General features: G+C 39.3%; 4 protein-coding genes across 4 annotated transcripts; 3 read left to right on the forward strand and 1 right to left on the reverse strand.

The window, feature by feature from the left end:
* Positions 1–3,364: 3,364 nt before the first annotated feature.
* LOC149848315 (beta-glucuronosyltransferase GlcAT14A-like) lies at positions 3,365–3,916 on the forward strand. Its single transcript, XM_090003960.1, has one exon. The coding sequence runs from the start codon at positions 3,365–3,367 to the stop codon at positions 3,914–3,916; it is 552 nt and encodes a 183-aa protein (XP_089860086.1).
* Positions 3,917–50,243: 46,327 nt separating this feature from the next.
* LOC149848316 (mitogen-activated protein kinase kinase kinase 3-like) lies at positions 50,244–70,731 on the forward strand. The gene is made up of 11 exons (XM_089990468.1): positions 50,244–50,734; positions 52,466–53,116; positions 61,356–61,443; positions 61,567–61,629; positions 64,960–65,120; positions 65,259–65,334; positions 66,910–66,969; positions 67,073–67,180; positions 67,318–67,554; positions 69,545–69,666; positions 70,148–70,731. The coding sequence occupies exons 1-11, from the start codon at positions 50,382–50,384 to the stop codon at positions 70,404–70,406; spliced, it is 2,178 nt and encodes a 725-aa protein (XP_089846594.1). The 5' UTR covers positions 50,244–50,381; the 3' UTR covers positions 70,407–70,731.
* A 2,022-nt stretch (positions 70,732–72,753) lies between these two features.
* Positions 72,754–77,214, forward strand: LOC149848317 (uncharacterized). Its single transcript, XM_090003971.1, has 3 exons — positions 72,754–72,942; positions 76,013–76,219; positions 76,306–77,214. The coding sequence occupies exons 1-3, from the start codon at positions 72,754–72,756 to the stop codon at positions 77,212–77,214; spliced, it is 1,305 nt and encodes a 434-aa protein (XP_089860097.1).
* Positions 77,215–77,689: 475 nt separating this feature from the next.
* On the reverse strand, positions 77,690–118,373 carry LOC149848318 (uncharacterized). Its single transcript, XM_089990530.1, has 6 exons — positions 118,271–118,373; positions 116,989–117,141; positions 84,879–85,008; positions 80,414–80,614; positions 79,899–80,066; positions 77,690–78,303 (listed from the first exon to the last, which is right to left on the reverse strand). The coding sequence occupies exons 2-6, from the start codon at positions 117,120–117,122 to the stop codon at positions 77,860–77,862; spliced, it is 1,077 nt and encodes a 358-aa protein (XP_089846656.1). The 5' UTR covers positions 117,123–117,141; positions 118,271–118,373; the 3' UTR covers positions 77,690–77,859.
* Positions 118,374–144,179: the final 25,806 nt, after the last annotated feature.

Below are 144,179 nucleotides of genomic sequence, written 5' to 3' on the forward strand. Positions count from 1 at the left end.
ACAAGATGATTCTGCCTCTGGAAATCCCCCCAATGGTACTTGTCATCTCCATTGCTGCTGAAGTTCTGCCTTTTTTCTAGTGGCCTTTTATGATTGGTGCAGTTCAAGTGACCTTTAAAAATAAAGAGACTTCATCAGAAAGCATGGTTTCATATTCAAAGGAATTGTGAATTAATTCAAAGGCATGTCACATGAAACGCGATGAGGTTCGTGATGTGTGGTCTAATTCAAAACGTTTAAAGTTCATGAACTTGGCCATGATTCTTGAAATGCCAAACATGCCTTTAATGTCTTGCTCCACTATATGGCTGTTAATATGGTGGATGTCTGACCAACCAGAATGGGCCTTCAGGTCAGATGGGTCAGCCCCATCCGGGCCCATTAAGAGAACCCAAACTACCTAACAAAGGTAGCATGAAACGTGTTCAACTCGCAAGTTTGATTTTTTTTTTTTGAAAAAAATAGGACACCAGGATGCAAATTTTTTTATTTTTTAATCAATAAAAAAACTAATCTTTTAATATTTTAATGTAAAAATGTGTATTTTCAATTGAAATAAAACTTTGAAAAAATAAAAAATAATATTAAAATATTGTCCATATATGTGTCAGTGTCAGTGCCCGTTCGTGTCACCACCACCAAAATAGCTTGTCCTTGTGATATAGCTTTTCTATGTGTGTGAGCATGCACACACACACACAGAGAGAGAGAGAGAGAGAGAGAGAGCCGAAAGTAATTCAACATTACCACTCATGAAGATCAACAAAATGTTGAACCCATGAACTGAACAAGAACAAAATCCAAAACAAATAAAGAAAGTACAAGAGAAAAGAACATTAGACAGATAAAATGGGCTCACGCCATAGCCGCGTGCCCAGATTGTGACAAAGGATAGGTAGCATCAGCAGGAGGGAGTGGAAGATCACTAAGATGCATACGCAAGATCGCATAAACATCTACCAAAATTTTATGCACCAGGTTTTGAATGTTAACTCGAATATGACGAAAATGAGCATCGTTACGCGCCATCCAAACAAACCACCAAGAGGTAAGCAACCACGTCCGCCAGATGAACCTCCACCTCTTGCTGCGCCTAATACAAACCGGCCCCAATATCAGATCTAGCGCAAATGACTCCTCCTTAACAAATACTTCCGGATGCCTCCAGGTTCTACTAAAGATTTCCATAAATATTGGGCAAGACCAGAACAAGTGAAACGTAGATTCTTCTGCAGCTTGACAAAGCACGCACCAAAGAGAGAGAGAGAGAGAGAGAGAGAGAGAGAGAGAGAGAGAGAGAGACCAGGTGGGGTGTTCCTAAAGAGCACCATAAGATTGGGATGCTCCTTCTTTATGTAAGAAAAGGTTGAGTTCAGTGCTTTTAAGACAATCTCATCTCTTTCATAGTGAGCTCCTCTATTGATAATCAAGATCTTAGCCTTCCATTCCTTTATGTAATCCATCCATGGCCATTCAAGAAAGTTTGCCACTCGATCATCACTAGCATTGCCAATCGCCGAGAGCCGGTCATTCCTGATGAATGACACATTGAATTCCAGACCTGATCCAAGCACATCACTACATATCCGGAATCCGGGGCATGCCCTGCAGACTGGATATTCATCTTTGATGATCTCTTGAGCATTTGGATCCTTAATAAGGTTGTTGAGGATTGACCATTGGAGTTGGTGGTTAAGGGAGTCACCAACTAGCATTATGTTTCCTCTTGTCCCTATGAGCTTGCAGAATTCGTCCCGGTTTATGGGTTGGATCCGGCACGTCTCGTTGGTTTCCCATACCCATTTCAATTCCTCTCTTACCTGCAACAGGGATTCAGTCAGATTGGATCCACATTAAAGAACCCCAGGTCATGGATCAATCTGCCATGACTTGGTCCAAGTCCTTTAAGATGTTTAGGTTTTTAATTCCCCTCTTGGCCCATTTGACTAAACCAATAGCTTGTTTCCCTAGTTAACCATGATCTACCACAGCCTAGTTGAGTTTGTTTTTTCGACAGAGAAAGCTGGGGTTAGGCAGACCCCTACCAGTTATACAACCATACCATAGGGATTCGAGCCCCAACACAAGGTGACGTGAACTAACTGCTCCTGCCAGACAAGCAGAGCCCATGTTACTAGTTGTACTTAACACAAGTGACCACTCATGAAGTTAACCATAGTCTGGAACTTGAACACACTGAATTCATTTGCAGGATCAACCAAGTAGCCACTTGGACTTAGTATAAGTTTTTTTTGGATTCATAACTCAAGAAACCGCACCCAGCGCGAAGACCTGTCGCACTGGCTCAGCCTGCCATACCTATGGTCGCCGTGCCGACAGCATAAAACTTTGAGGGTAGGACTTCTGCCCCCAGGGCCTATGCTATGTGTTGGCTTGTGCAAAAGGGCGACGCCCATGAGAATCAAACTGTGACTGCCCGTCTAGCAGCCAAGGCTCCACCCCACTATGTCAACCCCCCTTGGGGCGACTTAGCATGAGCTTGCAAAATTCTTTTCCTTTTTTTGGTTTGTTACCAGGGAAACCGGTGGTGTCGGGTGAGGAGACCTGCCATGTTAAAAAGTCCTGCTAAGCTATGCTCGCCATGACTGATGGTGTAAAACCCCGAGCCCATGCCCCTCACCAATCAGGGAGCCCACTGCTTTGGCCTTGCAACAAGTGATGCACACCCTGTAACAAACTTGTGTTATCCTTCAATTTAAGGCCCTGTTCCTGTTTGCTGTTTGGAAACTGGTAGCTGGGATGGGAGTTAATGCATTTGCGATGGGAAATGGCATTGTATTTACACTGAAGTATGGAATTGAGATTTGGCAGCTGCCACTTCCTGAAATACCACTTTCCATCCCAGCTGCTAGTTTCCAACAAGGTTGTTAAATGTGATGAGGTGAAGCGAGGCGTTGAGCCTGTTATGAAGCGAGGCGTAAGCCTCAAGGCGTTGAAGCGTAAGCTTCATGATCAAAATAATAAAAAATATAATATTAATAAAATAATAAAATTTTAAATAAAAACTAATAATAAATAATAAATGATAGTATAAAATAAATTGTGTCTTCACAAGATCTATGATGGCAAATGATGGACGGCTGTGGTTGTGAGTAGGATAATCCGAATACGGAACCGACTCATAAACTTCGGATCAAGCATGCCCCACCATATCCAAACCACTTTATCCCGATCTGTACTCTGAAATGGCATTTCTGTAAATTTTGGAAAACACAGTGTTGTTTGCGAAGCAAGAAACGGGAAAGAACCAAGTCGCCAACCACCTCTCCGGTCTGAAAGCCTCTCAACACGTCGCACTGAAGAACCGCCACCCGAGAAAAAACGCCACCACCGCCACCGGGAAATGCAACCGCACCAACAAACCCTAGCGCTAACGTCGATCTCGACGAAGGAGGGGAAACGCCTCCTCTCCACCTCCCTCGCCTCCCTCCTCCTTTTCATCCTCTCCTTCTCCTGCCGCACGGCCTCCTCACTCCCCTCTCTCCGCTCCACCCACTTCCTCCCCAATCCTCCGATCCTTAACCCTAACCCAACCTCCACCTCCATCTCTGCAGTCCCGCACCCTCCCAACCTCACCTACTTCATCTCTGGCTCCAACTGCGACCGCGTCCTCCGCCTCCTCCATGCTGTCTACCACCCCAAGAACTGCTACCTCCTCCACCTCGACCTCTCCGCTTCCCAGGACCAGAGGGAGTGCCTTGTCGTATCCGTGCAGTCCGTGCCAGTGTTTCGGGCCGCCAGGAACGTGGATGTCGTCGGGAAGGCAGACGCCGTCAACCCGCGGGGATCCTCCGTCGTCTCCTCGACACTCCACGGTGCGGCGATCATGATCCGGTATGCGGAAGGGTGGGATTGGTTCATCAATCTGTCTGCTACGGCATCCCCAACGTCGTAGGCGAGGTTTTTCATTCCCTCCTCCCGCCCGCTACAGCAATAAGTGGGCCACCATCGCCCGCATCCTCTCCGGCCGCACAGACAATGCCATCAAGAACCACTGGAACTCCACCCTCAAGCGCAAGTGCTCCACTGCCGGCAACCCTCCAGCCAAGCGATCCAACAGCTCCGGCGGTGCCAGCCCCTCTTCCGTCACCACCGGCATCCTCTGTCTCAGTCCGAGCAGCCCGTCGAGCTCCGATTTGAGCGACTCCAAACACGATGCGCATGCCTTAGAAGCGAAGCGCATTTCGACTTGAGGCGTGCGCTTCACGTGAGTGAAGTGTGTGTTTCAAGCCTGAAACGCTTCACTGCAATGCCTCAATACCTTGAGCGTACGCTTCGCCTATGAGGGGTAGGCTTCAGGTATTGAGGCGCACGCCTCTCACAACACTGGTTTCCAAACAGGGCCTAAATGTCTTAGGTTGACCCACCTAGGGAAGTGTGCAGACCCTTGATTTGGAGGTCAGATCCGGTGATATGTCAAACACAAAACTTTTTGTGCTTTGAAATCACCACCCGTTCGGAGTCTTGATCTTTGTGTAAACATGGCATCAGCACTTTTTGGTGGGCCCCACTTTTTTGGGGGTGATGAAAGCGATGGACGTATGGTGGTGATTTCAAAACTCAAAAAGAAAAACTTGAGTTTTGACTTATCACTTTATGGGCAAAGGATCCCGTGCTTATGTTGCGTAGGTTTAAATTTATATAAGATAATTTCTTTTATCTCGAGCTATGGATATCTTGTTTAGAACTTTGGCTATTAAATAAACTAATAGAGTTATTCTGTAAGATATGTGAATTGGGAATGAATCTGTTTTGGGTTCAAGAAGTGACTATTCAGTATGTGTGTGTGTAGATTGAAAGAACCATTTTCCCTTGTGGATTCAAGCCCACTTTGAGAAGAAGGTTCCCTTCTTCTCATGCTTCCGGCTACGTTCTCACAATTCTATGCAAGACCTCACTCACGTTGGAGGCCAAGCGGGCTTGGCTCCTTTACAGCCAGCCACTGCTCAGCTCAGCTTATCTAGCTTGTGCGAGCCAAGCCGAGCTCAAGCTCATACAAGCCAGAGCTATACGAGCCCAGTGACGAGCTGACCTGTTAATTAAAAACAAAACATTTTTTATAGGGTGCATAGTGAAAATGGAAACCTTGACCTCTTGGTTGCCTACATACCCAACTAAACCAATTAAGTTTCCATATATTTTTTAACATGTATCATACATAAATCCTATATAAACTCATCTAAACGAGCCGAGCCCAGCCGAGATGAGATGAACACCCATGGTTCATGCTCAGCTTCATTGCACTGTACAAGCATCTAGTGACTCGTCTTGCCCAGAAAACTTGATGATCATGAACGAGCTTGAGGCGAGCTGAGCTAAGCCAAGCCGTGAGCTGCTTGGTTCGTTTACCAGCCCTAATCACAGCTAAGGCCAAGTTAGAGCTGATCCAACCTTTACCAAGAAGAAGGTATCCTATCATGGGATTTGTGCTCTAGATCCAGTGATAGGCCAACCCCATGGAACTGTTCCCTTCCATTAATGAAATGATGGCCCCTTAGAATTCGTTCTCAGGTGATTGGTCCATGCATTGCTCTCCTCCAACCTGGCCGGTTTGAGCCTGATCTAGGCTCTAACATTAATCTATATAATAAACACGAAAAAAGAAAAGTACCGTCCAGTTTTGAGGAGGGAGGGAGACTCGCTCAGCATCTTTGCCTCTCAAACCTGAGTGCCTCTCTTCACAACGCTCTGTGTATCTCTCTGCTACATAATTCCAAGGTATGTGTCTCGGAGTTGCATTGTAGACCCATCTTCCCGATTCACTAATTAAACAATCAATAGAATCATCATCATAAATGAAGTTGCAGTAGCAAAAACGATATAATTCATCATTAGTGCGGACACTGAAAGCAATAATCACCTGATGCAACGAAGGTAGTTGTGGAAGGAGGTAACAGAGCTTCCCCTGATGGTGGTTCCAGATATGGAGGGCATTGGGTGTTGTTGGGAGGTGAGGATTTGAAAGGAAGAGAGGTCGAGCTCGAAGGGCTGCTCAACCATGATCCAACACACACCAGCCACAAAAGCCCATACGAGAAGCCATGAGAAGAGATCCATGAAACCTTCTAGGCTCCTGCTCTTAGGATTTACACTGCCCATATGAGAGAGAGAGAGAGAGAGAGCGTCCCGCCCTGGATGATGAAGAATTGTGGTGTAATTGAGTGTGATAGGGATTGATGCAGATATCAACAGTGGTCGTAGCAAAGATGAAGAAGTTTCATCGCACGCATGTACGTGTACACAGTGATTGGTTCCTCTTACGTATATGTATATACAGTGATTGGTTTCTCTTAACGGTAGAAGGGTGTGGACAGTTTAAATTTCTTATTTTTTGATAGTTTTCTCGGAGTCTAACCACACACAGATGTGATCTGCGTGTATTGTTTAGTAGGAATCATCTGATTATGAGATGTGAAGAGACTTTTATAAGGATTCAAAATCAATGGCTTAGAATTTTTAATAAATTTTAAAGCTCATAAAATCATATTTTTTTCGTCAAAAAAGTTTGATTCAAAAATCAATTACATAGCAAATAGATGATGCTGAATACATCTGCAGGGTCAGATTTATCAAACATGGCTTGTAATATTCAAAATCAGTGTTCTCCACACCAAGGTTGTTAAATGCGATGAGGCGAAGCGAGGCCTTGAGCCTGCGCTTCGCCTCTGAGGCGTACGCCTCTCACAACTGGACTGGAAGTGAAGCGGTGGGAGGGGAGGCAGTAGGAGAAGGACCACGCGCCCAGCTGGTACGGAAGCGAGGGGGGGCGCGTCCGGTGGTCGGAGAAGACTGAGCAGCCAACGGCGAAGTTCGCCATCGAGGAATTTGTAACCGGGAAACTGTGATGAGGGGCAATTTGCGCATCACAGCAACGCCTCAGTACCTTGAGCGTGTGCCTCGCCTCTGAGGCGTACGCTTCAGGTACTGAGGCGTACGCCTCTCACAACACTGCTCCACACTTTATTCTCAGGCACGGTGTGGTTGTGGGGCTCTGCTCGGGGTTTTCCTTACTTCCGTGAGGGTTCCTCATCAAATCATGATTAATCAGTAAAATTGTAATTTATGATTAATGGGTGAAATCATAAATTTGATATTAATACCTATAAATAACTAAATATTCAAAAAATATTTTAAATAAAAAACTTATCTAGTTATGTTCTTAAAATTGATTGCATTTTAATTTCATAAGAAATTTATACAATAGTTTTTTTTTAATTATTTATACATAAAATACTTGTATTGTTCTTATGTTTTTTATTTTTATATTTGTACTAATATTATCTTTGATCATAAGTTGTAAATTGTTTCTTTTATTAGTACGTCATAAAATAATATCTTCTTTAATGCAAATTACTTATTTCCCAGGAAAAAGCATTAATGCCCCTCGTTTGAAAATACTCTCCCTCTCTCTCTGTCTCTCATGTTTCCATCTAAATATACGTCCCGAGTAGTCCCTTATTACATAGTTGTAAGAAGCGATGTATTGGCTTGAAATCACCCAATTCATCGCCGAGTTGGCGATCAAATGACCTCCAAAAGAAACTGGGGTCTGCCTGGTTTAGGTTCAAATCTCATGAGCGTCACCCCATGCACAAGATGAAGCGTGGCGACTCTCTGAGGGTGATGGGTAGAACTTCGCAGTTTTACTCTGCTAGGACACTGACTGTAACTATGGTAGGCAGAGCCAGTGCGACTAGGTCTATGATCCTGAAGCGGTTTTTCAGTAAAAAAAAACTGAGTCGTCAACTTGCGGTTCATCGGCGATTTGGCCTATGAATCGGTGAGGACAGCTGCTCTGATAAAAAAAAAATGATAACATAATGGACAAAGAGCCATCATATTCCATTTCTGACCAAAACAAACACGTTTCCAAAGCGATCTACTAATAAATGCGTATCCATGATCTACATCTACAATTGCCAAATATCTTTAAAAAAGCATTGGAAAAATATGTCCCCATTTACCTTTTTTACGATTCAAACTCTTCCCACTAGAGACCAACGCACTTAATTTGGGCTTTGACCTTATCCCCCGAATCAAGATATACCTCAGGACGCTTTTTCACATTTAGGTTTTTTGGGTTTTGTTTGACTTACTGCTAAAATCCTAACCCACCGCCTCCACATCTTCTTGGCAACGACTTTGAAAACTTTCATGGGTTTTGTCTCGTTTGCAATGGGTCGATGTGCATAACGGGGGAAGCACGGCACGTACTCAGTCACGGTATACGTACGTGACAAAAAAATTAGGCAACCGCTTATACATACTTTCACTTGGTTGGGATTAAGGGTGGCAAGATCTGACACGACCCGCCAACCCGCTTCTTAGCTGGGTTTGGCTTAAACGGGTTCGTGTCGTAAATGGGTCGACCCGCCTAACCCATTTATTAAACAGGTGGGGTTCGTGTTAGGGGTATGCCAACCCACCAACCCGGACCCGTTTAATAAATGGGTTAGGCGGGCGGGTCAACCCATTTACCTGAACCTGACCCGCCAACCCGCCAACCCGCTTACCCGCCCCGCCCGCCAACATGTTTATCCGCTTACCCGAACCCGACCCGCCAACCCGTTTACCCGACCTGACCCGTTTATTAAACGGGTTAACTGTGTTGTGTCGGGTTACCCGTTTAATAAATGGGTCGGGTTCGTGTTTGCCACAGCCGACCCATTTAATAAACGGGTCAGGTTCGTGTTGAGGTATGCTGACCCACCAACCCGACTGCTACCTTTGGCATAACCGGGATGATATATATATATATATAACTACAAAGAAACCTCACCCAAGCGAGGAAAACCCAGTCTGAGGCCCCACAACTAGGGGTGGCAATCGTGTCGGGTTGGCGGATTGACTGGTCGACCCGACGGGTTGGCGGGTCAGCATACCTCAACCCGAACCTGACACGTTTATTAAACGGGTCGGCTGTGGCAAATACGAACACGGCCCGTTTAATAAATGGGTAACCCGACACGACTGGCCAACCCATTTAATAAATGGGTTGGGTTGGGTAAACGGGTTCTCAGGTTGGCGGGTTGACCCACCCGCCTAACCCGTTTATTAAACGGGTTAGGCGGGTTGGCATACCCCTAACACGAACCCGACCCATTTAATTAACGGGTTAGGCGGGTCGACCCGTTTATTAAACGGGTTCATTTTTTCCAAACCTGAACCCGCCTAAGAGGCAGGTTGGCGGGTCGTGTCAGGTTTTGCCACCCCTACCCACAACCACCCTGCGAATGCCTTACGTGGCCCACCTCTAAAAGTTTCGGCATAACGGAAATGATACTCAAAATTTCAAATGAACAACTTATACTTTGTTTAAGCTAGTAATATGGGAATACCATGGGTATGTGCCTACGTAAGCGGCCGTTTGATTGCCCGGAACCGTTACTCATGGGATCTAGTAATTTTTTATTAAAAAGAAAATCTTAAGCATGCTTCTTCTTCTTTTTGACAGAAAGCTAGGGTTAGGCAGACCCCTACCTGTATATTAAATTGAAATCAAAGGAACAACACAAGAATTTACAAGGGGAAGTCCAAGCAGGACTCTTTATCAGTCAATGAACAAACTATAGAAAGCTTACTCGACTAGCTGTTAGCTTTTGCAGAGTTAACTGCACCCGAGAGACGAGGCTCAAGAGAAGTTGAGGCCCTAGGCATATTTCATTGGAGGCCCATATTTCTCCATATTTTTTTTAAAGCATGAGGCACGTGCATGTACCATGTTTCATTGAAGGCCTTAAAATATAAGCGTTATTATATTTTTTTTCATTTGAGGCTCTAGGCTGTGGGTTCAAATACAAGGAGGTCAGCCGGCCTGCCCCTGCTCATAAAGAGGAGTTTTGTGCACTTTTATTTTGAGTTAATTTTAATTGATGGTTCGAACTTGTAAACCATCATACAAAATGAAAACACCATTATAGTGAGTATAATTCTATTTGACTTGATTAGATCTAAATATTGGGTGCAGTCCTAAAATGATTGCAAAAGAGGAGGTTGGTCAAGGCCCTTATCTAGCTAAGAAAAAAGGAAAAAAGTTTGTGTTGTGGGTGTCTTGAATTCTGAACTCGCCCTTATCCATGACTCGATCCCAAATATTTTGGTGACCATTTAATGAAAAATTTTAATTGGGTTTGTGGTGATATGGAAAAATTTATAATATTTTCTGTTTTTTTTTCATTTTTCTTTTTTGTATCGGTTAGGGTTTTATGCTTTTATATATATATATATATATATATATATATATATATATATATATATATATATATATATATATATATATATATATATATATATAGTGTTTTGTAATGTGACAGGTGCATCCAAAATCTAGCCACCATTTGCATCTGCTTGTAGATACGTTAGTGTCCAATAAAAAAGTGCACACAACAGCAAGGTGCCTTAAAGTTTTTCTTGTGATTATAAGGCTTCCTATAACTTCGACATTCAGACTTATAATGCCCCATCTTCTCATAAGCATAACACTAAATGTTATTTTTTTATAGAAACATTAATCTTTCTTTCGGATTGCTTCCAAGGTTTCTTATATTTCTTAAACCGCTTATGGTTCTTTCCCTTTTTAGTGAAAGTAGTTGGCTTCATAGGACTGGGTTTCTCTATAGTTTTACCTGCAGTAAGAAGCACATGATTGGACTTATTTGCATTACGCATCCCTTCTTCATTTTCCAACCTATTGCAGATCTCCACGAAGTCAATGCCAGATTGATATCTTTGGACAAAAAGAAGCCCAATAAAATTGTCATGATGATGGCAAAGACATAAAAAGGGTCGTGGCCTAAAAAACTGTATGAATAATATGTATGTCCCTAAAAGAATTTAAAAAATAAATAATAAATAGTCAAAAATAAAAAAATGAGTAACCTGCATATCCTCATTGATAGGTTTACTTCCTTATTGAATTCAAGGATATGATCTCTGATTTTTTATCCTCACTCATTTTCATGCTAAACAATTTCTTATGAAAATTAATAACTCTAATGTAGTAGCTCCCTAATATTTATCATTGAGAGCATCCAAAATTTTCTTACTAATTTTATAATGCTCAAAGGATGGTATGAGATGATCCTCTATCGAATTCAGAATGGTATAAACAACTGTAATCATCTTTGTTTCACTTGTTCGGATCAGACTAAGAAAAGACAGAAACAGCAGTGTCCAAGACATACTCCAAATATTTAAAGTTGAGGAGAAACCGGATCTTGCGATGCCACATAAGAAAATTATCCCTATTCAACTTATCCTCTTTTGGTAAACCGAGCAAGTCACTACCACTAGATGTCATGACTTATATGAGACAATTATCTATAAGTTATTAATGTAAGCTCTGGTACCAGTGTTAAAAAATGTGGTAGGTTAGGATCAATAAATAACCTATAGGACTTTAAAAAATATTGATGATATTTATTCATTTGAATAATATATGTGTCATTAAAAAAATAATTTATTTAAATAATACATATTGTTAAGATAGCAAGAGATGCAATCGCCCCAACTTTATGCATTGAACCAACATGCCATAGAAATGTTTTAGTCTTGTTTTAATGAAGATATATGTATGGTTGTTGATAAAAAATTAATATAATAACATCATAACATTATTCTCTTTTGGTTCTAACCAAATTCAAAATATTTCTAAATATGAACAACCCATAAGAAAACTTAACTTTCAAGTAAGTCATAAGAATCAATTGCTAAAACAAAATATCATATTCCACATATTCAAGCATGATGCAAGGATGAGTATGTCATGGTCGATGCCCATGTGAGGATGTTGCGGTTCATGTTCCACATATTCAGGTTTATGCATTATAGCATTATAACAACTTAACTACCGTGTACTCAAAATGCTCTAATTTTATAATAATAAAAAGGTCAACAGTTCATACAATGACAAATAAAACAAAATAACATTATGACACCATGAAAAAGAAAATTGTTGTTACGACGAGGTCGGAGAGAGAATATTGTTAGAGCTTGAATTGGTGTTGCGTATAGCAAACCAAGTCAGATTTATTTGAGAATGTCTATTGGCAGCACAAAGTCGACAAAAAAATTATACTGATCAGAGATGTTGTGAGTTAGAATTTGAGCAAGGTGATCATGTGTTCTTGAAGATATCATCTTTTACGAGAGTAATGTGTTTTGGTCGAAAGAAAATATATAGTCCAAGATATATTAGACTCTTTGAGATACTCGCAAAAGTTGATCAAACTACATACTGATTGGCTTTGCCACCATCATTGTCCAGAATCCATAATGTATTCTATGTCTCTATGTTGTGAAAGTATGTGTCTGATCATTCACACATATTGTATGCAGTTGAGTTAGTGTTGGAAATCTAAAATGACCTAAGTATGAGTGAAAAACTCATAAAAAATTTAGATATAAAAGAGCAAAAGTTGTGAAACAAAGATATATCACTAGTATTAGTCAGGTAGAGTCATCACAACAAGAATGAGGCCACATGGGAGAGTGAATCAGACATCCGTATACAATTTCCACAATTATTTTCAGGTAAGATTCATGACGAATCTTCTTTTAAGGGGTAAAATTGTAAAACCCACCTTACAATGTTGGGTGGGGAATGTAAGTAAAAAAAATTTGATAAGAGGAGTCCTGAATGAATGGGGAAGATGGTTCCCTAATTGTCTCCCCCACCCGTTGCAAAAAGTGGGTGAGGATAAACCTCATCCTCACGATCGTCGGGTGGGGAGTGAGGTTATCCTCACCCACCGTCCTCATGGTGTGTCGTGTTGCCCCACTCGACCGAGAGAGCGGATTGCTTAGAGTGGGGGAGAGAGCTTGAGAGTGACAGAGAGAGAGGGAGGTAGCCGTCGCAGCACCGTCGAGGATCGTCGCTAATAAAAACTGCCTCCTCCTCCATATTTTTCTTTTTTTTTTTTCCTTAAGAGGACGACAACCATGGTTGATGGCAAGTTCGAGGAGAGATAGCCGACAGCCATGGCTGCCGGCATCGTAACAAAGAGGGAGATAGAGCGAGAGAGATTTTCAGATAGAGAGAGAGATTTCAGAGAAGGGGAGAGGCAAAGAGAGTGAGAGAGAAGGGGAGAAAGCCAACAACAGAGGTTGTCGGCAATCTTAACCCTCAATAGGAAGAGTCGACAGAGCCGACTTAGTCTGGAGGTAAACCAGATCGAGTCGAATTTGTCAGGACTCAGAGGAGTTGGTTTGGGTGAAACCCAGACCGACCCAGACAAAAAACAAAAGTCTCAATTGATCGAACCGATCCAGATTGAACCGAACTGACTCGATCTGACTAAGACTGACTCGGTTTGGGTCAGTTCAGACCGAGTATGGTTAATGAGTCTTAAACTCAACTTGGTTGATCTAATTAACCGGCTCTGACCGAAACGGATCGAGTCGGTCTGATAGGGTCTCTGTTTTCTATTTAGGTCTGGATTGAACTGGACCAGACCGGGTCTCGGCCTAGTTCGATCCAGTTGACCTAGACCAATCCAAGTTGAACCAGATCCAAACAGAACTGTGTCTGGATCTAGTATGGAGTTGGGTGGATCAGACTTGGATCTAGATCAAAATTAGATCTAGATCTAGTTTGAGACTATTCAGATCAATTCTGAATCTAATATATAATTGGATCTGGATTCAGTCTATAGCTAGATGGATCAGTTTTAGATCCAAATCAAAACTGAGTCTCGATCTAGTCTAATAGTTTTGGATATAGACCCAATTTTTAATTTATTATGGATCTAGTTTGGAACCGAACTGGGTCCATTTTAGTCTATTCTTGACTAGAACAAAACTGAACTAGTATAGTATGTCCTTGACTGAGACAGAATTGATTGCGCCAAGTGAGTTTAAATCATGTGAGTGTTAGATTGAGAGAGTTAAGAGAGAAATTTAAAATATATAAACCTTGTGTGGTGTGTCAAAAACTAAACTCAGATTAGGGGCTTAGAGTCCACTACAGTTGTAAGTTAAAATTAGTTATTGCTTATAAATATTTTTTACTGAGTTGTAAACTCACCCTTCTGAATAATTACAATTGTAGATTCTAGGTACACGAGCAGAGGAAGGGCGTGATCTGTTACATCGATTATGCAACAGAGATATTTGTTAGTTTTATTTCTTGTGATTGAACATTCATGTAATCTTTATTTTCATATGTTATGAATGATGAACCTTGTTAAAGAATTTGAATCTATTACAAAACAAAAAAAATATTCATGTTTCCTTTGTGCGAACTCTATATATTTTCCCTTTGGAAAGTAATACCAACCAGACCTGGACTCTAGAGGTCCTGGATCGAGGTGTCACAATAATTGTCTCATCTAAGCCTACAAGACCAACCATGTATGACCAAGCCTACAACACTCGTTAATTTCTATAAAAATCTACATGATTCCATGCGCATTTTTTTATAATTGAGTGAATTTTCATCAAACTATGAGAGAAATTCTATGCAAATTCACATGATTTTATATGATTTTCCTTCTAATTGAGCAAATTTTCATCAAACTATGTGAAAGTTTTATGTAAATTCACACAATTCTATACAATTTTTCTTCTAATTGAGTAAGTTTTTATCAAACTATGCAAAAGTTTTATGCAAATTCGCATGATTCTATGCGATTTTCTTTTTAATTGAGTGAATTTTCATCAAACTATGAGAAAGTTTTATGCAAATTCGCATGATTCTATGTGATTTTCCTTCTAATTGAGCAAATTTTTATCAAACTATGTAGATGTTTTATGTAAATTCGCACGATTCATGAGCTTTTCCTTATAATTAAGTGAATTTTCATCAAACTATGTGGAAGTTCTATGCAAATTTGCATGATTTTATGCAATTTTCCTTCTAATTGAGCGAACTTTCATCAAACTCTGTAAAAGTTATATGCAAATTTGCATAATTCTATGCAAAAACTATACCAGTAAAAATATTTTTTTCTTTTAAAAAGCGACTTTTGCTGACGATATTTATTGTCGGCTATATCAAAGTTAATAGCGACAATATTTATCATTGGTTTTCTTAATATAACTAATGATATTTATTGTCAACTATTTGAACATAAATGACTTTTTAATATATATATATATATGATGATAATTATCATTGAGTTTAATATATAATCAATGATATTTATCATCAACTTAAAATAATATGGGTGAAAATATTTATCGTCGGATATTTTTAACTTTTTTAATATAAATATGATGATATTTATCGTCAAATTTAATTATTATAACCAACAATATTTATCGTCAGCTATTTGAACATATATGACTTTTCAATATCTTTATGACGATAATTATCTTCAACTTTTAATATATAACCGATGATATTTATCGCCTGCTTTATAAAATATTGATAACAATATTTATCGTCAGTTTTAATTAGTATAGCCAACGATAAATATGGTCGCTTTTAATTATTATTATCGACGACATTCTAGAGCTGACCGTTTTATACTGACTATATCATGTCATCGATTTTATTTTTAAATACACGATGATATATAAATATCATAAAAAATAGCAATATAAATGACTGTAAAGAGCCGACGATGCGGGTGATGATATTTATCATCATTTATATTATTAGCTACCAAGGTTGTTAATTGCCGTGAGGCGAAGCAAGGCATAAGCTTCGAGGCATTGAAGCGTAAGCTTCATGATCAAAATAATAAAAATTTTAAATAAGAACTACTAATAAATGACAGTATAAAATAAACACTACTTTCCAATCACATGACAGCATTCCATGAGACTCGCAGCAACAGAATGCAGCAGCATTTGGAATGCTGGCATGTGAATGACCTGTGTCACATAGGCAGGCACTTAAGTGATCCCTGTAATTCCGAGAGCAGATCAAGTGATCAGCCAAATCACGTTGGAAAAGTGGTCTGAGGTCTCCATCGTCCATTGTTTCAATCCCAGGGACCCTTACCATTGGGGGGTTCCGCTTGTCTGGCAGGAAAAGTTAGTGCAAGTGACCTTCTGTTGGGACGTTGCAAGTTCCAACCTCTAATGGTGTGGTTGTATAACTGGCAGGGGTCTGCCTAACCCCAGCTTTCTCTGTAGAATAAAAAAAAAATCCCAAGGACCTTTGTGCCTGGGGCCAACCAAAAAGTTTCTGATGACATCATCATTGGCAGTCATAATGGTGACCATTGATCACTATAATGGATGGTGAGGATGTCAGATCATTTTCTCAGAGTGGTTTGGCAGGTCATCTGAACTAATCTCATGTATTCCCTCACTTTGGTCTCTGTTCAAAAGTCTGCTAGTTAACCTTGTTTTACTTTTTTAAATAGCCCGCGAGGGCTCCATACACCTGGCTAAGTGAGTTGGTTAAGTCATTCAAGCTGAAAGCCATCAAGAGTTTGATACGTAGGGATTGTGCATTTGTTGTGCAAGGCCAAAGCAGCGGTTTGTTGGGTGGGTAAGGTGGTGGCTTTGTGATTTTTATGCCATTCATCTTGGTGATTGTAGCATGATAGGACTTTCCAAAGCACCAGATCTACCCACCCGGTATTGTTTTCTCATATGTAATAAATCATAAAAAAAAACCTCGTTTAAATGTGTTCTTATTCCATAAACCTAGCTACTCATCACATTATCCATGTGCATAATTATATATGTGCTAAGCAGGTAAATATCACCACTAATCTGATGCTCCCTGTTAAAATATCTATTAAAGGTCAAGCAACATGATGCATACGCTTTAGAAGTGAAGCACGCCTCGATGCGAGGCGTGCACTTCACCCATGTGAAGCGTGCGCTTCCAGCCTGCAAACGCCTCCCTACAGTGCCTCGGTTCCTTGAGCTACGCTTCCGGTACTGAGAAGTTCGCCTCTAACAACACTGTTAGCTACTATAAATCATATATTTTCGATGATAAATGATAAATATCGTCGGCAGTGACCTGTTTCCTTGTAGCTCGGTTCACATAGTTATACAAAGAAATTAAATATTATATATGTATACTTTTTCATATTCTAAACACAAAAAAATGTTTTACCTTAATGGGTAGGATCACTTTAAAGGGAAGCATATCAGGTCATGCTGAAAATGAGCGTTTTTGCTCATGCCGACATCGTGGCCGTCTGTTTGCATTTTGGATGAATGCCACGTGGTTTTGTTGGCTTTTGAGATTTTTAAAATGCAAATCGGATGGCCACGATGTCAGCATGAGCGAAAACGCTCATTTTCAGCATGACTTGATATGCTTCCCTTTTAATGTGGCGTGGGTTCAAATCCCACCTCTTAAGAATGTTTTTTACACATTTCAAAATCTTTTTAAAAAGGTATTTAGCTCGAGCTCGACTCAAGCCAATCTTGAGCATAAGTTGTTCAAGCCCTGCTCGAGAATCACTACTCACTATCAAAAACCCTAATCCCACAAGGTTAAGAGAAGAGACAAATAGTTGCTTAATCATGAGAGAATAGTTGTTGACATACCTTGGCTTCAAACAACTCCTTAATAAAAGCATTATTCTAATATATAATTGTAAACAGTGTCGAGCATAAACAAAGGCTAATTTGACAAGAAAACCATCAATGTCTTTTCAAGGAATCACGTGCTCTTGTGAAAGAATATTAGGTATATCCAGAAGATTTTTTGGTTCAACAATAAAATATAAGAGAATAATAAGGACAAACAAACATATCAATTAATGCAAGTGTTGGACACATCAAAGTCGTTGGTTTTGCATTGTGGTTTCTTTTTAAATGACAAAGAACCTAACTGTTAGAATTGTGTCATTGTTCATGAATTTGCAGAAGTTCAGCAAATTCAAACGGATGTCAGAAATCTCATTCTCTGGAAAATCTGGGGATGAAAATTTTCATTTTATTTAACACTGGCATTTTCCGAGATAATCTTTATTAAAAATTGGCATATAGAAAATCATATAATGCATATGAATAAAAATATAAATAATATGAAAAAGACTGAAAATTGTTTTATCATATTAATAGTTTAATAAGCATGTGATATTCAGAATAGGTGTCCTTTTGAAAATATGTTCTTTATTTACATATTATATTGGCCTTTAAAATGTCACAAAAAAATTCATCAATATTTGTTACATAGATTCAAATAACAGCATACAAGTGTTGCCCTTCAACTCCATACCAGCACACCTCTTGTATGGGCCAAACCAGCATTTACTTGAGAATGATTTTTTATTAATCTTCTCTGGACAAGAAAACTCTTGGCATTTATGGCATTCTAAGGCCGAATCAATTTAAACAATACATAGAATCACCGAAAAACACATGCACACAAAAGCAATAAGAAGATAAATAAACTACAAACTATAGTATCAAGATTTACGTGGTTCACCCACAAGGAGCTACATCACATTCATATGTGCAATCCAATGAGATTCATGATGACCAACACCCCAAAATACCCTTGAGCCCTAGGGTATGAATGTGAAGCTTTTAGAAGCAAAACCCCCCTTTATTCTTGTCTTTTACATTGAGAAAAAGTCATCCTTAAGCATAAATAATGACGCCTCACCTTTTCTTATTATTGTTAATAAGACTCAAATAACCAAATACCCTCTAATAAAGTGAAAGAACTAACCCCAAAGATAAAAAACAGTGGATTGAGATCACCTAACCCAACGAAGGAAGGGGTCAGCACCTTCTCCCCAGGCCTGCTGTAACCCTAGTATTTTATTTTTATGAACTATGCACTTGTAAATCCAACCATAGTTATCAGAAGCGCCTAGGTAAAGAAGTCTACTTCTTCGGAAGTGTGTTCTGAAAGTGCAAATCATGGTGCTTCTCTGAAGGTAGGGTAAACATGTTTCCTTTTCGTGGTATGTGTGCTTATGCTTCCACTTCTGCGTCACTCACTTGCCTATGTATTTCTTTTCACATCTCTCATAAACTTCCACAATCACTTGACAATTATATTTCACTTCTCTTTTCATGCTACTTCTTAACACTCACTTCCCTGTTTTTTCTTCATGCATCACTTCTGTTATCCAATTTGTATCTAAATAATCTTTAGGATATTCTCATTACCAAAATGAACAAAGAAAAAAAATAAATATATGTTAGTTGTCTTTTAAAAAAAATATTCAACATTATGTTCACCCAGTTTTCTAAACTTCTCATCAACATCAATTTTAAGATTTGGCCCATAGATTCATTAGTTGGCCTCTGGCATTGGAGATGACAAAAGGTGTTCTAAGATTAGCTCATCAAGAAGAGAAACCATATTCTTGAAAAGTACTTCACAACTATGCAAATAAAGCTTTTACAAAAGTGAAAATGTCCACATTTGGCAAAGTGAGTGTTCCTGATGGGCCATCTAATGACACACTTCCATTGTCTTGATGAGTGAACATGCAACAAGTGGGCAACTGATCATGATATACAGTACACAATCTTCACACCAATGGCCTCATTAAAAATTTAGAAACAGCTTATAGTTAACAGAATTTTTCAAAAAGGGGTCTGATTCTGCACTTATGTGTATACCATTTTCCGGCCATGAAGTGAATACCATCTTAAAGGGTGTTATGCCCTCTACCCATATTCAGTCTTATCACAACCCATAATTAGCATAAAATGTTTAGTTTCATGAATGCCTTTTACTACTATAGTTGAAACAATTTTGGATACAAGTTGACCTGAAACAATTCACTCCTTGACTTGAATCCTTTCGGCATCAGATTGGTGGGAAACCATCAAAGTAGCACCGTTCATGCTGGCTGGTGCGCGTGACCCTGATAGTTGCAGCTAATCTCATGGTGTAATGTGGCCAGAAAATAACAGTGTATCACCATTATTCTTATACACTCAAGTGTACAAAACATTTTCCCTTTTAAAAACACTGAAAACATGTTGAACTTATAATATTTAAGGCATTCTTATCCGATACATTTTTGTGTGCATGAGTGTGTACACTCATAGTTGCATTGGTAATCGATATACCTTAGCATATCATGTATCAACCAATGTCAAATTGGCAGTAAGAATCTCATTTAATAGACCATAAATAGAAGTATCTAATTTTTAAAATAACTTTCCCCTTATTGAAGAAACTCGTACAATCTCCCGGTAGAAACTAGATTTTATCACATTATAAATAAGTATCAAAATTGTTTCTATTAACGTTTCTACAGCAAGATATAATTTTTATAACGATGTTTAAATATTATGTCCTATAATAAGATATATTTTTTATCACAATGTTTAAAAATTATGCCTTATAAAAATATCATAATATAAAACTAATTGATTAAATTGACACCTCATATTTTAGTGAAAGAATTTGCTTCATATTGGTTTTTCATAAGACTGATATCAATTCTTTTAAAATCCATATTAATCTTTATTAGAAATTCATATTAAAAATTATAAAAGTTGTATCAATGTGCTTTTCAAGTAAAAGTGTGCTTAGAACTTTGGGTATTTTGCAAATTGGTCCCTTCCTTATTGGTGATTTGGAAAATAGTCCTTGCTTTATGCCACTTGGCAAATTGGTCCCCGCATTTTTCATTAACCTTTGCAAATTAGTCCTTGAGGTTAACAGGCGTTAGTTTACTTGATGGCCTAAAGGCAGTTGAATTGGCAATTTTTCCCTTATAGGAAGACCAATTTGTGAAATCCAAATAAGGGCTAATTTGCAAAAGGTTAATCAGCTGAATGTTTTGTATTTTTGCATTCTTGTGGCTTTCCTTTGCTTTTTGCTTTTAAATCTTCACAATCCATCTAATGTCTCAAATATCTTTCTTTAGAGAGTAAAACTCAATATCATTAAAATGTAGAGAAAACCCGTACACAATTGCAGCAAGTGATAAGGTATCACTTGCTGCTACAAAGAACCTGTTATAACATGGAGCATAGAATAGTAAAACAGAGAGAAAAAAGTGAGTGAATTTTCTGCAAGAAACTAGAGTAACAGTACAGAGGAAAACAGAGTAACCGAGTGTGTTGTGCTTCTCAGTCACCTTCAGATTTGGAGCAGTCAGAAGCTCGTAGCTAAGCAACTCCATGCGACATGTTGCTCCCTGTTAAGGATAATTTGGATCTTAGCCAGAACCACTCAGGAGGAATTGATCCAGATCCAAATCAACTAGTATAAGTCGACTTGTCCAAGAGTCCTACAATGTCTAAGAGTGCAAACATTGAGGACTCTAATGAAAATCAAATCCAAGGGAGAGGCAATACCAAGAGGATTCAAATTCCTATAGAAAAACATTTGTTATCTGTAATCAACAAGTCCTCTACTGATAACAAGTTGTTATCAAGAATTGATATAAATAACTCTAACATAGAAAAACGTGTAGAGAGAGACCAATCAGATTGAAAATACTCAATCAGTTGTATTCAGTGTTCAACCATTTAAGGAACCTCTCATCTCTATGCAGATTGTTGAGAGATAGAGAGAGAAATATTATTGGTCATGGACGTAGATCCTTCCCAGGATCGAACCATGTTATTTTTTGTGTGAGTGTGTGAATGGTGTGATAACTTGATATAGTATCAGAGCCACTCTGATCTCTTGATCAAGTTAAGTGCTTCCTACATCAAGAAAGTGTGCTTCATCAGCCACGACATCCTCCTGGTCAGTTTTTTTGAGTTATTTTTTTCCCTAAAGCTCAGTGTCCACTCTAGTTCGCATCAACCATCATGGCTTAAAACAACAACATCGCAGCAGGTTTGGACAATCCCTTCCCTTGTATGTGTGCCCCTTTGAGTTCAACATTTTTTATCCATAAAATTATCTGTGGATAATTTTCTTTTGTGGAAACCTCAATTCATCCCACTGTTGAAAAGTTACAATCTCATGGGATTTGTGGATGGGTCAAAACCGCGTCCGAAAGAATATAGAAGTGAGCCTGACAAAGAGGCTGAGAAAAATCCTGAATTCGTTGAATGAGAAAGAATGAAAATCCTATCATCGTTGTCCGACACAATTCACTGTCAAGTAGTCGGATTAACCACTTCATATAGTGTATGAAACACACTAAAGAAAACATATGTTGCTCACTCCAAGGCTCAGGTTCAGCAGCTAAGTCCTAATTACAAAACCTCAAAAAAGGATATGAAAATATAACTAGTTTCTTTCATAAAGTCAAAAGTATTGCCCATCAACTTGCAATGTCCGACAAACCTATTTTTTATGATGATTTTCATATGCATATTCTTGTGGGACTTCATATGAGTGAATATGGATCTCTCAGAATTGTGTTAAACACTAGAGATGACCTTATTTCCTTCGAAGATTTATTAAGAATGTTATTGATTCATGAAGCCCAGTTACATGAACTTGAAGACCCAGAACCCTCTATGACTAACCTAAATTATAGATAGCCAATCTAAATCAACTTCAGGGAAATTATCCTCCCCAAAATCGGTTTTTCAACTTGAGAAGAAGAGGGGGAGGACGTAACTCCAATAGGACCAGCCAAAACATAGGCCACTCGAACAATTTGGTAAACTCAATTATATGTTATTCATGTGATAATCAAGGTCATATTGCTGCACAATGTCAAACTACATGTCCAGCTTACAGAAAACTAGGACATAGTGTCTTACAATGCAAAGTATTCAAGTTTCAAAAGGACTCAGTTATCCCTGAATCACATCATGCTACTGTGATAGATCATGTAGACGATGGAGCATGGTTTCATGATTCTGGAACTACCTGTCATGTTACCACATATCTGAACAACCTCTCCCTCTTGTTAGAGTATCATGAACATGATCATGTCAAAAACGGTAATGGCTCTCCCTTACAGTCTAAATTTATTCTGAATGATATTTTGCATGTTCCTACCATTACTCAAAATTTATTATCCGTTCAGAAGTTCACTAAAGACAATGATGTTTTTTTTTAATTGATGTTATGTTAAGGATCGCAAAATGGGGATAACACTTTTGCATGGTACCAATGATCATGGTTTATACAAAGTGAACATCAATAAAGTGGTATAGGCATTGAGTTCTCCTCCTGCGTCGGCCTATGTAGGAGAGTGCACTTCTATGGAATAGTGGCACAAATTGTTGGGTCACCCTGCTTTTCGTTTAGTTTATTAGATCTTGAGTAGACATAGTCTTCCTTTTTTGCATAATAATAGCAGCTTTATTTGTGAGGTGTGTCAAAAGGGTAAAAGCCATGCCCTACCCTTTGAATCGTCTATGCATAAAGTTGAAAGACCGCTTGATTTGATTTATTCTGATGTTTAGGGACGTGCTTCAGTTTCAAGTAGTAGTGGACATTTATATTATGTTAATTTTGTAAATGCATTCTCTCGTTTTACCTCGATATTTTTTATTAAAAAAAAGTCTCAAGTTTTCTTTGTTTTTCAAAGTTTTCAAAAGTTTATAGAAAACAAACTTGGGTGCAGGATCAAAGCTCTTCAAATTGATTTGGGAGGAGAATATCGACCTATTTCCACTTATTTAAAAACATGTGGTATTGAACACCATGTCACTTGCCCTCACACACATAAACAAAATGGTTGTGTTGAGAACAAACACTTATACATTGTGGAAATTGGGCTCACTCTTTTGGCTTAGACCGGCTTACAGCAAAAAAATTGGGATTATGCGTTTCTTACTATCGTGTACCTAATCAATAGACTCCCATTAACTGTCACCCACAAAAAGACTCCCTATCAAATTTTGTTTCATATCATCCCTGACTACAAGTTTCTTCAAATTTTTGGATGTGCTTGTTATCCCTGCCTGTGTCCCTTTAATCGCCATAAATTATAATTTTGGAGCATTAAATGTGTGTTCTTGGGATACATTAGTCAACACAAAAGTTATTTTTGTCTTAACCCTGCGATCGAAAAAATCTTTATTAGTCAAATTTTTCAATTTGATGAACAAGTATTTCCCTTCCTCACTACGTCAACACCAAGCATGTTTGTCCATGTTTCCCCAACACCTCAACCTATTAGCCTCCCCCTATCCCCATTGGTTCCCTCACCTCAACTTGACCTACCCATTCTAGACCCTTCCCTCTCCCCTATCCCTATGTTGGAATCGATTCCCCCCCTGTGTTTGCCCTAGTCCGATAACCGCAGCCAACTGCTTCCCCTGCTCCATCTCCCCTACAATGGATCTTCCCCTTGTATGTTCCCATTCCATGGTAACCCGCTCCCAAACCGATTATCTAAAACATAAAATGTTTATTGCAAACTGGTATCCTATATCTATGATTCTACTCACTGAATTTCATCAAGACTGTGAACCCATCTGCTTCTCACAGACACAAAAATTTGCCTAGTAGTGTCAATCCATGTCTGACGAGTTCAATGCCCTGTTACGCAATGGCACATGAAGTCTTGTCCCTCCCACGTTTCATGCTAATATCATTAGAAGTAAATGGATCTTTAAGATTAAAAGACGGGTTTACGGGACCTTGAAGAGATATAAAGCCCGCTTAGTGGCCAAAGGTTAAAGTCAGGAATAAAGGATCAATTACTTTGAGACCTTTAGCCTCGTGGTAAAATACTCCACTATCAGGATTGTTCTCACTATTGCATGTTTCTTAGGGTGGTCCAATCGACAACTTCATATGCATAATGTTTTCCTTTATGGCATCTTCTCGGAAGAGGTTTATATGTCTCAACCACAAGATTTTGTGGATCCTTATTACCCTCATCGTGCGTGAAAATTATACAAAGCACTTTATGGTCTAAAGCAGGCTTTTCACGTATGGTACCAATGGTTAAGTTCATTTCTTCTCAGTATTGGATTTATGAGTTATTGGGTTGATACCTCTTTGTTCATCCTACATCATGATGGTCTTCAGGTCTACATTCTTATTTATGTAGATGATATTATTATCACTAGCAGTTCTGCAGTATATCTAGACCACATTATTGCCAAATTAGCACAGGAGTTTGCTCTCAAAGATTCAAGTATGTTGCATTATTTTTGGGGTATTGAATCTACTGTTACTTTTGACGATATCTATTTGTCTCTGCAGAAATACATGTTAGACCTGTTGGATCATACAAACATGACTGCATCCAAACCCATCATCTCACTGATGGCCTCATCTAACAAACTCTTTGCTCATGATGGTAATCCCATGGCCGATCTGACCCAATATCGCCAAGTTGTGGGTGCTTTGTAGTATCTTATCCTCATCAAACCAGACCTAGCATTTGGGGTTAACAAGGTGTGTCAATTCATGCACCAGTTGACTTCTGTACACTGGACCGCAGTGAAATAAATTATGTGCTATATCAAACACACTTTGGTTTATGGACTCCTGCTCTCCAAGAGTCCTAATTTTCACATCTTTGTATTCTCTAACACAGACTGGGCTAGGAATGCTGATGATAGAAAATCCATCGGGGGCTTTGTAGTCTTTTTGGGATGCTCTCTAGTATCTTGGTCCACCCACAAATAGAACATGGTAGCCAGCTCCAACACTAAAGCTAAATATCGATCCTTGTCCAATACGGTTGCTGAGATACTATGGCTTGCATGTCTCCTATAGGACCTGCGGATACCCAGCAATTGTTCCCCAACTCTTTGGTGCGACAACAACGGTGCCTCATATTTGTTTGCCAATCATGTCTTTCATAATTGTACAAAACACATCGACATTGATATTCAATTTTATCTGAGATCATGTGGCAAAAGGACATCTAAAAACAATATTCTTCATTTTCTAAATATTTTTAATTTAATGAAAATTTCTATGGTTTATTTATTTACTTATTTATTCGTTTATTTTCAACATTTTTTTGTTGATAAAAACATGAGAAAAAGATAACATTAATTTCAAGTTTTCATGAGATTTTTTTGGCTGCGATACAAAATTAAAAGAAGAAAATCATAGATCCATTTCCGACACAATTCACTGTCAAGTAGTCGGATTAACCACTTCATATAGTGTATGAAACACACTAAAGAAAACATATGTTGCTCACTCCAAGGCTCAGGTTCAGCAGCTAAGTCCTAATTACAAAACCTCAAAAAAGGATATGAAAATATAACTAGTTTCTTTCATAAAGTCAAAAGTATTGCCCATCAACTTGCAATGTCCGACAAACCTATTTTTTATGATGATTTTCATATGCATATTCTTGTGGGACTTCATATGAGTGAATATGGATCTCTCAGAATTGTGTTAAACACTAGAGATGACCTTATTTCCTTCGAAGATTTATTAAGAATGTTATTGATTCATGAAGCCCAGTTACATGAACTTGAAGACCCAGAACCCTCTATGACTAACCTAAATTATAGATAGCCAATCTAAATCAACTTCAGGGAAATTATCCTCCCCAAAATCGGTTTTTCAACTTGAGAAGAAGAGGGGGAGGACGTAACTCCAATAGGACCAGCCAAAACATAGGCCACTCGAACAATTTGGTAAACTCAATTATATGTTATTCATGTGATAATCAAGGTCATATTGCTGCACAATGTCAAACTACATGTCCAGCTTACAGAAAACTAGGACATAGTGTCTTACAATGCAAAGTATTCAAGTTTCAAAAGGACTCAGTTATCCCTGAATCACATCATGCTACTGTGATAGATCATGTAGACGATGGAGCATGGTTTCATGATTCTGGAACTACCTGTCATGTTACCACATATCTGAACAACCTCTCCCTCTTGTTAGAGTATCATGAACATGATCATGTCAAAAACGGTAATGGCTCTCCCTTACAGTCTAAATTTATTCTGAATGATATTTTGCATGTTCCTACCATTACTCAAAATTTATTATCCGTTCAGAAGTTCACTAAAGACAATGATGTTTTTTTTTAATTGATGTTATGTTAAGGATCGCAAAATGGGGATAACACTTTTGCATGGTACCAATGATCATGGTTTATACAAAGTGAACATCAATAAAGTGGTATAGGCATTGAGTTCTCCTCCTGCGTCGGCCTATGTAGGAGAGTGCACTTCTATGGAATAGTGGCACAAATTGTTGGGTCACCCTGCTTTTCGTTTAGTTTATTAGATCTTGAGTAGACATAGTCTTCCTTTTTTGCATAATAATAGCAGCTTTATTTGTGAGGTGTGTCAAAAGGGTAAAAGCCATGCCCTACCCTTTGAATCGTCTATGCATAAAGTTGAAAGACCGCTTGATTTGATTTATTCTGATGTTTAGGGACGTGCTTCAGTTTCAAGTAGTAGTGGACATTTATATTATGTTAATTTTGTAAATGCATTCTCTCGTTTTACCTCGATATTTTTTATTAAAAAAAAGTCTCAAGTTTTCTTTGTTTTTCAAAGTTTTCAAAAGTTTATAGAAAACAAACTTGGGTGCAGGATCAAAGCTCTTCAAATTGATTTGGGAGGAGAATATCGACCTATTTCCACTTATTTAAAAACATGTGGTATTGAACACCATGTCACTTGCCCTCACACACATAAACAAAATGGTTGTGTTGAGAACAAACACTTATACATTGTGGAAATTGGGCTCACTCTTTTGGCTTAGACCGGCTTACAGCAAAAAAATTGGGATTATGCGTTTCTTACTATCGTGTACCTAATCAATAGACTCCCATTAACTGTCACCCACAAAAAGACTCCCTATCAAATTTTGTTTCATACCATCCCTGACTACAAGTTTCTTCAAATTTTTGGATGTGCTTGTTATCCCTGCCTGTGTCCCTTTAATCGCCATAAATTATAATTTTGGAGCATTAAATGTGTGTTCTTGGGATACATTAGTCAACACAAAAGTTATTTTTGTCTTAACCCTGCGATCGAAAAAATCTTTATTAGTCAAATTTTTCAATTTGATGAACAAGTATTTCCCTTCCTCACTACGTCAACACCAAGCATGTTTGTCCATGTTTCCCCAACACCTCAACCTATTAGCCTCCCCCTATCCCCATTGGTTCCCTCACCTCAACTTGACCTACCCATTCTAGACCCTTCCCTCTCCCCTATCCCTATGTTGGAATCGATTCCCCCCCTGTGTTTGCCCTAGTCCGATAACCGCAGCCAACTGCTTCCCCTGCTCCATCTCCCCTACAATGGATCTTCCCCTTGTATGTTCCCATTCCATGGTAACCCGCTCCCAAACCGATTATCTAAAACATAAAATGTTTATTGCAAACTGGTATCCTATATCTATGATTCTACTCACTGAATTTCATCAAGACTGTGAACCCATCTGCTTCTCACAGACACAAAAATTTGCCTAGTAGTGTCAATCCATGTCTGACGAGTTCAATGCCTTGTTACGCAATGGCACATGAAGTCTTGTCCCTCCCACGTTTCATGCTAATATCATTAGAAGTAAATGGATCTTTAAGATTAAAAGACGGGTTTACGGGACCTTGAAGAGATATAAAGCCCGCTTAGTGGCCAAAGGTTAAAGTCAGGAATAAAGGATCAATTACTTTGAGACCTTTAGCCTCGTGGTAAAATACTCCACTATCAGGATTGTTCTCACTATTGCATGTTTCTTAGGGTGGTCCAATCGACAACTTCATATGCATAATGTTTTCCTTTATGGCATCTTCTCGGAAGAGGTTTATATGTCTCAACCACAAGATTTTGTGGATCCTTATTACCCTCATCGTGCGTGAAAATTATACAAAGCACTTTATGGTCTAAAGCAGGCTTTTCACGTATGGTACCAATGGTTAAGTTCATTTCTTCTCAGTATTGGATTTATGAGTTATTGGGTTGATACCTCTTTGTTCATCCTACATCATGATGGTCTTCAGGTCTACATTCTTATTTATGTAGATGATATTATTATCACTAGCAGTTCTGCAGTATATCTAGACCACATTATTGCCAAATTAGCACAGGAGTTTGCTCTCAAAGATTCAAGTATGTTGCATTATTTTTGGGGTATTGAATCTACTGTTACTTTTGACGATATCTATTTGTCTCTGCAGAAATACATGTTAGACCTGTTGGATCATACAAACATGACTGCATCCAAACCCATCATCTCACTGATGGCCTCATCTAACAAACTCTTTGCTCATGATGGTAATCCCATGGCCGATCTGACCCAATATCGCCAAGTTGTGGGTGCTTTGTAGTATCTTATCCTCATCAAACCAGACCTAGCATTTGGGGTTAACAAGGTGTGTCAATTCATGCACCAGTTGACTTCTGTACACTGGACCGCAGTGAAATAAATTATGTGCTATATCAAACACACTTTGGTTTATGGACTCCTGCTCTCCAAGAGTCCTAATTTTCACATCTTTGTATTCTCTAACACAGACTGGGCTAGGAATGCTGATGATAGAAAATCCATCGGGGGCTTTGTAGTCTTTTTGGGATGCTCTCTAGTATCTTGGTCCACCCACAAATAGAACATGGTAGCCAGCTCCAACACTAAAGCTAAATATCGATCCTTGTCCAATACGGTTGCTGAGATACTATGGCTTGCATGTCTCCTATAGGACCTGCGGATACCCAGCAATTGTTCCCCAACTCTTTGGTGCGACAACAACGGTGCCTCATATTTGTTTGCCAATCATGTCTTTCATAATTGTACAAAACACATCGACATTGATATTCAATTTTATCTGAGATCATGTGGCAAAAGGACATCTAAAAACAATATTCTTCATTTTCTAAATATTTTTAATTTAATGCAAATTTCTATGGTTTATTTATTTACTTATTTATTCGTTTATTTTCAACATTTTTTTGTTGATAAAAACATGAGAAAAAGATAACATTAATTTCAAGTTTTCATGAGATTTTTTTTGCTGCGATACAAAATTAAAAGAAGAAAATCATAGATCCATTTCCAGTTCTTTCATTCAATAAAACTCGAATTTACATCTGCCAAGACAACGAGAGAGGCTTCTAAAATCCCAAAACCTTCATGTTTGCAAACAATCTCCCACAAAAGGAGAACACATAAACCCTAATCCATATCGCCCTAAATACTCAATTTACATCACTAACAGAAGATAGATGAACCCTTAAAATCCATCAATTGTACACAACCCAAGAAACCAAAACTCCTAAAACCCAAACAACAAGGAACCCCAAAAGTTGTACTCCCCAAAAAAAATATGACTAGCATCATATGGAGTTCTTGATTGACCATGGTCTACTAGTAATATGGACCATTAATGCCTGCCAAAATCTCACTCCTCGCTTTAATTTGACACCACTATTTTGCACTAGTGGTAAAAAAGGCATGGACTGATTTGCAAAATGACATAAGGCGGTCCGTTATGCTTTCCACGTGCAAATGTGACTATATATATATATAATCACTACAAGAAAAATGCTAATTATCAATAAAAAATTGTGATAGATTTTTTTCGTCGCAAATTTGCAATAGATTAGTGAGAGAAAACTATTTGTCGCTAACATTCAAAATATTTGCAGAATTAGCGATGAAAAAATTTTTTGTCGCTAATTAGCGATAAATTTGCGACAAAAAAATTATGTCAATTAGCGACGAATTCGCATAGCAACAAAAATTTGTGACAAAAAACTTCTGACCCAACTGATGAGTAACAAAAAAAATTTATGTCAAATTCGTCGCTAATTAATGACAAATTTTTTTCTATCTCTACTTTTGAATTTAAACTGACCCACCTAGAGCACGAAATTCTCGCTCGCTCTCTCCCCCCGTTCCCCCCGTAAAAGCCCTAGCCCTAACTCTCCCCCCACCACACCACCACCACCCCTTCATTTTGTTCTTTCGTTCCTCTCTCTCATGAACCCCCTCTCTCTATATCTCCTGTCTCTCCCCTCGATCCCCTGTTTGATTTTGATGGAGATCCGCTGCTTCAGAACGCGAGAGAGACGAAGGCCTAGATGACTTTAAGAATGAGGTATGGCTTGTTACACGATTCTTTTTAGATCATAAGAATCCCTGCTTTCTACTGAAACATGGAACCCTTCTCTCTTTGAAGGCCGCAGGCGAGACGTCGGCGAAGAGGAGCAGACCGACCACAGGTGTGCAATCCTCGCTTCTCAGAGCTTCAGTTTGATCTCCTGCAATTTGTGTTGCATTGGGTGCAAATATATTGTATTTGTTTGTCATAGACTGCATTCTGATGAGCACTTCTTTTTCTCTGTTTTCAACTCTTGGATGCAGCGAATTCAAACGCTCTGAAGTTGAGCTGTGAGCTTCTTAGGACGTTCGTCACCGGTATGTAGTTCTGATCAAGCACGATTTCCTGATTGTTGTTGCTCATTATTAACTGAAATCTGCTTGAAGTCGTTCATGTTGAGAAATTTTGAAAGTGGGTTTTGCTGCACAGAGGTTGTACAACGTGCTTCTATTATTGCTGAAGGTGATGGTGCCGAAAAAGTTGAAGGAACTCACTTGGAGAGGATTCTGCCTCAACTGTTGTTGGATTTCTGAGAGTAATCGCGATTTCGAGAGATCGATGGAGCTGCTAAAATTTGAGCCTAGCTTTTTGGGTTATAATTTTAACTCTTTATCCTTTTAACAATTCATTTTCATTGCATGATTCAATCCAAGTTCATACTTTTTCTGAAATCTATGAATTTCTTTGCCATTTTATGTCTTGAAAATCTCTATGGTTAAACGGTTTAGGTTTAGATTTTACATCTTCTCTTTGGCTCAGAGTTTTCCATCTTGGGGACTTAGTCTCCATTTTCTCTTGTCATTAATGTTATTTTAATGATTTTTAATATGTTTGTTGTTTGTCTTCCATTTTATTGCTTTTGTGAGGCATTGCATTCTTTGGTTGTTACTAATGGATGTGTCAACAAAAGCATTAATCGAATTCGTTTTGAATTATCAATGCAGACCATTCAATTATATAAAAAAAAGGCTACTTCCGTGTAGTCATTAAGGCTTGATTGCTTTCATTTGCTTATAAATTTTTTCTCATTTATTTCATTATGTTGCTTCTCTTACCACTTTCATTTTGAGCTTCCGAGTCTTGCTAGTACCATTATTGGTATGACTCATGATTATGTGGGAAGCAACAATATGAACCTTTTGCTTCCACTTGGACAGGTTGGTACCAGAAATCAAGTGGCTAATCCTTTTTTGTTTCATTTTGCTCTCTCTTGTTCTTGTTTTTTAAATTTGAGAACTACATTTTTTTCTTTATTAAATCAGGGAGGGAAAGATCATGCTAGTGCAAGATATATCTTCACCTGTTTGTCTCCTTTGACACGCTTCCTATTCCCGAAAGATGATATTCTTCTTGCTTACCTCAAAGAAGATGGACAGACAATTGAACCCAAATGGTAGTTACTTGAGCATGCCCCACATCCTGTGCAGCTAGTTCTTAAATTTTGCATGAAATTATATGAAGTCTTTCTTTTAATGTAATATTTAGGTACATGCCTATCATACCCATTGTTTCGGTTAATGGAAGTGAAGGAATTGGGATTGGGATTGGGTGGAGCTCTTATGTCCCAAATTATAACCCAAGAGATATTGTTGCTAATGTGAAACGACTGTTGAATGAGGAATGTATGCAACCAATGGATCCTTGGTACAAAGGCTTCAAGGTAGAGATGTTTTTTGCTTTTCATGTTTGGAAGTTTGCTTCCCCAGTGAAACTAACTAAACGATTTTATAATTGTGAAATGTTTTTGCTAATACTTCATAATCCCTTATAGGGAACCATTGAAAAATCTGTTACAAAGGAAGCTGGTGCGAGTTATACAGTTAGTGGCATCATAGAGCAAATCAATTAAACAACCTTGAGAATTACAGAGCTGCCTATTCGTAGGTGGACACAGGATTACAAGGAATTCTTAGAGTCCATGATGACGGGGAATGAGAAGATCAAGGAGCCATTCATCAAAGTCAATAACAGTTTTGTGGTTTCAGTATATGCATATATTGAGAACATTTATAACATGTAGTGATAACTCCTTTAGTTATTGGAGGGATTCTTGCATTCTTCCTATTAAAGAGGAGGAGATCTAGATGCTCCTCTGATGAAGAAAAGCTTAACCAGGATCAACCCTTCAGCCTTCTTGGATCAAATGAAATTAAAGGTAATCAAATAGGCTCCTTGATATTAGGTTTGCAGTTGACAATTTCTATTGTTACTGCCTAATGCTATTGTCTTTTCGTGGTTTTGTATTGAATTACTTGTGCTTGGTGTTCAGCTAATGTATTTCAAGAGTTGTATGTGTAATTGTTAGGTTAAGAATTGTAACATTTCTTCATGTGTCTCTTATAAGAACAAAACTATTCATGATTCATTATCATAACAATGCCAGATTATTTATGTGCAAGCATTAGACATGGAAAACTTTATCATGAATATCACTGCCTTTTATTGAAATAGTTGGTGTTATATATATATATATATATATATATTTTTTTAACTTTTGCGACGGATTAGCGTCGGATATTATCCATCACTAACTAGCGACAAATATTATCCGTCGTTAAAATAGTGACGGATATTATCCATCGCAAAACTAAATTCGTTGCTTATTTAGCGACAGATTCGCGACGGACATGATCCATCGCTAATTAACAACGGAATAGCGATGGATCGGTTTTGTTGCTCAGGATTATGTGACAGACTCTTTTCGTCGCTAATCCATCGCTAAACAGGTTAGCGACAGATAACATCTGTCGCTAATTCGTATTTTTCTTGTAGTATATATATATATATGTGAGTGCCACCATATCCAGAATAGTAAAGTGGGACACTTTGCATGTTCAAGACCCTGTGGTACTTTGATTAATAATTGGTGGGGTCTGCCTAACCCCAGCTGGACTTTAAAAAAAAAAAAGTCAGATACCTCATTCTAGTTGGGACACATTATTGTTGAATCATATCATTAAAGTGTGATCTGGACATGCATTCAGATCATATTCGGAGCTGTTAAATCAGATTATTTCCATATTCAAATCAGTACTTTGAGTCACATCTATGTCAGATTCAAATCAAAATTCAGTCATATTGCATTATCTCTTATTGCGACATGTTTTGGATCCTGATTTAATATTACCTCATCAGACCTGATTTAGATTAATTTGTATTATACCGTTTACATTTTGGGATCGGAATCAAGTCAAGCATGTGTGCATGTGTGTGTGGGTGTGTTACTGTGTGTTTTACTTAATAAGTGTCTGTATCATTGTTCATTCATCCAATTATTCATTTATTTTGATGAATGTCTGAACTCCCCATGCTAATTTTATTTTGTTTTTATTACCAAGTTAGTTTCTGGTGCTAGGCAAGCAGATAGATAGCTGTTGGTGAGATTTGAAAAAAAAAACATCAGATAAGAAGATAGTGCAACTCTACCTTCCTAGAAATTCTCTTTTTAATAATGCATTTTTTATCACTAATTTAATCCCACTTATTAAACTAATAAAAGCATCTCCCTACCATTATCATGATCATCCAAACACAATCCACCGACCATGCCATTTGTGAATGGCAACCTATGTTGACACTGTAGTTCTTCAGCTCCTTTTTTTTATTGTTACACCGAGAAACCCAAAGCCTGGTAGCGGGCAGATCACAGATCGAACCCCAAAGGGGGAAAAACTTGGTGACATTCATGAGTCGCCCCTACCAGCTGACTTGGGTAAAATTGAAACTATTTGTTAGGTCAGAGCCAATTCGCTTTCGATTCAATTAATAGCCTAAGTTTGAGGCTGATGATTCCAAATTAGCATCTGTCCTGGAGCAGTCTAGTGGGTCCATATGTTAACGAGTACTGTTGGATAAGGATGCCCATGGTACAAGTTTGGGTTGGATATCCAAATAAGCCAAAACTATTTAATCAAGTTTGGCAAGTCCTACGATGGTGCGTGAGTGATGGGCTGCCGAACCCTCCCCTTTTTCCGGCGTGTTTCGGTGCCATCGGGAGCTTCTTCGACTATCGCCCTTGCTTGCATGCTAGTGGACCACCTTCCTTGGTAAGGGCTGCTGTGTGGTGGGCACTGTATTGAGTAGAGGGCAGGAGCCACAAGGCACTGCAGGCCTTCCCTCTGTTTGACTGGGCCTGCCCCCTCTATATCAATAGGTCGGACCATGTTAGTATCATGGATCGTGATCATGACCCGGTATCTTTATCAGACCCTACCCACCTATCTGATGTGCTGTGCCTTCACATGACTCAGGCCTCTTCCCATCCAACGATCAGAGGTCTTCTACTCGACCTTTTCCCCAGGGTTTTCTCCTCATACGACCACAACTTTAAGAGAGATGGTCATGTCAAGAGGTTCGCCAGACCACCGGTGGCGCTTCTTCAGGCTGGTCCTAAATCTCTTCAAGGAGTACCAGTTGTAACGACTCCATTGCCTCTGATCATAGTGACAAATGTTTTTTCGGCAAAATCTCGTTTTTCTAAAACTCGCGAGAAATTGAAAATTTTTCATAAATCTCGCATTTTTTCGGGCCGTTTAAAACGTAAAATATCACGTTTAAATCGTGCTATTTATGTTTTTTCATAAATCTCACGATATTTTGAAAATCTCACCGTTTTAATTAAACTTTTAGGCAATTTCTTGCAATATTATTGCGAGATTTTTCGTAAATCTCACGATATTTATCACTATGCCTCCAATCAAGCTTGCCCCAACATGAATTAGATATTGGCCTGGGGCTGTTTGCCAGCACCCTGTTGGGTGTAATCACCGTGGTTTCTTTTGATACCCAATCACTAATTCTTTGTATGTGCTAATTCTTCCAATGAATATAAATATCATGTTTTTCTTAAAAAAAAAAAAAGTTTGGCAAGTCTTTAAAGAAGTATGGGCTCTGGGATCCGGTTGGGTCCCTCTATCCCAATAAGTCTGAGTGTGATATGTAGATCCTTTAAGCTACATCCAATCAGATCAGATTTGGTTGTTGATTCGCCCAAATCTAACATCCATTGTTTCTGACTATTATCCAAACTAAGTATGAGGCCCTTTTCTAGAGAAGAATGGGATTTTGGTGCTTAATTATGGCTTTTAGAGGATATGGGTTGGATCTAGGTGTAGTCGTATCCAGACCATCTTGACTCCATATTCTACCAGACCCGGAACCTTGGTTTAATCTATTTGGTGGAAGAAAACTGAAGAAAAATGGGTCGGATCTACTTTGAAGGATTTTAAATGGAGAAAGCTAGTAAAATCCAATTAGGCCATTGGATCCATGCTACATTACCTGGATCAACGGGAGGTTTTACATGAAAAGTCCAGACCCGAGATTTTACTTATCGATATTGCGAGTGCCCCTGACACAAAGGATGCGAATTGGTTGGCACGAGTCATTTCTGAACGTGATCCAACCCATATTGTCAGATCCACATAGTTTATATCCAAGGCCAGGTTGCGTGCAGAACAAAGTATGGCTTCCTCTAGTCAGATCTAGGTCCAAATTGGATAAATAAATGAGACCGGATCCAGGTCTACTCGGCTTTGTTTTATTTTTTCCAGAATAGATCGATGTTACCCATTTGAACAGATCCAGTACCTCAGATTCATATCATAACTGGATTCAGAACGGACCCATGCCTTCAAATTCCAGACGCCACGAGATGAAGCATTGCCCCATGACCCAAATTCTAGCTACATGTTTTTGTCCCTAGTCGGGTCCATTGGAGACCCGTCAGATCTCATTGGATCAGGATCCAAATGGGTAAAGATCCTATCGGGTAGACCTAGATCAGTCCTACCTATTGTCCAAATTTTCTTGCGCATGCTTCTTGGATAATCATGCATAGTCCCCCTTCCATTATCTTGTAAGTCAATCCAACACTTCCTTTTCACATTAAATATTTATCCATTTATGTGATTAACCTAATTAATCACTATGAGCTTTGTTTTTATTTTTTTATCGCAATGTCAACCTTAGGTTAATTTCTTTTCCAAGCAAATAAAAAGTAATCACAAATCATCATGTGGCCTATTAAGTTGATGAATAATTCCATTCACCTACCAAAGGTCTTCTTGGTCTATAAGTTACATGACTTTGGCCATGTTTGACAACCAACAAACTCAAACTTGGCCGGTCAAAGGTAGGTCTGGATGCTACACTATTGATGAGTTTCTGACCGTGCTACTTCATCAAAGTTCACCACCAAGTCAAAGGTCCACCCCAAGCCACTCGAGTCAGAATCTCGGTCTTTTCTTTCTTTTGTTTTTTGTTTAATTTGTTTGTGTTTTTTCTTTGCTCGAATGAAACGGCTAGGAACTTGGAAAACTCGGCGAAGTCTTTCAAGCCGTTGACCGGCTATTAGTCTGTCCCATGTCTAGGCTTGAATGGATTGACTCGGTGAAGTTTCTTGAGTCATTGGACTGGGTTAAAACCTACCTATGTCTAGCAGATAAGGAATGTACGTTAATGGGACCTTGACCTAAACTTATTCTTGGTCCTTGCATTATCAAGTCAGTATAGTCAGCTATGTGCAGCACAACAGACCAAGTCAAGGTTGACTTGACCTCGTCGTAGGAGAATGTCAGCCATGCTACTCCATATAAGGTTGTATGATGCCTATCAATAAATAGATAAATTAATGGAAACGGTTGAGTCACGAGCAATGTTGTCAGTATCCGCCCTGAATCGTTTGGCAAACGATTCAGCTGTATCGGCCTGATACCGATACTCAAGTGAAAAAAAAAATTTGTACGATCAATCAGAATGTGACACATGTTAAAACCATTAAAATAATTTTTAGTATTTTTATATTTATTCAAAAATAACCGATTCAAGGGTGATGAGTATCGAATTTCTGCATGTACGATACTTATCGACCGATACAGGACTATACACACCGATACTAACAACATTGGTCACGAGTCATGTGACAAAAGTAGCTTCATTTGGGTAGCATGCCACCGAATATTATACAGATAATCATATTGGAAGATATTTTGTGCAGGGATTATTTTAATTAATAGAGTCAAATCCTGTAACCGGATGCTGTTGATTCGTTACAGCTGGGAAATGTAAGGCTGGGTGGCCTTGTCCTCAAAAATGACCCAGTCCCCAATGAGGGTTTTTCTTCATCAACGGAAAAGAAAAATGCTCTAATTATATATATATATATATATATATATATATATATATATATATATATATATATATATATATATATATATATATTACTCAAAGAAACTGCTTTAGGAGCAGAGACCTAGCCGCGCTGGCTCAACCTGCCATACTAGGTCTTTGCTCATGTCCGCATAAAACTCTGAGGGCTTACCCCTCAACCACAAGGAATCGCGAAGCTTCGGCATACTCATGGGGTGACGTCCATAGGATTTGAACCTAGACTGCCCATCAAAAGGTCTAGGCCCCATCTCACTACGCCAAACCCCTTGGGTCCGCTCTAACCATATATAATTAAACATAAGAAAAAGTCGACAAAGTTGCTTAGTCTAACGAAAATTGTGAATTATGCAAAAACATAGCCACCATTGATCAGTTTTCATTGTACCTCCTTTCTCACTATATATATATATATATATATATATATATATATATATATATTATTTATTTATTATATTCCAAGATTTTGAATTTTGCCACTGTCATTACCATAATAGGTGTGGCAAATTCTGAACTTTTATAACATCAAATGCACTAGATATGCTAATGATGGCTCTGGTTTCAGATCCCAAATTCCTCCTCCTGGATCCGATCAGACCTATTTGCAACCCTAACCTTTATGTGTATATAACATAAGAAATTTGGAAGGATCTTTGAAATTCTTTATTTTCATAAACTTCTAAAGGTTCCTCATAAGAAATTTCAGATTGCCTATATTGTTTATAATTAAAAACCAGGAAGCATTTTCTTAAATGTTAGTAGAAATCATTTAAAGAAAACTATAATAACCAAAGAGAAAGGCTAAGAAAAAGTGTTGCAATTGACTTGATTATTAGATTGTAAAAAGGTGAGAAAAGGGGGGAAAGGTGAGGGTGGTTGAGAGATGTGAGTGGGGGCATGATCTCAAAAGTTGTTGATAGTGCTTGGGTTATGAAAGTGATGTGATTGGTGGGAGCCCATTACATATAAAAAAAACAATGCACTTGCGCTATAATGTGTAGGGTGGCAAATTTAAAAAATAATTAAATGTTTAATTAACAACATGTGCATTTAATATTATCATTATCTAAATGACGCCTTCATTAGGGGACCCTTAGTAGGCGCTATCATCATAATCATGATATGGGTATTATCAGCTGCTCAAAATGACACGTGTTAATTTTTTCCCCTTTTTTTTTTGTTCAGAGAGCTCTAATATTTCATGATTTTGGATTTAAAATATTTTAATCAAGATAAAATAAAAATAGTCTACCCTTTATGATCATAACGCTTATGGCATCACAAGCAAAATCTGACCAAGTTCTCAATCTCAAATCACTAAATTGGCTGGAGTTGATGAACTTGTAAGCACTTTATGGGACACCAAATGCATGGTATTGATCATTTTCCAAGGAATTGCTAGGCTAAGTAACAAACTGGCACATGAGAGGTTCTTATTTTGATAATCTGGCCTCATCTTCACATAACCAAAGTGTTGCAAATTATTAAATACCCAATTGTATTGCAAGGAATCTCTCTCTCTCTCTCTCTCTCTCTCTCTCTCTCTCTCCAAGTGGAGGACTATTTGGAGAGTTTGGTGGTTCATATGGATGGCCAGAAATAATGCAACTTTTCGGGGTGTCATGTTCAACCTTAACTGTTTGACTCATAGGGTTTTGGTTGATGTGTATGCTATCTTACGCATATATCTTAAAGACCTGCATCTAGATCTCTGTAGTCCTTGATGAGTTTTCTGTTTTGTGTTCGGGGTTTTTTGTTTTTGTGTAAATGGTGTTTTCATGTTTTGTTGTTGTGTTTGTGCTTGTGGGACTCAAAGCTTTGTTGAGTTTCACTTTTAAGTAATGTTGATCGCTTTTCATCTCTCTCTCTCTCTCTCTCTCTCTCCAATAAACACTAATGTTGTCAGTTTCGTTGCGAATTTGCGAATCTACCGATTTGTATCGTATCGGCTGAAAATCTTTGATACAGGTGACTCCCTTTGGGGAAGGGGTAGGCCCACTAAGTTTTACGCTGCCAGGTCAGTGATCATAAGTACTGACCGAAAGAGCCAGCGCGGCTAGGTCTCTGATCGTGGGGGTGGTTTCTTCGTGTAAATATATATATATATATATATATATAACTTACGGGTTGTGTGGGTTGTGTACGTATGCATAAGTTTGTTATGATGTACAATCACCAGCATAGACACGGCAAAAAAAAAAAAAGCTTAGGGTTTAGAAAAGGGTTGGACCTAAGTGGGTCCAAATCCTATTATTGTCCTCTAAATTGTACATTATTTGGATCTGGTCGAACCTATGTTCCAGATGCAGAACCAATCAAGCATCAAAGGATCAGGACTTTGGGGGTAAATTTGTGGGACCTGAACCATAAACATACTTACCAGACCCGTCCAAAGTCGGCTACACACCAAAAACAAACTGATTCTGTAATTGGACCCACTTGATAGTTTAGGGTCAGTCTTCATGTACCTGTGGCTGTGGCACTCTGAGATCCAATTAACCTGACAAGGACGTCGATGAGTTTTACACGTAAAAGTTTGTTGTATGCATGTATGGATCAGATATGCATTTTTTGGATCTGCTTCTGGATCTGACCAGGTCTGTTTGGTCAAGTTTTATTACGTACCATTGGCAACCTATTCTCAACTAGGGCTGAAAAATGAGATTAGCTGCTTGTGGCTCAGCTTGTAAAGAGCTCATTTGAACTAATAAAGCAAGCTTGTTAAGCCGAATAACTGCTGGCGGCTCAGCTTGTAAAGTGCTCATTTGAACTAATAAAGTAAGCTCATTAAGCCGAATAGCTGCTCATGGCTCAGCTTGTTGTAAAGAGCTCATTTGAACTAATAAAGTAAGCTCGCGGAAAATGAACAGGTATTCAGCTTGTCTCAGCTCATATATATATAAGCTTGTTAAGTAGTAACAAATATATATATATATATATATATATATATATATATATATAGAGAGAGAGAGAGAGAGAGAGAGACGAACTATAGCCATCAACATTGTGAAAAACAGGTTCAACCAACATTGAACCTGTCGAAAAATACAAGCCCAAAAAAGAAAGCAAGATACAAATACAGTTGATCGACGATCGTCACCATGATTCAGGAGGTGGCGATGGAGGCTGATTGCGCTGAAGCTCAGGAAGGTTGATGCGCATAATAGCGTACACGTCTGCCAAGATAAGGTTCACTATTTTATTGAAAACCACCGGAAGATGGCATTGTTGTGGGTCATCCAAACGGCCCACCAGGATGAGAGAAGCCAAGTTTGCCAAACAATCTGTCATTTGTTGTACTGACGAATAGGTTGAGGACCCCACAACAAGTCGTTTGCGAACGATTTGTAGTGTACGCAGACCACAAGCTTATTCCAGGTGACCTTAAAGATGTTTTGAAATACACTGCACTCCCAAAATAGGTGAAATGCAGATTCTTTGGATGCCTCGCACAATACACATTTACTTAGAAGATGAAATCTGATGGATTTGAGGAAGCTGTCAATTTGCACCAGATCGTGTAGGATGAGCCATGCTAGAAAACGAGATCGAGGAGTCGGTCCCTTGCCCCAGATAAGGCGTGTTGGGAACCGGTCCACCCCCAAAGGAAGGAGAGAAAAGTAGCATCCTTTAGCGTGGAAAGAGTCGTTTGGAGCAAAGGCGCATCCTAAGAACTGGGATTGCGAGTCAACAAGGTCATTAATAGAAAGAACTGCAGACCAAGCTTGGATCCATGATCGACGAAGCTTTGATATTGATTGTTGACTCATGTGAGTGGCCCCAACCAACAATTTCACACCCCTGTATTTAGCAAGAACAACGCTGGCACACGGGGACCCATGTTGGTGCGCAAGCCAACTCTGCTTCATGACGAGAATCATACTCCTCAATTTGGGATCATTGATTCCCAACCCCCCCCCCTTATAAAGAGGAAGCCTTAGAGTATCCCACCCTATCAGGTGACGCTTGTTGTTGGAGCCACGTTCAGACCACAGGAAGTTTGCCAAGACCCGAGATAACTTCTTACTAACCCTCCCAGGCATCAGGAACATTGACATAACAAATTCTGGCATAGCATTTAGGACGTGCTTGATGAGAGTCAGTTGACCCGTGATGGAAAGGTATGAAGCTTGTCAGGCCGAAATTTTATTCTGAACCTTTTGCAGAGTCGAGTTTCAAGCTGCCGTTGTGTCCCTACTGATATGAAGCGGCAGACCTAGATAAAAAAAGGAGTTTTCCGTTACCGTGCATCCGAATATCCGCTGGCCCATGGTCAACATCGACTAAGGGGCATTAACTAAGGATAAACAACACTTATCATAGTTCATAGATAAACTTGACATCGACAGGAAAAAAAGTAGGACAAACTTGAATATTAACATTTGTTAGATTGAAGCCCTTTCAAAGATAATCATATCGTTGACGTAGGTCAGGATATGACATGGAAACTCCGGTATACCGAGTGACTCAATTAGACCACACTCCACTGCCCTCTTGACCAAAACCACAAGGCCCTCAGAGACGATGTTGAAGAGTAAAGGAGACAGGGGACAACCTTGCCGAAGACCACGACCAAGTTTGAACTGCTTACCTTTTACCCCATTGATCTGAATTTGTGATTGTGCATTGGTAACCAGCTCGTGAACCCAACTAGAGAAACGTCTGTCGAAGCCCGAATTCGTCAACATGTTGAAAAGGAACAACCAATGAACTAAGTCATAGGTTTTATGAAAGTCAAGCTTAAGAGTAAAGAAAACCCCCTGTTGATATTGAGAGGATGCAACACTTCTGTGGCCAAAATGAAAGAATGTTGAAGCCTTCTATTAAGGATGAAGGTATACTGAGCCTCCGATAAAATCCTAGGAGCGATTAACCGCATCCTATTTGCCAAAACCTTTGCGATAATGCGGTATAAACCTCCTAACATAGAAATAGGTCGAAACCGCGAGATGTCTGATGCAACAACTTCTTTAGGAATAAGAAACACAATGGCTAGGTGGGAATGAATTGGCAGACGACCATTGCGATGAAACTCAATAAAGACACTAAGGATGTCACTCTTAATACATTGTCAGAAAATGTGAAAGAAATCCACCGGATACCTATCAAAGCCCAGAACTTTCCACCTAGACGAATCTCGCACAGTCGAGAAGATTTCATCTTTGGTGAATGACACCAGAATCGATTTGGAGAGAGCATGATCCATGGTCAAGAATAATGCAGTACCCATCGCTCCACCTGTCGCTCGGCCGCAGAAATACAGGTTTGTGAAATAGTTGGTGACAGCAGTGAGTACCTGATCGCTCGAGTAGGAGACACCGTCGATAAATATAGAATGAATCACGTCTTCTATGCCTATGATAGGCGAAAGAATAAAAGAACCTTGTGTTACTGTCACCTGCTTTAAGCCAAATCATCCTTGATCGCTGCTTCCAGCGTATCTCACCTTTTAGATGCCAAGATTGCAATAGCAGAGACAACTCAGTCGATCTAACATTGAGTCTTTCAATGTCGAATGCAAACATTGAGGATATACCTAAGAGTGACTGATTGATGTTAGACAGCTCGCGCTCCCACTTCCCCATATTTTGGAATTTAATTATGTTATTGGAGACCGTCCAAGATTTGATGTCGCAAGATAACCAAAATAGTTTAACCATGCACCGTGAAGCCGCTCGGTCCGCATAACAAGGTCTACTCCAAGATTGTTAGACTAACGACTCAAAACCTGCCTCTTTAAGCCATCATTGCTCAAATTTGAAGGTTATGTTACCGGAGAAGCCTTGACCCCATCGGATAACAATCTGACTATGGTCCGAGACAAAAGGTGAAAGTAGGCAACAAGAAATGACATTAATAGAGTTCAGAAGATCCGACGATACGAGCATCCGATCTAGCAGACGAAAGCACGATCGAGATCACCGATTGGTCCAAGAGAACATTTTACCTACATGGGGTATTGGGTACAGCCAATTCATCTGAATAAAATTTTGGAAGCCCCTCATAGAAGTCGAGAAGAAAACTGAAAAGCTTGAATCAATTGGCGACAGAAGGCAGTTCTAATCACCAATGACAATATTTTGGTCCTCAAAAGAAGCAATTACCCTGTTTAGGTCTGACCAAAACTCCTCCCATCGGGAATTGAGGTGGGAACCGTAAACCATTGTGACCATAGCTGGCGTCGACTTTGGCAGGAGGGGAAGAGCGATGGATATGGAAAAATATCCTATGTCAACTTGGTGTAAGTCTAGAGAGTGCTTTACCAGGATGAGTAGACCTCCCGCATAGTTAATCACAGGCTTGAAGAAAAATCTGCACCACGCCAAATTTTGGAGACGATAGAGCGTGAGATAACCTCTATCTTTGTTTCACAAAGGGAAATGAGATCGGGCTTTTCTTGAAGGATCCAACTTGCCAAGAAAAGACGCTTAGAGAGACAATTCAGGCTCCGAATATTCCAACACAAGATCTTCATAACTGATAATCCGAAAATCCCCTCAGAGTGCAGATCCTCCCAGACCGCCTCGAAGAAACCCCCAACTCGCCAGATGGAGAAGGCAGAGGTCGACGACGTCTTCTGATTAGGAGATCACCCTTCCCAATAGAAGATTGCCATCAGACCAAATTAGGAGCTAGGCTGACGTCAGGGCTGCATCACTCAATCGCGACCAAGGACGATAAGACATCTGCGATAGCGGCAAAGGTTTCACGCATAACGGATTCGACGCTTAGTAGATGTGGTAGAGGAAGCGATAAGTCTAGACACTAAGCAACTTCGCCCACAGACATGCCCATATAGGAAGAGATGGGACTGCTTGGTTTTGCGGTAGCCGCGAGAGAAGGAGAGACCGAGGAGTGGTCGCTCCCCTGGCTATCGAAGGGCACTCCCCAGAGGAAGATGAATAGTCCACAATAGTCGGAGCCCTGTAACTCATGGATAATGGAGGAGGATTGACAATACTGCAGGAGACCAGGCAAAGCGAACAAACTATGCATTTGACAGAGAATGATGAAACCAAGGCTGAAATGCCATCCATGAGCGTGCAGAAAAAATGATTCTGGGCCGAGACTCTAAAAAAAGGCAACGTATTGGTCCATGTAACAAACAAAGCCTCTGCTGGATATAACCTCTGCTGTATGAAAGGCCCAAACTCAGACCCCCATAAGACAGCGCATGCAAAATTGAAGATATGGCATCAAGAAACGTGCTGCCAGAGCTACCTCGCGCATCGATCCTGATCACCAAAAAGGGAAAAGGCATTCCCTCATAAAGAAGAGAGTCTCTGAACGATAAGCCCCGAAAGGAGGAGATGACATCAGGTGATGACGATGGTGAGCTCTCACCCTGAGACAAAAAATACTCGCACGCAGACTCAACAGCACAACGACCGCCAAGTTGTCGAGCGTGCCCGTACGCCACCGCCTCCAAAGGAGAGCAAAAGGTCGACAAAGGACGTTGAAAAATCTCGCACGTCCATGTGGACCTCGGGACGTCGAACAAGGGCCCCACCCTGGCCACAAGAAGTTAGCGAGCATAGAAACCGAGGGGCCAACACATCCACCAAAGCAGAGAAAGTTGATGACACGACATGGGCAATGTGGGGAGACCATCTGCCTTACCTATATCCTTAACACCACCTAAGAAAATGAAAAATGAGAAAGAATCGAAAAAGTACCTCCGCCAAATAGAAAAAGGTGACTCTATCGCAGCCACCCCAGAGCACGCAGCCTGCAACCCTGACCTGTCATAATCACCGAAAGATGCGCCCTCAGATATGACATCAACACAAAGATGGGGGGAAACCGGCAAAGTGGAGCAGGATCCGACCCGACCCAAAAGTTCCAGCGAACCACTGGGACAGTCGCGACTGAGAAGGTTACGACCGAAATGCTCCCCTAAGAATGACATCGGCGCGACCGACGACAGAAGCGTCTTCTCCCAAAAAGAGCCGATCTTGATACCCACAAACGATGATGAAAGATCTTGCAAATTGCCTATCTGGACCCAAGGCAAGAACGAGGTTTTGCGAGGGAGTTGCGAACTTCGCGATGAGGCCCGACCACAGGTGGAAGGAGAGGAAGCCGTCGCAGAGCGCCTGGATATTGGGTGCCTCCTAGACCTGAACGACGCAGAGCAATGGAAGCAAGCATGATGCCTACGAAAGTTGAGAGACAGACAGTCTGCGCACCACCAGTCACCCTGCAAAGCCCGATGAAGATGCGACCAAGAGAGTTTTTTGGAGAAAGCTCACTGTCAGGATGCGATCACCTCCTGCCAGTTCCGGCCGGCGACCGAACTTGGAACAATGCGGTAGAAATAAGAAGCCCAAAGTATAGTGTCAACAGAGCACGTCTGAAGGGATTCAACCCTGACGGCCCACAAGAAATGCTCGACGTCGCTTGGGAGCAGCGATCCGAAAAAGATACAGGACGCGAATGCCTTTGAGAGGGAGAAAAACACCCGGAAGGATAAGCGGAACGGAAGGGCAACAAAAGTGCCCTGTCGACGAAGAGCGAAAGCGAGTCCCAATCGTTCAAAGCCTTCTGGATTGAAGAAAGTATGAGCTGATTGACACGCAGGGGGTGTGATGGGCATAAGCCCCAAAAGAAGGGGGGAGAGGGAGGCATTGAGAGAGAGGCGGAGGTGATTGTTTAATGAAAGCTCAAATCAACATTGGAGAAAGGTTTGTGGAGGCAAAGCTGGAGCCGAACCTTGCCACAAACTCATACCCTGAATCACTAGATGTTTGCTATGTGTATTGAACCAAACCTGCTCTACTGCCTTTCTCTGCCTCCTAAGTTGCCTAAATTGCAGAGATTTGGGGTTGTTGAGAGAGGGAGAAAGAGTGTTGATCTGGCCATGCTCCCTTGCCCTGCTCTTCACGTTGCGATGGATTGATCGGACATCAACACCACGACGAAATCTGCACGGCTGAGTGCTGACGATGCCTCAATCACTAAGTCACCCGCCACCGCACCGCTGGTTGGCTGTCGATGCCCCTTCACTCGGAGCAAAGCTGGAGCCAAACCTTGCCACAAACTCATACCCTGAATCACTAGATATTTGCTATGTGTATTGAACCAAACCTGCTCTACTGCCTTTCTCTGTATCCTAAGTTGCCTAAATTGCATAGATTTGGGGTTGTTGAGAGAGGGAGAAAGAGTGTTGATCTGGCCATGTTCCCTTGCCCTGCTCTTCACGTTGCGATGGATTGATCGGACATCAACACCACGACGGAATCTACACGGCTGAGTGTTGACGATGCCTCAATCACTAAGTCACCCGCCACCGCACCGCTGGTTTGCTGTTGATGCCCCTTCACTCGGCAATCCGAACAAACATGGCCTCGCAGAGAGAGAGAGAGAGAGAGAGAGAGAGAGAGAGAGAGAGAGAGAGAGAGAGAGAGAACCTGCTTTCTTGTCGGAGATCCGTCAAACCCGGCGTCTGGTGTCACACAATCGTAAATAGCATCCAGAGCTCGGCGTCGGGAAGCGGACGGGGATGGGTATATATATATATATATATATATATATATATATATATAGAGAGAGAGAGAGAGAGAGAGAGAGAGAGAGAGAGAGAGAAAGTTGAAACGTTATCGTGGCATTAGAGAGAGAGAGAGAGGGAGAGAGAGACTGGAATATGTAAACCAGCAAAACATGTAAACTAGAATATTTTTCCTATATAATATATACACACGGCACGTACGTTCATGCCTTAGTTCAAATTATGTAGTTGCATTCTGCATCCATATTGTACCCACGTCTTTATCCAAATCCATTTATGCCAATGATATTCGACTGAATCCAAGCACATGCAGTCAGTTTTGGTAGAATGACAAGTATCTGATTAATAATCGAATTCTTTGAGGTTTTACATCAGAATTTTAATTCAAGATTAAACCAAACCTAAATCCGATGAATATCCAAACCCGATCGAATATCTGTACATCAATATCGGATTAGCTATTTTCTGCTAGTCGGATCTGAATTCAATACTACCTTTTTTTATTTATCTGAATGCCATTTTGATTAGCAACAGATATCCGAGGTGGTATACCATGTGGTAAGCGGGGTCCTATGTCAAGTTGAAGGCCCAGGTTCCAAGTGGGGGGCAGCTGTTGCTTTGGTAGGGGTCCTCCTAACCCCGGCTTGCCTTTAAAAAAAACAAAAACAAATATCTGGCAGTTTTTCCAGAAAGCGTGAAAAAAAAAATTAAATAGAAGAGATTAACTTTTCATTTTTGTTTTATTTTAAATTTATCTTTTAAAACTTTCCATTGCAAAATTAATTCAATGGGGTTTTCAATTTTTTTCAACAATGCAAGATTCAAAATTTTCAAAATATCAAGTGAATTTGGCTGCCGATACTTACCAAAAAAACGGTCTGTCACTATGGCTAGGGCCCGATAATACGGGAATCAGTAAGGCCTACATCCAAACCGTGATCCATCAAATTATTTTAAGAAAGTGATTTGACATCTTCACCGTCCATTGCTTCATCCCAGAGGACCAAATGGTCTTTATGCAATTTGTGGACGGTGAGGATGCCAAATCACTTTCCTCACCTGATTTGCTCTCGTTCTCGTTCAAGACTCAGCTGCCCAAAATCCGGATCGTGGATCCAACCGGATTCAGGTTGGGGCAAGGTCGAACCACATACCAGACCAGGCCCCGCACGAGCGCGACCACCGAAGAAGATTCTATCTAACGAAAACGTGGCACGCGTGGGGTTCGAACCTTCCCTCTCGCTCCTCCACGTCAGCATCAGATAGATCCAACAACCACCCGCCGGCCGCGGCGTCTTAGCTGGCCTCAACTGTGCCACACGCAATCCCTACGACGTCATCATTTTTGGAGGTGGTAAATTACCATCCTACACGAATCATTTAGAAAAGGACCCCCTTTACCCTCCTCCCCGGCTTATGTTCATCCCAGACCTCCCTATCGTCCTATATGAAATGACCATACAATCCTAAATTTTACCGCACGTTTTTCAGGACGGACGTGCTTGCATAAGGGTGTTTTGGTCTAAAATTTTGGGTGGCCGGTGAAGCTGGTAAAGGCGCATTTGTGACTCACATGGTTTAATAGCGCGAAGCAGAAAAAGTTCAAAATAACCTCCACAATGGAAACAATGACAAATCTGTCCTTTACTACTTACAACTTTGCAAGTACCAAGTGATTGGATTGTGGTTACCAATGGATCAACCCTATGACCCAATTCAGTCGAGCCGAAACCCACTGCATAAGTTGTTGCGTACCAAATGCTGAGACCGGTAGGGATGGCAGTGGACCGGGGGAAATGGGGCTCTGCCTCGCCTTGCCCCGGTTTAAACCGGGGATGAAGGACATGAAACAGAGATAGAGGCGGGGATGAAGGTTAAAATCAAAACTCGTGTGGGGATGAAGGTTAAAATCAAAACTCGTGTGGGGATAGAGGTCAGGATGGACTTACACTTTCTCCCGCCCTACCCAATCCTCGTCCCAATCCCCACCTTGCCCCGCCCGGTCCCAAATCCTTGTAAGGAATGACAATGGATCTAGGGAAAATTATGCCCTGCCCCGCCTTGCCTTTGTTTGGATAGGAGATGGAGGACATGAAACAAAGATGGAGGCAGGGGTGGAGGTTAAAATCCAAACCCGTGCAGAGATGGATGTGGGGATTGAGGTCCGGATTTTGAGATGGGGCACGGGTGGAAACCTTGTCCTCCGCCCCCGCCCCGGTCCATTGCCATCCCTACAGACCGGGTGGAGTCTCCAGCTTACATTCGATTACGTCCAATCCAAATCCGACTCGTTTAATAAACCAGACCCGAATTTTGTCTTAACGATATCAAATTACGTTACAATAGACAGCCAAACTCTCCTGTCTTAACGTTCATCTCTCACAATTAACCATCACACTTAAATGACCGAAACACCCCCGTTCATGAAACGGAAAGTATCGCTATGTTCTTAATCATTCTAAGGGTAAAGTGGTCATCTCATACCCGAATCCTTCCTCCAACCTCCTCCGTCTTAATTCTATGACCCTTCGCAATTAATCACCACCCGCACCACAGCGAAAGTCACTGTCACCACAGCAAAAGGCAAAACTACCCAAAAAGAATTCCCGAATATCTTACCCCAACGCGTAATCTGATCACTTGTCTAGATCACTGAGAGATATGGCGGAAAGTAAAGTATGAATATGAGGGTAAAAGGGTCATTGAACCATGTACAACAGGACCCTCCCCCGCTGTCCGTCACTCTCGCGCCCCTCGCCTCTCGCCTCTGTCCCAATCCATACAAAGCTCTCTCTCTCTCTCTTTGCAACTCCCTCTCTCTGCAACTCTCTCTCTCTCTCTCTATAGAGAAATGGAGGGATCGGAAGCACGTCACAGGTAGTTTGGGAATCATGCCGGCATGGTGGACGAGGTCTTCTTCACCGAAGGAGGCGAAGAAGAAGAAGAAGAAGGGCGCCGATTCCGCCAGGACGAGGCAAAGCCCCGACTCCGAAACCCCTAATCCTAGCATCCCTCTCGCCGCCGCCACCGTCCCTTTCTCCGTCGGCTTCAATTCCGCGAGGCACAGCGATCTCAGCTTGAGTTCCGGACCGGCTTCGGGCTTGGCATCGGAATCGGAACAGCCGGCGAGCCGGGCGCACCCACTCCCTAGGCCGTCCGTGTTCTCTGTAGAGGATCCGATCTCCTCGGTCTCGAGCGAGAGCTCGTCGGGCTCGTGCTCGGATCTAGGGGTTCCAATTTTCAGGTAAACGGACAGAACGTGATTTTCTGAGTGTTTTCTCGTGATTTTTTAGTTGATTTACTACAATTCGGAAAATTTTTGTGGTTGAATTCGTGCGAGTTCAATTTGAAATTTTATTGATGGCTTGGGATTTTCTTCGGTTATAATTATGAGATTTACGGGAATTATCAGTATTGAATTCTTCTATGGTTGATTTTGACTGGATCTTTTTGGCAGTTCAAACAGAAGGCATGTAGTTTGCTTTCTTTAGGCGTTTGGAGTTCAGAGATCGATTCTAATATCTCCATAATTACTCATAATTTTTATAAGGATCATGAGAATTAGATTAATTTTCAGGTTTTAGTTGATTTAGCCTTCCATAGAATTGAAATTTCCCATGACTAACTAGGCTTTTTGTTAGCGTACTTATAAATGTTATGCCTATTAATTGTTTCGAGGAGTTACATCGTTGATTTTTTTAGAAATCGATTATTTTTGTGTTTCTTGTAGTTATTCTATTCCTTTAGCACCCAACTGAGAATTCTCTTAAATTTTCTACCGTAAGTGTCATTTCCATAATAACTCAACGTTTCCTTTTACATATCTTCTGCTTTCTAAATGTTTTATGTTGAAATGTTGGTGACATTTATGGTTTTAATTAATTGGCTGAATTTCCCATAAATTGCGTTGAAGTTGGTTGTGTTCTCAGTTAATTTTGGTGTGCTGTGGTGAAAACATGAGATTTGTCAGTTTTTTTATTATCAGATGGTTGAATTAGATGAGTCTTGGAAAATTCAAATTGGCTTAATTTTTCTTGGTTGATCTAATCTTTACTAGAACTGTGACGAGTGTATGTTTCAAATCATTTTTTGGCTTTTGAGGATAGATTTGATCAAATTTATGATCCTTTCAAAACTTACTTTTTTGCTTTCCAATTGCTTTACTCAAGAAATTATGAACTGTAAAAGTATTTTAGTGGCGATGAGTTGGGATGTAGTTTTTTTTATCTCCTTTCTGATTAGATGGTTTCTTTTTCTCTCTTTGAGGTAATGCTTTGTTTTTGTTATTTGATGTTAAAGGTGCCAGTATGCATATTATCAGTTAAGTTTGCTTTTTAATTTTTATAAAATTTTCTCCAATTCATGAAAATTTTTGTTTTTTAATCTTTTTGAATTTTTACATTATGTGAACACTATATATTTTTCATATACTTTATTTCTTGTTGCATAGCTTTAATTTACCATGATAACATGGAGTGCTTTTTTTTTTGCAATTGCTAGAAGTATGAGTGTCACACCATTCTGTAATGTTGGCACATACTTAACTTTTTGTGCTACTTGAGAGTTGGATGATGCTTGTTTACCATTAATTTTTGAGATTGTGGGAATTAGCAAACCATTCATTATTTAACTTTATGTGGTTTGTACTTTTACACAAGATGTATGAGAATATTTTGTTGTCCATTGAATTTTGAAGCTGCAACATATGATTATGTTGCATTTTTTAACAGTCACATGACTGTTTCTTTTCTTTTCTTTTTGAACAAAAAAGATGGCATAACTATAACAGTTCATAATGTGAAGTGAACTTCATGGCACTTCATAAGTGGCTGGATATTTTGCACTAAGTCTCTTTATCAAATAGCACTTCATTGTATTTGCAGTGAAATAATAAAATGTGTAAGTTTTCTTACTTTGCTTGTTGTTCTTTTACAATTCTTTTTTTCTAACAAATTAAATTTGTCTTTTACAAAAGATATATAGATGGTGTGGACATTCCAAGGGATATAGGTTCAAGGTATGATCATCAAATCCAGCAACAATTCACAGAGAATAAGCAGCTTCTATCAAGCAGCCCAGGGTTGGAACACATAAAACCTCTCAATGGCTTTACACATTCAGTATATGATTCATCATTATGCAACAACAACAGTTTATTTTCTTCTCGGAGGGTGGAATCAGATTTATCCTTCGCAACCACTTCTAATTGTTCCTTTTCTCCACCTAGAGTTTCTACGGATACCAAAATCAGTTTGGCACAGGGAAGGCACAGTGCCAACCATTCTCTGGCACCTAGTCCAAGAGAGAGAAGTCCACACCCAGGCCCACGGGCACATGGTGCTTCCACACCTCCTTTGCATTCACGTTCAGAATCTCCGAGATCAAAACAAGAGGACAGCAGGTTTCAGTGTCATCCTTTACCACTTCCTCCAGGTTTTCCTTGCTCTCCCACTTCACCAATGCAGCATTGTTCCATTAGTTCTTCTACTTCACCTACACCACATAGTTCTACAAGGGCTGGACTTTCAAAGAATAGTTGCATAAACAGTGATCTCAAGTCAAGGTGGAAGAAAGGAAGACTTCTTGGAAGAGGAACATTTGGGCATGTTTATGTTGGATTCAATAGGTAATTGTTCTTCCTTGTGATCAACTCTTAAAAATTTGAATTCCTTTAGATGTTTTTTGCTGCTATTTTTTGCTTTTGTTTGTTGTTTTTGCTGGAGATTTGTGAGTTCTGTATGCTTTAATGAGTACTATATCATATGCAGATCACACAGCAAAGACTTCTCTTGTATGGAACATGTTACCTCATCTATGACTAATGTAGGTAGATCCTTAATGTAGTCCTGCCTTGACCAGGAATGCACTCATCTCCCCATGCATGAATTTATGCTAATTCCAACTCTAAATATATTCTTTGAATAAGATCTGCTTTTCTTTGTGATCGTTGACCAGATAAGTTAACCTTGAAATTTTGTGTGTATGATTTCTCTAAAACAAAGAAAACTGCATGCATCTTTTCCTTTTCTCTTAAAAAGTGTTGCCTTCATAAAAAGATGGTTTATGTTGATTTCTGTTATTTTAAAGATAAGAAAGTGTGCCCTTTTCTTTTTTTTTCAGATACCACTATCTACTACATAGCACAACTTTCAAATGTAGGAAAGACATGCTTATTATTGTCCCTTAGTTCAGATCTCTTGATACTTGACTTGAGAAGTGGAGTAAAACCCTAAATTGCTGGACAAGCATATGGGAGTTTGCTATGTTTGTAATTTGTATATAAAAAACTAACATATGGGAGTTGGCTATGTTTGTAATTTTATATAAAAAACTAGCATATGGGAATTGACTATGTTTCATAATTTGAATATGAAAAGTTAAATTTCAAAGGTCATATTGGTATCAGATTCATTGATAGTGAAGAAAACCCAAGGCAATACCATTTTTTCATGATTATTTATTTGAAAAGAAATCATTGCGTTTTTCTGAGATTTTGGGGTGATAGGTGATTTATAAAAGTATCTAATATTCTTATGATGATTGAGGATCATACCAGATCTATGTCGCATGGACACGATACAGCCATTTTTGTAAAGTTTTCAATATGACCACTCTTGTTTTCTGGCTTCGAAAGTAAAAAATAACTCACTACAAATAGAACAATGGTGTTCATTTGCTTATCTTGGAAAATGTAAATCAAGGTAATCAGAATCCCAGCACATTTTATATTTAGAAGATGCATAAAACCTGCATAAAACCTGCACACTTTTATTAATTAGATGAATAAAATCACATCCAAGAAGGTGAACTGTGGAGATCCCTCCTACCTCACTGCTTTTATGCATTGTTGGTTGGGTTGTTGTTGTGTTCCTTCAAAGTTGTAAGGGTATGCAGATTTTCATTTTTCTCATCACTGTGTGCATAAAGTCCTTTTACAGGGTATTCTTAAGTCGAAATTGTGTAACTTTTGCATGTCCTATATTATTTTAAACTGTTGATATTTTACATGTTGAATAAATTCCTAACTCATAAACTGTTTACCTTGGATATATTTATTCATGCGTTCATATGAATATTCTAGAATAAATCTATAGTCACAAATATCGTTCTCGAGAATTTTTCGACAAAGGAAAATCTCAGGAAATTTTGAAAAAAATTATTTTTCTCTAGAAAATCTTGGTAAATAAAAAAATAAAAACATGATATAAAGGAAAGTTATTTTACCCTTTCACACATAGTAAAACATTTCATATATTGACAAATATATGACTAATAAATATTTTAAAAAAATATTATTTGGTGAAGCCTCGATAAGTTAATGCATAATGGGTATTAAATTACCCCACATTAGACAAGGGAACATGAATAGTCCCATGTCGCTCGTGTAGAGAAAGGAAGGCCTTCCTTGATTGTATTTAGTATGTTTCACACCCTTTTCCCATTTTACTTTAACAACCCTCACGAGTTGCTTACGTGGCTGTAACGACCCCGTGACAATTTTTTTTAAACAATTGCGGAAACATTCCCAGAGACCCAGGGCCTTTGAAGTCATAACAAATCGACAACCACAAGAGATCTTATACCCATCATCCAAACCAACTTTATTAATTAAATTCATATAGTCTGAAAGCATGTGCAATAGAATGTAAACAAATTAAAATATGGAACCACGCTATCCAAAGAAAAGTTTGTCAAGTAGTCGTATAGTCCTCGTAGCTCGTTGCATAAGCATATGTCCTCTCACTGAGCCTTAGAGACTGTGAAAAACAAAAAATAGGGGTGTCAAAATCAATGATCTTGCATACAGGTCCCTCTAATTAAACAAATAAGCAAAAATAACATAAATAAGAATCATGCAATATTTTATAAGGATACAATTATGAAAAATTCATAACCCAAATAATCATTCAAGCAATAGAGAACAATTGCTAAGTAAGAGGGAATAATTATTATCAATAAGGAACATCAATTAAGCAATAAACACATTTATAATGCAATAGAGAGTAAATATCATGCAATCACCAAAACATCACAAGTAAGGAAACAAGTAAATATGCATGATCTAGTACATAATAGGAATATGCATAACATTAATGCACATGCATGAATAAATTATTATTTTTTATCAGAGTTTTTTTATATGCACGTCCTTATTAAATACATACAAACTTTAGTTTCTTTTTTTATTATCGTTGCCCGCAAATATTAAAAAACGGGTAAAATTTTTTGTGGTCAAGTTAAGTCTCCAGTTGTAGCTTAACACACAACTTGTATTTTATTACTGAGTTCTACACTCAGCATTTGACCGATATCAAGAATCAACACCATTGATCGGAATATTAGAAATCAACATCTAATGCCCGGATACTATGAAAATCAATAACCATAATATCACTTTATTGGTATACCAAAACAACAGCTGAGTCTACACACCACCCTCAGGCAAAGTGGCGGAATCTCGTTAAAACCATGGCTGGGAGGTGAACCTCAATATCGGGTTCAGGGGCACAACAATGCACACCGAGTTTTAGTATCCCTACGGTTCCCTAAAACTACAAAGTCCAGAATTCCCATACAATATAAGGGACATCGAAGAAGCATAGGTTACACTGTTCTTTTTTTTTATCTTGTTATTAATTCAACTTTTTTATTTTGCAAATCAACATGCAAAATTTATAACACAAGTTTGCAAATCAACATGTGAAGCTCATCACAGAACCCTAGCCCATGACAACATGAAACAGTGCAATTAGAACAACAATATCAAGTTTAATTTTTGCTATGCATAAACAACTAAACAATGAGCAACACATGCTCAAGGCTCGCACAACCCATGATGATCCACTTTTGATCATCGATGCTTCCATATGCAAAAATCATGAATAACATACCAATTATGCATTCATTTCACATGTTTTACAATGTACATTCACATATGCTAATTTAGAGATATGCATGAGCAATTATATTTATATGCATGTGTTCACATAACCATGCCAATTGCATACTTCTATTCATAAGCTTTCTCAAAGTAAACAAGTGAACAATCATGCAGTGGTGCATGTGCCAAACACAACAATTTAATGTATGCATAATATTACTTTGATTCAACATAATATAATATATCAAGTATAGGCATGTGAAAAGTTTCATTCTTTAGCCTGAATAAGTCTAGTCTAATACAAGAAAACAATTCTGGAGATTAACATGCTGAGCTCATCTTTTGTTTCAGATTCAATCAAATACAAAGAATATACAGAACTAAAATTCTTGATGTACTGTTTTGGCCTTTGTCTAAGTACAAACTGAGCATAACTGTTTGAAATTTTTTCACAAAAGTGCAACTGATTTGTCATAAACAAAAATCCTTTTTTTTTTAACTGCACCCAGCTGACTGGGCTCGGCTCCAGCCCAGACGAACTCAGTCGGCTGGTCTGGCAGCCCCTACACATGCACAGACCGGGCCTGTGTACAAGCTGCCACCGAATCGAATCCAGCTGTATTGCCAGTCAACCCAACGTAACATGAAAAAAAAACTTTCTGGGTTTGTCAGGCCTGCACCAGTCCAGCCGAGTAGCTGGACTGGGCCTGACAGGGCCAAAGCCTGCCCAGCTGAGCCACTCGGCTGGGCTGCCAGGCTGCTCAACCGCAACACACACACATGATACAAAAATTGTATATATATATATATATATATTTCAGTTTACTTTTTTTTTCTTTTTAAATATCATGCCCAGCCAACAAATCCGATCCAGCTGTATTGCCAGTCAACCCAACGTAACATGAAAAAAAAAACTTTCTGGGTTTGTCAGGCCTGCACCAGTCCAGCCGAGTAGCTGGACTGGGCCTGACAGGGCCAAAGCCTGCCCAGCTGAGCCACTTGGCTGGGCTGCCAGGCTGCCCAACCGCAGCACACACACATGATACAAAAATTATATATATATATATATATATATATATATATATATATTTCAGTTTACTTTTTTTTTCTTTTTAAATATCATGTCCAGCCAACAAATGGTTGGGCTAACACGAGAGGCCAAGGCCTGACAGTCGGTTGGGCTGCCAGCCGGCCCAAGGTATAAAAATAAATACCTTGGGCCCTGCACTACCTTGCACAGGCCGAACCTGTGCAGGTCTGCCAGGCCAGCCAGCCCAGTAACAATGCAAAGACATGAGCAAAAACTTTCATTGTGTAGGAAATAAACCTTAATATGTATACACAACAATTTCATGTAGCCATTAATCATCTAAATTCAGGCTTTATACTCAAATATGTATATGACGATGAAGTAATGGATCTTAATAATTTTTTTCTCCATCATCAAATGCATCATTAGAAGGAAGACTGGACTTAGATAAATCCATGTTTGTCATGTTGAAATCATGCTCTCCCTCGAAGTCACTCTTCTGGGTTTACGTCCCAAAATTTGGATGTTCCTTGTCTGCGTTAGAAACCCAATTTAAAACATATACAATAAGTTTAAAAAATATAGTAGTAGTACGTATAAATAAATACTGAAAGGTACGTAGTCGAAGCGGACCCAAACCCAACTAGAACGACAAAAAAAAGGCCTAGGGTTGGCTCGGTTGTCAGACTGAGCCCCGACCCTGGCTCACAAAAGAAGGCCGAGGGGTGCGCTTGGTCAGTTAGGCCGAGCCTAGCTCCCGGCCCGTCCAAGGAGGAGGGTTGGGGCCTCGCCCCAACCCGGACTGTCGAAAAAACAGGGAGTAGGGAGGAGCTCACCCCCCCTTCCCATGCGAAAACAGGGAGGGCTCGGTCCCTCCCCTGAAATCAGAGGGAGCAGGGAGGGTGGGCTCGATTGTCAGATTGAGCCCGACCCTGGCTCGCAAAAGAAGGCCGAGGGGTGCGCTCGGTCAGTCAGGCCGAGCCCAGCTCCTGGCCCGTCCAGGGAAAACGAGGAGGAGAAGGGTTGGGGCCTCGCCCCACCCCTGACTGTCGGAAAAAACAGGGAGTGGGGAGGAGCTCATCCCCCCTCTCTTGTGAAAACAGGGAAGCAGGGAAGGGCTCGCCCCCTCCCCTAAAATCAGAGGGTGACCCCCTTGCCGAACAACATGAGGGAGGGGCAAAGGCCCCTACCAATAGGTTGCAGGCAGGCGACAGGGGGGTCGCCCTCGCCAGACTGACGAAAAATTGAGGGGCAGGGGCAAAAAGCCCCTACCGATAGGTCAAATACGTCGCCCCCCGCCAGGGGAGCCTGACACCACCTCCTCCTCTCCTTCGTTGCAGACCTCTGGCGATCGCCGACGTCAACCCCACCCGCCAGCCTATTAGAAATAGAAGATCAGAAGAAGGAAGGGGACGAGGGAGAGGTTACCTGAGAGGAGTGTGGCCGTCGTCGGGGTTGCGGGTGGGGTTGACGTCGGCGATCACTAGAGGTCTGCAACGAAGGAGAGGAGGAGGTGGCGTTAGGCTCCCCTGAGAGACGTCGGGAGGAGAGGAGGCGAGCGAGAGAATAGAGGAGCGTGGGAGAGGAGAGGAGAGGAGAGGATTAGGGGAATTTTTTCCCCTAATCCTCTCTTTGCAGCACATTTCATCAAGCAAAAAAAAATTTAAGTCCAAAAAATGGACCAAAATGACCATGGGTGCATTGACTGCACCCAGGGTCGAGTTGACCGCACCGGGTGTTGCACCCGCATCACGTCGACGTGGGTGCAGCACCTGGTTTGTCGAATCCCTATGACTTAGGTTTTAATAACGGAAATAAACTTACATAGAAATTGTTTTAAAGCAATAACATACTAGATCGACGGCTCATCAAATATATATACTTATACGTATTTACTTGTATTCTAAAATAAATTTCGAAAAAGGGAAATTACATTAATTTCAACCATGAATGTTAGAGTAAATATTCAGATTTACTATTTTCTCATGGGTTTTCACTAAAATCTTGCGTGGAATACAAATTCATGCTCATTTTCTCATTCGAAACAAGATAAAGACCCATACTTTAACCGTAGATTGAAAGAAAACTAAGAAATCGTCTGATGGCCGGAGGCAAAGAGAGCTCCCAATATGCTCTTCTTCTTCTTTTTCCTTCTTCCCTTCTCTTTCTCTCTTTTCTCTTTTTTTCCTTCTCTTTCTCTCTCTTTTCTATTTTTCCTTCTCTTTCTTTTTTTTATCTTTTTATAGACCACAAGGGGGGTGACACCCCCCCCCCTTCTAGATGGGCTGGAGAGAGAGCGCTCTCCCCTTCTGGAACTCTCACTTTGTCAGTTTCCAAAAATTTTAAAATTCTTTCTTTTTTGACTTTTCAAAGTTTCTATTTTTTGAAAAGTCTTTCTTATTTTTGTAACTCTTTTAAATCTCTTATTTCTCAATAATTCAAGGAGTCCAATACAGCAACAACTACTACTACTACGCCTTCATCCCAAAACAATTAGGGTCGGCGATATGAACAAAAAAAGAAAATAATTCTGGGTCAAGGAGTCCAATAAGTTAACAAAAAATGAAATTCGGAATTAATTAAAATTAATTAATTAATTATTAATAATTAAATATCTAGAAACTTCCAGAGGGAACCTTATCCCTCTGGGAGTCTTTTTAACTCTAAATAACCTCAATTTAAATATAACAAGTGAATTTAAAGCTGGATTTTTGTTAGGCATGGGTTTTGGATCTGGATCTGGGTTTTGGATCTAAATCTATATCCAAAATCCAATTGGGTCCTGGGCTGGATCAATTCCAGATTAATATGGGTCTTGGATAGAGTCCAGATCCATATTAATTTGGATCAAATACATTGGATCCAGTCTGATCCAAATATGGACCCGGCTCGTCGAGGTGGTCCTTTTTCGAAAAATGTGATTTTTGGGTCAACCGTTGCCTGAATTCGGAAAAATAAAATATCATTACGCTCAAAATTTTGAGACACATCTAACAATATATAACTCGAATTTCACTTCTGAATTTTGCCCGAAAATAACCCAAAATTCGCTTGAATTTAAAGGGTAAAATAAAAGTTTCTATCACCTTTCGATTGGCTCATCTAGACCTTGTCGATGAGACCTGGGCCAAGCCCAGACTCAAAGACCATCGGCCTAATATCGAGGTTCTACCGATTTTCTTCTATACTCGGCCAAATTTTCGAAAATCTCAATTTTAACTAAGTGTGAAAATGCACGGTATTATAGTGGTTGTACTACATGAGCATTTTAAATAAGTGCTTAGTTTAAATTGTCATAGTCATGTTAAGATAAATATAATATTATGGTTTAGTTACCGAGGTATACCTAGGTACACTAATTGATGCTTCTCTTAAGCATTTTAATTCAATTATTTTATTTATTGTATGTACTCTCTTTTGAGTGATTTGTATGACCCTTTGTGTTAGCCCATTAGTGACTTTTGTATTTGGCTTGTGAAGCCTTGTGTTTATGCACACTTTGTATTCTTGTAAGCCCCTAAGAGGCATTTCTTTGTGCACATCTTTGTTTCATTACAAGTCAAATGTGCCTCCTATATTAAATTAGGTGAACGGTGCCTTTATTGGGGTGCAATTTTTGAATAGCACCTTTACTGGGCATGCATTTTGAAATAGTGCCTTTAAGAGATTGCAACAGTTTGCAATTAAATTCAAGATTTTCAAGTTAAGCGAGATTTTGAAAATCCCACAATATTATCGGGAATAATTCATTTCCTTAATATCACACGATAAGATTGCGAGATTTTGAAAATGCCAGTGATATTTGTGACTTTGAATAAATCTTAAAAAGTATCCCTAAAACCTGAGTTTGTGTTTTGATGAGAAAAATTTGCCTCAAAAGCTTGACAAGGTAGTTCTTGTTGTTGATTGTGCATTTCTTTAGGCTTCTTATTTGACAATATCATTATTTGTCAGTGAAAGTGGCCAAATGTGTGCGATAAAAGAAGTTAAAGTGATTTCAGATGATCCAAATTCCAAGGAAAGTCTCAAGCAATTGGGCCAGGTATTCTCCCACTCCACATCTAAACATTCAGATGGTTGTAGATTCATTGATATTTTTAAATTATAATTTTATTTAAAAGATATTTCAGCACAGGGATTTTAATTTGCTCTGGTTATCTTTCAGGAGATATCATTGCTGAGTCAACTCTCACATCCAAATATCGTGCAGTATTATGGCAGTGAAATGGTACTAAGGATGAATCTTTACTCATTTTTGCAATTTATTTTTAATGAAATGATACTTGACATGACTTCCTGAATGGATGAAATTGGAATTTCAAATTTTTTCTTGTTACCGGCACTTATTTGGGATGTGAGCCTTGATAAACTTATCCCAGACTTAGTCTAGTTCATATTACATGTTATACAATTGTGCAAAAAAGGAAAACCATCAACCTGCAGTTTTTATTGACATCTTTACGTGGAATAGAAGCTTCATAGTTTGCAGATACCTTTCAGTACTTCACTCGATTTCTTTCTTGCATTTTTTTTCATTCTTGTTACTGAATGAGGTTTGTATTGTTCATTCGATGGTTCGTTTGTTAATTTTATGTGATATTGGCTTTTTAAGCAAATGAGGCGTTGGTTAGCTAATAATAATGAAAATATTCAGCTCTAATTTTTTCTTATTGATTGTTGTTTCCCCATATTTGGTACTTTGTTTAGAGTCTTTCAGCATGTTATTGTGCTCCTGAAGTATAATATTGTATGCTTTTAGTTTGTTCAAACATACAAGTCATTGATTAATTAGAGAATGTGTGTGTGTGCACGCATGTGCATGTGCATGTGTGTGGATCATAGTCAATGGTTGTCAGAATAATCTCAGGATTCTGAAGAATAAAGATACAATGCGTATACTCACTAATCTACTTTTTTTAGAAGTGTTCAAAAAAGTAGAAGACATTTTTGAAACGTAGAAAAAAATAAGAATAGTGAAAGAAAAGCAAACCTAAATTTACTGGACCCAAAGCCAAACTGATATGAATTGCATTTGGTTCTGGGTCCAGGTACCCATATGGATCATCAGGTTTGGGTTTGTACAGTGTCAGGTATAAACAGGTTTGGGTTGTAATGTGTTGCTCTGGGATCACTTTGGATGTAAATCAGATTGGGTTTGTAACATTTTGTGTTGGAATCAGGACAGGAATGAATCAGTTCAGGTCGTAACAGTTTGGCCTTGGTTTATTTCTAGTAGCAAATCATGTTGGTTGCCAATTAAGGTTTGGCTCAAACTCAGTTAAGAACGTCACTAGGAAAAATTTTGAGAACAAAGATATTTGTAAAGGCTTTGATTTGTTACTTCATAAAATTAGGATATGATTATGTATTCATCTAGGATTTGAGTCAGTTTGGGTATTGCTCAGTTTTTCATTTGTTTGGATACGAAATTGTTCAGTTGTTTTAGGCACAATCATAAAATGGTTCTAGTACGGGTGGTTTTGGCTACAAACTACATTCAGATCCATGTTGGTTTGGATAGATATTGTAAAAAAAAAGCAGGTTAGTGCAAATCGGTTTGGGTCCTAAAATTACATAGCAAAACTAACATTTTTTCTGCTAAACAGGTCTAGCTTTTTTATGTAATCCATGGGTCTACAGAATTTAGGTCATGTCTGGTCTAACTGGTTTGATTCTTTTGTTTGGATTAGGGTTTTGCCACCTAATTTACATCGCTGGCCTAATCCTTGTTGGTTTGGATATAGATGTTTTTAAAAACTAAGCAGGTTAGGTATAGAAGCAGGTTAGTGCAAATCGGTTCAGGTTCTAAAATTACATACTCAAAACTAGTGTGTTTTCTGCTAAACAGGTCTAGTTTTTTTATGTGACCCATGGGTCTACAGAATTTAGGTCACGTCTGGTCTAACTGGTTTGGTTCTTTGGTTTGGATTAGGTTTATCCACCCAACTTACACCCCTGGCCTAACCACCTTCATTGCTTGTAAAGGCTCTCTTTGTTTAGCTGCCTTAACTTCACTTGCCCAAGTAAATCCATAAAGTATGGGCTACCTTTTCACAAAGTTGGTACACCATCTATACGTGGACTTGGACTTGTTTCCTGTCATTTCACTGCTTTGAAGGCCGTGAAGGCACTCTTTGCTGAAATTCAGATTCTTCAGGTGGATATTTAGACCGCTAGTGGCTTCTTTGGTTGGAGTAGGATGAAGAGCAGAGGGAAGAAGTCCATCAAGCTATGGAGATAGTGGTTACAGTTATGGTAATTTATTGGCCTGAATTCAATGAAGTTGCTTGCATGAAAGGATTTCCCATGTAGTTTCCATTCATGAATGGATCAAACTGAATTTGCAACGTTTGTGCTTTGGTTTCTTGCAAAGTGAGGATCTTACATGTAAGTTACGGCAGAGGGAACTGTCTGGGATACTCCTTTGTCTTTCTTGGGTTAACATTCATCATCCTTGCCCCCTTGTACCCCCCTACCCTTTTATTGAAAATTTCTCTTGCTGACGTTTAAATGTGCATCTCTCTCTCTCTCTCTCTCTCTCTCTCTCTCTATATATATATATATATATATATATATATATATATATATATATATATATATATATAATGGTACTATACACCAGCAACCTTCTCAATTTTGTAAGGCATTCCTTGCATGTCTTATGGATCTGACAGTATAGATGTGATTTCCATAGTTTTTTAATGGCGAACATGCATTAATTAAGGTATTTTGATGCTTAGACAGGTTTTTAGAAGAATCTTAGAATAGTGGTCCAATGCAGTAAGACATCATAATGACAGGTTAAGAAATTAGACCCAGAGTATTTTTCTGACTAAACAGACCATGTTATACACATGTACAGTGTCTGGTTGGCTAAATAATATCTGCAACCATGACTTTTTACTAGTGCATATGGTACTATCTAGGGTACCAAAGTTAAGCCCATGTGTGTATGTGTATAATTTTCCCATTATGTTCTTCGATCTTGTTGTTCATCATATTTGATTTTCTTTTTGTTTTGCATTACTTTTGGTAATGCTGCATCTGGCATCAGCTTCACCTACTCGTGATCTCTTCTTCACCTACCATATGATCGGGGCATCATTGCTAAGTCTCATTGGTTGCTGGTCACAGTTTCCCAGGTGCTTAGAAGGTCTTACATGTGGGGCTAGGATCATTCAAGCTGTAGAGAACCCCTATGTGCTAGGTCATGCTGAGCCACAAGCCATGGGTCTTCGACCACAGTATGTTGGACATGTGGGTACCACAATATGTTGGACATGTTTGTAACCATTCTAGTCCATACCACAATGATTGGGAGCCTTTAGGCTGGTTCATCCAACACAGTTTGCTTTAAGTTTGAGTTTCTCTCTTAAAATAATATTATATTTTCTTCATTAGTACTTTCTAGTATCTACAGACTACAGATTTACATATCTTAACCTACAGAATTATATGTTGGGAATAAAATGATTCATTGTTCCCAGAGATTATTGCTCTTTTTTGCAGATGATGGGATGATAATGTGAAACCTAACATTGACTAACTCATTCAACAGGATGATTCCACACTATCGGTTTTTCTGGAGTATGTCTCTGGAGGATCAATTCATAAATTACTTCAGGAATATGGACAATTTAAAGAGCCAGTTATCCAGAACTACACTGCACAGATTCTTTCTGGGCTGGCTTACTTACATAAAAGAAACACTGTGCACAGGTTTGCTATTGGCCTTATGACACTTTTTTTTTTTTGCTATTCGCCTTATGACTCTTAAACCTCTTTTTTTTGTATATAAGAAACTGTGGATGCTCTTATTTTATCTATTTTATTGAAATATTTTTGTAAATTTTGCAGGGATATCAAAGGAGCAAATATACTAGTTGATCCTAATGGCATAGTCAAACTGGCAGATTTTGGCATGGCGAAACATGTATGTGTTCATACTCAAAAGTTAAATTATTCTTATCCACTAATTGTCTGTTTGTAAACGATTGATGTAGCTCCTATTTCTACAAATGCCTAAGCAAAATCCAGTTTCTTTGCATATTTATGGTTGTAATGAAGATCAGTGATCAATATCTTTTATATGCTAAAATTCAGCTTTAGCAAAACCGAGTTTGAGACCATGATCAAGTAATAAATGTGTGTAAAAAATTGGACTTTACATCATTAAGTCAATGAGTTGATCCTTTTTCAGATGTGGTTGAAATCAATATTGAAAAAGATTTATCTTTTCCTGTACTATTAATCATAGCATGCCTTGAGAATTTTCAAGAACTTGAACATCTTTTACCAAATTGCCTTCAAGGGGAAGATGCCTGAGTGCATCATCTCCTTTTTTCCAACACAGGTTGAGCGAATGATCTTGCTTGGTTGACATCATAGTCACCGATATTGCCAATATTTTGAAAATATCACAATATTATTGCCATTTTTAGCTAGGCCGATAATATTGAAAAAATATCATGATATTTTTAAAGTATTGACAAAATGAAAATATTGCAATAATATCACGCTATTTTTATATTTTGTGATATTTTTTATCGTGATATTATCACACTATTTTTGTGATTTTTTTAAAATTTTATTTTTATATAATTTAAATTCAGTTTTTCTATTCTTTGGTTGCTTTTGTATTTTAAAGACGTTTAAAACTTGTTTCTTCATATTTTTTTCAGGAAAAATAATAGAAAACCTATTATTTTCCTATGTTTCTTATTATTATTTATATTTTTCAATTTTTAAAGCTTCCTAGATTTTCCAAGAAAAATCACTTTGTGAAATAATCTCCAAGAAGAACCCTCTCCAAGAAATTACCTTGAACCATACAGGTGGCTATGGTTGACATTAAGTCTAGATACCTAATTATTGTTTATTCTGATTTTATTTTTCTTTTGCAACTTAAGTTCTATGATAACTATGCTAACTATGCTTACCTCCTAATGAGATTTGCTTCATCAATAAATTTGTTCATGATATCTATTGGAGTGTTGATCAAACAACTAGAAGAGTATATATGCAAGTTATAATTGCACCCAAAAAGAAAAACAAAAAAAATGTAAATAGTAACCAATTTCTATCTATATAACATTGGATACTTTTACCAGGCCCCCATACTCACGTCGTACCATGTCAACATGGGGCTAGCACTGGGTTCTTTGGAGTATTGGTCAACTGCATTTTGAACCTTAACCGACCCATGTTATCCATTATACCATGTCACCAGATAATTGCTCTTAGGTGATGTTGGTAATTATCTTTGCAAATTACAGGCAACAATTTACTCAGACTTTAATCACATTCTTTCTCATGTCGTTCTTTGCATTGCTCACCTGTAGAAATCTAAAGCTTATCTGCCAGATGAGATGTAGGACTAATCAAGCACAACTTGTTAATCTACAAACAGGACTGTTTTCTTCTGGAGAATCCAAGCAATGACAAAAATCAAAAGTTTACTAGTTTGTCTTTTTTATTACATTTTAATTGTTTTCCTTCTTGTCTCCAGGTCAGTTCTTGTTCTTCTCCATTATCCTTCAAAGGAAGCCCATACTGGATGGCTCCTGAAGTATGTGATCTAAGCTTCATTGCATATTGGGATTTGGAATTATACCTTTCTTATCTGTCCCTGTATTTCATTTATGAGTTGCATGTGCTTTCTTCTCGAACAGGTTATAATGAACACCAGCGGCTTTAACTGGGCAGTGGACATATGGAGTCTTGGTTGTACAATTCTTGAGATGGCCACATCAAAACCACCATGGATCCAATATGAGGGGGTTGGGCCTTCTCTTTTCCATGTCTTTGGCCTTTTCCTTTTTTAATTTATGAGTTCATTGTCACTGATGAATTAGGTCAGTGATACCTTATCTGCTATTCTTGGAATTCATCAAGCAATTTTGTTTGAATTTACCAGGTGGCTGCAATATTTAAAATTGGAAACAGCAAAGAAATCCCAGCAATCCCTAATTATATATCTGATGATGGGAAGAACTTTCTGAAGCTGTGCCTACAACGTGATCCATCTTCACGTCCTACTGCAGCACAGCTTCTGGATCACCCTTTTCTAAGAGACCAAGTTGCAACAAAAGTTCCGAAGATCAATTCAAATTCGGATCCAGGGTCATCTTCTCCTTATGGCATCCATTCACTGGTATTATATTGAAGATTTTGAATACTTTTTCTTTGTTTCTTCTTCTGGAAGAAATGTTTATTTCATAATTGGAAATATATAGGTGTTAGACTATCAGGAAAAGGCAAAGTGTTGTTATATAGTCTTAAATGTGTATCGTATTAGCTGTGAAGATGCATACTAATGGTATGAGCTGATGGTTTCAAGCTATGTCACCTGGGTGCGGGTATGGGTACAGAGGGTACGATGCGGAAATTCCAAAAAATGTGGGTATGGGAACATGGCTATATATATATATATATATATATGCAAAATAAATTCAAAATAAACTGAATATAATCTAAATTTATATGCTATATCTAAAATATATATTATATACTGAAAATATGAAGTTATAAACTGAAAATATAATTTTAAATTATAAATTCAATACAAACTTATATGTACGGAAGGTAAAATCGTGTGTCTGGGTGTCGACACGGGGATACACATGTTGACACGGGTACGGAGGGCAAAATGGAGTGTCTGGGTACCATAGGTTTCAAGTTTCAACCTGATGGGGAGCACATAAACGTGTCTAAAGTTTGCAATTTAAATGACTGCCATCAGTGGTGACATATGAAAATCTGGATTTGTTTCTTTGTTTGAGTAAAGAAATGGCATAATTTTATTGATAAGGGGAACTTAGATTGGAACTGCGGACAAGATATCAGGGATACCTTTTATTTGTCATTTTGCCAGGAAATATTGGTGTTCCAGAAAGAGTGAAAGGTACTCCTAGGAACAAGGAAGTTAGCTTGATTCAATTATGATTGAGACCCTTAATCAAGAAAAGTTCTTGCTAACTTTCTTACACCTGGTGGGTCAGTGGAATGGCCTTTTGGCAAGTGCAAAAATAAGATGAACACTGCTCAACATGGCAATTGACATGATCTCCCTGCTTGTCAGTCCACGTCATTTCATTACGTACTAATATACTACAAGCTATTGAGCAATAACTTCTTCACACATCCACAGACCAGAGAAGCTCCCTAGATATGATCTATATCAGGTTGCACTTCATCCAATCATTGCAGGTAATGAGCAAAGATAGAGAAATGGATAAACCAAAATCCATTATGCTATAAGTCGAACATGGATCCTTGGTCTAGGACCTGATGTACCTCGAGAGCATTATAAGGCCAAACAGTTCCTAAATAATACTTTTTACCATATTGCTTTAAGTAACAGCACTGTTTATAAGTTCAAATATCCATGGGAGACTTATAACAATGAAACAATATAATCTTCTTGGAAATTAATCGACTACCTGCTTCTCCACAAAAACTTCTCTAATTTGCTCATTTAACAAACTACTGAATTGATCACTATAATGGAAATTATGTCATTTATTACATGGTTTTGGAATCATTTGGCTGTGTTTTGTTGGGATTTGTTTATGTTTTGGCATACTTCTAGCATGCTCGTGTCATTATGATATGTTGCATTTAATTTGAGGTTCTTAATTCAAGTGACCAGAGTTTTTCTATTGCACGTCTTGCTTCACCTCTGTCTTGTCCATATCTGATAAAGAGATGTTGACTTGGTGACACTCATGGCCAGCATCTAGTCTTGAGTGAATTGGGTCAATCTCATCAACATGTGTCTACTCGAAATATTCTATGTAATTTTCTTTACGAGATTTGTTTTGCAGCATTGGCTATTTTCTTTTTGGTCAGGTGACCACTTGTCACAGCTGTCACCTTTTTTACTACTATTGATGTAATGGTAACCTTGGTTGTTTCAAAAGAAATTGTTTTATTTGAATTACAATTTTAGATTAGGAAGCTATTCCCAGTATCATTTCATTTGCCCATATGGCAATTGTGGTGCACTAATTGCACGGGAACATATTTGGGAAATCTTTCAATTGCTTTGTGCATCTTGTTTTTAATGTTCCACTTATAGACGTTTAACATTGTTCTTGTTAGCTAGTTATTTGTCACTAATTGATCTTTGTTCTACTCTTCAGTTTACATCTCCTAAGCAGACAACAATGCAGCCAACTAGCAGCACAAGGAATTCTCCAATCCGTGATGGAGGTTACAAGCCATACCATTCAGATGGATTCCCAATCACACATACGACCTCGAGGTATGTTACTTCTGATAATATATTTTTGTTGTTCAGTATCCTGTGGCTAGGCTCAAGTGTTTGAAGAAGACCCAAGACTTATCTGAGACACCGAAGTTCCAAACTCTCTTTGGACTTTTGGGAGGATCTGAGCTGGCATGGGGCACCCGGGCATGGCATGGGCCTCATGCCAAGATCCATCAACTGAACAGCTGATTGTATATCAGGGATTTGAAATACCTGATATAAAGGGAATGGAGGAGAGAGCTGAGGATCTCGACTGTGATTGTTTGGGGGTGGGTTTTGGACAACAGATCCTTGGATCTGTCATCAGCTGATCTCACTCAGATTTTCAGATCTGAGGGATTCAAATGCCCCCTTGGGTAACTGTAGGATCTGGGTCAATGCTGATTGGTGAACCGTCTTTCTGGTAGTGGACCTAAGTATGGCTGTGCTTCAAAAATATGAGAAACTATTTTGATACTTTGTTATTTTCTTGCAGTAAAGAGTTGTCCAGAAGGAATATGTCTTTGCCTGTCTCTCCCTCATCAAGCCCGCTAAGGCAGTTCGGACCCACTATGAGGACTGGTTGGGTATCTCCACCTCATTTGACTTCAGTGACAAGTAGGGGTGGTGGTTACCCAGCAGAGTCTTCAGTAGTTACCCGTGTACAACTGAACTCAATCCACATGGATCCAGAAGTCTACCAGATGATGATAACACCAGATGGCTCCCCAAGAGCTAGAACCATGTATAGGTAAATAATGTTGAAGAGTTTTTAAGGTAGTGGGTGGACAGACTAGAGATACCACTGTAATGGTTTTTGCATTCTCTCTCTTTCTGATCAAAGCCATATCTAACTTGCCATGAATTTCTCTTTCACCTTTTTCAAAAGAGAAAGGGCACCAACCTTTTGGGGGGTATGTCATTTCTGTCTCATATTCGAAAGTGCTCAAAATGTATCATTCTCTCAACCCCATATTTTGAATAAACAAATGCCAACATGCTTACGCCCGGTTTGTAAATATTGTATGCAGAGTAATGCTGTATTAAGTTGAGAAAGAAATATAAAAGCTGTTACATTGGTTTCTTTCTATGAAGGCTGGTTAGTTTTTATTTGATCAATTGAGCTGCTGTCACATGGACAGGACAAAAAGGACATGGGACACGAGATTGTTGTTTAATTTTGCATTGAAATAGTATACCTAAGGGACACGACAGGGGGGTAAGTTGGATTGTCTGTGTCTGGTAGGTTGGAATTGGCCCAATCTTGTTTACTGTCTCTCTCTCTCAACCTTTCCTTGTTACTCATTTCCCTCCTGTTGTTAGCGCGCCCTATAAATGATCAGAGGAAGAGTTTAGGAAAATGATCCAACAGTTTGGAACCCCCAACCTCGAAAAACCAGCAGCTCAGATGTTCCTGTATGTCTATGCCGACATTTCATATGCCCAGGGTCTTTGTGGAGCATCACGTTTTCATCAAACGGTGCGTCATTAAATATCAAGCCAATAACGTTGAACCGTAACACATGCATAAGATGGATCTGATTCTTACTTGGTACCCATTTCAAACTCATATCAATGACATCTTATGTATGATATAGAGCCCTCAAATGGTTGCATTTGAATCTAGCATTAGCCCAAGCAAAATGAATGCACTTGTTAATTGTATGATGGAAATCAGATATGTGTTTGACCAAATTCAACCTTATTTTCAACCAAGCATTTTACGTAGAGAGATTGAACATGATCCACAGATGCATCATTTTAGGCCCATTTCTTGTAGGCTTTTAGACCAGCTCAATTTAGCTCGGAATGCCTATACGCTAGAATGTCTTGCTCTATACTTTACGTATATGATGTCAGTAAGTTACAGGTATGTTTGCTTTTGTCTTCTACCATGCAATTCCAAATCAAATCTGATTTGGAATCATGACTCGGAATCACAGGAAGACCACATACAAATGCGAAAACTACTTGTTTTCTCATGCTCCATTCAGCGTTTGCCTTTGAAATGAGGGAATGGTGCCAATGTGAATCATTCTTCCATTTGGGTGGGAGAATGATTCTCACTGGAGTTGAACAAACGTCTCCTACATAAACTCCGTTGTTTTTCTTTTGCTTGTATTTCCAGGGGAAATTGAAACCTACAAAATACAAAACCTATTAAATGAAACATGCTATTAAATTTTCATGAAATTCTGGTGTTTTGTTCAAAATTCTAACCATAAAAATGTAATCTATATGTTTGTTTTTATAGGAATTACTTTTTGGAACATTTGATTCCCATGCATGAATAGGTTTTTATAAGGTTTCAAAATCAACAGCCTACAATTTTCATAATTTTTTTAGGCTCCAAATATCATTTTTTTCATCTAAAATGCATGATCCGTATCAACAACAACAACAACAACAACGCCTTCATCCCAAACAATTGGGGTCGGCATGCATGATCCGTATCAATTTCTAGTAAATCAATCCTGCTGAACACATCTATGGGGTCAGAGTTTTGAAAAAAGAAGAAGAAAATCCACTATTATGTTTCATTTAATAGGTTTTGTATTTTTCAAGTTTCCATTTCCCGTATTTCCAGTACCTTTTCTATTTTTTTTTTTGACAGAAATTCCAAAATCTAAATAATGCCTTATTTGTTTTTCCACGAACACAACGTCACGTAGACTTGCTCCAAGAGGCGGCCACTTTGAGTAGCAACCAAAAATCAAGTACAATGTTTTAAGTGTTTAGGTATTAGTCTACAGTGAATTTGGCGAAAAAGATTCCTTCTTTAAAGGTGGCAGAAAAAACACGGGTGCCTTATTTTATAGATTCAATCACGATGAGATATTGTTTCCCGCCACGTCTATATTAAAGAAATTCAAACGATGGAGGATCTCTCGCGCTCTTTCTTCTCTCATAAGCCACGGAGGAGGAGGAGAAACAAACCCTAATTTCCTTCGCTTCTTCCCTCTCTTTGATCCCTCAACACGCCTTTCATCCACTGAAACAGCAGCCAAGAAGAGGATACGAAGAGAAGCAGCCCTAAACCGTCTTCCTTCTTCCTTTAATCGCGTTCCCATCGCGGTTGTCCTCCTCCTCCTCCTCGTGGCGATGCCGATCGAGATGCCGAGAGGGCTCGCCTTCTCCGTCGACACATGGAGCCAGCAATCGAGATCGAAGCGGTACCATTTCCTCACCCATGCGCACAAGGATCGTGCATCCTCGATCGCTCTCTACGGTTCATTCCCGATCTACGCCACCCAGATCACGAAGCGCCTGATCCTCCAGAAATTCCCTCAGGTTTCCTCGTCTTGATTCTATCGGTTTCAGTTGTCGTTGTTGTCTAATTTTTTCCTTTCTTCCCATCCGCTCCCCTCCACCTCTCGAGCTGCGGCTTCTTTGTGTTTGGCTTTTGATTTGTTTGGTTTCCGCATGAGAAGGCGGATGATGTTGATTTAATAATCCCCTGAAAACTAAAAGAACTGATTTCCATGTTCTTGCTAAACCGTTGAAATTAAAACTGAATGCGAAAGCGTACCTAAATCCATATAAGCTCTGATAGATCGTTCACGAGTATAATATTTCAGAACCCGTACACATGATCCTTTTCTTTTCTCTAAACCTAGTGAGAGAGGGACTGGATTCTGATTATATAAGGTTTGGGAACCATAACCTAATGTGATTATAAGTCTCTCTTCAATTCAACACATTACATAATTATAGACAAAATGTTTTTCCACATGGTGTATCATACTACATGAGATATCACATGGCCCAACCAGATTAGATCACATAAATTGGGCTTGAATATAAGACAGTCTTACAATGCGTGGTTCAACGTATGTAGGCCTACACGATTTTTTCAATAATCTCTTACTTGGGTCACATACGTAACCTTATAATCACACGTTGTAACCTGTTTAACTGTATATCTGCTTTAAACTGCGTAACATATTGAATTAAATGTACTTAATTCAGTTTCTTGTAGTCTTTCTTGTGCACCTATTAGTTTTTCGCGAAACTAACCCATTCTATGGGTACAGATGATGATTAAGTACACTACGAGCGATGGCACGATTGCAAGATGACTTCAAGACTTCTTCTTCCTGCTCTTAGCTCGCGTCCTGGACGCTTTGGGTTTGTATCGGATTTTCTTTATGATACCCTAATTTTTTGAGTTTTGGTTCTTTTAGCTAATGTTCCCAAAGTTGTCAGCTTGCCTTCTGATTTAACAAAAAAAAAATCTTCTGATGATTTCATACACAAACTCTAAAGGAAAGAGATATTTTTAGTCTCTTGCCTGTTTTTCTGAAAAGGTTCGCAAGTTTGAAATTTGGGGTGTTACATGCGGCCTATGCCACAGGGATGGGTCTTGGTCTGTGGCCTTTGCCGCAGGACGGGGAGCAATGCCTGTGGCCTGTGCCGCAGAGCCTCACCCAAAACCGGGCCTGCTCCACAGGAGCCCATCAGACCGAAAGTCAGGCCTACAACCTAGCCGTAGAGCCTGCGGCTGCAGTAACCCACATGATCTGCAGGGTCCCGAATCTGGCCCGGGCACAAGAGTTGGACGATCCCATGCCATGATCGTGTGTGGCTTCAACCACACGGTAAAAAAAACAACCATGCCTTGATTGATGCCTCGCCGCAAGCGACACCACCAAGAACGGGAATACCTCCGCAAGTAAAAACAGCATCCATAAAACCTGGTTCTGATACCAATGAAGGTTATGATACATACCTTTTCTGTTGTTGAAGCGGAAGCGGAAAAACAGCGGATCGTTAATGCTCGCTTTTGCTCAACGGATGCGTGCCCTCTCTTGGAGAGAACGATGATTCCACAAGTCCAAGTGCCCTTCGACTCTCAAACGTCACCCTCTTCTTCTTGTTTCTTTTCACTGTGCATACACTGAGCACACCTTTTCTTTTCTGATGATGGGGTCCCTTTTCTTTCAAGCACATACACAGTGCATCCCTCATTGTGTTTTTTTTTGTCTTTTTCTCTTCTCACGCAAATGAGAGAGTCCTCAGAAGATGGGGAGGTGGGCGGTTTCCAAACCGCCCCCTTCTCAAAAGGTGGGCCGGGTCCGGATCTTGCCCATCATGGGCGGACCCGGTACCCAACCCAACACTTTGCTTGTATGAATTACTGCAATTTTTTTTGTTTAGTCCAATTACCATAGGTGATGTCAATTAAAAAATGAACAAATACTTGGTCTGGTTTTATTTTTTTCTCTGTTAAAGATGGATGCTTGTTTTTATAAGTCTTTTTGATCTGCCAGTTGTCCTTAGGTAACTATGATAGAAAGCTGAAGAAGCTTGGACGCATCCAGAAACATATGAAATATATGCCGTAGATGCATGCCTGGTAAATGATACAAGTTCTGACAGTTCTGTTAGTGAGCCTGTTGACAGTGTCTCGACTTGTATTCCTTATCATTATGAAAATCTGTAAGTCTTGAGCCTTAGATTTCAAGGATAGGTTCATTCTGCCTTGGATCTAAAACTTGAGATAAGATTACCTCCAGGCCTTACATCTTCATGTTTTCAGGCTTATCCATCAAAATCAATGCTGATGAGATATTGAAAACCTATTTAGCTTGTTAGTCTTACCAAACCTTTTTAATTATATACTCCAAACTTGCTTTTCCATAAGCAAGGGAAGCTCTTAAAAATCATAAATTGAAAAAAGAAAAGTATTCCTAAAGCTAGATGACAGCTTAATTTTCATTGTGAAGCTTCTTTTTTTGTTTGTGCAACTTCTGAAAATTCCAAATAAAGAATCAGATTCATCATTTTCAGATAAATCAAATTGTACAAGTTATGCATTTAATGTTGTGCATATTACATATACCAGTTGCTACTTTTATGATTTTATAAATTTGGGTGTTTTTAAAATTGTTGTTATGTTTGCTTTTTTTTTTCTTAAATTTAAATTCTTGTTATTCATTTTTTTTTCAATATGAATTAAATTATGACTATTATTACATGAGGCTTATGCTTAACAGTTCTTGGACATCACCTGTCCCCAGTGGTTTCTTATAATTGGTTTCTCTGTGTACTTTTTCTCTTCTCCCCTTGTTTAAATCCCGCCAGCCACATCTTGATAGTTTTGCAGAGAAGAGGGTAGGTGTTTGTTATTTAGTTGTAGAATTTGATGCTTATTACAGTTATCCTTTTTCTAGCCTCTAACACAGAGTTATGTGGCTGTAAGTTTGTTAATCTATTATGAAGCTTTTCATCTATCTCATTGCATAGCTCATTTACGGAGACCAAAGTAGAGATGGCTTATTCCAGTCTGTCCATATGCTGTATAGGTCTTTTAAAAAGCTATAGCTGCTTGATGTCCTGAATGTTTTTCTTGTTCACGTAGGTGATCAAGTGCATATGGGAGCATCCAAATGCACCTGTTGTGTATTTGGCTTGTGATCTTCTTAGGCAGGAAAAAATCCTGGTAAATGTTTCTAGAACATTTGGTTCCAAGATATACATTGACAAGTCCGTAAGTGCTGAATGTTACGAAGCACTTGAAATAATAGCTCCAGATGTTATTACTGATGATTCATCCTCTCGCTTTCAGGTATGTTTTTTGGCTGTGGTAGTAATAACAGTAATTGCCAGCTGATAACTGGAGAAAGTGCGTGCTCACTCGGTCCTGATTTTTAGGTTTGTGAGGGATTCCTCAGATTCTATGAAAGAACTGAGGCAAAACTTGCTGCAGCTAGGACTAATCTTCAACCAGAGCCTCTCTTTATCCGTGCTTCTGCACAACGGTATGCATGCAGGGAGGACAGTGCAGATGATAAGAAATGTACTAGAAGATTGAAGCAAGCTGAAAGGGATGAGTTTGATGTTTGGCATATATGTTATTCTATGCATTCATCCAAGGAAGAACTGGAATTAGCTTTGCAGTATCTCCAACCAAAACCAGTGATTTCAACAACTCCCAGATTCAGAGCTATGGAATTGGACCATGTAAGAAACAACTGTAGCATTGGTTCTGTAGCATCAGATGATCTTTTGTGGAAATTACTGGATATTAGAACAGAAGGGCTCCAAATAACACAAGCTTGTGCCACTGAAACAGAGGCTTATGATCTACAACCTCCAAGTATGGATCCAGCCATTATGAAACAAAATGGGAGTTTATCTTCCCCTGCCAAGGCTGGTTCCCTTACATTGTTTGGAAGAGCATGGTTAGGTCTTCATGACTCGTTGACACTTCCTGAACCACATAAAGCTTCAACTGCGCAAAAGATTACTGATGTAACTGAACAACTGTCAAAGGTCGGAGGGGATGGTTCTACTGATACATGTAAAGAGAAATATAATGGTGGTAGTGGTACAAGCAAAGAAGCACAAAGCCTAGCACTCAATAGTGGTCTAGAGGAAGACGCTTCTTGTGTTGGACCATCAAGGAGCCTTGATTTGAACCTAAGAAAGCTGTACAGACCAATGAACGTTCCAGTGCCTCGACCGCTGCCATCTCTCCCTGCGTTGGCAACTTGCCTATTTGATTATTCTGGCATTCGAATAAGAAAATGTGTATCAATTCTTGTATCTATTAGGACGTGATCTCTACCTTTTAAAAATGTAAATATTTTTCATTGTGCTATAATCCTTTGTAATTTTATTATGTTGCCTGAAGTTCCAAATAAGCCATTAGTAGACAAACGAGTTCATGAGTTTGCAGATCAGTTTAATTCTAAGCAAGCTAGATGGACAACTCTTGAGATGTTTGGATGGTGTGTTAACCATGTTTAGATAGTTGACGTGCACAAGCGAGTGTATTGACCATGGTTTAGCGTCACATTGCAATATACTTCTAAATAAATTAATAGAAACTCTTATGCTCATCTGGTAGCCACAACTTGTGAATGTGGCCAAAGTTCAGAGTGCAGACCTTTGGCGCACATCCCTTGCCGCAAGGTCAAGGCTGAGTGTATTGCCCAGTGGGCAGGAGAGAGCTCACCGGTTACGTCAATGTATGGTCAGTGATTGGAGGATTTTCCCTCCAGACAGCCCAAAACACACAAGAAACTCTGCTTCATTTAGGTGAAGCATGTTAAACACACTGGTTATTCCTTCCAAAACTCCTCAAAGTACATCACAGACGAAACTGTAAGAAAATATGATGAATCAAGACAAATTTATGTCTTCATACACCAGCACACAAGGTAGACTTATAACATATTTTGTAATACCATTTCCTTTCTCATCTCAGAAGGAATAATCCTTTAGATCGTTCTTGGAGTCACCCACCTCCGTATCAGCCATGCACTCTTCCAATGTGAGAGGCAGGAGCTGCCTCGTCTTGCGCTTAAGGTTGTGCTTGTGCCAATCACTCTTGAAGTGATCACGGTACTGCTTGGCATCTCCCACGAGTGTGTTACATATGCTACATTTGTGCTGTTTCACCTGTTCTCCAGCATTCACATTTTCGCTTGAGATGGTAAGTTGCTTTTGTATCACCTTACTCAATTGAGAAGCAGAATCCGCAGGTTGTCTCTCGAAGCTTGATGGAGCAGTCTTGTGATCTTCATACTCACCGACATGTGCATCCCCACCGACATGCATAGAAACATCTAGAATTTCCAGCCTCCCTTGCAAATTCCTCACCATAGAATCACATTCACGGAAAAAACCAGGTTCCATTTCACAAACCTTTGAAAAAGAAAAATCCAATCATCAATTATTGGATTATAGTCTTGATTCTTGAAACATCTGGGAGGAGAAAAGCAATGGAAATATTTATCCTGTGTGATGCATTACGGGCTCAGTTCTTAATGGAAATGCAGGGAAGTAATAGATCTTCCCCAAAAAATAACTGTTCGGGCTTCCCATGTTGGAAAGATTCTCTGTGATTTGCACAGATAGGAAATTTTCAGCTTTTAGGGGCAATAGCTGTGTTTTTTGGTGTATAGATGTCCATTTATGCCTAGATCCAAACCAAACCCCATTAAAACATCTGCAAGTATCAATGTGGAAATATAAGATAATGCACCATAAAAGCAAAGGACAGTCTCATCACGTGCAACATAGAATACAGTTTTTATGTGGTCTAGACTCTAAACCATACATACTCCAAATAGAACATGCAACACCATAATCTGATCATTAGAATGAGTTAGTGATTTTATTGTGACATGAATGTTTTAGTATATCAAGAGATAAAATGATGTGAAAGGATGCATTTCTAGCCACATCCTTCTGAAGGGTATAGTGGTAATTTACAAGGTAGGCCTCAAGCAACAATTAGAATGAGACAACTACTGCAGCAAAAAATGACTTTCATCTCTCTTTCTAATCTCCCGCTTGTTAGAAATCATAGGTTCAGTCATTCAATCACAAGAACGAATAATAGAGAGAGAACGTGGTGGCTGCAGAAAACCCCAATTAGGATCTGTGTTATCTGGCTTATCAATATATATAGGCTGGTACAAATATTAGGGTACGAAAATACCCATTACACAACAAGCAAAATTACAATAGGCCATTAATTAATGAACATGTGACTAAATAAACTCGAGTTGGGTCTGGATCCGAGATCCAAACCCAGTCATAAATGACGACTCCTTTTCACCTCTTTCTCATTATTTCACAATTCACAACTATTCACTCTCTTAGATAATACAATAAGGGAAAAGGTCGCAAAAATTATATTTTTTGAGAAGCAGAAACATCAATGTTTGATATAAGAACCTCTGAAATTATCTAATCCCATGGATAAATCTGCACCTAGAATATCAGAGTAATTGCAGTGCTTGCTTATAAGCTGTCACATATAAGGCATGCAGATGCAACACATACATTGGACAGGAACGACAATTTTGTGAAATGGGCATGCTCATAGAAGTATATAATTAACAAGATAAGTGTGCATGTGTGTGTGATGCATAAAAAACGGTTGATTATTTAAGCAACAAAAAAAAAATGAAAGTAAATATAAATCATAAGCCAAGAGTCTATACAAGATCAGTGGGAACACATAAAGCTATGACAATGATAAATCATAACAGGATTTTAGAAATTAAATAACTACATCAAGGTCTAAAGATCACAAAAAAACATAAATAAAGTAAGGCATGGTACTTGACCATGCTCAACACTTGTTTGGTCATGTTCGCAAAGTGCCCTGCATGTCCTCTCATGCAGGCAGCAAACAAACTAAAACAAGGCTTTCTTGTGGAATAGTATCAAGTACACAGCTCTGTATTGAACAAAAACATAAAGTGCAGAAGGTAATACATTATCCATACCACAGATAGCTGATTCCCAGATCCCTCTTTTGAAACAATCGAAGCATTCCAAGCTTTAAGTTTCTCTATCAATGGAGACATGTACTTTTCAGGAACGACGACTCGTAATCGCATGGGGGAACGCTTTATAGGAAACTGATTCTGGAGCTGATGGATCACTTCCAGAGCCTTCAAAAGAAAGCATATCATTGCAAACGATCAATTTTCATTACTGGAAATGATCTGAACACTGTCTAAAAGAACTCATTTCCACCTTATCTTTAACTATTTGGATTGCTCCACTCTAGATTATGAGACTCGCTTATAGTAACTAGAAAGGTGTACAGAACCAAGAATATGGAATATCAAGGTGGCATTTTCAAAATATAGCTTCTAAGATTTGCACAGGGACAATACATCAATGGCATTGCCAAGTCAAAGATGAAAACTTGCTCTCTTCATTGGAACCATAACCAAGAACCTCTGATGGCATAAGAAACTCCTAAGAAGCAGAAAATACTATGCATAGAACATACCTGTTTCTTGGAGCTGCTATGTGGATCGACAGCAAAATGTATTTCGTGCATTAGTCGCTCAATCATACTAATTGTATAGGGCCTCTGTGTTTCTGGGTTGATTGTCTTCTGCATAACAATGGTTGCAATATCTCGAAACTGACTTGATAGTTGAGATTCCCTCTCCCTTCCTGCAACTTGAAGCTCTCCTTTCTCCAGGATCTGGCAGTAAGGTAGGCAAGTTAATTAACCCATGGAAATGGAAAACATTGTACACTTGTCATTACATACACAAGGGCAAGTTGCACATACAAATCCTAGGGCTCTATTTTTCAATACTACTTCAAAAACATAGTAGGGCGAGTTACAAACATAATTTTTAGCCTATAATTGTTGAAGTCTAATAGAGTACACAGGTTTCCTCAAGACCTATGTCACATAGGTGCAGGGGGTGCGGCGTGCGGCGATACGACAGTTTAAAAAAACTTGGGTGCAGGTATATATATATATATATATCGGACGGACATGGATCTGTATACCCAGACTGATTCAAACCTGGGTTTACTTTGACCCAGGTCTGAATCTGACCGAGCCAAAGTAAACCCAACAGACCCAGGTCCACATACGGGAGAAGCAAAAGGTGTAAATTTCAACAAAAGAGTACTCTTCTTTTCCTGCCCTTCACAGCAAAAAAAAAAAAGAAATCTAAGGTGCCAGCTGTTATTGATTTAAATTTCAAAAAAAAAAACATTTAAGGCATGCAGATTACAGCTGGTTGAAGATGACAAGTCTCATAGTTGATGTGACAATACAAGGGCCACATATCTTCCTTCTCTTGACAACCTTTTTTTTGAGATTTGAGATCTCTCTCTCTCTCTCTCTCTCTCTCTCTATATATATATATATATATATTCCAGCGAAATGAAGAGGAAAATGACCTCTCTCTCTCTCTCTCTCTCTCTCTCTCTCTCTCTCTCTCTCTCTCTCTCTCTCTCTCTCTCTCTCTCTCGTGACGTGTTTGCCGCACCGGGTGCGGCACCCACACCCACGTCTCATGGCATCAATGCGGGTGCGAGAGCCCTTTTGTCGAGTCCCTGTGACTTAGCCCAAGACCTTTCATTATGATATTGTGACCTTACCATCCAGCTATCTCATTCAATCCATCTACAGACACACAAACTCTCTCTCTCTCTCTCTCTCTCTCTCTCTCTCTCTCTCTCTCTCTCTCTCTCTATATATATATATATATATATATATATATATATATCAAGGGATTAAAGGATCTGTGGCTCGGGGTTCAGTAAGGTAGGTAGGATATCCAGGAGAAGGGGGGGCGGAGAGCAAGTGTTCTCCAGTAATTACTGGGCACCAAAGGCACATGGTGACTGTTTCCCAAAAACACAGGTTGGAGCAAAGTTGTAAGACCAACATTACTAACGTCAATGGAAATGGCATGATTTTCTTAATGCATAGAATCTATATAATACATATACAGAGAGAGAAACAAGGTGGTGGCTGCTAACAGGGCTTTCAAAGGGTTACCCCATGTATTACTTAAATCTGACCATACATATGTGTTTGGGACGGTCGATTTACTAGGAAATGACACTTGGATTATGTTTTTTCGATGAAAAACATGATTTTTTAAGCCTTGAATATTTAGAAAAATCTTAGACCATCAATTTTTTAAACCTTATAAAAACCTACCTACTAGGGATGGCAGTGGAGCGGGGGAAAGCGGGGCCCCGCCCCGTTTGGACCGGGGATGGAGGGCATGAAATGGGGATGGAGGCGGGGATGAAGGTTAAAATTCATCCCCGTGCGGGGATGGACCGACACTTTCCCCCGCCCCGCCCCAGCCCCGGCCCCGGCCCATATTACTAAAATACCCTAAATCAAAAAATAAAATTACAAAATACCCACCTTCATAAATACTCTTCTCTTCCTAACCCTATGTTTTATCAGTCGGAGCCATCGCCGTCCAGAGGAGAGAGATAAAGTAAATGGTTTTTTTTGCTCTGTTTGAACGAGGGAAACAGATCATAAGTTGATAATCTCTTTTGCTCTTTTGAATGAGGATCAGGTTGATTCGTTTGCAGAGAAGGCCACGATCGAAATCAAGAAGCAGTGCTCCCATTTTGAAGATCAGTCATTGATCCGAGCTTTGGTTCAGGATTTTCTTCTTCAGTTTCTGTCATGCTTTTCTTTTGTATCAGTCTGCTTGAACTTTCTACAGTCAAAATTGTTTCAAGAGCTTGGTTATGATCACCTACTAACAGTTCAAATCCTATGTTGTGCTGCAAAAGCTCTTCAAACTTTCTAGCTTCTGAGGAAGGGAAGTTGCATGCCAAATGTTTGATGAAATGGCCAAAAAAAGATGGAATTGACTCCATACAGAATGGTTCAACAGATTGAGCAGGCCGAAACCTTATTCAAATTTGGTAGAATCTTTCTCTAACTAAAATAATTTGTGGTTTTAAGTATCTCTTGTATTGCAATATGGTTTCGCTGGGATCTTTAGTTAGAAGGTACCTTTTCCAAATTCTGTACTTGAATGGCTTGATACATCGTGTAGTTTATTAGAAATCTGGGAAGAAACCAACCAAACATAATTACAACCTGGATTCTTTTCAAGAAAATGGGGACAGGACGGGGCGGGGGTGGGGGCGGGATTAATATTTTGAGACGGGGCTTGGGTGGAGGTCCAAAGTCTCCCCCGCCACGGGGGTGGACCGAGGATGAAGGTTAAATTTTAGAGACAGGGCGGGGGTGGAGACCTTGTCCCCCGCCCCACCCCGGTCCACTGCCATCCCTACTACCTACGTATCGGAATCGGATGATCTAAGAGTCGACTCATATAAAATCAAACATGAAGAAGGCATCTGTCAGATTTAAGGAAAACATGGAAAAACCCTTTAAAAGCCCAATTGGCACGGCGGTTAGCTAGAAAAGTGGTTAGCAGCTATCACCTCTCTCTCTCTCTCTCTCTCTCTATATATATATATATATATATATATATATATATATATATATATATATATATATATATATATATATATATATGATATCACATCATACCCGATAAAGGGTATTTTAGTTTGTTATTTTCTTTTCTTCCTTTTCTTTTTCCTTTTTCTATTTTTTTTTCATATGCATTAAATGCATAATACATTGGGGGGCCCAACGACTCCTTGTTGGGTCTCCCAATGCCCACTCTCTCCTCCCTTTTTCCACTCTCTCTCTCACTCACTTGCTTATAAATAGAGGGGTAAACCCCTTTGTAATGTGTGGCTTTTACAAGCCCATTTCTTGCTTTATAAGATTTTTCTTTTTAGCAAACCATTCTAGGCCTTGTGTTTGTCCATTATGGACTTGTTCTTTGCATCTTTCTTGTGAATGTCCATTCTAGGAGATTGTGTTTATTTCCGCTTATTTCATTACATGGTATCAGAGCAAGGTTGCGCTCTTGTTGTCAAATCTCTTTTTACTTGAGTTTCCTTGTAAGTTAACTTGCTTCTCCTATCTCTTTTTCACCATGAAAGGTGAACAAAAGATTGACCTCACCTTCAAGTTAAATGGTACCAACTACTTGATATGGGTGTCCGCTATGGAGAACAACCTCAAGGGCAAAAAGCTTTGGGGTGACGTGATGGGTACCATTCTAGAACCTCAACTTCAACTCAGAGGCAGGGACTTCGCCCCTGCCTGTCGAAAAACAGGGCGGTAGGGGTGAAGCCCCAGCCTGACACAACATGGGAAGGGAGGAAAGGCAGAGGCAAAGCCCCTGCCTGTCGAAAACCAAGGCGAAGGAGGCAGGGGTTTCGCCCCTGCCTGCCAGAAAAGACAAGAGGCAGAGGTAGGGGCTTCGCCCCCGCCTGCCGAAAAACCAAGAGGCAGGGGAAAAGCCCCTGCCTGTCGAAAATGCATAGGCGGCAGGGGCGTCGCCCCCTTCTGCCGATTGGAAAACAAGAAGGAGAAGACAACGCAGGGAGAGGGGGGGGGTGGCCGGAACACGGCAAGCGAGAGAGGGGAGAGCCGAGGCGGCCGACGTGGGGTCGCCAACAAAAGAGGACGAAGGAGAGAGAGAGAGAGAGAGAGAGAGAAGCTCGTAGGCGTGCTCGGGTAAGGGGGACGGCAGCGGCGCTGCCGGCGGCGGGTGGTAGAAAAAAGAAGCGAGAGAGGGTGCAGGGGTGTCGGGCGAACAAGGAGAGAGAAAGGGGTAGCGGGGGAGGGTTTCTTGAATGGGACATACCTAAGCAAGTTAATTAACATATAAATCATCATAAATTATAATTATGTAAATCATTTGTAACAAAATTATTGGTTGTCAGCCCTTGCACCATATACCACTGCCATAATGACCACATTTGGACTAAATGCAGACAAAATATGACCTCTAATAGGATGTTAATGAATTCTGCGACAGTAACACTGAATAAATAAATAAATCTGAAATTCAATATATTAAAATTGACTACAAACTTACCTCCAAGCATATTTTTGATTGATCATCAGTTCCAAATGCCATTACCAAATCCTTTGATTTTGCCAAAATCCCTTTGGAAACATTCGAATAAACCGTCTGCGACTGCAATACTTCATCTAAATCTTTCTCACTGCATGAGCAAGAGAAAAAGAAACAAATAAAAGTATGATAAGTTGCTAAAACGTTGCATGTACAGCAATGTAGCAAGTTCTTGCTTAAAAAATGTCATCATCAAGATGGTAGGGATGGCTGTATATTGCCTTCTATGGATGAGAATCAGCTTGATGAATTAACTTTTCTGCATCATATCCATGGAGATGACTATGGTACACAATCATAGCAAGGATACCAGATAGAATCATGAAAAAAATCACAAGGTGAATATCAGACCTTTAATTTTGTCAAATAGCATTGTTCACTAAAAAAAACACAAAATCCCAACGGAAGGCAGCACTTGAATCCATGAGCTCCCTCTTCAAAACTAGTGCTGTTAACTCTAGACAACAATGCATTCTTTAATAAAAAAATAGACAAAAAACCTTGTATATCCACCATCTACCATCATGATGAACTACACTGCATTTTCAACAAGCCCACTTGCTAACTCAAGTTCAGCTCGTTTAATTATTGATCTCGAATTTATACTAAAGCTTGGATTATTTAAGCAACAGAGCATAATCAAACCATGCTGTTAACATGATACAGTTCTTGACGGCATGAGATTATTATAAATACTGTTGTATGAAAGGATGATAACAATAGATCTTTGCTTGACTCACTAGCATAAAAAAAAGTAAGGTTGTCACCACAATATGTTTGTGTTTCCTTTTGGACATACCATTCTACTGAGGTGCATATGGGTAGAAAATCCCTTGCTTGATTTCACCAAGAGAAAAATTTTGGAAGGCAAAGAAGGTATGTTCACCTCCTCCATCACTTTTAAAATCCTTGATACATATACCAAATTGGCTTTCCACAAAGGACTTGAAATTTTGGACGCACCAAGAACATCTGATTTATGTTTTAATCATCATAAAGTCATACATATTTCAAATTGGAAAGAAAAGAGTTGAGTACAATTGCAAGTCCACATGCATTAGAATGCACAGAATGAAAAAAAATCTTTTATTATTTTATTAAAAGGTACATAATGAGTCCTGTTGACTGCAATTCTCACAAAGACTAATTAAAGTCTTGACAGCAAGACCAAGCAATGATTCATTGAGGAATATGCCACAACTTATTTAACCCACTAAAGTGATTTTGGTCCTTCACAAGAACAAGCAAGAAGGATATAAAATCTGAATCATCAATAAGCTGAGACCAAAAAATTAGTTACACTTTACTAGGGAAACATAAAAGGTATTTAGGAGACTCAAAACACAACAAGAGTTAAGAACATAAGCACGTCCCATGTGAGAAATGGGTTACATATTCACACTACCATCAATAACCTTGTCTTTTCCTAAAAAGGGAACCAACTTAGGGAAATTACCTGCATCTCCTAAGACATGATTCACAACTCCTAAATTCACGTATGAAGCTTCAGCTCCATTATTTTGAATGGTGAATTCCCATACCTTACCAACACCGTGTGAGACTATCACCAGCAGTAGGTCTCATGCTTGAGGCTGCAGGGCTATTGGATTGTCCTTGCTAAAGTGTACTTGTGGTCTAAGCCCCTCTGGATGATGCCAACAATTAGCTAATGTGTGTCCTGAATCTGATAATATGTGCAATAGGGGATGTTGCCTCCAAGAATATTTGTCATAGGAAGTAACCCAAAAACCAATAGCATTATCTGATAATATGTGCAATAGCGCATCTAAACCTCTATCTGAAGCGACTCTATCATGAATGTGACCTCTATTTCTTCAACCACAACCTTTGCCGTGCATTAGAGTAGCTGAAACACTAAGGACGTCATGTGAGTTCTTTGCTGACCACTTTTCTGCAATGGAATGACAAACATTGTGTTGTGCTGCCGAAGGATTGGCCTTAGTTAATTAAAAGTAGATAAAGGGTCTCAAGCCATCAATGAAGCAATGATACATTTGTACTCAACTCCAAGTCCATTTGAGAGCAATATAACCTAAATCATCAGGGACGGGAAACTAATAATAGCAAGCTAGTTTGAAAGAACAAAAATTTTGTAGAATTCCTCAATTTATGCTTCATCTTGTTTGGTACCCTAAGGTATTGCCTTCAGATGCATATGGTGGGAGCTAAAAACTTGAAAATACATTTTATGAAAATGATTCTAGAGTCCAACCATAGTCAAATATAAAGGAGCCTATCAAAGAACTCTATGGAACAGGGTCGAGGTAACGTACGCGACTAGTTGGTCACGTGAATGCCATGTGATATGGTCTGGGTTCCACACCTGTAACTGCCTCTATTCCACATTAAGGTATTTCAATGAGCATATATCATTCTCGTAAATGTAACCCATCAAGTTGTGACCATGAATAAAAGTAACTATTTGCTTTTTCTAAACAGGGAAACTAGAGAAGTTAAGCTTCTCAAGGACTAATTCAATTAAGGAGAAGTAATTGAAGAGTTGTTAGAAGAGGCCATGGTTAGAAGGGATCACGACTAACAAAAAGCTATATATATTTTTTTCTTGAAATATATAATATCGAAATAGGAAGGAAAGAAGATAAAGTTTTAGGGCACATTTGGAAGTGAGAAAAAATCTCATAGGAAGGGAAAATTTTACATGAGTTTTGATATGCAAACTTCTCTTTGTAAGAAATTTCTTTTTGTTTGCATGAGATAGGATTTAGAAAGAAAAACATAAGGGGGAAGAGATGTCGATGGGGCATTGGGAATATAACGCCACAAAATTTCAAACTTTCGAACCTTTCAGGAAACAGGCAAGAGACTAGAAAAAATCTCTTTCCTTCAGAGTTTGTTTATGAAATCAACGGAAGACTATTCTTTTGTTAAATTTAGAAAGGCAAGCTGACAACTTTGGGCACGTTAGGTAAAGAACCAAAACTCACAATACATATACTTGCAAAACACTTGAAAAAGCCACTTTCATTAAAAGAAGTTTTCAAATAGTACAAAATTCGGATATCCCAAGGAAAATCCGTTACAAAACCCACAAACGTCCAGGACGCGAGCTAAGAGTAGGAAAAAAGAAATCTTGAAGCCATCTTGTCATCGCGCCATCGCCCGTGGTGTACCTAATCATCACCTGTACTCATAGAATGGGTTAGTTTTGCGAAAAACTAGTAGGTGCACAAGAGAGACTACAGGAAACTGAATTAAGAGCATTTAATTCAGCATGCTAAGCAGATCAACAGTTAAACAGGTATGTAGTACAAAGTAGGTAAGCAGTTCAAAGTAAGTAAGCAGTGCAACTGTCAAACGCAACATAACGATTCATTTGATCGTAAGTTGTGAACTCCCACGCAACTAACAAGTCTTATGACCCATCAACTAGTGTGAACAAACTTTATGTTTCGATATTACTGGCCTACGAGTATGCGCGGACAAAACGTAGAAACAACTGAGACTAGTTCGGACATCGGTTATTCTATGTATTTTCAATAACTCGAATAGCTAGTTGAGTCCGCTCCTAAGGGAACGACTTTAGCCGAGAGAGGATTCCCCAAAGGCAGGTACTTGGCAACGGATGCATCCAACTTCTGCAGAAGTTCATGGGATCTACCACCTAGGATAATGTCTGGTAGTCTCTTCCCTTAACTCCAATGACTGGGGAGGTTGGATCTTTGCTCGTGGGGTGGTTGTTAACAACCTGTCCATTGGAGTTTTTGTACCGCTCTGTCCTCTCCCTTGACAGACAACAAGAAGTGAATGGGTGCGTTAGGTGTTGCTTAACTAACGACCCATTATAATGTTGTGGTCTTTCAACCACTCGAGCATCTTGCTTGTAAAGGCGTTCAGTCACCATTTTATGTGATTACAGCATTGTGCATTTAGCACTATTCGAGGTCGCACGACCGTCTCATCCGATCATCGCAGTACTAGCGTGTAGTGCACGACTGCAAGTACTCTAGGATGAAAGGGGTATAGCTCCTCAATAGAAGCCTCAATAGAAGTGTTTCACAAAGATGTAATGTTTCTCAAACTTTACTTTGACATTTTTTATCTATTGAAACAGTCAACAGCTTGTGCCAACATTTGGCATGCGATTTTCTAGAATCTCATCCGCTATAGGGGTATCTACATGCCTCGCATGACTCGATACCGACCTCGATAGACGGGATACGGGTTTCTCAACAGAACCTCCGCTAAGAAGTTCGCTCAAGCCCCAATTCGGGATTACCCGAGATATATCGGATAGACGATCACATCCTTCCAAATACTTCGATTTGGGCAGTCTTTGATGCTTTTGCGCAGCTCCTTAAATTCTCAAGTCTACTATGCAAGACTACTCACTCGAAAAGCCAAGATCCCTCCCCTTAGACGAGGGTGTATTGCTAGCTCCTGACTCAACTGTTGTCGCAAGAGGAAAAGTGGTAAATGCTCCTTGTATCCTCCAAGAGGATGCCTTTATGGCACATACAATGAGCGAAAACCTGAGTGTCATCTGCAATGGTAAGGCAGTAACGAAACATTTGCAAAAGCAAGAGCATGGGCGCAAAGCGCGACAGCAAAGTAAAGACATGACAGAAAGTAAAGGACAAGGATCGCGGAACTGCATCCTTGAGTTACATGCATACTCGTATAAATATATATGATATATATATATATATATATATATTTAATTGTCATTTTTAGTTAATTGAACTCAATTCAATTGTCCAAGTCGTCCGTGCAATCTTCCCCTACTTTGGGCAATTGCAAGCTTGCTAGCGCCTGCGGGTGTAAACGATTGACGGCTCGGGTCGCGGAGCGCGAGCGGGATCCGTCGTACGAGCTGCAAAAGTGACAGTCTTAGCAAGCTAACACCAAAAATAGAAGATCAGGGGCACTGTCGCTGCCTGACGTAAAGGAAGCAAAGGCAGGGACATCGTGCCCTTACGCACCTGCTATTAGCGCAAGAAGCAGAGGCAGGGGTTGTGAGCCTCTGCTGACCTGCTGTCAGCAAATTATGAGGGGGTAGGGGGTTGCACCCCTGCCCTCAGAAAGTGAGGGCAGGCAGGGTTGCGCCCCTGCCTGACAAAGTAGCAGAGAGGCAGGGGGCTTCGCCCATGTTTGTCAAGCATGCAAGGAGGCAGGGACTTGTCCCCTGCCTGGCGATTATGCGAACAGGCAGGGGGCGAAGCCCCTGCCTGATGTCGGGGGAGAGGTGTTAAATTATATACCTAATCATTCAATGTAATATATATATATTATATATATAAGGTAATACATATACATATATTAATATATATGTATATGTATCTACTTATTATATATATAAAATATATATTTCTATTTGTTTAGCCGTAGGGGTAGATTAGTCTTTTCCTCTATTTTACGCACATTCACTTTATGAATGTGATTGTAATTTATTTTAGTTTTCTTTTTCTTTTATTTTTTATTTTCTTTTTGTAAAGTACCAAAAGGTACCTTGGGGGGCCCACTAACATAGACGTTGGGCCCTCTCCAACGGTCACATTTGTGACCGTTGGAGGGGCTCCAACGTCTATGAGTGGAGCCCCTCCAAGGCCCCTCTTGTGTTGTTATAAATAGGGGTTTCACCCCTTTGTATTTTTTATGGCTTTGAGTCAAAGCCCAAGTGCTCAATAAATCGATTCCATTGTTTTTATGCCTTTGTGCATTTGTGAGTTATTTGTGAGTTGTGCCTTTGTGCACAAGTGTTCTAAAGTGTTCTTATTGTGCATTCGTGGTGGGTCTATTATCAAGAATATTAAGGTCTTGATATTAGTATCTTATTGGAGATACTTTCACATGGTATCAGAGCCTTGTTGAAAGGAGGATCGTGCATCTCGCCACTTGTGAAATACCTCAAAAAACGTGCACTCAAGCTAGTGAAGTTTTGGAGTAAATCATTTGCTTCAGGCAATATTTTAGAAACAACTTTTGTCAATAAAAGTTTGAAATCCGTTAAGGTACGCATTATTTTCTATCTTTTCTTCTCTCTAATGGGTGAAAAAGACTCCCACTTCTCCCTTGGGTTTAAACTTAGGGGTTCGAATTACCATGTTTGGGCCGGCAATATGGAAGCCCATATCAAAGGGAAAGGCCTTTGGGGCTACGTTCAAGGTTCCATATCGGAACCCGAACCTAAACTTTCTATTATAGAGAAAGGGGAGATTAAGATTCTTGAAGGTGAAGATAGACAAAAGGCCTTAGAAGAATATTCCAAAAAGCATGATGAGTGGGAAATGAAGAACTTCAAAATATTGTCTTGGATTTTTTCATCCGTTGAAACCAAGATCAATGCCAACATCATTAAGTTTAAAAGGGCCTCCGAAGCTTGGTTGTACCTTGAAAAAATGTATACTTCAAGGGACTTGTCTCACAAATACTATCTCCAAAAGAAAGCCTTGACTCTTCAACAAAACGATTTATCCATTCGGGAATATTTTGCCGAATTATCATCTATTTGGGACGAGTTTGCCATGCTCGAACCAAAATGGAGCGGAGAAGCTATTGAATTAAGGCACAAACAACTAGAGGAAGATCGATTTTTCAACTTCCTAAATGATCTTAGACCCGAATTTGAGCAAATTCGGTCCTCTCTTCTATCCGCCTTCACATCTCCCTCTATTGAAGATGTCATCACCAAGCTAAGTGGTGAGGAAACACGTATGAGGATCAGTAAGAATAACCCAAGCATCCTTGCTACACCTTCTCAAAGTGATTATGAAGTGGTTAATGCTGTGTCCAGACCCGGAAATAATTTGAAGACCTACAAACCGCCTCATTTCAAAAATCAAGGGCAAAATGATCGATATGGCAAGAGAGATTATAGCAAATTAACTTGCCATTTTTGTAAAGAACCGAGGCATATCAAACCCAATTGTCCCAAATGGAAGAAATTCCTTGCCGCGGCTTTAGCATCCCAATCGGAGGAACGGCCTTCGACATCAAATGAACCTCTTTCGCTTCATCAAATTATGGATGCTCTTCAACCTCTTCTCAAAGGAGGCATTTCTGGAGCCGCTATGTCTTCCTCTTCCTCTCTCGGTAAGACATCTTGGCTACTTGATTCCGGTGCTTCGTTTCATATGACTCCAAGCCATTGTTTTCTTTCTGATTATTCTAAAAATTGTCTTCCATCTTTTGTCTCAACGGCGGATGGAACACCTCTTGAAATTAAAGGAATAGGCAATTTTGAAAAACAAGACTTCTTTATCCCAAAAATTCGTCTTATACCAAAACTAAACTTAAATCTACTTTCCGTTTCTCAACTCTCGGACTATGGTTGCGATATAAAGTTCTCTTCTGATAAATGTTGGATACAGGATCGTCGGTCCGGGAAGTTGATTGGGGAAGGCTCTAGGAGAGGAGACCTCTACTATGTTGATTTTCTTAAAATTCCCAAGAATCAATTTTGTAATGTTGCTCAAAACAAAGATATTCATGTATGGCATAAGAGATTGGGTCATCCCAATATTGTTAAAATCTCTTATTTGCCTTTTATTAAGCATCTTTGTAATGGAATTTTTGTTTGTAATGAATCTATTCTTGGAAAAATGAGAAGTCTTCCTTTTCCTCAAAGATCCATGTTTACAACAAAACCTTTTGAAATCGTTCACTCCGATGTATGGGGTCCGGCTCCGGTGATATCTAAGGGAGGTTTTTCTTACTATGTTATCTTTGTGAACGACTTCACTAGGTTTAGTTGGATATATTTTCTTAAACATAAACATGAAGTTTTTTCAACTTTTAAAACATTTCATATGATGGTTTTAAATCAATTCAATGGAAATTTAAAAATTCTTAGAACCGATTCGGGTGGTGAATACCTTTCCAATGAATTCAAAAGCTATCTTGAAAATTATGGAATTCTCCATCAAAAGTCTTGTCCTAAAACCCCCCAACAAAATGGGTTGGCTGAACGAAAACATAGGCATATTATTGAAACCACACGAACTTTGCTCATTTCTCAAAATATTCCGAAAAAACTTTGGGCGGAGGCCGCCCTTACTTCTGTCTATCTCATAAATAGACTTCCATCTAAAAACTTGAACAAGATTTCCCCATTTAAAAAATTATACGAAAAAGAACCTGATTATAGCAGGTTAAGGGTTTTTGGATGTAAATGTTTTGTCCTTACTGATAAAAATGACAAACTTTCCCCTAAGGCCATTCCTTGTGCCTTTCTTGGTTATTCTGAAACTCATAAAGGCTTTCGCTGTTATGATATTAAAAGTGATAAACTATATGTTTCCAGAAATGTAAGCTTCTTGGAAAATATTAGTGGTTTCGAAAAACTTGAAACTAATGACGAGAATATAGACTATTCCTTTCTGTTTAATTTATTAACTGAAGACGATGATACTAGTGATGATGAAACAAATCAAAATGACTTGAATAATAATGAAACTCATTCTGATTCCTCAACACTTCATCAACACATCAATGAAGAACCACATAGAGACCCTATAACCTACTCTCATAGAGATAGAAATACTTTTAGAAGTGCCCTTGAAAGATATGATAGTGAGTCTACCCCTTCGAGTGAAGGAAATCTTCGTAGGACCGAAAGATCAAGAAGACCCCCTTCTAGGTTCATCTCATATGAGTCCTTCTCACCAAAATATAGAGCTTGTCTAAGCGTCATTCACTCTTACATAGAACCTAGGGATTTCGAGGAAGCACGAAAATGTCCGGAATGGATAGTCGCTATGAATAATGAACTTGAAGCCCTAAAGAAAGCAAAGACATGGGAGTTTCAAGACCTCCCTAAAGACAAGAAAGCAATAGGGTGTAGATGGGTGTTTAAAGTCAAAACTAAGAGTGATGGGTCCCTTGAGAGATATAAGGCCCGCTTAGTTGCAAAAGGATATGGTCAAAAATATGGGATTGATTATGAGGAGACTTTTGCCCCGGTTGCTCGAATGGTCACCGCCTGATGTCTTATAACCGTTGCCTCTATCAATAAATGGAACATCTATCAGATGGATGTTAAGAATGCGTTTTTAAACGAAGATCTAAACGAAGAAGTATATATGGATGCTCCTCCTGGAATGGAGTCTCCTAAAGGAAAAGTGCTTCGTCTTCGGAAAGCACTTTATGGTTTAAAACAAGCTCCCAAGGCTTGGTATGATAGGTTTAACTCCGTAATGTTAGAAAATGGTTTTTCATCCTGCTTTACTGATACTGCTTTATTTGTTAGAAAATCTAATGCAGGGATTGTTATTCTGCTACTTTATGTGGATGACATGTTTATAACTGGGAGCGATTCTAAAGGGATTAAAAGCATAAAATCCATTTTAAAGGATAAGTTTGAAATGTCTGACTTAGGCTTCTTAACTTATTTTTTGGGTATTGAGGTAGCATACTCTCACAGAGGATATTTTGATAGGTCAGGTATTACAGATGATAAAATTTGTGAAACTCCTGCTATAGTAGGAGCTAAAATGAAGATTGATGATGGTGTTCCTCTCCCCGATCCTACTCCCTACAGGCAACTGGTAGGATCGTTGATGTACCTAAGTATCACCAGACCATATATCTCACATGCGGTGCATACGGCAAGTCAATTTCAGCATGCATCAACTTCTGTTCACATGAGTGCTATCTTACGTGTCGTAAGATACCTAAAGCACACTAGTAATAAGGGAGTTTTTCTGTCTTCCTCTTCTGAGTTAAGATTGATTGCTTATACTGACTCTGATTGGGGAGGTGACCCAAATAACCGTCACTCCACCACTGGTTTTTGTGTATTTTTAGGAGATTCATTAATCTCATGGAGATGCAAGAAGCAGCAAAAGGTGTCCCTATCATCAACTGAAGCGGAATATCGTGTCATGGCGACTACTACCATGGAAATTGTTTGGATTCATCAGTTGTTGGAAGACATGGGGATCACTATTGAAGGGCCTACCAAGCTTTGCTGTGACAACAAAAGTGCGATTTATATTACTAAAAATCACACTTTTCATGAGCGGACCAAACACATAGAGATGGATTGTCACTACGTTCGGGAGGCGTACCTCAAAGGGATCATTGACCTTCCATATGTCACATCCGAATATCAATTGGCGGATTTCTTCACTAAAGCCTTGTGTGCTCCGTGTTTCAACTTTCTTCTTAGCAAACTCTCGGTCATCCTGCCCTAAGTTTGAGGGGGGGTGTTAAATTATATACCTAATCATTCAATGTAATATATATATTTTATATATATAAGGTAATACATATACATATATTAATATATATGTATATGTATCTACTTATTATATATATAAAATATATATTTCTATTTGTTTAGCCGTAGGGGTAGATTAGTCTTTTCCTCTATTTTACACACATTCACTTTATGAATGTGATTGTAATTTATTTTAGTTTTCTTTTTTTCTTTTTCTTTTTTGTAAAGTACCAAAAGGTACCTTGGGGGGCCCACTAACATAGACGTTGGGCCCTCTCCAACGATCACATTTGTGACCGTTGGAGGGGCTCCAACGTCCATGAGTGGAGCCCCTCCAAGGCCCCTCTTGTGTTGTTATAAATAGGGGTTTCACCCCTTTGTATTTTTTATGGCTTTGAGTCAAAGCCCAAGTGCTCAATAAATCGATTCCATTGTTTTTATGCCTTTGTGCATTTGTGAGTTGTGCCTTTGTGCACAAGTGTTCTAAAGTGTTCTTATTGTGCATTCGTGGTGGGTCTATTATCAAGAATATTAAGGTCTTGATATTAGTATCTTATTGGAGATACTTTCACAAGAGGAAGGAGGCTCTGCCCCCCCCCCCCCCTCCTTCCAGCCAAAAGGCAACCACCAAGGGGGCTTCGCCCCTGCTTGCCGAAAACGCAAACGGGCAGGGGGCCTTGCCCTTGCCTAAAGAGAGAAAAGGGCGTAGGGAGGGGGCTCGACCCTCCCCTGCCGTCAAAGGGAGCAAGGAGGGGCTCGACCCCCTCCCCTGCCGTAACAAGGAACAGGGAAGGGCTCGACCCCCTCCCCTACCGGAAAAAGGGAAGCAGGGAGGGGCTCGACCCCCTCTCCTGCCGTAACCAGAGAGCAGAGAGGGGCTTGACCCCCTCCCCTGCCTACAAGGGTGCAGGGAGGGGCTCGCCCCCTCCCCTGCGATTTAGGGCAGCAGGGAGGCGGTTCGGCCCCCTTCCTGCGTAACGGAGAGGTGAGGGAGAAAGAGAGACGGTAAGAAAAGGAGAAGAAGAGGGGAGAAGAGGCGTACCTAGGGGTCGCCGGAAGAACTCGCTGGAGGGAGAGGGTCGTCGGTGGCAGCTACTCAGCAGGCGCGAGGAGAGTGGGAGAGGCGGTCGAGGGAGAGATGAGAGAGCAGAGGGGGGAAGGGGTTTCAAGAGACCTCCCCCCCTTTGCCTCGTCTCTAAAAGGCACAAGAGGCGGTGCCTCCACTGGGTTCGGGTATGGATCCGGATCTGACCCGAATCCAAGTTTTTTTTTTAAGTTTTACAAGAAAAGAGCTCAACAACAGTTGTTACTGTAAGGTGGTAGTGCTGGTGGTGCTATCATAGTAGTAGGGACAAGGATGATGGCCCAATTGTGGTGGTGGCATTTGGAAAGGAGAGAAACAATTATTAATGGTGAGGAGGGAGAGGAATTTGGTGAAGCCTACTTGAGATGACAGGTCCACACCCTCCGGTTGAGGACGATGCGAAGGGGAAGTAGCATAAAGAGGAGGATAGGTTGTGGTGGTGGTGGTCATAGTCAAGAGACGGAGGTAGGTGAGGATGGTGATGATGATGACCATTGGATGCATTTTTTGGCATAGATAGATAAATAGAGAGATGGGAAATAAAATTTTCTTCACCTCTAGAAGGTAGAGAAAATTTTTATATGAAAAACTCATGGATTTTGAAAATTTTCCAACATGAAAAATTCTCATTTGAAAAATCCAAAAAGTTAGAAGAAAAAAATCCAACTCACACTTTTCGTACCCTTTTCCTACTTCCAAACATCTCCTTAGAGAACAACATCCACTTTATAGAGATTTCAGAAATTCTGACAGAACAACAACAACAACTACGCCTTCATCCCAAAACAATTGGGGTCGGCGATATGAACCAAAAAAGAAAATCATTTTGGGTCCTCCACATGAATCCTTCTCCTCCAATCATTTCTATCCAATGCCATGTCCTCGGTGAGGTTCAAAGCATTCATATCCTTTCCTATCATCTTCATCCAAGTCTTCTTAGGCCTACCCCGACCTCTTTTAACTAATATATTTTGCCATTTCTCCATCCTTCTAACTGGAGCATCATTAGGCCTTCGCCGAATATGCCCAAACCTGTTAAATTATGTATATATATATACATATACTTATATATATATACATACGTATATATATAAGTATATATATACATATATGTATATATATATACAGTTTTTTCTTTTATTCTCAAAATACTCGATAGGGGTATTTTAGTAAATCCTCATGTAAACCCTTTTTCCTTTTTTATTTTTATTTTCTTCTCTTTTTCTTTTTTCCCTTTTCTTTTTTTTCTTTTTCTTTTTACCTTTTTGTAAGACCACAAGGGCCCCACTCATGGAGTCGTTGGGGCTCCCAACGACTACAAGGGAGCCCCTTGTGGTCCCCCTCTTCAAGGCTTCCTCCTCTATAAATAGAGGAGGTTTCCTCTTGTATTGTAAGGGTTGTTCACCCTCTTCTTTCTTTCTTCAATAATATCCAACTTATGACTTTTGGTCATTTTTCCCTTTAGTGAGTTTTTTGTATACACTTTTAGTGTTTGTGTTCTTGGCTCTTGGAATCACTCTTAAAAAGTGATTTGCTTTATTGGTGCTTCCGCAGCCCCCTTTTTCATTACATGGTATCAGAGCAAGGTTTTGATTGATGAGTCTAGAGCTGGGGTTAATGCTAAGTTAGAATTACGGAGACAGACATTGGAAGCAAGAGGTTTTAAGTTGAGTAAGAGTAAGACAGAATACATGGAATGTCGATTTAGTAAGCAACGAAATAGAGATGGGAGTGTAGTGAAGCTTGGTGAGCTAGAAATACCGGTGGATGATTCTTTCAAATATTTGGGATCTATCATTCAAAAGTATGGAGAAATTGATGGAGATGTAAATCATAGGATAAAGGTTGGGTGGATGAAATGGAAGAGTGCAACTGGAGTGTTGTGCGATCGTAGAATGCCATTGCGGTTGAAGGGAAAGTTTTATAGGACGACTATTAGGCCCGCTTTACTATATGGTACGGAATGTTGGGCTGCCAAGAGACATCATATTCAAAAAATGAGTGTAGCTGAGATGCGTATGCTGAGATGGATGTGTGGAAATACAATAAAAGATAAGATTCGGAATGAGGAGATACGTAAGAAGGTAGGCGTTGCACCCATTGAAAATAAGATGAGAGAGAATCGTTTACAGTGGTTTGGACATATTTGACGAAGGCCTAATGATGCTCCAGTTAGAAGGATGGAGAAATGGGAAAATTTATTAGTTAAAAGAGGTCGGGGTAGGCCTAGAAAGACATGGATGGAGGTGATAGGAAAGGATATGAATGCTTTGAACCTCACCGAGGACATGGCATTGGATAGAAATGAATGGAGGAGAAGGATTCATGTGGAAGACCCAGAATGATTTTCTTTGTTGGTTCATATCGTCGACCCCAATTGTTTTGGGATGAAGGCGTAGTTGTTGTTGTTTGTTGTTGTATCAGAGCAAGGTTGGTGATCGGGCTTCTACCTTTTTCGTTGTTGTCTTGGGACGCATGCCTCTCAAGCTTTTAAAGAAAGAAAGAAGACCATTCGGCTCCTATGGAACGTGATTCTAAAGTAGAGCTTTCTTTCAAGCTCAATGAATCCAATTATCTTATGTGGGCCTCCGCCATGGAAAATCATCTAAGAGGTAAGAAACTTTGGGGTTTTATTATGGGAACTACTCCCGAACCCTCTTTTGTTCTCACTAAAATTGAAAATGAGGTTGAAAAAACTTTGGATGGCGATGAACACATTAAAGCTATCAATGACCATCAATCCAAAATTGAGGATTGGGAAAGTAATCATGCCAAAATTTTGGCATGTTTATGAACAATGTGGACCTCAAAAATTGTGCAAATATTGCAAAATTTAGAAGAGCCAATGAGGCGTGGTTCTTTCTTAAGGGTATGTATACCCAAAAGGATCTTGCTAGACAATTTTTTTGTCAAGAGAAAAATCGTTCCACTAGACAAGCGGATATGAGTGTCCGTGACTACTTTAGCTCTTTAACCCCTCTTTGGGATGAGCTAGCTCTTCTTGAGCCTAAATGGGTGGCTCCGAAAGATATTGAGCTAAGAAGATAACAAATTGAAAAGGAGCACTTTTTCCAATTTCTTCATGGTCTATGACCGGAATATGAACAAGTTAGGGCATCCCTTCTCCATAGAAGTAAAGCCTTACCCATTGAAGACGCCCTTGCCAAAGTATGCCAAGAAGAAACTCGTATTGGCCTAAGTATCAAGAGTGATGAAGTTTTGACCGTTACTAGGGCCAGATCAAATGTAAAAGCATATAGACCTCCCCACTTTAACAAAAATAATGGATATAGAAAGGGAGTGATTTGTCACTATTGTAATGAACCGGGTCACATTAAACCGGTTTGCCCAAAGCTTAAAGGAAAAGTGGCCGCGGTTGGAGAAAATTCTCCAAAGAAGGAAGAAGAAAGTGTCAAAGAGGGAGATATCAAAGAAACTCTTAATCATATCTCCGAAATTCTCCAACATCTTCTCAAGACTTCTTCATCTTCAACATCCGAAGCCGCCATCGCCTACTCTTCTTTACCTCCAAGTATGTGGATACTAGACTCTGGTGCTTCTTTTCACATAACATCATATAAAAACTCGCTTTCTAATGTGCTTTCCGAACCCATATCTTCTTATGTTTCAACGGCCGATGGGACATCTTTAAAAATTGAGAGTATTGGAACACTTGATTTTAAAACTTCCCAAACCTTCTTTGTTCCTAAAGAGTCGTTCCAAAAATTAATCTAAATCTTTTTTCCGTTTCCCAAATCACCGATCATGGATGCCAAGTCTCTTTCTCACCTAAAGATTGCACTGTGTAGGATCTCCAGTCAGGGAAGCTGATTGGGCAAGGCCATAGAAGGGGTGATCTCTATTTTATGGACTTTTTGACTCTTCCATCTAAGTCATCTTGCAATCTTGTAAAGGACAAAAGTATTGGTATTTGACATGAGAGACTTGGTCATCCAAATTTTGTAAAAATGTCTCTTTTTTCTTTTTTGAACAATACTTGTAAAGACAATCACATGACTTGTAAAGATTGCATTTTTGGGAAATCTAAAGCTACTCCATTTCCTCAAAGAAATTACTTCACCACTCGGCCTTTTGAACTTGTTCATTCCGATGTATGGGGACCTTCCCCTATTTTGTCCAAAGGAGGTTTTTCATACTATGTGGTCTTTATTGCTGACTTCACTCGATTTACATGGATTTACTTCTTAAGTCGCAAATCCGAAGTTTTTTCCTTCTTTAAAGAATTCCATGCGATGGTCAAAAATCAATTTTTGGGAAATCTATCAATTCTTAGGTCCGATTCGGGAGGTGAATACATGTCAAATGAATTTTAAAACTATTTAAAAGAAAACGGAATTTGCCATCAACGTTCTTGTCCAAACACTCCGCAACAAAATAGTCTTGCGGAAAGAAAGCATAGGCACATAATAGAAACCACAAGAACCTTGTTAATCTCAAAAAATATTCCAAAATCCTTTTGGGCCGAAGCGGTTCTAACCTCAACATATCTCATCAATAGAACTCCATCTTCTTTAAAAAATCTTTCTCCATTTGAGAAACTTTACAATATGTCTCCCGATTATAAAAGACTAAGAATTTTCGGATGTAAATGCTTTGTTTTAACTTACAAAAATGATAAACTTTCTTCTAGAGCTATTGAATGCATTTTTCTTAGGATATGGCGAAAAACAAAGGTTATCGATGCGTTGACATATTCAATAATAAACTTTATATCTCAAAATATGTCACATTCTTAGAAGAAGAAAATGGTTTTTCACATAAACCAAATGAAGATATTGATTATTCCTTTTTATTTGACTTGTTACCTCAAGAAAAGGTCATCGATGATAATGTTGAATCTAGCGAATCACTCATAGACGATTTTGTTGAATCTCCAAATGATGACCAAAATTTAGAAGAAAATGTACAAAGGCAAATACAAGTCTACTCTAGAAGAAATGAAAGTAATCCTCCTTGTGCCCTTGAAAAATTCTCTCAAAATGAGTCAATTGAAGAATCCTCTCATAGAAGATCAAATCGTATTTCAAAAATACCAAATAGATTTGTATCTTATGATTCTTTTTCTCCAAATTTTCGGGCATGTCTGCTTGCTCTTCACTCAATTCATGAACCAACTCATTATAATGATGCTAGACAATATGCTCATTGGAATGAAGCAATGGAACTGGAACTTAATGCACTTAAGAAAGCTCAAACTTGGGAAATTGTTGATCCGCCCAATGGCAAGAAACACATTGGATGTCGATGGGTTTTTAAAGTAAAAACTAGGAGCGATGGATCTTTAGAAAGATATAAGGCCAGGTTAGTAGCCAAGGGATATGCCCAAGAGTATGGAGTAGATTATGATGAAACCTTTGCCCCTGTTGCTCAAATGACTAGTGTTCGAGCTCTTATTGCAATAGCCTCTGCTAAAAAATGGCCAATTTTTCAACTAGATGTCAAAAATGTCTTTTTAAATGAAAATTTAAATGAAGAAGTTTACATGGAACCACCACCGGGTATGAATTTAAATGGTAAAATTTTGAAATTAAAAAAGGCCTTATATGAACTTAAGCAAGCTCCTAAAGTTTGGTATGATAAGTTTAGTAATGTATTAATCAATTTAGGATTTACTTCTTGTTATACTGACACTGCTCTTTTTGTTAAGAAAACATGTAATTTCATTGTTATTCTTCTGTTATATGTTGATGATATGATCATCACCGGGAATGACAAAAAGGGGGTAAATGATGTGAAGTCTATGTTAAAAGAAACTTTTGATATGTCTGACCTTGGATTCTTGAGATATTTTCTAGGAATTGAAGTGGCTTACTCCCCACGAGGATACATTTTATCTCAAATGAAATTGGCAGCTGACATTTGTACCAAATCAGGAATATCTGATGAAAAGAAAGTTGAGACTCTCAAAGTTATCAATGCAAAACTGAGACTTGAAGATGGTGTTTTTCTTGAGGATCCAACCCCCTATCGTCAATTAATTGGATCTCTCACCTATTTATCCATCACCCGTCCAGATATAGCTCATGCGGTTCATGCTACAAGCCAGTTTCAGCATGCACCTAGTACAGTTCATATGGCGACTGTGATGAGAATTGTGTGATACATCAAAAATACCATCTCCAAGAGACTCTTCTTATCCTCTTCCTCATCTCTTGAATTAGCTGCTTTTACTGATGCTGACTGGGGAGGAAATTCCAATGATCGTATCTCAACTACTGGTCTTTGCATTTTTTTAGGTGAATCTCTCATCTCGTGGAGATGCAAGAAGCAGCAAAAGGTCTCACTATCATCTACTGAAGCTGAATATCGGGCTATGGCAATGACAACAATGGAAATCGTGTGGCTCATAGGACTCCTTAGTGACATGGGTGTCCTCATTTCCTCTCCCACCAAGCTCTGCTGTGATAACAAAAGTGCGATCTACATTGTAAGCAATCATACGTTTCACGAACGGACCAAGCATATCGAGATGGATTGCCACTACGTTCGAGATGAATACCTCAGAGGAACTATCACATTACCATATGTCACTTCAGAATATCAACTGACTGACTTCTTCACCAAAGCGCTCCCCACTCCACGATTTATGTTTCTTCTTAGCAAACTTTCGGTCGTCTCCCCGTAAAGTTTGAGGGGGCGTGTTAAATTATGTATATATATATATATACTTATATATATACATACGTATATATATAAGTATATATATACATATATGTATATATATACAATTTTTCCTTTTATTCTCAAAATACCCGATAGGGGTATTTTAGTAAATCCCCATGTAAACCCTTTTTCCTTTTTTATTTTTCTTTTCTTCTCTTTTTCTTTTTTCCCTTTTATTTTTTTCTTTTTTTTTTTACCTTTTTGTAAGACCACAAGGGCCCCACTCATGTAGTCGTTGGGGCCCCAACGGTCATATTTATGACCGTTGGGGCTCCCAACGACTACATGGGAGCCCCTTGTGGTCCCCCTCTTCAAGGCTTCCTCCTCTATAAATAGAGGAGGTTTCCTCTTGTATTGTAAGGGTTGTCCACCCTCTTCTTTCTTTCTTCAATAATATCCAACTTATGACTTTTGGTCATTTTTCCCTTTAGTGGGTTTTTTGTATACACTTTTAGTGTTTGTGTTCTTGGCTCTTGGAATCACTCTTAAAGAGTGATTTGCTTTATTGGTGCTTCCGCAGCCCCTTTTTTCATTACACAAACCACCGTAAACGATTTTCTCTCATCTTATTTTCAATGGATGCAACGCCTACCTTCTTACGTATCTCCTCGTTTTGAATCTTATCTTTTATTGTATTTCTACACATCCATCGAAGCATACGCATCTCAGCTACACTCATTTTTTGAATATGATGTCTCTTTGCATCCCAGCATTCTGTACCATATAGTAAAGTGGGCCTAATTGTCGTCCTATAAAACTTTCCCTTCAACCGCAATGGCATTCTACGATCGCACAACATTCTGAAATTCTGACAGAAGAGATCAATTTTTGGACAGGTGACAATGGACGGCTAACAACATGATGTTAGTGTAGGTCATTGATGTCATAGGTAACTTTTCCTTTTTCAAAACAAAATAAAGATCAATTAGTTTGTGGATCCATGCAGACGAAAAAAATAGAAGGAATAAAAAAGAGATTGGGGGAGAAGAAGAAAATAAGAGGAAAAGTTAAGAATAAGGGAATAGAAAAAATAGGCTAGTGAGACAATGATGAGAGGAAGGATAAAGAAGACCACGGAAGAACACATAAAATTAAGAAAAGCAAAAAGTACCTTTACATGCTGAAGAAGGTCCTTCTTTCATGAGATCACTGGATCATATCTCACCTCATTGAAGAACTTGGGCTCTAATACCATGTAAAGAAGAAGAATAGAAAAAGAAGAAAATGATGAGTTGTAGAAAGTCCAAAACCCTTTATTGCATTAGGGTTGGATGGTTCTTTAAGAAGTATATATAGAGTACCATACATGTGGCAGATTACAAAAATGTTCCTAGTTAGTGGTTACACGGATTGAAATGTTAAAAGCAAATACAAAATATTAAAATTGAGTCAATATTTGCACATGCCCTCCATAGTAAAGATTTTCATCATGGATCATGGATGCAATACATTATCCAAATCTTGTTTGCATTCCCACAAATATCACAATAAAATCTAGTTATGCTAAAGAAGGTGATATTTGAAATATCATGATTTTATAGTTACCTGAAATTACCATGATAAGATCATCTCCAAAATATCACTGATATTTATGACATAGTACCTGTCATATCTTTTTCCATGAACATTTTACATACTCTAGCAAGGTGATGACATTTCTCATTCTCACAGAGATAGTTTAAATTACTTGATAGCTCCCACACTCTGTCCGATCCTACGAAGTAATCCTCACCACTCTACCAAAAGCCAGCAGGGATTCTCAAGAGTTTGTCCTTATCATGATACATTATAGATTATTCACTGTGACTTTAATTTTTTGTATTGTTTTGATTTGGACTATCACACAATGATAGGTACATTGTGTAAATTCATTATACTTAAATACAGCCGTTTAAGCTTGGGTAATAATAGATGATTTTTTAAGGGAAGAATCCGAAGAAACTTCCTGTGCAAATGTGTGTGGCATTAAGAGCCCATGAGGTCTCTGCTTATCTGGTAGGTGTAACTCGTGAACTTCACCAAGCAGACAAGACTTCACGAGTTTCAAACCCATGGTTGCAATCCTTTACCGTGAGGCTGAAGTTGGGTGTACTCCCTGGTGAGCAAGGGTGGGGGGGGGGGCAGTTATACCAATGAACTTGGTGAGCAGGGCAGCTCTTCCATATCCCAAAAAAATAATTAAAAGCTAAACTGCTTGGGTTTTGTATCAATAGTTTTGTCAGACGACTTTTGTGGTAGACCCAAGGTACATCTGATATCTAGGCCTGATGCATAGAATTGCTAAGATTAGCAATAGTCACAGCTGCTAATGTCATCTTTCCCTGTAGTGATGAATATACTCAAGAAGGACGAAACAAAAAAGGAAAAGGTCACATTGTTTATAAATCAAGAGTCAGGTGTCACCTGAATTGCATAAAAGAGTCAGACTAGTTTTGTACAATTTTGTATATTGAGTCGAGTATGTATTGGGACCCTTGTTTTTTTTTGTATTGTTTTCCATGTTGGGTACATTCTTTTTGTAAACAGTATTGGTTATTCACCACAATTTGTTCAGGTGAACATTGCATTCTGAAAAGATGGTGTATAGCCTTTACCTCATTGAACTTTTGTGGAATATTCAATTAATGAAATTATTTTGTATTTTCCGTTATATAAAGAATTCTCTTGTTAAGGATGACTTTATTTCCCATCCAGTTTGGTTTTAAAGAAAACCCCTTTGAATAGTATTCCTTCCGCCATGTTTTAAAATAGCCAAATCTTTTTATATATTAAAAAAATAGCCCAATTTTTTAGAGCATTACAGTCTTGGTATCAAAGCAGAATTCCTAGAATAGTCCCAGATCAAATCCAGAAGTTTGAGATCCACATCCTGTCAACTGCCTTACCCTGTTAACTTGGGTAGTCATTTGAGTAGGGATACTTTATGAATTATGATTGTTTGTTTAAGTTGTATGTCTAAGAGAGTTTGTGCTTACTTGTGCTTGATATATAGCTTTGTGGCCTCGTAGTGATTAGATCTTGTTTTTGCATTTTTAGATATCGAGGTACCCTGGTGACTGGGTGAGCCAGAGAGACTTCATTATGGAGACCCTCACTACTCTAACTCAGACCGTAGAGACGCAGACTCCGCAGGGAGTAACATATAATAGATTCACGGATCTGAACCCCTCAGCGTTTACAGGGAAGTCAGACCCAGATAAGCTGGTTAGAGGAGATAGAGAATGTGTTTAAGATTCTCGAAGTGCCTGACAACAATAGGAAGTTGTTCGGGACCTACCGATTGATAGAGGATACAGTCAAGTAGCGGAAGGCCACAAAGCAGATCAGATTCGGAGTCGTCACTGTGATCCTATGGGGAGATTTTAGATTGACATTCTAGGACCAGTATTTCTCTGAATTTTTCATGGATAAGAAGTGTAACGCCCCAAATTTCAAACTTGCGAACATTTTCAGAAAAACAGGCAAGAGACTAGAAATATCTCTTTCCTTCAGAGTTTGATTATGAAATCAAAGGAAGATTTTTCTTTGATAAATCATAAGGCAAGCTGACAACTTTGGGCACGTTAGCTAAAAGAACCAAAACTCACAAGATTCGGATATCCTAAGGGAAATCTGATACAAACCCAAGCGTCCAGGACGCGAGCTAAGAGTAGGAAGAAGAAATCTTGAAGTCATCTTGCAATCGCGCCATCGCCCGTAGAGTACCTAATCATCACCTGTACCCATAGAATGGGTTAGTTTCGCGAAAAACTAGTAGGTGCACAAGAGAGACTAACAGGAAACTGAATTAAGTACATTTAATTCAGTAGGCTACGCAGTTTAAAGCAGATAGGCAGTTAAACAGGTAAGCAATGCAAGCAGGTGAATAGTGAAAACACGTAAGTAGTACAAGTGAATCAGCAGTGCAAGCGCGTAAGCAGTGCAAACACTAAGCAGTGCAACTGACCAACGCAGCATACGATCCATTTGATCGTAAGCTATGAACTACTACGCAACAAGCTTGTCCTCGTTCCTAGAACGAGGTCTCTGCATCTAATCACCACCAGGACATAGTTTGTCACTCACTACTTCTAACCAACGCTTTGTCCTGAACGACCTTAATCTATCATCATCTCTCAAAGTCTTATGCGGCTAACCGTCACCGGTTATGACGCACTAAGGCGTCATACCTTCTCAGAAAAGCTCACCCTTCCGTAGAAGGTCCAAAACATTATCACTAACTCAAATCGCTAACGATCTGATTCTCACACCTGAGTCAAGCATGTAATCATGCTAAAACAGAAAGCCGAAACTATGAATTCATAGTTGGCTATCACAAACAATCTCATAAGATCGTCACAGCTCACCATAACTTTCTATGGTAAGCAAAAACACAAGATCCACATCGGATCGCTCGGTCCGGGAGATATACGACCTGACAAGGAATTCCGCCCTAGATGGTATACCTGGTCTTGGACCATACACTTCCTCGCAGGAGTTCACCGTCTTTGCAGCTACCCGTTCGTGGACAATGTACATCCTCACAGAGAATCTACCATTCTAGCCGGGTACCTGGTCTTGATCATACACGCCCTCGCAGATAAATCCTTTGGAGATCAGGTACTCGACAGACACCCCACTCAGTGATGCATGCATCAATAATCGACTGCTCTAAACCATTGACCGCCTCGAGGTCGGTAGCCACAATATGGGCACAAGCATACATATCAGCAATGTGCATCGTATCACTTCACATAGAAGCATAATATCCTACGCATCGTGTTATTGCCACAAAGAATATTGCAATCCTCAAATGGGCCCTCAAAGCATGTGTAAACGACACATGAGAACGCGCAGATATAGCAATCCAGTTGATTCTATGGGCGAAGGGTAACTAACTTTACCCGTCAGCCAAACAAAACAACTGAATAAGACAAGCACTCATAACAATGCTCGTAAAACATATAATTACCATAAAATGGCTCAGTCCATCAACAAGTAATTAAATTAATCGTAAGGCATAAACCATTACATCACAAGCCATTCATAAACAATCATACGACAACAGTTATATCACAATATGTAAGCAGCTTATAAGACAAGCGGCCACATCAATCCTAGTTGCCACCAGTTCGTAGATTACGAGTTGTATGCAATCACATCAATCATAAGAGATATAAGTCAACAAGTGCTATGCTACAATAAGCACCAAATAGTTCGACCAAAGGATAAAGCAAGTCACATGCTAATATGTAGCAACTGGCATAATGCTATTATTATAAACATTTAACTAGTATGAGAAGCTCCTTATTACTCCGCAAAGAACTGCGTAAGCAGTTTAACCAACTAGAGTAATGCCTTGACAGGCGTGCACAGCTCAACGAGAAGCATACTGAACTACCGAACAAGCAAGCGATTCAGTAGTGCAAGCGAATCAATAGTGCAAGCGAATCGATAGTACAAGTGAGTCAGTAATGCAAGCGAATCAGTAGTGCAAGTGAATCTCACGACCTAACGACCAGTGTGAACAAACCTTATGTTTCGATAATTACTGGCCTGCGGGTACGCGCAGGCAAAACGTAGAAACAACTGAGACTAGTTCGAGCGTCTGTTATTCTATGTATTTTCAATAACCCGAATAGCTAGTTGAGTCCGCTCCAAAGGGGACGGCTTTAGCCGAGAGAGGATTCCCCAGAGGCTGAAAAGCAGTGCCACAGATGGATCCAACTTCTGCAGAAGTCTTGAGCTAACTATTGTAGCCCCTTTCCCCTTAACTCCAATGACTGGGGAGGCCGGATCATTGCCCGTGGGGTGGTTGTTAACAACCTGTCCATTGGAGTTTTGTACCGCTCTATCCTTTCCCTTGACAGACAACCAGAAGCGAATGGGTGCGTTAGGGGTTGCTTAACTAACGACTCATCCTATGTTGTGGTCTTTAAACCACTCGAGCATCTTGCCTGTGAAGGCGAATGTGAGGCCATTTATGTGATTACAGCATTTTGCATTTATCGTTGTTCAAGGTCGCACGACCGTCTCATCCGATCATTGCAGTACTAGACGTGTCATGCACGACTACAAGTATTCTAGGATGAAGGGGGTATAGCTCCTCAATAGAAGCCTCAACAGGAGTGTTTCACAAAGATGTAAAGTTTATCAACTTTACTCTATCTTTTGAAACAGCAGTACCTTGTGCCAACATTATGCATGTGATTATCTCGAATCACATCCGCTATCGGGGTATCTACATGTCTCGCATGACTCGATACCGGCCTCGATAGATGGGATACGGGTTTCTCAACAGAACACCCACTAAGAAGTTCGCTCGAACCCCCAATTCGAGATTACCCGAGATAAGCCAAGAAGGCGAGCAAAACCAGTCAGTCACATCCTTTCAAATGCTTCGATTTGGAGTAGTCTTTGATGCTTTTGCGCAGCTTCCTAAAATCTCAAGTCGACTCTGCAGGACTGCGCACACGAAGAGACAGGATCCTTGCGAGGTATCCCTCTCCTTAGACGAAGATGTGTCGCTCGCTCCCGACTGAACTCTTGTCGCAAGAGGGAGAGTGGCAAATGCCCCCTTGCATCCTCCATGAGGATGCCTTTAAGGCATACGCAAAGAGCAAGAACCTGCACGTCATCTGCAAAAGCAAGGCAATACCAACACATATGCAAAAGCAAGAGCCTAGGCGCAAAGCGCGACGGCAAAGTAAAGGCGATAAGCAGAAGTGCAACGCAAACCCTCGCACAACGCGCAACGACAAGTAAAAACTGTAAGCAGGAGTGCAATGCAGAACCTTTGCACGATGCGCAACGGCAAAGTAAAGGGACTGTAAACAGGAGTGCAACACAAAACCTGTGCGCGATGCGCAACGACAAAGTAAAGGACAAGGATCGTGAAACTGCGTTCTTGAGTTAAATGCGTACTCGTATAAATATATATGATATATATATGCATATATATTTATTTAATTGTCCTTTTTAGTTAATTGAACTCAATTCAATTGTCCAAGTCTGCTGTGCAATCTTCCCCTACCTTTGAGAGTTGCAAGCTTGCTGTCGTCCGCGGATGTACGTGATTGGCGGCTCGGGTCGCGGAGCGCGAACGAGATCCGTCGTACGAGCTGCAAAAGTAACGATCTTAGCAAGCTACCACCAAAAATAGAAGGTCAGGCGCACTGTCGTCATCCTGACGTAAAGGAAGCAGAGGCAGGGGCATCGTACACATGCGCACCTGCTATAAGCGCAAGGAGCAGGGGCAAGGCCACGAGCCCCTGCTGACATGCTGTCAGCAAACAACGGGGAGGCAGGGGGGGTTGCTCCCCTGCCCTCCGAAAGCAAGGGTAGGCAGGGTTGTGCCCCTGCCTGCCGAATACACGCAAACAAGCAGGAGTGAAGCCCCTGCCTGACGCCCGAGAAGAGGGAGCAGGGAGGGGCTCGGCCCCTCCTGCATGCTACGAAGGTAGGGAGGGTCGAGCCCTCCCCTACGAAGATCTAAGGCAGGGAGGGCTCGAGCCCCTCCCCACGATAGATAGAGGCAGGGAGGGTCGGACCCTCCCCTGCGCACCCAAATAGGGGAACCGAAAAAGGGGCAGGGGCCTTCAGCCCCTGCTGGAACAATAAAAAGGGTAGGGGCCGATGGCCCCTGCTAGGAAAATTAGCAGAGAGAGAGAGAAACGCAAGAGCCCCCCCTGCTGCCTTTGGAAGAGGAGACAGCGAGGGGTGCTCGGCACCACCCTCTGGGGAGACCCAGAGCGAGAGGCAAGGGAGGGAGTCCCCCTGCCGACGGGTGGCGACGACAGGGGGTCAGTCCCCCTATCGATCGACCCCAAAAGAGAGAGGCAAGGGGGGGAAATCCCCCTGCCGACGAGGGGCGACGACAGGGGCTCAGCCCCCCTGTCAGTCGACTCCAAACAGAGAGAGGCAAGGGGGGAAATCCCCCTGCCAACGAGGGGCGACGACAGGGGCTCAACCCCCCTGTCAGTCGACCCCAAACAGAGAGAGGCAAGGGGGAAATCCCCCTGCCAACGAGGGGCGACGACAGTGGCTCAGCCCCCCCCCCCCCCCCCCCCCTGTCAGTCGATCCCAAGAGAAAAGCAGGGGGTAACCCCCCTGCCGATGGGTGGCGAGGAAAACGAGAGGGGAAAAAGGGGGAAAATAGGGGAGAAGAGGCGTACCTAAGGCTGCCGGAAGGAGAGGGTCCTCGATGGGGTTGCTCGGCAACACAGAGGCCGACAAGGAGGGTCGCAGGTGGCGAGAGAGACCGAGAGGCGGTGAGGGGGAGAGACAGTGAGGGGGAGAGAGTCAGCGAGGGGGGGGGGGGCGTATTTGAAACCCCCCTGCCTTGTTTTCTAAAGAAGGCTCGAGGGAGGCGGTGAGGTTGTGCCCGACCGCCTCTCCCTTTTGGATCCGGGTCGGATCCAAATCTGGATCCGACCCGGGTCGAACAATTTTTTTTTCATTTATTACAAGAAGGCTCAAGAATATTTGGATTTGAAGCAAGGCAGTTTGACTGTGATGGAGTATTCGAGAGGACTCATAGATGGGCTTTGCAAACAGGTTCTAAAAGGATGACAGCAGACGTTGCTAGAGGCAGTTGAATCTACGAGCATCTTAGATGAGGATTGGAGGTCCCCTAAGAAGGTTCAGACTAGGACAGATTCAACAGTAGAGGCAGTTGCTGGCTAGTGTAGGCATTGTCAAAGAGATTATGAAGGTCACCCTTGTCCCTGTGAGACGGGAGCACGTATTAGGTGTGGTCAGAAGGGTCATTTTATCAGATTCTGTCTACAGAGGTTGGCTCAACCTTAGCCATTAGAGCAGAGACTGATGCCACGGCAGATCTAGCAGCCACATCAGTCCCAACCAGTACAGCAACTGAGGGGGACCACGGGCTGAGTGTACGCAGCTACAGTTGACGAGGCGGGTGGTAGTGAGAGCATTAGCTACACTGACTTTCTGATCCATGATTTGCAATGTATCAGAGCATTTCTTTTTTTCTTAATCCTTTTCTTCCAGTATAGTGGGTCTACTATTAGGGCTTTTGCTAATTTTCTGAGCATGTGGGAATCATCCAACTGCCATTTCAACCACACTAGGGCACTATCTACTTCTCCATCTTATAGCCATGCATGCAAAGCACATGAAGTAGGTTCTTTAGAAATTTTGAAGAGGTCCACTTTTTCATCCTCCAATTTGGAAATTTCACATATTTCTCATACAGGATTCATGGTCTTCAGGCAAAGATCTTTGTCCAGCTATGCCACATATGTGCAGGTGCGGGTAGGGTGCGAATATGGCGATGCGGCACTTTGAAAAAACTTGGGTACGGGGGTGTAGAGTATATATATATATATATATATATATATATATATATATATATATATATATATATATATATATATATAATTTTTAACAGTTTTAAGTTAACACTACGTGTATTTGTATGCATTTATGTATTTATATATATATATATATATATATATATATATATATATATATATATATATACAACAACAACTACTCCTTCATCCCAAAACAATTGGGGTCAGCGATATGAACCAAAAAAGAAATTCATTTTGGGTCTTCCACATGAATCCTTTTCCTCCAAACATTTCTATCCAACGCCATGTCCTCGGTGAGGTTCAAAGCATTCATATCCTTTCCTATCATCTCCATCCAAGTCTTCCTAGGCCTACCCCGACCTCTTTTAACTAATATATTTTCCCATTTCTCCAACCTTCTAACTGGAGCATCATTAGGCCTTCGCCGAATATGTCCAAACCACCGTAAACGATTCTCTCGCATCTTATTTTCAATGGGTGCAACACCTACCTTCTTACGTATCTCTTCGTTCCGAATCTTATCTTTTATTGTATTTCCACACATCCATCTAAGCATCCGCATCTCAGCTACACTCATTTTTTGAATATGATGTCTCTTGGCAGCCCAACATTCCGTACCATAAAGTAAAGCGGGTCTAATAGTCGTCCTATAAAACTTTCCCTTCAACCGCAATGGCATTCTACGATCGCACAACACTCCAGTAGCACTTTTCCATTTCATCCACCCAACCTTTATCCTATGATTTACATCTCCATCAATTTCTCCATACTTTTGAATGATGGATCCCAAATATTTGAAATAATCATTCACCGGTATATCTTGCTCACCGAGCTTCACTACACTCCCATCACTACTTCGTTGCTTACTAAACCGACATTCCATATATTCAGTCTTACTCTTACTCAACTTAAAACCTCTAGCTTCCAATGTCTGTCTCCATAATTCTAACTTAGCATTAACCCCAGCTCTAGACTCATCAATCAAAACAATATCATCAGCAAACAACATACACCACGGTACATTTTCTTGAATTGATCTCGTAAGCTCATCCATCACTATCGCAAATAGGAAAGGGCTTAAAGCAGATCCTTGATGTAACCCAACCGTTATCGGAAAATTGGTTGTCACCCCTCCACAAGTGCGGACATTGGTTACTACTCCTTCATACATATCTTTAATTATACTAATGTACTTGAGAGAAACACCTTTCTTCATCATTGTCCACCAGAGAACGTCCCTAGGTACTCTATCGTATGCCTTCTCTAAATCAATAAAAACCATATGCAAATCTTTGTTCCTTTCTCTATATCTTTCAATAAGTTGTCTAAGAAGATGTATAGCTTCCATAGTTGATCTTCCAGGCATAAAACCAAATTGATTCTCCGATATCATGACAACCTTCCTCAACCTAGACTCAATCACCCTCTCCCAAAGTTTCATAGTATGACTCATGAGTTTTATACCACGATAGTTTGTGCAATCTTGTATATCACCCTTATTCTTATATAAAGGCACCAAAGTACTCTTCCTCCACTCATTAGGCATCTTATTTGTTCGCCAAATCAAGTTAAAAAGATTTGTCAACCATTCTAAACCTTTCTCTCCCAAGCATTTCCAAGCCTCGATAGGTATACCATCTGGGCCAACTGCCCTTCTTGATTTCATTTTCTTCAAAGCCTCTGCAATTTCTTTCTTTTGAATCTTGCGCATGAAGTCACGATTTATCTCATGAAAAGGAATGGAGAAGTCTCCAAGATCTTGAGCATGACTATCATTAAATAGCTTATCAAAATAATCTTTCCATCTCTCCTTAATCTCCTCATCTTTGACTAAAACCCTTTGCGTTTCATCTTTGATACATCTAACCATACCCAAATCCTTCGATTTCCTATCTCTCATCTTTGCAAGCCTATAAATATCCTTTTCGCCTTCTTTGGTATCCAACTTGTCATAAACCTCCTTATATACCTTAGCCCTCGCGTTTCGAACAACTTTTTTAGCTTCCTTCTTTGCTATCATATACTTCTCCAAATTCTCATTATCACGACTCTTACTTAGATTTCTATAACACTCTCTTTTAACCTTAATAGCTAATTTGACATCCTCGTTCCACCATGATGTATCCTTACCTAGTGGTGCACCGCCTTTAGACTCACCCAATACCTCCTTAGCTACTTTTCTCATACCACCCGCTATCTTATTCCACATTGATTCTGAATCCTCCTCGAGACACCAATCAACTTCCTTAACTACCTGCTCTACAAACATTCCTTGTTTAGCTCCTTTCAGTGCCCACCACTTAATTCTAGGATCTATCCTATGTCTATCCCTTTTGCGGCATTGTCTAATTCTAAGATCTAAAATTAAGACTCTATGTTGTGTAGCTACACTTTCTCCTGGTATAACCTTACAATCGATGCAACAACCCCTATCTCTCTTTCTAAGTAGGAAAAAATCTATCTGACTCGTATTAACCCCACTTTTAAATGTTACTAGGTGAGACTCCCTCTTCCTAAACCAAGTGTTTGCTAAGATCATATCATAGGACAAACAAAAATCTAAAATCCTTTCTCCACTTTCATTTCTTTCTCCTATACCATAGCCTCCATGGATATTCTCAAATCCATCCCTACTAATGCCTACATGTCCATTAAGGTCACCGCCGATGAAAAGCTTTTCTCCATAAGATGTCTCTTGTACTACTCCATCTAAATCTTCCCAAAATTGATGCTTAATGGAATCATCTAAACCTACTTGAGGTGCATAAACACTAATAATATTAATAATATTCGTACCTAATACTAATTTAATAAGTAAAATTCTATCACCCTTCCTACGGACCTCAACTACATTATCTATAAACTGACGACTCATAACAATCCCTACTCCATTCCTATTCCTATTTATTCCTGTATACCAAATCTTATATCCCCAAGGTTCTATCACTTTAGCTTTCTCACCTACCCATTTGGTCTCTTGAAGACATAAAATATCAATCTTTCTCCTACACATAACATCTACTAACTCTACCAACTTACCAGTTAAAGACCCTATGTTCCAAGTGGCTAACCTAATTTTATGGTCTTGGACTAACTTCTTTACCCCCACCCGTCCAACAAAGCGAGGGAACCCTTGCCTATTTGACACCACACCCGGGCGCCGGTGTGACGCGTCGCTTCTGGGCGACGACCTAGCAACCCTTGCACATTTATCACTGCCTCCGGGCCTAGAGAGTACAGCGCGTCGCTCAGTAGGGAACGCCCCAACGAAATTCTCATATTGGTTCATTTTCATAGGATATGACAAAGTTTTTATGCTGGCTGTCACAGGCCTACCGCAACCCTCCTCCTTTATCCGGGCTTGGGACCGGCAGTGTATAACTACACAGGCGGAGTTTGTCATATATATATATATATATATATATATATATATATATATATATATATATATATATATATATATATATATATATATAATATAGATAAAAATGGACTTGATTAGGGTTAACTTAATCTACTCTTGGATAGAAATGGACCTCAGTGTGGTTGACTTCACCTAACACAAAGGAAGTTGTGTCCAAGTGTCGCACCTGCCTAGGTGCGGGTGCGACACGGGTGCGGTGCCCTGTTAGAAGAGTCCATGTGACATAGTTGTCCAGTTAGGATGTTGACTACAAATAAAAGCATACTCTTCCCGTTTTTATCCATTTTCATGTGCTCCTTTGCTTCAGAAGCACATGCATGCATACATGGACAAAGGTGTGCATGCCTTAAACAAAGTAAATTAGCCTATTTAGAGTTGCTCCCATTGGAGCTGTGACTGCAAAAAACTAATCTTATCAATCCTTCCATGGAAGGGGTTATTGGCAAATTGTTGATGCAACTATTTGTGCACCCATAAGAAAGATTGAGAATACGATGCTTGCGTAAATTATGAGACAAGACAACCTGAAAACATTCATGGAATGGACAGTTAGACCCACTCAGTAGTCAGTATTAGAAATCTTTGACACCACACACATCCAAAAAGAGGCACGTACACTAAAAATGACTTTGATAAGAATTAGACCACTTAGACTTATTCCTATTAAACATACAACATACATTAACGACTCTTATTGACTGGTCGAGAATATGATGCTAGAATAAATCATTTAATGGGCTAACACAACCTTAATTTCGTTTATTAGATGGAATACTTAGTCAAGCTTAAGATTAGGAAAGATCAATACTGCATACATGCACGCATACATGTTCACACAAACACGTGTGCACACACACACACACATACATCACACAAAGGCATGCACCCAAGAAAAGGACATGTTATGAATTAGCCTTTCCCATCCACAATATCCTTTAAGAGAAACAATGATTTTTCTATGAACAGCTTACTATGCATCTTATTAACATGTTGAGAATATGTTGATTGAAAAACACAATGCAACAAACTTAACAGGATAGGACAGGAACAAAAGGGCTAAAAGGACAATAAGCATCAATAGGCAACATAGAATGCCAAAATAGGAGAAAATTCAGCTCCCGTGAAGACAGAATAGCAAATTGGTTACAGAATATTCATAAAACAGGAAAAGGTGGACTATGCAGATTAAAAAAAATTGTTAACAAAAGAACAAAGATAAACATCAAAAATGCCAATATAGAGAACCACTGGTTCAACATTCCTAACACAAGCACAGATCATTGACAACTTTTTCAGTCAACAAAACTAATTCAATATTGATGATGCTGTAGCATATGAAGAAAAGGAAAAGGATAGCATACACTCCAGAGCGCCAAGAGAGGACTTTATTCTTGTAACAAGCAATCTCAAAACGGATCCCATGCTTCTTTAGACGAACAACTGCAATGTTTGTTAATCTTTTCTGGCCAATTGGCTGGACCAATGTTTTTGACATATCCTTCCTTTACCACTATCTAGAGGGTATAAAGAAAAGGAGAAAACTAATGAACATCAATTTAAAATATAAAGATAACATTAAATTCAATATTTTAGCAAGTGACAGTCCTACATAAAAACTACTATGAAGTTAGAAGAAAAGATAACTTGCATTGCACTTGAATTTTACTCGACCATATTGGTTATCATTGTTTTGCTGCTCCCATATACTTTTTCTTACCAGGTGAAAGTATAAGGGAGAAGTTATCACATATATTCCATAGTTATTAGAAATGTGGTCACTAGCAGATATAAATATCAAAGCTTCTCTTGGTTGAAAATTTTAAATAAAGATTTAAAAGTCCGCCTCAATAGCACTGGTTAGAAGAAGCAAGAACATCAATGACAGACAGTTAGAGAGAATGGGGATCGAACCAAATTTACAAAAGCAAGGAAGGAAATGGCTATCCTCAACGCAATCAGCTTACCTTATAAACCTTAAGTTATAATTGTACAACATCTAAACCCATACACCACTTAAAAAAGATATTAATCAGTGAAGATGATGATGAACAAAAGACGATCCCCACCAAAACCTCCATGATTCAGACCCATACTTACAAAAGATCAGGGTCTAAACCCAAACCCACCAGCCATTGAAGTGGGACACAAGCCACAACCAATTAGTTATGGACATGAAATAATCAAGGACCATTGACTACACCTATGTTTCCAATTTTGACAACTAAATAAGCAAACATACAAAATTCATCTGTGTCTTCAATTTTTAGCACCACCAACCAAAAATTCCATCACTGGACATGTTCACCACACAATTTATATAGTATTTTTTTTTTGTAAAAAGGAAGAGAATATGCAAGTTCACAATAAGCAACTAAATTGGATAAAACCCTGCCATGGGGGAATACATTTTTAGGCTAATATCTCCGAATGGGGAGGTCTTGAATCCAACAATTTGTTGGAGAAATAAGACCAACTAAGCATGGGAAGAGCTGCACAAGATTTGTGAAGAGTGAGAGAACGATTTTCATCATGTTCCTTGAGGAACCACTGAAGCCATTTGTAAACAATAGTTGCAATTACGAGAAAATAGAACAGAAGTACGTGAAATCGAAAAATCTGGACCGAGAGAAACCGAGAACTCACCGGAAGCGCGTCTATTGAGGGGGAGAGAGAACGAGAACTTGGGTTTCCGGTGGAAGGCCGAGTCGCCAACGGATAGCTCGCCGGATGGAAAATTTACGCTACGTGGGCATGTCAATGGGATGGGTTTATATCGGGTACTTGATCTGAACCGAACCCGACTATCCGGGTATGGGTGTAAAGAATGCTGACCCGAACCCAACTCAAGTAACATGGAGCCGATACGGAAGTGACTTTGGGATTTCATTTTCTTGGACGATAAAGCTAAATCTTTTCAAAAATTAAAAAGATAAAAAAATACATTAATTTACAATTCTAAACACAAAATATACACTGCACTTTCACATCTTTTTCTTTATAGTTTATTCTTTCCATCTGAATTTGTATCTCTCTTCAATTTCAACAGCAAACTTCTACAACGGGTCCTTTTTTCATGCCGCATGTTCCTTATTTAGAGCAGAAAATATTCACTGTAAAAGAAAAATCAGGGCGTATTTTTTTACTGTTAATCAAGATTCATCATCAATAAATCTTAACACTGTTGCCAACAATTTTTTTTTTATATTTACATTAAAAAACCACCCCAAAATCAGAGACCTAGCCGCATTGGCTAGGCTTACCGTACTTATGGTCCTTGCCCTGACAGCATAAAACTTTGTGAGATTACCCTTTGCCGTAGGGAGCCTTCTGCTTGAGCAAAGGGTGACATCAATGGGATTTGAACCTAGACCACATGCCAAGTGGCTGAGGTCTCATCCCACTACGTCAAACCCCTTTGGGGCTGGCCAACCCATTGCAATGAATATTTAAATGTTAACAATATATGATGAAACTGCATAGACGGTTATGATCAAGAAGCATGACATAAAAATAGCCAATGAAAAAAACCCTTAGAGTTTCTAAACATAGTGAACAACCATAAACATAAATGTGTATTTTATGTTTAATAGTAACTAAACCAAAAACTTATTAGACATCAAAACACATGATAAAATCCACAAAATAAAATATGCAATATCAACCAATTTGCTAATATACTAAAACACAGTAAAAACAAAAGAAAGTGGATTAACTTATAAAGAACCAATTCATTGCAATTAACAAACTTTCTTGGAAAATTTGGTATTACGAACTAGTAAGATACTAATGAGTTGAAAATCAGATTTAATCATCTTAATGGTGTCTATAATTATAATCATGTATAATTTTATATAAAGTGTTTTCCTTTTAAAACAAAGAAATAGGTAGTCACCGGCCCAATGAGGTTTCGTTAGGTCACTAGTGAGACCCCGCCAAAAAACATCGTTGTAGACTTGTATTGTAGGGGTACAAATGGGTCGGATTGCGGCCAGATCTTATTAGATCCAAATCTAAATCTGAAATTTAAACAGACCATTCGGATCTGGGTCTATATCAGAAATGAGAAGGTAAGATTGAATCCGAATCTGAAATATATGTGGAAACAATGGATCCGAAAAAATGAAACAAAAACAAGCTTTTACATGTAAGAAATGCAATAGGGCCGGATTTTGATTCGGATAAACTTTAGCTATGCCTTAAAATTGCTTATTTGAATCAAAACTAAATTCAAAAGTAATCCGATTGAATATATCTGAATCCGATCCGAACATGCATTTTGATTTTACTTAAAAGATCCATATCCAAAAGTAACATGTAGAATTGGATCGGATATCTGACCATATCCAATCCGTTTGTAGCCATAGTTGTAGGTGAATTTTTGCTTGATCCGAACTAATAAATGCATTTATCATCGTTTACTCAGTAGATAACGATTAGTTATTTTTCACTCATGTGTGTTTTTTAGAAGAGTGAAAAATCAATGGCTGATATTGTGCTAAAACTTGAAAACAAAAGATTTTTTTCTTGGTTAAATTAATTTGATCCAAAACATGTTAGTAAATAAACAATTGCGAACACATCTACAAGTACAAATTATACAAAAATAACCTGCAACCATTTTTTTTTGCCGATATATATCAAGGAGAACATATCTCTATACTTCTTAAGAACGGATGGAGGAGAGTCTGGGTTGTTGCTGCAACCCTCTCTTTCCCTCTTCATCTTGTCCTCCATTTTCTTTTCTTTTTTGTTGGCCAGGTTATATGTTTAAGGAATCTAATTATTTTCTCATTTTCTTTTTCTCTTGCTTGAATTTTTCTTTTTCATAGTTGACTTACCTTTTCATTTTCTTTTTCTCTTCATTACTTTTTCCTTTTTTGTAGTAGACTTTTCTTGCATACATGCTCGATCAAAAGATTGGTTCAGGTTTGTTTGTAAGATAATGACCTTATGAAAAAATTGTAATTCTTTAAATTTCATTTGTCTATTTCTTTGCTTTTTTCAACAAGTAAGCTTTTAAAGTTGGCATTCATTCTTACTGATTTTTTAAATAAATAATTCGTAATTCTTTATTTTTTATCTATTTGTTTGTTTTTTAAAATAAATAAGCATTTAAAGATGGCATTTATTCTTTTTAATTTTTTAAAATTCTCTAACTCATGCTTGCCAATCATTAAAATTTTGATTTGTGGCTATACGTTATAATAAGGCACATTCAATTTTCTTAATATTTTCAAATTTGTTTGCCTATTTCTTTGTTTTTTTAACCAACAAGACTCTAATCATTTGCATTAATATTTTGTGTTGTTTTAAATTGTCTTAACTGCTTTTTTGCCTCTTGGATAGATCTTTTGATCGTACCTGGCCAAGATCAATAGGTTTGCATGCTTCAGTCATTCTTTGTATGATTTAATTCTTAATTCACTTGGTCATTCATTTGTTTCTTGATCTTTAAATTGGCTCTATTCATTCTTTTTAAGTTCTTTTGCCAGGGTTTTGTTGGTCATCACTAACTTTTTGAAAACTGTGTTTTCAAGAACATTGTGCACTATTTGCAAGTGCATTCTTATTTAGTTGATAATAAGTGGTTGTAGCATGACTTCAGTTTTGAGATGGTGGTGAGTAGGGGTGGGCATAGGGCCGGCCCCAGGCCCGTTTAGAGCTAAGACCACCGGGCTTTAAGTGTGGCCCAGTTCTTAACGGGCTCGAGCCAGTTTGAAGAGCAGCCCATGACCCAATTTATTGGCCCAATGGGCCATTGTGAAGTGGGCCGGATCCGACCCCCTGCCTAAATTCATTTATCAATAGTAATAATTAACAAATTCTCAACTTCCCATTCACCCAATTAATTATCTTTCTAGTTTCTATAAAATCAATGCAACTAATTAGGTCAAGAATAATAATTACTAAGTGACTATGCAATAGTTAAATTAAAAAAAAAATATTAAAAATAATAAATAATTCAGGGCCATTGAGCTGGCCCAGGCCCATAACGGGCCAGGTTAGACTAGAAAGTTGAAGCTATTTGAATATCAATGTCTTTAATGTCTAATGGGGTCAGAAAGGATCCCAAACCATGTCCAAATCATAACCTGGTTTAATTCAGAATTCAACCACTTCAACTTCTGAAAGTTTATCACAACAGAGAGACCAAAGGCTATATTTCATCTGGCTTCTAGTATAAGCATCCTGATTATGTTTAACTTTTCTGAAAATCATATCTGCCAAATCACTAGGTGAAACCAAAGCTTGCAACATCTTTCCATCCACTTTTGATTCATTTTTTAAACTACCATTGGAGGAGCTCTGCAACTAGCGTAGCCGATGGAATACGATGCCCACCAAATTTATCTACGACCAAACGCCATAAGAAACAAGCAACAGGGCAGGTAATGAAAGACAGATTCCTCCACCGTATTACACAAGAAACAACGATTGATCCAAAGACTATCCATAACTTGTAAGTGATCCCGAGTAGGGAGTCGGTTTTGACAAGCGAGATACACAGCCCAAACAGCATGCAGGATGTGATGCATATGCTAAAGGGAACTTTTCCAAGCTTGAGGAGGGCCTTTGGACCGAACCTCTTGCTGGATAGAATTCCTAGTAAATTGACGGGAAGGCTGATTAGACCAAATGAGTCGATCCTAGAAAGGAGTGAAGTGCACATTCATAAGATGACAAGTAGCAGAAACAGGAAAATTATCTTATTGTGCATGCACACTTCGATAAGCTTCAACTAGGCTAATATTAGTAGTACTAAAAATAAAACCAAAGTTCAAGGATCTCTCCAAAACTTAATGGACTCACCATCACCAACCATCCACTTAATTTTCTGGGCTACAAAATGTCATCCCCATGCAATACCTTTCCAGTTCCATGATTCATACACCTGACTCCTGGACCAAAAACTAAGAATCCTCAAACATTTGTCCTTCATTAACTTAGCCCAAAGAAACTGCTTTATCAAAATAGAGGAACTAAAAAAAACATGATTAGCCTTGTTGATATCCTGAAGAAGATGCAGACCCACGTCCCCCTCTAGTTTAGGCAAACAAAGCAATTGTCATCGTATGAGATGATGATGTATCGTATCACTGTCATCTCAAAAAAGGCTACAAAATATCCTCTCTACATCATGCAGAACAAAAGTGGGAATCTTGAAGGCCAACAACCAATGGAGAGGTAATCTTGCAAGAACATGTTTAATGAGACATATGCGACGTGCATAAGACAATACTCGAGACTTCCAACCAGCAAGCTTCTGACCAACCCTTTCAATAATTTGTTGACAGTGGTGCTTAGTGAGTTGGCCTTGGAACAACGGCAAACCTAAATAACGGATAAAGAAATCAACTCTGCTACAGCCCATAGATAATGAACCTATCATTGAGAAATGTGTATAGAAATAAAAAGAGACTTCAAATAATTGACTTTTTGTTGATGAATAAATTTGTACGTGGGAGGATGAGATTTACCTGGATTTGCGTAAGATCTTTATTTAAAAACGTAGGAAATGTCGTTACAAACTTCGATCGTCATTAGCCTTGCGGGAAGGTAAAGACAAAATAGGTTTTCTTAATCATCGTAGCTTGAATCGTTCTGTCATTCTGTCATGGATTACAATATGCAAAATAAACATAAAATTATGTATAAGTACCTAATCAAATATTAGATACGAAGAAAATATATTTTTTGAATGCGGAGGTTCGTTTGATCATTTAGACTCATTCTTCTATCCATAGTAGATGTGATCATTCTTCAAAAATAGTGTTCAAACATCTTTCATTTTCTCCTCTGATCGTAGGGGTGGGCTCCTATTTATAGGCGTTAAGAAATGAGGTTAATTGGGAGGAGTCCTCGGAAAAAAATTTATCCGAAGAAATATTTTCTCAAAATCATGCAAAATTGATTGGAGATGAGGGAAATGTGTTTTATTTTTTCGAATTGATTGGATGGCTAAATTGGTTTGTCCATCCAAAGATGGATGGCTAAATAGGTTTGGCAATCAACTGGAGATAAACCAAATGTTTGATTGGCTGAACAGCTGAACTGAGATAGTCCTCTGGAAAAGATAAGGTGGCTGAACTGTTGAACTGGAGTAGCTATCTCAGGTCAGACGATTGAACTGAGATGGCCGTAATGCGGTGGACGGTTGAGCTACTTTAGTTGTCTCGATGATTATTTTTTGGTTTTCTCTCATTATCTTCTTTGTAAAGTCTAACATGCAGTTTGATTCTTTTAAAAATGTTAGTATTTTAGGCATCTTAAGAAAAAATGGGTATCTACACTTTCATTCCTGCAACCTTCTCGAACAAAGAAAAAATGTCTCAAAGAGTTAATATAGATTATCATGTATTTTACATAGAAATAAGGCATTATCAACAAAAAAAAGTGGGACGCTATATGAAGGGAGCAATGTTAAAATTTTGAGATGATAATATACCCTTAACGACAACAACGAGAATACACCTCTGAAGGAGTTTCATCACCACGACAAAGAGGTAAGGTGAAAGCAGATCACCTTGTGGCAAACCGCAGGAAAGAATGGAACCAGGGGACCCATTCATCATAACGAAAAATGAAGTTGAGGTAATATTCAACATTATGAGGTCCTCTTAGAAATGATGAAATCACAGGAAAAGCAAGTAGTTCTTCAAAAAAATCCCATTCAACACACATTTTTTTATACTAGGGAATAATGCTCATGATCGGTTTCCTTTGATTATGACAAAGGCATCTTTGTATTTGCACTCAACTCTCTATATAAAAACAAGTTAAAAAGCAGATGTAGCATACCTATGTTGGCAATGTCCTCTAAATTTTTGTGTACATATTGAACAAAATTAAAAAAAAAAAAGTGTAATATACTTTGTGAATATCAATCAATTCTAATTCACTGAGATTATTTGCATTGAGCGCCAAGTTAAGGCCTGAATCAGTATCAAGCATCACAGGTTGTTCGGTTTTATAATGTTTATGTTGGACATAAGATCTCTCTCTCTCTTACCTGTCCATTAGGACGGGCAATGTTCTACATGGTAAGACATTGAGATATGTAGCTAATAATTTGTTTCTATGCTCTTATGTAAAACCACCCTTGACGAAGTGGATAATTAAAAAAAATAGTGATAAGAGAGATGGGAGGAGGGTAAGGTTTATCCTCACCCACCGTGAGAGCTATAAAAGCCCTCATGCAGTTCCCTCCACCAACGATCAAGCGAGCAACGGAGGGAGAGGGACGTGAAAAAAAAATGACAAAGAGAAAAGGAGACTCATCGGACAGTCGATGATGCAGGTAAGGGGCTTGTTCTCCCTCTTCTTCTTTCTTTTCTGATCTATCTGAGGGTCGGCAACCATTGTTGTTGGCGGGTTGCAGAAAACCCTGGACAACAAGCCGACAGCCATGCTTGCGGGCATTGCTGGAGAGAGAGAGAGAGAGAGAGAGAGAGAGAGAGAGAGAGAGAGAGAGAGAGAGAGAGAGAGAGGGTTGGTCGGCCGGTGGATGGCCCGTCTGCCACAGAAAAAAAAGAGAGAGAGCGTTGGCTCAGGGGTCGACCCCTCTGCATCTGAGAAGAACACTTTCACTTTTGTTTTTTTATAGGGGACTAGACCGAGTCAGTTTGGTTGCAACCTAGACCGAACCAGGCAGTGGGGAAAAAATATCGAGTTGAACTGGTTCAAGTCAAACCAGTTCTAACCGACTCAGTCAGACCGAACCGGTCTGGGTGTAAATGAGACTGAATCAGTCTGATTGGATCTTGATTTTTAGTTTGGATCTGATCTGAACTAGACTGAATCTCGGTCCAGTCAGCTTGGACCAATCCAAAGAGATTTGAATCCAGATATATCTGGTTTCAGACCTTGTCTGACTGATCTAGATCTGGTTCAAATTAGTACTGGATCTGGATTTAACAGAATGAATCAATTTTCAATCCAGGTCAAAATTAGGTATGGATCTACTCTGACAGTTCTGGATCCATATCAGAGTTTAATCCATATCCAACTCATAATTGGATGGACCAATTTTTTATCCAGATCAAAAATGGGCCTGGATCCAATCAAACAGTTGGGATCATGATTAAAAATGGATATTGATTTAGTTTGTGAATAATTTTTGAATTTTGAGAATAATTATCAAAATGACCAAAGTGTCTTTGTGTGTGTACCCAAGACCCATTCAGGTAAAATTGGCATATCTTTGTACTCCAAACTCAAAATTGGATGAAGTTTTATGTATTAGACTCGTATCATAAAGGGGAATCTCTTTGTCCTCTGATTTTGGTCAAATGAGGGGCACAAAAATTAAGGTTCGATGAGTCAAGTCAGAAGAGGTATTTTGATAATTTTGTCAAAATATAAGAAGTCATCTACATTAATATGAGCATGCTTGTGTGATGATCAGATCCTATTGTTAGAGCATTTTGAGACTTCATTACGACTATAGCATAATATTTGTATTTAAGGTAAGGGATATTATAAGTAATTTTAGTTGTAAATAAATATTTTTGTATTGCATGTTATTATTGATGTTGTGAATGAGCATGATTAGAAAGATATATCTTAAGAGTGAGTATGATATGCATAAAATGATCATGTATGAAAGTATTGCAATAAAATGATTAAATACACATGTTAGTCGTGATAAGTTATGTATACTAGAAAGAGATTATTTTTGTGATAGTATATTTGTGTTATAATTTGCAAATAACATGCATCATGATGAGATGGTGATTAGACTTAAGTTCATTTATTCTATTAATGTCATGTAAATGTTTATATTGAGATTAGCATGCATAACCTCTTAAATTCCGAAAGTGGCAACCTATGAAAATGGCTACATAGTTTGCGGCTAGAGTGCAACCACCATGGTGAGTAGGTCACCGACGATTTAATGATGTAGAGACTCTACATTGTTATACTTTTAGTATGAGATAAGTGTGAACCCTAATATTATTCTGTGATTGAAGAGTGAGATCTGTCATGATAATTTCATGATATCACTCATGAGAGAATGAGTAAAATATGAGCTTGAGAATGTAGTTCAATGTGATGAACTTAGGGTTATGTTCACACGATATTTGAGACTTTAGACGACCATAAATAGTTGAAAATCATCATGGTTATGATATACCATGAACCATGCCGAGATTGAGATTAAGTTTGACCTATCGACTAACCTCTGGTGAGGTCCTCTTTTTGTTTTACTACAGTGCTTAGTGGTTTAGGGATCACTGAGAGTGTATGGTTCATTGTCAGGCCAACATATAGAATTAGGGTATTCTACGCGGGTTGCTACACCCATAGACGACTATGATTGATATAGCCGACCTAGTGTTAGTTTGGTGTAACAAAGTATTTAAGAGAGTTAAAGAGGGATAATTAAAACATACAAACTTATGTGGTATATCGAAAACTAAACTCATATTAGGGGCTTAGAGCCTACTACACTTATAAGTTAAAGTTTTTATTTGCTTATAATTATTTATTACTGGGTTGTAAACTGTAAGTTTCAGATACACTAGTACTAGCAAGAGGTGATCAACTACTTCTACTTCAACAGAGCACTTGTTAGTTTTTAATTTTCTTGTCAATGAACATTTATGTAGTTGTTATTTCTTATGTTATGAATGATGAACTATATAAAAGAAAGTGAGTTATTGGAAATGAAAAAAAAATAGCCATATTTTTTCTTTGTGAACTTAGTATGTTTTTCCTCCAAGAAGTAACACCAACCGGATTCAGACTCTCGAGATCCTAGATCGAGGTGTTACATTTTATTTCAAACCTAATTTTAATGACTCATAATCATAGATAGTAGAATTAGATATATCTACAAGGGTTCTTCTTCAAAGAATTTGAAAAATAAGTGCTTCTTGTATAAGAATTATGGATGTAGAAAAAATAAAAAAAATTGAGTTTCTGATAAAAATATTGTGATGTTGTTGTGATCTTATTGTGTTGATTTTACTTTATCGTAGTACTTTTTATTATTTTAATAAAGCCTCTAAATATCGTAGTACTTTTTATTTATATATATAGGCTAATTGAAAAAAAAAAATCTAAAAAATCTAACTAAAATCAAGCATGTGAAATCATGTTTAATGCTAATTAAAAAAATATTGGAATACCTAATTGAATATTTATATTATTTAAAAAAAATCTAATTAAATATTCATGCTATTTTAAAATACTAACTAAAAAACCTCAATCTTAATAAACAAACAAAAAAACTAATTAACTAAATGGCATTTGAAAGAATACAAAAAACTCTAAAATCTAATAAATTTTCATGCTATTTAAAAAAACTAATTAACTACAAAACACAATCTTAAGAAACATCATTCATATGTAACATAACTAGAAAAAAGAAAGTAAACCCCCAAAATTTTAACTAAAATCAAGCATGTGAAATTATGTTTAATGCTGATTAAAAAACACAAAAATGCATAAATAAATATTTTTTTAAAAAACAAAATAAAAAACCTAAATGCTAGTTGAAAAAAAAGCACAAATTGCCCTATAATTAAATATTCATGCTTATTTAAAAAAAAGTAAGTCGCAATCCTAAATTCTAAGTTCTAACAAATATTATTTATAATTTTATATATATTCTAATTGGGAAAAAACACTTAAATTTGTGAGTTTCTAACTAAAATTAAGCATGTGGAATCATGTTTAATGTTGATAAAAAACCATAAAAAAAAAAGCATTCATCCTATATGAAAAATAAAATAAAAAACTTAAATGATAATTAAAAAAGGAAAAAAAAAACTAAACCCTAAAAAAACAAGGTGTGCTACCGTGCGGCCCATGCCAAAGATGTTGTCAAATGATGGATGGTTGGATGCAGCACGCAGGCAGCATGCCTGAGGCCCTAACCCAGCCTAAATATAGAGAGAGAGAACATGCAGGCAGCGTGGCCTGCACCGAAGGCTGTCATCGGATGAAGGCAATGCCAGTCCGACAAACAAAACAAACAGGACCCAGAACAACAAAGAACACAAAAGCCAAAAAAAAAAGAGCACAAAATACAAAACAGAAACAGAGGCAATCAGTCGTGATCCGGGGGTGGCCTTAGCGGCAAGTGGAGAGAGAGAGAGAGAGAGAGAGTACCTTCCAGGCTGCGTGGCGTGCGCCGGAGGCCATTGCCAAATGAAGGCAGAAGACGATGCCAGTGGACAGTGCTGATTCGGGAGAGAGAGAGGTGGGATCGGGTGGGGGCACAGAGAGAGCGGCATGTTTTGGGCGGCCTTTCGGTCGAATCCGAGTGGTGCCCACCCTAACCCAGGCTTCTACCGCTTTTTCTGGGTCAGGGTGGGCACTGCGCACCCTGACTCGATACCTATGAGGAGATTTTTTGGGTCAGGTTGGGCAAATGCCCGCCCTAGCCCTGACGTTGACTCCGCCATTGATAGAATTATTGCTTACAAATCACCTTTATTCCATATTTTCCTCTTCATTCCCCTTGCACCTCTTGTCTCTGCTAAACATAGGGTCCTTTTCTTCTGTTCTTTCCTTGGGGAACCCTTTCCGCTGAAAGTGAGGGGTCCCGTGTATTTTGGGCTCCTTTTCCTCGAAGAAAAGAAGTCAGTTTGTTTGGTTACTGTGAGGCCCGCAGAAACACGCACGCCGGGCGCTGCGTTTCCATGGAAAGGCCCCACTTTCCGTGTCAAACAAACGAGCCCTAATGTAATTTAAAACATGAAATACTGTTTCTAGGCCGATAATAGCATCGTGTTTCTTATAGTGCATTTCAAAATGGTAACATCTCTAATTATTAGTTTCAGACAAGAGTGTCAACAAAACGGATGACAAAGTCTTGCACCAGCCACTGGTCAGGGGAGAAGGAAAAAACCAAGAAAAACCATTATAGCAATCTTTCGAAAGAAGCTTGTTCCAAAAGAATCCTTGGAAATTGATTTTTGTTGTTATCGATCAACGTTGGAAATCATTGCATTTGTCGTTCACTAAAATGACAAACATTAACATGCACTACAGCAAAATAGGAATATGAAAAGTTTGAGAGAGGTGACAGTGAGGAGAGGAATTTCTCTCTCTCTCTCTCTCTAGAGAGAGAGAGAGAGAGGAGGAGGTTCAGGTATAAAAGGCGACTAAAAAAACATGAAAAAAAACATGTTAAATCGTATTTTTACATTGAAAAAAATACAACCTACTGTTTTGAGAATGCTAACTTCCTTTCTATATTGAAAAACACAACAATGTTGAGATAATTTACGTGTCATCTGTAGTACAAAAAAATGTTTTTATAACTACACATGTTCACATTTTGGAATTGAAAGAAATTCTGCCAAATTGTTCCATTTTTTGTTTGCTAATTTTGAAAAACATTGGCCTGACTACAAGGTAATAGCTATGGAACGTCATTGTAATATTCACCTAAAGCTTTCACTGAATCATGGTAGCCATGCCTTCATTCCTGGCGATTCCTTAGGGAATGCCCTCCTTGGTAAATTGTTATTAATTGGGATAAAAAACAGTCAACCTCAGCATGCAAGTTCCTCACAAAATCACAATTAATTGGTAAAATTAGGAATCATCATTAATCAGCAAAATAAAAAATTGCAAATTAGTACCTATAAACAACTAAAATCTAAAAATATAAATAAATAAAAATGCATCCCTTGTGTTCTTGAAATTTATAGAATGTTAATTCACACTTGCGCAATAAAATTTTGCTACCGTTAGATTCATATCAATTAAAAAATCAAACGAAATATAAATCTTGCAGCAATAAAAAATGCTGAAATTAATAACATTTACAACAAATATATGGTACTTTGGTTCTAACAACTGGTTAATATTTTCTTTATTATAGAACTTGCGAAACTGATATTACTTCATAGAGAGGTAAATATCCATAAAATAGTCTCTTTGTTTTGCATATATTTACATTTGAGTTATCTTTTTTATTTTTAATTTTTGCAAATTTGATTTCAGTATTATATAATAGGATAAAATCTTTTTTTCATATACATTACCTCTTTTTTTTTAACATGTTGATCCTCCTCATTTTGAGAATAATCTCTCTCTCTCTCTCTCTCTCTCTCTCTCTCTCTCTCTCTCTCTCTCTCTCATTAACGTTTTCATTTAAATATATAGTGATCTCGTCCCTTACTACAAAGGCGATATATTAGTTTCTATAGGAAGCTTTACAAACTTGCACCTTAATGACCTATGGTGTATAACGCTCAGGTTGTTACGTTTATAGCTGCAGAAAAAGGGGAAAAAATGAAATGATATAAGCATTAGAGATGTTGGGGACAGCACCCAATAGATAGTCACTAATCTGTTAAAATTATAAAGGATAAATGCCAAACCAAATGCAGCTGGCAAACCTTTGAGGATGGATGTTTTAGTAGCAAATATTTTCTCACATATAGAGAGAGAGAGAGGGAGAGAGAGAGTAATGAGTAGGTGATAAATGAAATATGCTAAAATGATAAGTGCTAAATGGGTTTTTCAGGATTTTTATTTTATTTTTAAATTCTGACTAGATGTGATTTATGTACTTGAGCTCTTTAAGTGTTGGATTCCGAGTTCAAAAAATCAATGATCCAAAATCTTTATAAAATTTAAAGTCTCCAAATATTATTTTTTCACCGAAAACACATTATTCATTTGTGGATTCCTCATAAATCGATCATGCCCAACACATTTGTAGGGTAGGAACTGTGAAAGAAACACTGAAAGAGCAGAAAAACTCATTTAATACACATCATTTAGCATATTTCATTTAGCACCTACCCATTACTATATATATATATATATAGAGAGAGAGAGAGAGACGAAAGTAATTCAACATTACCACTCATGAAGATCAACAAAATGTTGAACCCATGAACTGAATAAGAACAAAAGCCAAAACAAAAAGAAAGCACAAGAGAAAAGAACATCAGACAGATAAATGGGCTCACGTCGGAGCCACTTGCCTAGATTGCGACAAAGGATAGGTAGCATCAGCAGGAGGGAGTGGAAGATCACTAAGATACATACACAAGATCACATAAACATCTACCAAGATTTTATGCACCAGGTTTTGAATGTTAACTGGAATATGACGAAAATGAGCATCGTTTCGCGCCATCCAAACAAACCACCAAGAAGTAAGCAACCACGTCTGCCAGATGAACCTCCACCTCTTGCTGCGCCTAATACAAACCGGCCCCAAGATCAGATCTAGCGCAAAGGACTCCTCATTAACAAATACTTCCGGATGCCTCCAGGTCCTGCTAAAGATTTCCATAAATATTGGGCAAGACCAGAACAAGTGAAACGTAGATTCTTCTGCAGCTTGACAAACCACGCACCAACTCGGGAGTTGAATGCCCCACTTCTTTAAATTATTGTGGGTCTGGATCCTATCATGCAAAATTAACCAAGCCAGGACTCGAGAACGGGGGGAAAGACCCTTCGCCCAAAGCACATCCTCGGGCAACCAATCAGCCTCTGGCGGTAGCAACGATCTATAGACTTTTTTGGTGAGAAACTCTTCGCTTGGTGCCAACGCCCACTGCAACCACTGACCAAAATTTCCGGAGACCTCAAAATGGTCTCTAAAGCAGGCTAAAGCCCTCAACCACGATTTACGCAAGTGCGAGAGCGTCAAACCTCAGGTTCCCAGACGAACCGGGATAAGAGCTGGATCCCCATATTTAGCAAGAAGCAAACTAGCACAATGGTTATCCAGTTGGTGGGCCAACCAACATTGCTTGGCGACAAGAACAATGCTTCGCAGTCTGGGCGCAGAAATGCCTAAACCACCCATACGCCGAGGTAGGACCACCGAACGCCAACCAATCAAGTGACGCTTACCTTTGAGTTTACACCCAGACCATAGAAAGCCTGCCACCAAGCATGTCAGCTGCTTCTCTACTCCCACAGGCATCACAAACATAGACATGAAAAATTCTGGAATAGTTGAAAGAATATGTCTGACTAAGGTTAGACTGCCAGCGCTAGAGAGATAAGACTACTGCCACAAAAGCAATTTGCGCTTCACTTTTTGAAGTGTCAGAGCCCAAGCAGCTGAAGAGAGGTGCTTCACTTGTAACGGCAAGCCAAGGTACATAATAGGCAAGTCAGAAGTAGTGCAATTAAAAAATCTCTTTTCAGCTGCAAGCATATTGGCATTAACATTGAACATGGTATTAGAGCATTTGGTCTCATTTAGAGAAAGCCCGAATATGGAGAGAAAGAACTGAATGATAAGCTTGAACCTAAGCATCTGTTGAACATTTGCACAACCAAAAATGATCATATCATCAGCATAAGTAAGAATATGACCCGGAAAGTCGGAAACCTACAAAGGATCAATGAAACTCGATACAACAACCCGCTTAAGCAAGACCACAAGACCCTCAGCAACTACATTGAACAACAAAGGTGATAGGGGGCACCCTTTCCTCAAACCTCGCCCTAGCTTGAACCGATCTCCTCTAATACCATTGATATTTAACATGGCCTGGGCATTTGAGACCAGCTCTCTCACCCAACCAGAAAAACGACGACCAATACCGAAATTTGCTAACATTTGAAATAAGAATGGCCAATGCACAGGGTCAAAAGCTTTATGAAAGTTTAATTTAAGGACAAAGTAAGGTTGACCGCTATGCTGCAAGGAATGGACAACCTCGAACGCCATGATGAACGAGTGTTTGACCCTCTTATTACGGATAAAGGCAAACTGAGAGTCTGAAAAAATCTGGTTAGCCACCGATTTCAGCCTATTCACCAAAACCTTGACAAACATCTGATAGAGAGCACTCATAACTGAGATTGGTCAGAATCGAGAAATATCATTGGCCTCATCACCTTTCGAAATGAGAGAAATAATAGCAACATGCAAATGATAAGGCAGTCTGAAGTTACGATGGAACTCATCAAACATACTCACCACGTCTGATTTAACACAGTCCCAAAAGATTCTAAAAAAGTTGACATGAAACCCGTCAATGTCAGGCACTTTCCAACCTGACAGATCCTTAATGGCCGAAAAAATCTCATCTTCAAAGAACCTTCTTTGCATAGATCTGGCTTGCTCAGGCTGAATTGAGCCAACTAAGATATTACCAAAGACACCTTCCGCAGTTAACGAAGCAGGATATAAGCCCTTAAAGTATAGCGAGACTGCTGGATTAACATACTGATTGAGATAAGAAACACCCTCAATGGAGATAGAAGGAACAACCTTCCTCCTATGACGATGGGAAGCATATGAGTGAAAAAATTTAGTGTTGCCATCACCAGCCGCAAGCCATTTCACCCTAGACCTTTGCTTCCAACGAATTTCCTCTTTGATCCTCTAGCTTTTCAAGAGCATAGTTAATTCTAAGGACCTGGCCTGAAGACTGAGGAGTTGCAAATCAGAAAGAGAGTCAGAAGAAGACATAGACTGATACAACGCATAAATCTCTTGATCCCATGCGGCTATTTGCTGAAATTTCTCCACCTTACGACTATGAAGCCAAGCTTTGATATCCTTAGCTAGACGAGAAAGCTTATTTTGAACACGTAGCGCGTCCCAATGCTCATCAACAGTTTTGTTCCAAGAATTAGTAATAACCGAGAGAAAATCTGGCTCCTGAAGCCACCATTCTTCAAACGCAAAGCTCCTAGTGAGTTGAAAGTCATCCTCCCAATGAGTGATGATCTGCCCATGATCTGAGATAGAGGGAGCAAACAACACACACTTAATGTCGGGAATGAGGTCCAATAAATTAGGGGTGACAAAGACCCTATCTAGGACCTTGCAACACGGACGAGACCGCATATTCGACTAGGAGAAGCGCTCTTCGGTTAAAGGAATAGGGTAGAGAAAATGACGGTGAACAAAGTCTTGGAAACCTCACATAGAGGGATTTGGAATTACGAGGTTATTAGAGTCATGGATAGATAACAAACAATTGAAATCCCCCATAAGAAGGTGACAATCCGCGCTGGAAACGACAACCCTATCCAAATCATCCCAAAAAACGAGCCTCATGACGGCGAGATTAGGTCCATAAACAACAGAAGCCACTACTCTTCTATCAACTGTCTGCAAATTGAAAGCAACAAACAGAGAGAAAAGACCCACATCCAGCTGTGATAAATTTAAAGACTGCTTTCCCAAGATAAGGATACCTCCTGCATGATTTACCGTTGGCTTATAGAAATAGTCAGCTCCCTGCCAGATGCTAGAAACGACCACGAGCGAGATGACCGCCATTTTAGTTTCACATAAAGCAAGAAGGTCGGGCTTTTGCTCCCTAACCCAATTAGCCAGAAACATGCGTTTAGTGGGACAATTTAAGCCCCTAACATTCCAACAAACAGTATTCATGGAACAAAATCTTGAAAAACCCGTGGTTGGTGGCACCGAGATAACCTTCTTGGGGACCTAGCATCGGTAGCCGAAACAATTAACGAAGGCCTCCTTCTTCGCTAACCACCAGCCTTGATAGACGACCTCAAGTGACCATCGAAAATGCCCAACTGCTCGCAATTTGCTCCACCAGAGTTGTAGAGAGAGTCCCCAATAATCACAGAAATAGCTGAAATCGTCGAATCCATATCAACAGCTATAGCTTGCAGCTGTGAAGAGGAGAGAGAGATATCCAGCAACTTAGCTGCATCGACAACCGTGACACCCAGGGGTTGTGGACTTGGATGTTGCTGACCCTGTGATGGACTAATGGAGGAGACCGCGTTTGGCGGAATACCAAAAGATTTGGTAGAAGAAAAAACCTCAGAGACATAATGCGATAAAGGTAGAGGACAAGGAACCGAGGAGCCAAGCACCATGTATCTAATTGTCAGGTTGGTTCTAACATAAACGCAATAAGATTGATAACCAGATAGTCAGAGCGTCTGAAGGGAAAAATAATAAGGGACAATTGCTGATTCGTCCTTTGTCCATCACGCGCAAGCCTGCCCAACCGCGCCTCCAAGCTGAAATGGCAATTGGAACAAAGAGAAGCAGATACCAGGCCCCGAGCTTGAGAAAAAGCTAACGACTGAACTCCATTAGAGAAAGCATTGCTATCATGGTCAAATTTTTGTGGGCCCACCCTAGACAAAGCTCGTGATGGCGAGGATGGCAAAAATTTTCTCTACTTCCCCCGAGCATGCCTACCCAACCGCGCCACCAGTCCGTCACGAGAATTAGCGCAAAACGAATCAGACGTCGAGCTCTGTGCATTATAAATAGTGAGCGGCAAATCTCCAAGAGAGAAAGCATTGATGGCAGACTCAAATTTTTTGGGGCCCACCCCTGGCAGAACTTGCAATGGTTGGGAGATGCTATCAAAAGCTGGCAAAGAGTCTAACATAGCCGGAGCAATAGACGGAAAAGAAAGCCCAAAGTGTTGCGGCTGGACCGGGACCCAGATAGACCCAATCTTTACAGCAGTGAATGAAATCGTCGGGTTGTGGAGATTGTCAATCTGCACCCATGGCGAGAAGGATAATTTTTGGGAAGGCCGTTCAGGAGTCTGACTTGCCGGATGATGCACCACCCTAGAAAAATCTTTAGAGACTAGATTCATCCCCGATGAATAAGAATGTGAGGGGTTAGATCGCCTTCACTTCTAGACTGAGTGTCAACGAGAGAGAAAAGATAAGCCGCACTTATGACAATCACAATGTTTGTGGAAGTTCAAAGAAAAACAATTAGCACACCACCAATCCCCCGGCCTGGCATGACTTAACTGAGATCTATAGCGAATAGCATGGAAGGAGCTTTGCCAAGTAGATGGGACTTGCTTCCATTCTGGATCAACAACCCATTCTGGAAGCTCACGAATGAAGAAAGGAGAAACAAGCAAAGCCTTAACAGAGCACGCTTCGAGAGGCTCCCGTCTAATAGCTCGCAGGAAAAACCTAATGTCTGAAATACGAAGAGAACCCACATCTAGGCATGATCGGAGGGAGTCTGAAAGCTTAGAGAAGAACCAACGATTGAGTCAGAAAGGCAAGATAACATCCAATCCCCATCGACGAAGCACAAAGGCCGCACCCCAGTCGTTCACAGCTTCCTTGATGAAATGTAGGGCTCGCAGGTTGACCCTCAATGGGAGATCAGGAGCAAGTCCCCAAAATGGCTAGATGAGGGGCGCATAACCGAATGACGAAAGGCACTGATGAAGGAGCCTACGAAACTCTGAAAAAGGGAATAAACAAGATAGAGGCACACCTGCGAGGGTCGGGGACTCTGGCGGTGATCGGCACGACCAACCAACGCAACACAAGCTAGGGCAACCTCCGTTCGAGCCTGCCGCTTGAAATGCAGACTTTGACGCCTTCGTCAGACATTGACCGAGACTTCCACCGGAAGGTAGTAACTGGGCTCAGAATGTCAGCAGCGGCCTTCCCTTCGACACCTGAGAAAAGAGAGAAAACTGGAAACCAGGTTGCAATGAGACCGGAAACCAGGCTGCAAGTGGGGTCGTCGGAGGTTCCGTCGAGTCGAGTGAGCTAAGAGTTGACCAGACCGGAAACCAGGCTGAAAGGGGGTCCGCAGGTGCAGGGGTCCGGCGAACCGAGGCTGATAGTGAGGAAAATGAATGGTTGCAGGGCGATGGTTGACGGATTGGGATGGGTCGGGAATCAGAGAATGAGGTGGCAAAGGTCAGAAATCAGAGAGAGAGAGAGAGAGAGAGAGAGAGAGAGAGAGAGAGATCCCTCACGCTGGAGGCAATGGTCTTCTGCTAAATCACTAGTGATCTGAGGGGGAGGGGGCTGCTCTCGACGAAGGGGGCTCCGGCTGAAGAGAAGAGGGCGTGAGACAGGACGGCCTCGGGGGAGAATGAGGAACTCGGGGAGAGAAGGAGAGAGAGTGAGTGGGGAGGCTGGAGGGTGGCCTATGCAATGTAGGCTCCGGCGATACGGGAGACTCAGGCGCAGGGGGGGGGGGGAGGGGTCGGGGTTGCAGCGAGTCGAGGAGGGAGGGTTTCGCACGGGGAGGAATCGGGCGTGGAAGAGAGTCGAGGGGAAGAGAGGCAGGAGACGCAGAGGAGAAGGGGAAGGATAATGTCGGTGGGAGGAGGGGCTCCGGCGAGGCGTGCCGGCGTGAGGAGGGGCTCCGACAAGATGGGGGTTAAGCAAAAAGGTCAGGCGGACCAGAGAAGGGGAAAAGGCAGTATTGGGGGGGAATCGGGCGTGGGAGAGAGTCGAGGGGAAGAGAGGCAGGAGACGCAGGGGAGAGGGGGAAGGATACTGCCGGCGGGAGGAGGGACTCCGGCGAGGCGTGTCGGCTTGAGGAGGGGCTCCGGCGAGATGGGGGTTAAGCAAAAAGGTCAGGCGGACCAAAGAAGGGGAAAAGGCAGTATTGGGGAGGAATCGGGCGTGGGAGAGAGTCGAGGGGAAGAGAGGAAGGAGACGCAGGGGAGAGGGGGAAGGATACTGCCGGCGGGAGGAGGGGCTCTAGCGAGGCGTGCCGGCGTGAGGAGGGGCTCCGGCGAATCGGGCGGGAGAGAAGAGAGAGAGAGAGAGAGAGAGAGAGAGAGAGAGAGAGAGAGAAAAGGGTGGGGAAAGGTTTGTTTTCATTTGAGTCAAAACAAAGAATGGGGCCAACTCCAATACATATAAGTCAAAAGTCTGCGCCAACATTTTGGTGTTTTCCAGCCAAAAACGCATGACTACCCGATCTACAGATTGCTTTGATAAGAAAGCATTCCATTCTAATAAAGGGAAGTAGGACGCATGGGAACTGCGAGGTATGGACCCCGGGTATCATGCTGTGCCTAACAATTCAAACTAGTTTTCATTCCTGTCCTTCTTGTTCAATAATAACACGAGAAAGGCACCCCTCGTTAGTTTGAGGTCTTGGATTACTGCTTAAATATAAATTGGTTTGGGATGCAGAAGTTACTTTACACTCATCTTCATCCTATAATGAAAGACTAGCCATCTGGCCCATCTCACTATCATGTCTAGCTTTTGGTGGCACCGAACTATAAGCCTTCCACAGTGCTCATTACATGTGCCACTGTTTTTTAATTCAGACCTTTCTGGTAGGGTCATGATTTCAATTCCATGAATCATGATCATAACCCCACAAGAAATACAAAAACGTACAGTTGCCTACATTTTGAACTGATGTTGGCATCTCTTATGAATAACTTTAATCGTTCCAATTGATAGCTTGTGGTATCTGAAAGCTAAAAGATAGGGATGTAAATGGTTCATATTCAGGTCCAATGTAGGAAATACGTATGGTATCGACAGAAAAATAGATACGCTTCACCCTGAATAGGTTATTTTTTAATAAATATAAAAAATACTTAAAATTATTTTTAACTATTGTTTTAATAGCTTTAACGCGTGCCACGTTCTGATTGACCTGTAATATTTTTTAATTATTTTTTTTGGCCAATTCATAATGATTCACTTGAGTATCAATATCTAATTCACCTCCTTAGTTGGTCAAACCATTTGATAGCCCATACGATTTTGACAACATTGCTTGGCTGAGCATATACAAATTCAAATTCAAATTTGGGCGGTGAAAAGCTCATACCAAATTCATGTTATTTTACAGGTAATCGTATTCAAATATCCATCAATTTCATATGTCCATTGGATTCAGTAGCGAAAAATCAAACGAAAAATGACCTTACTGTACAGCTAATTTGATGTATTTTCTTAAAAACCTTTTATATTCTTAGCATGCTCAAAATTACAAATATTTGAATTTAAAAAAACCTTTTTACCCTTTGTACATACGAACTTCTTTCTATATATGCAAACTTTCTCTTAAATATGCGATTTTTTTTTTTTGCATAATAGTCTCTATTCTCAAATTTGTATCTCTTTGATCTGACGTTGAAAACTTTTTGCTTTTATAATCTTGGAAAGCTGAGATACAACCATATAACTTTCATGTTTTGAGTTAGAACCGAAAACCCTATAGGGCTCACATTTTTAGTTTCAAAACTAAGAACATACTCTGCAAACTGAAACAATTGAATAATAGATAGTTTCAAATAATGTTTCAACCTAGAAAATGAAGGATTAAAAAAAATACATAAAAAATAAAAAAACTAGACAAAAATACATTTTCAACAATACTTGATTGGCTGAAAAACAACAAATGAGTGTTGAAATACAACCCTCACAATGTTCCTAAAACTTGAGAAAGTTTGCATAAAATATATAAGAACTAAAAAATTTACATAAAATATGTGTAGACTTTCTCAAGTCAGAATAAAATAAAAGTAGACTTAAGAAAGCACGCATATATGCAGACTTGAGGAAGTTCGCATAAAATATGTGAGAACTTTCTCAAGTTTGCATAAAATATATGAAGACTTAAGGAAATCCACATAAACATATATACGGACTTGAGGAAGTCCACATAAAATGTGTGAACTTCCTCAAGTTTGCATATATTTTATGAAGCCTTGAGGAAGCCTGCACATATTTTATGTGAACTTCCTCTAGTCTGTATAAAATCTTGAGAAAGTTTGCACATATTTTATGTGAACTTCTTTAAGTTCGTATATATTTTATGCAGACCTTCTCAAGTTTTATAAACATTATCGAGATTGTATTGCAGCGCCTTTTTATTCCAACAAATCAGGTGTCATTGAAAATATATTTTTGTATAGTTTGTTTTTTTTGAAATCAACTAAAAAATAAAAATCCTAAAAGGGTTTTTTATTCTGACTCAAAACATGAAAGTTATATGGTTGTATCTCAACTTTCTAATGACTATAAAAACATAAGTTTTCTATGTAAGCTTAGAGAGATACGGATTTGAGAATAAAATATATTTTATAAAAAAAGTCACATATTTAAAAAGTACACATATATAGGATGAAGGGTAAAAAAGTCTTTTTAAATATAAATATCTGTGTTTTTGGACAAGAAGAGTATAAAATTCTGTAGAGTTTTTAAAAAAAATACATCAAATTAGCCATACACTATGATCATTTTTCGAAAATCAAAACCATATCTGCGTTTGCTTGTAATCGCATATGGTTTTGGCTTACGAAGAAACATGCCCAAACGATCAAGATTCAATTGGATATCGTGTAAAATCTGATCCATTGACATCGATCACTACTAAAGGAAAATATAGGTTAAATATTAAAGTCTTTTAACAAACAGAATATTCAATTTGAAGCATACTATGTGCTGCACGAATCATGTTCATAAGCTTTTCTTGTTCTTTCTCCTAATCAGGATGGGGGTATGGACGGTGATTTGATACAAGTGTGACACATAAATGTGCAAATGTTTGAGAGCTAAGGCACGAGAACATGGATATTTTTATTATTTAATTGTAGGTGTCATAAAGTGTCACGGGGCGTGTCCGTTTTGTGTTGTATCTTGTAGACAGGATCCTGTATTGCATAATTAAAACTGACACTCATGACTTTCAGCTAAATGGTACTATCAAGATTATCCCACACATACATACATATATATATATATATATATCGTAAGCCCAGCTCGCATTTCAAAAAATTAATAATAATAATAAGTATGAAGTTTCTCTATATGTGATTCCCTAACATCTTAGCTTTTTGCTGTGAGAGTCACCATCGATTCCCACCCAACATTCTGCCACTAGCCTACCACTATGGACGGTGGATAGTGCCAAGTTGACAACTACCCTTCAAAGTGTCACCTGTGGTGCTATGGTATCGGGACATGCCATTTTACCCTCAGTACACGCGTTGACACACATGTCCCTGTGTAGACACGCTTAGAGACATGTCATTTTACCTTTAGTACATACAAATTTGTATTCACTTTATAATTTATAGTTATATTTTTAGGTTATAATATATATTTTAAATATAACATATATGTATATTATATTAAGTTTATTATATATATATATATATAACCATCTCTCCGTACTCACATGTATTTGGAATTATCATGTCTTACTCTCAGCACCGGTACATCTTAGATGACCCTGATTCATGTGTTTTTTATGATATTGATGATTTGATTACCTGCATCCAGTGGATTAATTATGCATTGCACCAAAGTACTTTTGTGGGGTCATCATAGCACTTTTCTATACTTTTGGGCACATAATGGCTGACTAACTTATGTGGCAGCCGCAGATGTGGTTGTAGACATAGTGACAAATATCGTGAGATTTATGAAAATCTGGCCATAATATGGCGAGAAATTGCCTGAAAGTTTAAAACGGTAATTTCTTGTGAGATTTTCAAAATATCGCAAGATTTATGAAAAAACATAAATACCATGATTTAAACACGCTATTTATGTTTTAAACGGCTATTTATCGTGAAAAAAACATGTATTTTTATTTTTTAATAAATTTTATTAATGTTTTCTTATAATAAAAAAATTTAGATTTTTTAATCTATTTTTTTATTGCCAAGATTTTGCCAAAAAATGTGAGATTTTTGAAAAAAAATCAAATTCTCACAAGTTTTTCGAAAAATGAGATTTTGCCATTTTTTAGTGTTTGTCACTATGGTTGTGGACAGCTTCCTAGACATTAGGGATGAACATGGGTCGGATTTAGAATGGAGGTTTTGCAATTTTTTGTTGTTTCAAATCTGAAACCTCATGTATTTAGCTGTTCAGGATCAAACTGTTTGCATCCCTACCTAAAACAAAGAAGAGATATCGACCTAGTGGGCAATGAAGGGTATACACCAATCGAAGGATCCCCGAAAAGATGCGATAAACATGAATTCCTCTTGACAGTTCTAAAAATTGATTATTTTCCCGCCGTAGAGAACCGCAATGAGGCAGATGACACTAATTTTTAGCACAATACCACAACTGACTGCAAACTAGAAAATATAACAAAACATGGCCAATTTACAGTTTTGTTGACAGTTTTACTCTTTTGTTTGGCCAAAACCAGAGTGCCTTATTGTACACTAGACAACTTATGGTACTTAATTTTTTAGGCAACTTAATCAGACAAATGGTCTGACCAAAACACCTAATTTTTTAGGTGACAAAAGGGTAAAACCCTAAAAAAAATCTGTCCAGTTTTATCACATTTTGAGTTATGAATTGGTCATGTTTAACATATTTTTTCAGTCTTGGCCAAAACATAGAATGGTGCCAAAGGCCAGTGTTATCTCTGTCTTTGATAGAAACAACAACGATTACCATGTGAACTAAATATCTTCTTAACATCATTATTTTTCTTTACCTGAGGGCCTAACTTTATAAGATACTAGCATGGAAGAGCAGCCCATCCTTATGGACAAGCTGTATATAAAGCGTTCACATTGTATGCAGCAGCGCTGCATGATGTATATCCACTGACAGCCACCCATCTTGGCATTTCTCAAGATGGGTGTGACCTCCATTTCGAGAAAAGTTGAGATGGGTGGCTGTCAGTGGAGGCAGCTGCATAAAAAATGCCATCTTTATGTTCAAATCTTTATTATAATGAAAATGAAACCAATAAAGTATGAAACAAATATACATTTAAAATAGAATATTTTTTATTAAGAACCTGTATATTAAAAATTGTTAAAACAAACAAATACCTTTTTAATTACTTGCACTTGAAGAAGGAAGCTTTAAGATGAGTGGCCAAGCATTTTATTTACCCATCCATTTAGTAAGAGCAAGAAAAGCAAAAAAAAGGTTATTTTTAAAACAAAGTGAAAAGAAAACCAAATAGAACATCTTTTAGATCGAGCAATATTGGGCAAATATGTAGGAGAGAGGGACACGACTTTTTGGTAGTCATTCAAATTTATTTTACCAAGAGGTTGGCAGCTTTTGATACAAAAATAGAAGGTAGTTAATTATTGAGAAAATTAAGAAGAGAGAGAGAGAGAGACGAACAACGATCAACATTACTTAAAAGCGAAACTCAACAAGGTGTTGAGTCCCATAAGCACAAGCACAAACACAACAACAAAACATGAAAACACCATTTACACAAAACAGAAAACTCATCAAGGACCACAGACATCTCACTACAAGGAAAATGTGTATTGGTGACGGATTCTATACGTCGCTAATCTGTCGTTGTACATCTTTGCAATAGATTGTGTGACAGACTAGCGACGTATATCACCCGTCGCATAATCCTAGTCGCTAAATTGCGACAGAATTTATCTGTCGCCAATCCATCGCTATGTTGTGACGGCTTAGTGATGAATGATGTACATCACAAATTCATCGTTAAATGGAGACCGATTTGGTTATGCGATGAAATTTAATTTGTCGTTATTTTCGTCGCTACTACTTATAGACGTATAAGTATTCGTCGCTAATTTTTGTCGAAATGTGACAATGGACATTAGCGACGGTTTAGATTCCATCGCAAACCGACGCCTGCTTCAAATTGGCGATGAAGTAGCGACGGATAATATCCGTCACTACTTCATCCCTAATTTGTAATAAAAAAAATTTAAAAAAAAATTGAAATATTTTGAAACTCGAGAAAAATTGCATGTACAATTCATATATCCTACTTATAAAAAAACAGTACACATAAAAAATACATACAAATTAAACACAAATGCTAAGTTAAGCAAACTTTAGCAATCAAATATAGTTCTTTCGAATTTATAATTAGTTACAC

Source organism: Nuphar pumila, chromosome 1, assembly GCF_984573655.1.
Source record: "Nuphar pumila chromosome 1, dmNupPumi1.hap1.1, whole genome shotgun sequence".
Classification (NCBI taxonomy): domain Eukaryota; kingdom Viridiplantae; phylum Streptophyta; class Magnoliopsida; order Nymphaeales; family Nymphaeaceae; genus Nuphar; species Nuphar pumila.

Bases quoted from the DNA above. Each gene is read 5' to 3' on its own strand.
- LOC149848316 (XM_089990468.1), top strand. From the start codon at position 50,382: ATGCCGGCATGGTGGACGAGGTCTTCTTCACCGAAGGAGGCGAAGAAG. The intron at 53,117-61,355 runs GTAATTGTTCTT...ATTATTTGTCAG, and splicing joins GTTTATGTTGGATTCAATAG to TGAAAGTGGCCAAATGTGTG. The intron at 61,444-61,566 runs GTATTCTCCCAC...GTTATCTTTCAG, and splicing joins GTCTCAAGCAATTGGGCCAG to GAGATATCATTGCTGAGTCA.
- LOC149848317 (XM_090003971.1), top strand. From the start codon at position 72,754: ATGCCGATCGAGATGCCGAGAGGGCTCGCCTTCTCCGTCGACACATGG. The intron at 72,943-76,012 runs GTTTCCTCGTCT...TTGTTCACGTAG, and splicing joins TCCTCCAGAAATTCCCTCAG to GTGATCAAGTGCATATGGGA. The intron at 76,220-76,305 runs GTATGTTTTTTG...CCTGATTTTTAG, and splicing joins ATTCATCCTCTCGCTTTCAG to GTTTGTGAGGGATTCCTCAG.
- LOC149848318 (XM_089990530.1), bottom strand. From the start codon at position 117,122: ATGTCAAAAACATTGGTCCAGCCAATTGGCCAGAAAAGATTAACAAAC. The intron at 85,009-116,988 runs GTATGCTATCCT...TTGCTCATGCAG, and splicing joins CTCTCTTGGCGCTCTGGAGT to TGAGAAAGATTTAGATGAAG. The intron at 78,304-79,898 runs GTATGGATAATG...TCTTTTTCAAAG, and splicing joins CTGGGAATCAGCTATCTGTG to GTTTGTGAAATGGAACCTGG.
- LOC149848315 (XM_090003960.1), top strand. From the start codon at position 3,365: ATGCAACCGCACCAACAAACCCTAGCGCTAACGTCGATCTCGACGAAG.